The sequence below is a fragment of the Perognathus longimembris genome, chromosome 9 (genome assembly GCF_023159225.1).
Source record: "Perognathus longimembris pacificus isolate PPM17 chromosome 9, ASM2315922v1, whole genome shotgun sequence".
NCBI classification, from domain to species: domain Eukaryota; kingdom Metazoa; phylum Chordata; class Mammalia; order Rodentia; family Heteromyidae; genus Perognathus; species Perognathus longimembris.
Genome location: NC_063169.1, coordinates 31,625,272 through 31,742,319, shown reverse-complemented (window position 1 = coordinate 31,742,319; position 117,048 = coordinate 31,625,272). Strand labels below are relative to the sequence as shown.

The 117,048-nt window shown below is 38.5% G+C and overlaps 1 protein-coding gene and 1 pseudogene across 4 annotated transcripts; both read left to right on the top strand.

The window, feature by feature from the left end:
- The first annotated feature begins 15,513 nt into the window (after positions 1-15,513).
- On the top strand, positions 15,514-38,352 carry LOC125357173 (sterile alpha motif domain-containing protein 1-like). Of its 4 annotated transcripts, XR_007212081.1 has the most exons (5): positions 15,514-16,624; positions 20,207-20,356; positions 21,065-21,168; positions 33,016-33,120; positions 38,337-38,352. XR_007212081.1 is itself a non-coding variant. In XM_048353902.1 (2 exons), exons 1-2 carry the CDS (start codon positions 16,263-16,265, stop codon positions 20,262-20,264), a joined length of 420 nt encoding a protein of 139 aa, XP_048209859.1. In that variant the 5' UTR covers positions 15,516-16,262; the 3' UTR covers positions 20,265-21,057. The 4 variants fall into 4 exon arrangements, 1 of the variants encoding a protein (XP_048209859.1); XR_007212080.1 differs by lacking the exon at positions 38,337-38,352 and having other exon boundaries at positions 33,016-33,193; XR_007212079.1 differs by lacking the exons at positions 33,016-33,120; positions 38,337-38,352 and having other exon boundaries at positions 21,065-21,985.
- Positions 38,353-92,850: 54,498 nt separating this feature from the next.
- Positions 92,851-93,390, top strand: LOC125357674 (annotated as a pseudogene).
- Positions 93,391-117,048: the final 23,658 nt, after the last annotated feature.

The following is a 117,048-nucleotide window of genomic DNA, read 5'->3' as shown; positions in this document are numbered from 1 at the left end:
CAATTCCATCACATGCTAAAATGAAAGTCTCTAAGGATAAAATACCTTGATCTTCATCTAACTGGACCAAAGTGATTCTGTGGCTCTTTTAATACTAAGCATATATACATTTATTTGTAATGTGTAATATATATTTATATGTTTACGCACATCATGAAATATCATTTCATCCTACATGACATTTACTTTGCCCTTTGAGGAAAAGAGAAATAAAAAACAAAAGGTCATAGGTTAGCTAATAGTATGTTAGAGCCCTTTGGAAATTAAAAAACAAAAAGATAAAAAAACTTCATTGAAATTCCAGTAGTAACCAATGAGTATATTATTATTAAATAATATGGGAAATGTGCATAGTTGTCCAACTTCCTGCTATTTTCCTACTCCTAGGAATTTCCTATGAACCCAGGAGTTCACATCTCAGTAAAGAGGAAGATATCTGTCCTGGACTCAAGTGTCTCACCCCGCAGCTATCTTGCTAACAACTCAACATACTACAGGGCACAAGCAACATTGCAATAAGTGCATTTTGTGTTTTCATTTGTTTCTTGGAAAACTACTGGCTATCTTTTTTCGTGTGTGTGCACACGCACGTGCGTGCATACACTGGGGCTTGAACTCAGGGTCTGGGCACTGTCCCTTACCTTTTTACATTCAAGGCTGGAGCTCTACTTCTGGCTTTGAGAGAAGGAAAATCTTGATCCACCTACCTACAACCTCCTGTAGACATGGGGTTACAAGTATCTACCACCATGCTCAGTTTATTATTTTTACTGTAACAATTTTATTGGAAACCATTCAGAAAATAGAGAAATTTTTGTATATTGTCATTATTCCATTACACAATTATCACCATTAACATTTGGATGGTGACCTTTCTAGTTTTTATTATGTTCTTATAAATATATATTATACTACATCCTTGGTAAGTCACAATTTAGACCCCATTCTGTATGACATAAACATAATATGTGCTGAGTGATACACTAAGATAAAAATTTGCCATACTAGATATAGTTAGATTTTTCAAACTATTTTTTTTCTTTTTGCCAGAACTGGAACTTGAACTCAAGTCCTGGGTGCTGTCCCTGAGCTTTACTTGCTCAATGCTAGCACTCTACCACTTGTGCCACAGTGCTACTTCAAGGTTTTTTGGTAATTTATTGGAGGTAAGAGTCTCATAGACTTTCCTGCCTGGACTGGCTTCAAGCTGCAATCCTCAGATCTCAGCCTTGTGAGTAGTTAGACTTGCAGTTAAGAGCCACCAATGTCTGGCTGTCAAACTGTTATTTATAGCAGTAAAGCCCATGATATTATTGACATATCATACTACGTTTCCTAAATAATCTTCATATACTGAAAATTTCCTTTCTCTTTCCCTAACCTATAAGCTTTAGTATTATCAACATAAAGGAATTAAAAGACAACTATGTCTTGATTTTCTATTTATTTATTTGCTACAATTCAAATCCAAGGAGATATATATGTATATACATATATATATATATATATATATGTATATATACACATATACATGTATAGCAATCTAGCAATAAGCTAGATTCCTAGCCCTGTTCTTCTATTTCATTCTACTATCTATCATCTGGAGATAGATGCCCAAAATGTGACAATTTTTCAAGAATTTTAGTGGAAGAAAGAGATGTCACATTTTCAGTTTCCTCTTATTTCTTTTTTTTTTCTTTGACCTTTCTTTTTTTAATTTATTTTATTTTATTGTCAAATTGATGTACAGAGAGGTTACAGTTTCACACATAAGGACTTGTGTACATTTCTTGTACTGCTTGTTGCCACCTCCCTCATTCTCCACTTGCCCCTCCCCCTTTCCCTCTCCTCCCATGAGTTGTTCAGTTGGTTTACACCAAATGGTTTTGCAAGTATTGCTTTTGGAGTCGTTTGTCTTTTGATCCTTTGTCTCTGGATTTTGATATTCCCTTTCACTTCCCTAGTTCTAATACCAGTATATACAGTATCCAGTGTATTCAGATGAAATACAGTGATAGTGCGAGTACAACCACAGGAAGGGGATACAAGAGGATCATCAACAAAAGAAACCAGTGTTTCATAGGACATGTTGGAAGTAATTACAACAGTGATATAACATTCAATTCCATAACATGGAGTTCATTTCACTTAGCATCATCTTATGCGTTCATAGAGGCTATTAGGCTCTTGTGTGATCATCTGCTGTGAATAGCCTAAACCTGTGCTAATTATTTCCTATGAGGGAAACCATAGAGTCCATGTTTCTTTGAGTCTGGCTCACTTCACTTAGTATAATTTTTTCCAAGTTCTTCCACTTCCTTACGAATGGGGCAATGTCATTCTTTCTGATAGAGGCATAAAATTCCATTGTGTATATGTACCACATTTTCCTGATGCATTCATCTACTGAGGGGCATCTGGGTTGGTTCTATATTTTAGCTATGACAAATTGTGCTGCGATGAACGTAGTTGTGCTGGTGGCTTTAGTGCTTCTTTTTACTCAAGGATAGCTCTCTGCCACTTGAGCCACAGCACCACTTCTGGCCATTTTCTGTATATGTGGTGCTGGGGAATTGCACCCAGGGCTTCATATATACAAGGCAAGCACTCTTGCCACTAGGCCATATCCCCAGCCCTTTAGTGTGTTCTTGTTTGTAGTCTTTTGGGTAGATGCCCAAAAGTGGGGCTGCTGGGTCATAGGGGAGCTCTATGTTTAGCCTCCCTAGGAATCTCCATACTGTTTTCAAAAGTGGCTGAACCAGGTTACATACCCACCAACAATGTAGTAGGGTTCCCTTTTGGCCACATCCCCTCCAACATTTGTTATTATTAGTTTTTCTGTTAATATACATTCTTACTGGGGTGAGGTGGAATCTCAATTTTGTTTTGATTTGCATTTCTTTTATGGCCAGTGATGTAGAGCACTTTTTCATATATCTCTTGGCCATTCTCATTTCCACATCAGAGAAGTCTCTTTTTAAGTCTTTAGCCTACTTGTTGAGGGGGCTGTTGGTTCTTTGAGGTTTTGTTTTGGAGGAAATTAATGTTTTTAGTTCTGCATATATTTTAGATATGAGGCCTTTGTCCATTGTATGCCCAGTAAAGATCTTTTCCCAATCTGTGGGCTTTCTGTTTATCTTGTGAGTTATGTCCTTTTTCCTGCAGAAACACTGCAGTTTGATGCAGTCCCATTTGTCCAACCTTTCTTTGATTTGTAGCATATCTGGGCCTTTATTAAAGAAGTTTCATCCTGTACCAAGGAGCCCAAGTGTTTCTCCTACTCGTACTTGTAGGGTTTTCAGGGTATCTGTTTTTATTTCGAGGTCTTTGATCCATTTGGAATTGATTTTGGTGCAGAGTGATATATAAGGATCTAGATTTAGTTTGTTGTAGGTGTTGAACCAGTTTCGCCAGCACCATTTGTTAAAGAGGCTATCTTTCTTCCGAACTATTTTTTAGCTCCTTTATCAAGGATTAAGTAGGCGTAGTTCTATGGGTTCATTTCTAGGTCTTCAGTTCTGTTCCATTGGTCTTCAGGCCTGTTCCTGTGCCAATACCAAGCTGTTTTTATTACTATAACTTTATAATACAGCTTGAAGTTGGGTATTGTAATTTCTCCAGCACTGTTCTTTCTGCTTAGGATTGTTTTTGATATTCTGGATCTTTTATTGTTCCATATGAATTTCTGGATTGCTTCCTCTATTTCATTAAAAAATGGTGTTGGGATATTAATGGGTATTGCATTGAATTTGTAGATAGCCTTTGGCAATATTAACATTTTGACTATATTAATCTTCCCAATCCAGGAGCATGGGAGGCTTTTCAATTTCCTTAGTTCTGCCTTAATTTCTTTTTTCATGTTTTTAAAGTTATCATCATAGAGGTCTTTCACTTCTTGGTTAAGGTTATTCCTCGGTATTTTATGTTTTTGGAGGCTATTACAAAAGTGTTGCTTTCCTGATTTTGGCCTCAGTCTTCAGGTCATTGGCATATAGAAAGGCCATTGATTTTGAGGGTTTATTTTATATCCTGCAACTTTGCCAAAGTTTTTGATCACCTCCAGTAGCTTGGGAGTAGAGTCTTTAGGGTTCTTTAGGTATAACATCATGTCATTTGCGAAGAGAGAAAGTTTAGCTTCATCTTTTTTTATTTGGATCCCCTTTATGTTTTCTTCTTGCCTAATTGCTCTGGCTAGGAATTCTAGTACTATATTGAAGAGGAGAGGAGAAAGCAGACATCCTGTCTTGCTCTTTATTTTAAAGGGAATGGCTTTAGCTTTTCACCATTTAGAATTATGCTTGCTGTTGGTTTGTCATAGACTGCCTTTATTATACTCAAAAATGTTCCCGGGAATCCCAGTTTTTCCAGGGCTTTTATCATAAATGGGTGCTGGATTTTATCAAATGCCTTTTCCACATCTAGGGATATAACCATGTGATTCTTTACCTTGCTCTGGTTGATGTGGTGAATTACATTAATTGACTTGCGTATATTGAACTAACTTTGCATCCCTGGGATGAATCCAGTTTGGTCATGGTGTATGATTTTTTTGATGCCCTGTTGAAGTCGATTGGCCAGAATTTTATTGAGAATTTTTGCAACAATGTTTATCAGGGAAATCAGTCTATAGTTCTCTTTCCATGATCAGTCCTTGCCTGGTTTTGGAATGAGGGTTATACTGGCTTCATAGAATGTGTTTGGTAGTGAACTTTCTCTTTCAATTTCATTGAAGAGTTTGAGAAATATTGGTGTGAGTTCTGTTTTGAAGGCCTTGTAGAACTTTGCTGTGAATCCATCTGGACCTGGGCTTTTCTTGGATGGGAGATCTCTTATTACTTTTTCTATTTCAATGCTGGATATGGGTCTGTTTAGAAGGTTTAAATCTTCATGGTTGAGTTTGGGGATATCAATTTTTTTCTAGGAAATCGTCCATTTCTTCCAGGTTCTCGGGGTAAAGGTTTGCAAAGTAGTCCCTTATTATATTCTGAATTTTGGTTGTTTCTATGGTGATAGTACATGTTTCATCTCTGATCTTGTTTTTTTGGGTGTGCTGCCTTCTGTTTTTGGTCGGATTTGCTATGGGTCTGACTATTTTGTTAATTTTTTCAAAGAACCAACTCTTTGTTTTGTTAATTCTTTCGATGGCTTTTTTTTTTTTACTCTAAGTCATTTAATTCTGATTTGATCTTAATGATTTGCTTCTGTCTATTGGCTTGTGGTTTGTCTTGTTGTTCTCTTTCGAGGACCTTAAGGTGCTTCCTTAAGTTGTTGAGTTGCTGTTTCTCCAGTTTGTTGGTGTATGCACTCAGAGATATAAATTTTCCTCTGAGTACTGCCTTTGCTGAGTCCCAAGAGAGCTGGTACTTTGTGTGCTCATCTTGGTTTAATTCCATAAACATTTAGATTTCTGTTCTAATTTCTTCAATGACACACTGATGATTCAGCAGTGTGTTGTTTAGTCTCCATGAATTGTAGGATTTTCTGTGGTGGCTGTTTGAGTTGAGCTCTAATTTTATTCCATTGTGGTCTGAGAGAATGCAGGGAATGATTTCAATAGTTCTGAATTTGTACAGATTTTTTTCATGCCCTATGATGTGATTTATTTTGGAGAATGTTCCATGTGCTGCTGAAAAGAATGGTGTTGCTGGTGTTCTGGTGTTGCTGGATGTAATATTCTGTAGATGTCAGTTATGTCTAGTTGGTCTATGCAGTTGTTTAGTTCTGTGGCTTCTTTGTTCAGGTTTGGTGTGTTGATCTGTGCAGAGGTGACAGTGGAGTGTTAAAGTCTCCAACTATCAATGTGGTTGAGTCTATGAGTCTCTTTAGAGTCAGTGGTGTTTGTTTGATGAAGTTGGATGATCCTGTATTTGATGTGTAGATATATAGGATGATTATATCCTCCTGTAGGAGAGATCCCTTTCTTAGTATGTAGTGACCTTCTTTGTCTCTTCTTACCATTTTTAATTTGAAGTCAATTTTATCTGATACTAGAATTGCAACTCCAGCCTGCTTATGGGGGCCGTTTTCTTGGTAGATTTCATTCCAGCCTTTCACTTTTAGAAGATGTTTGCTTTTGCTGGATAGATGTGTCTCTTGGAGGCAGCAGAAAGATGGATCTTGATTTTTGATCCCACTTATGAGCCTTTTTTAATTGGAGAATTAAGTCCATTAATATTGAGAGTTAGGATTGAGAGCTAATCGTTTGTTACTTTCATTATAGCTATCTTGTTAAGAGCTGTTTCTTCCCAATTCTTGATCTACTATTCTGGTTTTCTATTTAGGGTCCATTTCTCTGTATTGTGATCTTGATTATTTTTCCTGCACAGTACATCTTTGAGGATTTTCTGTAAACTTGATTTGGTGGAGATATATTGTTTCCATTTTCCCTTACTTTGGAATACTTTTATTTGACCTTTGGCCATACTATGGAATCTTTGGTTCTTGAGATTCTATCCGCCACTTCATTTAGTATGGACTGTAGGCTAGCTACTTGATTTTGAATCTCTCTTCCTTCTGACTGGTGTTTCTTGTTGGTTTCCACGTCATTGCTATGATTTTCTCTTAGGTCCTGTGTGGACTTCTTTACTTCATTAATTTGATTCTGAGTGTTGTCTCTCAAATTTTTTAGCTGGGTAGCTATCTTTTCATTTGACTTGAAGTTCATTTATCTTTCTATTTGTGGAAGCCATGAAATCCCCTATTACTTTATGGATGGATTGATGTAGTGATTCAAACTTTTAATTTAACATTTTTATCAGTAGAGTTTGTAGAACATTTTGAGGGTTATCTTCTAGGTCTTTGATTGCTCTGCTTCCTGCTTGTTTTGCATGGGAGAGGAGATTCCCTGGCTTGCCATCTTTCTTGTGCTTCTTCTGCCCATTTAGATTAGAAATGCCAATCTACAAGTACCTGTGACCACCATTTAAGACCCAAAGCAGACCTTACCAAGCAGTGTTGTATAAATCTTACAAGTTTACAATTACATACAGATACCTTCCCTCTCTTTTTTGTATATAAAATCAGATTTGGTGTCCCCAAAGGATACAATTTTAATATAACAACCAACCCTGAGCCCTGTATTCAGTAGTTACTTATTTACCATTATAACCCCACGAGCAATTTTTGTTCTTATATTAAGTTATTTTTGCACTAGTGAGATTTCTCTATGAACCCCTTTGATTCACTAAGAATGAACAGGGTTACCCTCTATCCAATAATCAGGCGTCAGTGGAGTCTGGAGAACATGGAAGTAAATTTAGGAGGGTCAGTTAGGGGTAGTGAAGAGAATAGAGTAAAATTAATGGGGGGGGTGATGATTTTGGTTTATATTCAATGAAGTAGAAAGATGGAGAAGAGTAGAATCTGTAGAAAGGACGAGATTAAGATGATAGACAATGGAGAGTCTGCAGAAACGAGTAAAGTATTAGTCAAAGGAAAGTAATTTTAAAGAAAGAAAATGTGAAAAGAGAAACAAAGAAAAATACAGGAAACAAACACAAAAAAAAAACACAAAAAAATTACCAAAAAGAAAAACCCCAATAACACAAACAAATAAAAACGGAAAACAAAAAAACAAATGACAATTCAAAAATGAAAAATAAAAAAGTTTAAAATAAAAACTGTTTTTTAAAAAAATGGAGTCTTCCTTCTTTGGGTGGGCTTTCTCCAGTTTCTGGTTTCTTTGTGATGGTCTATAGTCTATTTTCCTGCTCCTTGGCTGGTTTGGTTTGCTTTCAGTTTGCAGTAGGTGGATCTGCTCTGACCCCTCTCCCCTTTTAGTTAAATCCTGAGGCTTTGTGGTTTGCACAGTTTGCAGGTAGGACTTGGGTGTCCTCTGTCAATGAGGGACACAGAACAGTCTCGGGAACCGTGGCTCCTCCTGTCTGCTGTGTGGCCACTGCCTTTAATGCCTGGCTCTGAATAGGCTGCAGATTCAGCAGCGCAGGTGCCTCCAGCCTGGTTTACCTAGCTGAGAGTCGCTTGCCCTAGGGGTGGTTCCTCCCTCCTGGGTGGGGTGACCTTCTCCTGGGGGGAGTTGGCTGTGGAATTCAGCTCCTTTGCAGGTGGGTACTGGGCTACCTCTTTATTGGGGCCGTTTATCTTTCTTGGGAACTGCTTACACTCCCCTCTAATTTTTCCATGCTGCCAGTAGCTGCTCACTGCTTTCAGTTTCATTTTAGAAATTCCAGCTGTTGGAGAGTTGGTGGGATGGAGCAGGGCAGGGCACCTCTGGCTGAGTTTACCTGAGTCTGTGAGCCTTGGCCCTGGAATGATCCTCCCATCTGGGCAGAGCTGGCTCTCAGAGTTCAGTCACTCTTGCCCTTTTCAAAGATGGCCCCTTCGTCCTCACTTTCCCCTGGCCCACTTTAGTTCCAGTCTGGTCTGACTGGGTCTATGTCCATGTCAAAGATGGTACTTTGCTCTGGAGTGGGGGAAGGGCTAGCTTCCAGAAGCTGCTCTGTGGGCACGAGTGAGAATGTCTTTCATGGGGTACTCATGCTTTCTCTGAGATTTCAGCCCATCGGTGCTCAGCCTGCTATCCGTGTCTGTCTGCCGCCATCTGGAGGATTTCTTCCTGGTTGCCGCTGTGTGCTTTAGGTGCGCGGAATGCTGGGCACTGTGCCAGAGCTGGCGCTGGCGTGGCAGTGGGACACCACCAGGAGTTCAAATCTGTGTTTTCAGGGCTGCAAAGTTGATTTTTTCTTCCTGGCCAGAATGCCTATACTGTTATAACTTACTTGGGCTGTGTTTATAGGAGTAAAAGTTTCTTTGGAGTGGTAAAACTGGGATTTCGGCGGGAGCTTAGCTAAGGCTCTGCTGCTACTTAGCCATCTTCCTGGAAGTCCCCTCCACTTATTTGTTTTGTGTACCACAGGAACCTTCTTAAACAAAACAAAGAACAAATAACTTCCCAAAATCTTCTGGCAAGGCCATTTATGGGTTCAGAAGGTTTCAGTGAAAATTGTTTTTTGACCCTTAGGAATTCTGTGTCCATCTCTCCCTTCATGCAGGAAATCTTTTTGAATTGTTTCATGTTTTGTAGATCGTGTCTTCAAACTCATCTTCAAAACCATATTGGTTGTCTGCCCTTTCCTTGCTCCTCTTTTCTCCCCAAAGCTGTTTACCCACCCAGCTTCCTGCTTCCCTTCCAAGGCAATGGAGACACTGAAGACAGAGTATAGCCAAGGATTTGTTATTATAAGTTTTACAGTCAGAAAATCCTGGTAATCATGAAGTCTATATATTCAGCGCAAAAGAGAAACTGAAGAAATCACTGGATAATTCTAATTTTATATTTATTAGCCAGCATTCAAAATACAGATCAAAGCTGTGGAATGAACACAGTAATCAGTAGACTTGGAGAACTGAGGCCATGGCCCTAATCTTATTAACTGGTTGATTATCTCTTGATCAGTAGCACCTTTCTATTTCTTACAAAATGGGCAAAGAAACTTAGCAACCTACGTACGGTTTAGAAAGTATATTCAAACAAATCATTTGCTTCCATCCTTAATTTATTGTGAGAAACAGATATAACATCCATAATTATTATTCTCCATGTCTGAAGTCCCAGAGCAATTAGTGGTCTGGTTGGAGTTCTGTTGAACTAACATGTTTTTGAATTAAAGAATTACATTACATTAAAGAATTACTTTTATACCTTCCAAATTTACATACTTATACATACATATACAACATAATGCATATATATATACATATATATATAATATATATATGTATATATATATATATGGGAATGCCTCATGCCTGTAATCCTAGCTATTTAGGAGAATGAAATCACAATTTGAAGCTGGCCTGAGCAGAAAAGTCTGTAACAATGTCATCCTCGATGAATAGCAACAAGGACCAGGAAGTGGAGCTGTGGCTCAGGTGGTAAGAGCACTAGTATTGAACAAAGGACAGCACCCAGGCCATGAACTCAAGCCTCCATACACAAAGATTATTCTCTAATTTTATTGTTATTAATATTATTATTCCCTAATAGTATTGGCCTCTCCTCCAGTCATATTCTTGTCTTTGGGTATCTACAATACAGCCTACAAGTCAAACAGATTAGATTCCCTTCTGTCTGTGATCCACTGATTACAATAGGACCCCCTAGAGCATTTCACAGTGGGCCCACTAGTCCTCTTCACTGGTACAGAAAATTAGCAATGAATTCCAGGTGAAACTTTGCAGACTCAAAAGCTCAGAAGATGATAATTCCTCAAATCTTTGATATTCCATATTTCTAATTTCTTTTGTTACTTTTACAGAATCTTCTCATCATTTCCATGCATTTCTCAAGCTATGAAACTCACAATGAAATATATTTTCTACTCAGTTTTTCCTGGGTGCTGAGTCAGTTATAAATGATACAATTACTTCATCAAAAAACAAACAGGCATTTAGCAAACACTGTCCCCATACCCAATCTGTCCTAGAATCTGGGGGCTTAAAGACACAGTTGTTCTCAAGCATACACACACACACACACACACACACACACACACACACACACACACTACTGCATTAAGATTTGTTTATGAAGTATATAAAATAACTTCATTGTATATGCTATGCATTATATTTAGTTTCTTCAAAACCACCTTCTATATCGCTAATGTTCCTGTTTAGTGCAGTAATCCTAAATCTCATTTGATCATACTCTACATATGTTGCAGCTATAATTTCCTAACATACATTTGCCCTACATTAGTTGCTTTGCTTCTTTGATTTATGCCAGTACTGGGGCTTGAAGCCAGTGCTTGTAAGCTGTCCCTTAGCTTTCCCCCTCAATAATAGCACTCTACCACTTGAACCATGTATCCACTTGCAGCTTTTCTGGTGGTTAGCTGGAGATATGTGTCTCACAGACTTTCTTGCTTGGACTGGCTCTGAACTGTGACTATCAGATTTCAGCTTCCTGAATATCTAGGATTGCAGACATGAGCCACTGGTGCCCAGCTTGCTCTACACTAATTTCTTAATAAGTTTGTGCTAAATTCATAAGTTCATGCTAAATGCATAATTTTTGTGCAATGTTGACAACTGAAAATCAAGTAAGTCTACATTCCTTCTTGTACTCAATTACAAAAGTCCTTCCAAAAGGAAGAATTTCAATCATTTCTGTTCCTACTTTGTGGCTGTAGATAACAAAATAATGCTCATTGTTTTCAAATAATGGCATTTAATTAATAAGATTACTAATACATTTCTATATTAATATCTATTTGTTAGATATCTAAGATTTACATTTATATTTGTTTGGTTTTCTTTTTTGTGGGGAGAGGCCTTGGCTCTGTTGGTTAGTTTTTTTGTTTGAGGCTGGGGTTATACCACTTGAGCCGTAGTTCCATTTCTGGTTTTTTGCTGGTTAATTGGAGATAAGAGTCTCATAGATTTTACTTCCAGGGCTGGCTTCAAATAGTGTTCCTCAGATCTCAGCCTCATGAGTAGTTAGGATTACAGGCGTGAGCCATCTGTATCTAGCTATTTCTATTTCTTGTCCAATAAATTTTCATCTTTCCTGACCCTCTTCCTAGGGCTACAAAGATGTCTCAATTCCACCCATCTCTACACTTTATTGTCTTCCTTCTTTTCCATCTCCTGCCTATTAGATGTATCTATATTTTTACTTCCTTGGGGAGTAGTGGAGTTTTAAGTTATAAATTGACACATACATTTATTTTAATATTTAAGTCATACTTAGTGTTTATTTTTTGGTGACACTTAAATTTGAACTCAGTGCTCCCTTGAACTAGTTCAAAAATCCAGTGCATACTGACTTGCTTCTTTACAGTGAGGATGCAGCCATCTTTGTATAAAGTAATCCAATTTAACTGTGTACTTGATACATACAATATGTAAGTTCTAGTTTACTTCAGTATGGATGACAAAAAACAAAAGATAATAATGTGAGTTTCTGTAACAGCTTTATGTTGCACTCCATATTGTCCTCATTACAAATGAACTATGTTTAGAGCAACAAAAGCAGGAGTTTCTGTAGCTCAAAATGATATTCATTCATATTTACAGTACCTTGCTTCATAAAGTATTTTGAATAGCTTAAATAAAAGTTATGTTTAACTATAAGTGGACTATATATATGAATTATAATAAGCCAAAACAAGTATGTTTACTAACTGGGTGCATAGTGATAGGCACCTATACTCTCAGGTATGCAGCAGGTTAAGTCAGGAGAATTATTTGTGCCTAGGGAATTGAAACCAGCCTGGATAACACAAAGAGACCGTATAGCTAAATTTTTTTAAAAAGAAAAAAATTACAGTGAATCAGGCCATGATATTGTGAATCATTGAGTTATTAATTTACTTCTGAGCTTCTAATAGTTGAAGAATAAGAAAGATATAAGCAGCAAAGACTTCTGAAATTTTCAAGGAAACACAATTTGTAATATTTAATTCTAAAAGAAATTCTTCTGAGGGATTATGATCCAAGTTAAAACAGGGAAGGGAATCAAGTATACACATCATCTATGTTTTCTGAAAATTTTCAGAAGTAGAGCTATGGCTCAAGTAGTTGAACACTAGCTTTGAGCAAAAGCAGCCCAAGAACAGTGCCTAGGCCTTGAGTTCAAGCCCCAGGATGAGAGAGAGAGAGAGAGAGAGAGAGAGAGAGAGAGAGAGAGAGAGAGAGAGAGAGAGAGAGAGATGATGTAGTTCATAGAGTAAGTTTCCCTCATCCATGTCAGAAATAGAAAGAAAAATAGAGCTAATTTTTTTCCTATTCTCTATAGAAGTATTATTTCATTATCCCTAATATTATTTGGAGGTGAATGAACTGGACATAGGGAATTGAAGGAAAGTCATGTGGAAGTCTGAGACTCAGAAATATAGAGGTATTTCAACAATCAAAATCTAGGAACAATAAACCTAGTTATTGGTTGTATTCAGTAATGAAGTTATCCTAGTAAGATAGAATCTTAAATATAAACATCTTAATAGAATGAATGTTTGGGGATAAAGTGAACAAATTACATTATGACACATGGAATATATAGCTGCAAATACAACATTTATTTTTCTTTAAAAAATTAAAATGCGAGTTTCGTAAATAGACTCCTAAAATGCCTGTAAAATTAGATCCAAGCCTTAGTAATTTTCATGTAAAACAATGTGCACTAGCATACAGGATATGTTGAAATTTTATGAAGAGAAGATTTTTAACTAAGACATTATGATTCAGCTTATTTTGAGAAATATGATAAAACAGTAAACAAAACTTCTCAAGTTTTTCTCATCTACAATCTTTCCTAAACCTTCTCTCCTAACACATATTCCATTAAAGAAAAAGGAAGAGGAGTAGTGGGAGGAGAAGAGAGAGGAAAAGGAGAAGAAGGAGAAGGAGGAGGAGAGAAAAGAGGAAGGAAGAAAGGAAGAAAAAGAAAGGAAGCAAAGGGAAGGAAGGAAGAAAAGAAAGAAAGAAGAAAAGCAGGCAGGCAGCAATAAAACTCTGGAAATACTGCTCTGTTTTGTTCCCTCCCTTTAGGGAGGAGTCTCCCTAGGTTTTCCAGATCATTCTCAAAATCAGCAGCTCAAAGGATCCTCTTTCCTCAATTTCTCATAACAAACTCCAGTAGCTCTAAGTACTTAGAAATACTTAGTACTTCTCCATCTCTGAATTATTTTGCTGTAGATTTGCAGGCAGGTTTCATTCACACCTATTTTAAGAGAAAACTGATAGGGTCAAAAATTCAGGCTGAAATAAAAAATGCTTTCAGTCTAATGAAATATTACTAGGCTGCAAGTGGAAATGTATTTTGACAGGAAAGCAGAGAATAACAACACATTGGAGGCTGCTTTCACTAGGCACATTCTCTAACCCAAAACAAAGTGCTTGACAAACACTATTTTGATTGGATCACACCCAATGAGGCAAGCAGAGCCCAGAATATTGTCCTTTAATTACAGTCAATCATTAAGAGCCTTTCCCAAAGTGAACCCAAAATTTGTACCTTTTGGCAAATATTGGTCTTGAGCATCATGCTATTCAAATTAATGTGAAGCACTCTATGTTTAAATCATGAAACTTGGTAACAGTGATATTTTTGGGGAGGGGGCAGAAACTGGGGATTGAATTTAGGGCTTCTGAGTGTTCTATACTTGACCCACACCCCCCATTTTGCTACTTCTATTAATTTTTAGGTATTGTCTTGGGCTTACTATGTCTCAGATGGCCTCAAATCCTGATTCTTAAACTTCTACCTCCTGAGTAGTATGGACTACCATGCCCAGATGCAGTAATTTATTTTTGTTCTCTCTCTCTCTCTCTTTGTCTCTCTCTCTGTCTCTCTCTCCTTTTGGGTTACTGTATAGATCATCCTTTTTTTTTTTTTTTTTTTTTTTTTTTTGCCAGTCCTGGACCTTGGACTCAGGGCCTGAGCACTGTCCCTGGCTTCTTTTTGCTCAAGGCTAGCACTCTGCCACTTGAGTCACAGCGCCACTTCTGGCCATTTTCTGTATATGTGGTACTGGGGAATCGAACCCAGGGCTTCAAGTATCCGAGGCAAGCACTCTTGCCACTAGGCCATATCCCCAGCCCTAGATCATCCTTTTAAAACATGAAATGAGCATCATCAAAGCAATGCAAAAGATCCCAGGCACAAAAAATTTAAAGGCAAAAGTGATTGCCAAAAGAAATAAACTGAACATGATCATGATCTGAAGTGTACAAATAGTGCCATTATATTTTTAAAATATGCACCAAATACCTTTCAGTTATGGTGAATCTGCTTACAGGAAAAAAAATCAGTTTATTAACTTCATATGAACAACAAAACCAAGTAGTCATGTTCTAATGTAATAAATTTACAATGAGGTGCCTATTTACTGCAAGGTACTGTGATCAAGAGCCAGACATTTTTATTTTTAGCCCCTGCTTTACTTGTCTTTAATAGATAGAGCTAGCTTACATATATATTTCTATGTCGATATTTTATTCAGCTATCCAATCAACTTCCACTGAAGATAGGCCATATGAATTATTGTTGCAACAAGGTTCACAATGTGATTTTCATGTGGAAACCCTTCCTTTTCTTTTTTTCTTTGTTCTTTTTCTTTTCTTTTGCCAGCACTGGGGCTTGAACTCTGAAGGTCTGGATGCTGTCCCTGACCTTAATGTTTTGTTGAAGGCTAGCATTCCATCACTTGTGCCTCAGACCCACTTCCTGCTTTTTGCTAGTTAATTAGATATAAGAGTCTCAGGGACTTTCCTGCCGAGGCTGGTTTAGAACCGCCATCTCAGATCTCAGCCTCCTGAGCAGTTAGGATACAGGCGTGAGCTGCCCGGCAGTTTACAGAAAGTAGGACACACCTCAGTGCCAATGACATATTTATTTCGGAGAAGAAATTATCTATTTCAGACACTTGGTGCTTTGGTAAATTTATTAAGAACAGAAATTCTAAAGATTGCCTGCTTGCAGAATGAACCTTAACATTGCTACAGTGTGTGAAGCTTTCTTTCAGACTTTCTCCAGCAAAGGCATTCGACCCTACAAGACTAGTGTTCAGCGTTCCTGTTTATGTCAACTCTCAATCGTCCTTTGGGCACCGGACCACCGCTAGGGACTCGCTGGGCCGGGCAGCCCCGAACTCGGCCAGTTCAGGGCGCCAGGATCTAGGCCCACCTCTGCGCTCTGAGCGGTTCCTTCCTAGTGGATGGGGCGGGTGTGTTGCCGGAGTCGCACGCCATTGGCCGCACGGTAGGGCTTCCCGACACTTGATTGGGTGTTTCTGTACCCTTCAGGCCTAGATCATTGGAGGGCGCTGGAGCCAGGGGGCGGAGCTAGCCTCCCCGGATTCTTGACCGGGCGCGCTTGTACGCGGTGCTAGGTACGGGTGCGGGGCCGGTGGCGCGAGGGCCGCGGGCGTACTAGGGAGGACGATGTGGGGAGCCGCTCCACTCTGACACGGTGTCGGCAAAGGAGTGCGAGGTCGAGACCAACCATCCAGCCTGGTCTTTGGGAGCATTTCCTTGCTTTTCCCCGGCTAGAACTCATCTGTCACCGTGCTCTCTCGTCCCGTTCAAGCTGGGCCGGGCCCGGTCGCCGGCGGCGGCGGCGGAGGCGACTCGGGACCCGGCGCGCCGAGCCCCAGCTGTCAGGAGAGCGGTGGAACGTCTGGAGACACAAAGGACGCGGTGGACGGCAGCGGCGAGGAGGGGGCGCCAAATAGTGGGGCGCCTGGCCGCGCCCGCTCCGACCACCGGCCGCGGGGTCTCGGTCCGAGGCTTCGGAGACAATGCGCCCGCCCGGCTGGGTGTCCCCGCGCGCGCCTAGGCCGAGCGTCCTCGGTTCCCAGGCGCCAACTTGCCGTAGTCTCCGCCGGCCCCCGCCCTGCGCTCCCTTCTCTTCCCGGGAAGCGGCGCCCCCTCGCCCGGCGGCGGCCAGCGGAGGAAGTGGGACCGCATCTGGCGAGCCCGGCAACTTGCAAGCCGGGAAAAGTTTGCTGCGCCTTCGCGGGGCGGCGCGGGGCGGTACGGCCCGCCCCTCGCCTCCGCGGTGGGTGCGGGTGACTTTCCCCCACCCGGCCCGGCGCCATCGGCGGACGATCGCTGGCGAGGCCGACGTGTACCCGAGGGATCCCGCGGCCAGGCTGCTGCGGTGAGTCGGCTCTGGGACGGCGGACGTCGCCGGGGTAGAGAGAAGGCTTTGGGGAACCGCTCCTACTTTTGAAGCGGGCGCGCGGGCTCGGGGGCGGGGGGGGGCGTGCGAGTGAAAAAGTGCGTGAACTGAGGAGCCGCGGACGTGCCGGGGACTCGCGGGCCGTCGCCGTGGGAACCCTGCCGGGGCGCGGCGGCCGCGGCCTGGGGGAGGGGGAAGGTCGGACAGTCGCAGAGTAGCCCCGCCTGCTGTGCTTCGCTTGACCTTGGAGCAATGATTTCACCCCTTGGGGCTGAGCCCAAGTCGGATCCGCGAGGCCACTGCTACCCTGCTGCCTTCCAGGTTTAAACATGTATCTCTCTCGGTAGGCGGCTGCTTCCCCCATTCTTTGGGCCTCAGCGTAGAGCCCGAGTTGGGAAGCGCTAGGCCAGGATATGTTTACATGCCTCCCAGTTCACCTTTCAGTCTGCTCAGAACTAACTTTTAAGTCGTGTTTTTTAATGTGAATAGAAAAGTGATCGTGGGGGGCTGGGGATTACGTTTTGTTTATTTTACGATTCTTAACACTGTTTTACTTTGCGGCACCGTTTGGAGTCCTGGGGCCAGGCTGGGGACAGATTGCCAAGCATGAGGGGCGGCGGAATGGCAGGTACCCCAAAACAGCTCTTCTGCACTGACTTTAGGGGAAGAATCTGGCATTTACTCTGCGAAAGACAGAAGAAACAGGACAGGTGTTTGTGTGTGCGCTTTGGGTTTCTGTATTGGTTTTTTTCTACTGAAAACTTTTCTGGTCGGGGTGGGGCGTGAGATCGGTGAAGAGGTCTCCTCTAACCAAGGAGGAAAAGAAAATGTCACTTGTGACCAAAGTAAATCTTAAAGCAATGTAGAACAGTAACAATGCAAGTACATCTTGATCTAATTTTAATGAATGGTTGAAAATAGCTACTGTGTTGAGTATCACTGGCGCCAAGACAGTTCACTTACATAATCGTCTTTGTTGGGATGTGTTATTGGTATGTATAATTTTGATAATGAATGTTAAAATGTTTGGTCTGGTGTGGCTAATGAAACGTTCTGCCATTGCAGACTGGTTTGCAAAATAATGAAGTGTTAACTTTGGGTCATGAGAAATGAAATTCATCATTTTAACCTTTTTCCTGACCACAGTTCTCTTAAATATTTGCATATACACATTCCCAATACTGTGTACAGAAGTAGTTATGTGTTCTCCATATGATGAAATCCCATGTAGTGTTTTCTCCATGTCCAGGGTTCCACTGGATGTTTTTGCTCCCCTCTGAGTTCATATCGACAAAAGTTGATTAAAAATAACGGAAGTGTGTGTAAACATGGATATTCAGCAAATGTTCACTGACAAAAATACCCAGTATTCAGATAAAAATAAAGATCTGTTTTTCATAGCTCTAACTCTTTATTATCGGGCTTTAGTGGAAAGTAAGAACAGAACTAGCAGAAGAAGTCATCTTAATTCCCGACCTAACCTGAAAGTTTATAGATTTAAATAGAACTCTACTTTTGAGAAGAGACCAAGTGAAGGATTTCCAGGAGAACAATTAACAATGTTGATTTAACATAGTGCATCCCATGACCTAGTTTTGTTTGAAGAACATGAGTCTTTGAAAAGGTATGTTTCTTAAATAATCAGTAGCTGTTTGCATTATGATTGAATGGATAATTAAGTGTCCTAATCATAGCCATGATATTTCACCTGAGTGGTGTCTGATTTTTAAACTCATTTTTAAATACGAAAGAAGCCTTTCAGTTGTATGAAGGGGAGAAAAATGTGCCTTTTGAAATCAACTCAGTATTCAGTGAAAAAAATCATAATCTTACACCAAATGTAAATTAAGTACCAAAATAGCATCTTGCGAGGTCTTTACTCCAGTAAGTGCTCTATATTGGGGAGAACCCTTATGGACTACAGTACAGTTAGCCTGGTAACATAAGGAAAGTAGAATGCTATTCATGAACCTGGAAACTTTGGGAAAGCCTAGTAGCCATATTTAAAAGTGACCACACAGCCTATAACTGAACTTCGTAGCATTTGTGTTCACTCGCTGATTTTTTTTTTGGGGGGGGGGGCAGTCCTGGGGCTTGGACTCAGGGCCTGAGCACTGGCCCTGGCTTCTTTTTGCTCAAGGCTAGCACTCTACCACTTGAGCCACAGCCCCACTTCTGGCTGTTTTCTATATATGTGCTGCTAAGGAATCAAATCCAGGCTTTCATGTATATGAGGCAAGCACTCTTGCCACTAGGCCATATTTGCAGCCCCTCACTCTCAGATTTCTGACCTGGATAGCCTTGTAAGAGGTTGGAGCAATGTATTTTTAGGGTGTGGTCCTTTAACCATCTGTGGTTACTTGCAAAACTTCAGACTCCTGGACTTCTCCCACACTTATAAAAATCAAAATGTATGTAAATGGATTTAGGAGAAAACTTAAATCCACACATATTCTTAGTTTTATTCTGAAGTAATCACACTAAATTTCGAGAATTAGTATTAGTATTGACCAGTGTTGCTTTCTAAGAACATGCCCTCCCCCCCGCCCCCATCCACAGTGGTCAGAAGATCCTTCCCCCCATGGCAGCAGACCTGTTGATCTCTCACTTAGTAGGAGCCTGTGGCCAACATTGTCTTAAGAACTGCCTCTGTAGGTAAACCAAATAGATGTACAAACTCAGACAAGGCTTTAGGGAACAAGGCCCGAGAGGCTGGAGTTCATAGGCCCCTCCTACTAATGAGATATTAATTGCTCTTCTCCCCAGCCTGTTGGTGATTTGTGGAACTGACAGTCCCAGTCTCTCTTCAGCCAAGGATATCAAGCAAAAGATAGATATCAAGCAAATGATTGAGACTGGACCTAAAAGAAAAAAAAAATGCTGGATGGAGATTTGTCAATTGAATATTCTTCAATATTTATGGGAAAATTTAGGACAAAAAGCTAGTCATTTGACAGCTATATAAGGCTATACACTGACCTTCTGCTTCTGTTGTGGAGATTTTCATCTACTGCTAGGCACTAGCTACTCAGGAAGCCAAGTTCTGAGCATCATAGTTTAAAACCAGCCAGGCAGAAATGTTCACAAGACTCCAGCTAACCACCATAAAGCTGGAAGTAGAGCTGTGGCTCAAATGATAGTGTGCCAGCCTTGAGAAAAAAACTGAAGGAGAGCACCCAGGCTCTGAGTTCAAGCTCCATAGCTGCCACAAAAACAGACAAAAACTTTATAATTTGCAGATTTATATAAGGGATCATAAATCTTTATATCCCTCAAAATCCCAACACGAGGATTTTTATATTAATTTTTTAATGGGAAAATAACAATGTGCTAAGTAGTATATGCTAGACTGATTCTAATCATAGTTTTGATATCTACTACCTACATGCCTTGAGATACATGTTTTCCCTGACCCACTAGGTTTCAGTTTCCTTACTAGGAAATGTTTTAGAATTTGTGTAAGTATAAATTAAAATACCACCAGCTAATAATTGACAGTACAGCTATGCACAGGATATACATAGCTTTATACTTACAGTAACTTTCACATTTCTTCTTTAGCTCTGAAGAAAGACAAGAAGAAAGAAAGGAGGAAGACCACACCAGAGGAGATAACTAGCTCTGGGAACAATGGAAGAAGGTCACCTTACTAAACAGTAATTGCTGAGCAGAAGGAAAGGGATAGAAGAAAGATAGAGACTAAAGTACCAGGTAATCACTTAGGTTTCATGATGTAGCTTCCTGGCTCAGATGCTACCTTCCTCCATTTTGTACTGCCTTATTTGAAACTTAATTATATGCTTTCTGGACTCCATTTGAGAAACACTGATTATGTGGTCTGCCTCAAAGTTTTAACCCTGGTTTTGGATTTTAGTATCACTGATTCTTGCCTTTCTAGGGAGTTAAAGATGGCAGCAGTTTCCTCTCTGGGGCTCTAGCTTTGGGAATTAGGTGGAGAGGAGATTTCTACTATAGGAATGAATCAAAAAATCAGTTCTCAATTTGTTGTTCTAGAGAAAGATTTACCACCAGAAACATAGATAGGGTTGTAGAGAGGCTTTCAACACTACCAGACTTTCAACCCTACCTTTGTTTTCCAGAGTTATTTCTACTTGCCAAAGTATTTTCTCTCCCATCAGTCGACTTGTTCTTTGCAATAGCTCAGTAAAGTATTACCAGTATTACTGGACAGATTCCTATCAAATGCTTCAAATCTTTGTGCAAGTCATTTATGGAAAGTTGTTTAATATATGCATATAACTACACAAATCCTCCTAGATACGCTCCTAGATTGTTCATAATATATGTTATAATGTAAGTGACAATAGTTGTCACTGGTTGTATTGTTCAAAGTAGTCTATAAATGTTTAATGCAAACACAATTTATTTGGTTGTTTTTCTTTTTTTGTGTTGAGATAGCATCTTGCAATATAACCCAGGCCCAGCCTGGTCTCAAACTTCCCACCCCCCTGCCTTGGCCTCCTGGGATTACATGCATGTGTCATCTGGTACAGCACAATTTTGTAAGTATATTTCCAGTCCACCGTTTTTTAAATCTTGGATGTGGAAGCCAATTGTATTTTGTATTTCAGTTTTATTAAATAGTGCTGTCTAATAATAAAGCTATGTTTTCCTTTTTACGTATAAGTAAAATACTTTATGATAGTAAGAACTCTAGGATAAATGCTGGGTGACTCTGGTTGGTACTGTAAGCCTTTGTGAACATATATCACATGCACAATATGCTTAAGTTAAGAAGGATGCCCTTAAATTATGAGATGCTATTATACATTGACCAGACTTTAAGAATGTATCTTTAAAGTGTGCTGACATTTAATTGACCTTTGAATGTTCATTCTGTTAATCATACTCAAAGTGCCAAAGCTATGGTTGACTGCTCTGGTGTTTTTTATTCAGTTGTACTTAGCATATAAATTCTCCAGCATAATTGCTACTTATTTGTAAAAGTTTTCTTCTCTAAAATTTTTTTGAGTAGTCTTTTTCTTTTTTCTAACTTTGCTTCAGGGTAGGTAGTGTTACAGGTTTGAATTGAAGTATTTTCCTGTTATTGGTTCTGTGGGGTGTGTCTTCTTAATGTAGAAGTAATGGAAATTTCTTGCCTAAATGAAGGGCACCTTTATTCGTGCAAAACCTAGAATTCTTTAAGGAACAGCTTAATACTTCAAAACTATATTTTTAAATAAACTTGTTACATTAGTATAGATAAAAACTGTCAATAGTAATACTTTTTTATTAAGGAACTATTTTAACAGAAAACTATTCTTGACTTGTAAGTAGAATCTTAATTTATTGTGAACAAAGCATTTGAAAATACACAAAAAGTCAATGAAGTAGAGTGGGGGTTTGCTACAATGAAACGGGGTTCCCCCACAAAGGAGGGGATTCCTGGTTCCCCCAAGAGTCCACCACACAGTCTCCAGCTACAAGATGACAAAAAGACAGATTTTTGGGGAAGTAAAAAGTGAACAAAAAGTGAACCGACCGGCCTTGGTCACAGCCCAGACTCAGGAGCTGGAGCCGCCCGCACATGTGCAGCCCAGACTCGGGAGCTGGAACCGCGTGCATGTGTGGCCTTCCAGCCTGGTTATAAGGCAAACATCACAGACAAACTTGCCACACGCAGGTGACCAATGAAGATACAACACTTACAGAGCATGCTAGGCCGCACGCAGGTGGCCAATAGAGTTACAATCTGTCTCATAGTATCTGAACCAACCTATCATTCTAGTTAGAATGGATTTGGCAGCCTCCAGTGGTCAATTTACATAACTTATCATAATAAAGGGGAGCTTCCCTGGATAGGGTGGGGGAGAGTTTAGTGGAGATGGAGTTGGCTTCTGCTCTAATCTGAGCTGGAGTCAACCTGAAGTTCCTCCACAGCTAATGATGGCAATGGCCAGATCTGACATTCCTATTACAGTCAAATATGTATTATTTTCAATCTTAACATTTTACTATGTTTTAAGATTTCTAGACTTAGGAAGTTGATCTTTTAAAGTTATTTTTTTATTATGGATAGCAGTATTACAAGTTTCTACATTGATTTTTCTTTTTCCAAATTAGGATTTCCTTGTATAATGTAGCCCCTAAATACTATTTCCTAAGTCTTCCAAGTGTTGGGATTTAGAGCATGCACCACTACACCTACTAAAATAATACTAAATTATATGTTAATATCCATGGAAAAAACATCTTACTAAATCTTGATTGAACAAACTATCTACTCACTTTCATATTTACCTTTGAGACTCAGACATATATATTTTACTTTGTGTATATTCAAGGCAGTTATTAAGTAGGCAGATTAATCCAGAATTTTCATTTTCCTGAGGTAACTTTACATTTTTAAAAATAAGTTGTGTCATTTTATCCATTTTTTCTTATTCACACAGTACAAGTATGATCTAATCCCATTATCATGAAACTAACTCTATTTTCTCATCATCAGTATTGATCAGTTTTTCTGATTTTATCTCATCTCATTAGAGCTGTCCTCCTTAGTTCATTATAGTCCCACCTCAAATGAAAAGTGGGGCTTCTTTTTACCCAAACATTTAGCTTCAGACACACACACACACACACACACACACACACACACACACACACACATATACATACGTATATATATATATAAACTATACATCATAAATAATGTAATCCAAGTAATACATAAAGAGTATAAATAATTGTAGTGCTAAATTGTCAGATACAGGTTGTCCCAGACTAAGGGCCAATCCTCAGACTTGTATTTCAAAAACTGAGGTTTCAACAAATAAGATGTATTTCCTCCTTAATAATTAATATCTCAGGACATAAATTGACTACATCTTTAAGATAAAGGCTGTCTTCAGAAGCCTTGATTTTTAGTATGTCTATAGATGGAGGATACATTAACAAAATCAATATATTTGCTATACTTTCATTGTTTGCAGTCTGTGAAGTCCCTTTTACCATCAGAAATGCTTTTGTAAGCAAATATTCTATCAAGAAAGCCACACTATGGACCTTCTCATTTAGTATTTTATTTTTCAAATAGGATCTCCCTAACTTTGACTGGGGTGGCCTGGAACTTCAGATCTATAGCTGTGATTATAGGTAATATGTCACCATTTCTAGTATTGGAGAGAGATTCTTGTCATTTGGACCCAGATATATGTGTTCACAGATGTTTTACTTTATTCCTATTTTATTTAACAAATTCTTGAATACCGAATACTGGACTAAATCCTTTATAAATATTAGTTTCTACTAATTTAGTTCTCTTAACTCTGAAGTTATAAATAAATTTCATAGTTGAGGAGAGCTAACGTGTACAGTTTTATGTTACAGGAGGCCTTCAATACGAGCTCCTTTTTAGTAGTTCTAAGAAGCAATGGAGAGATGGGCAACCTTTGTGTTTTGCCTCCCCCTGGCATTGCATTTCTTGGCTGACTTGGCTGACTCAAGTGTTTTGTCTCTCAGTGCTTCTCCCTCAGTTGGAAACTTGAGCTTTGCAAATAACTAGAGAATTTCTTTTCTCCCCGTCTTAACCTCAGCCCACTTCCTCCTCCTTGTCCTTTGTATATTCCTTTAAAAACATTATTACATAGTATATACATGTGTGTTTATAACATGTAGATATTGATGGTAAGCAACAGAATTAAAGGGCAAGTCAGTTGTCCAGAAGAATTGAAGATGGAAGATGGGAAAGTAGTTAGAAGTAGAAAATATTCAGACAGAGACAGCCTGGAAGAGAAAAGAGCAATGGGGGGGGGGGGGGTGGTGATGGAGAAAAATGAAGGGAGAGAATTGCTGGTTTTATTCACACCCACACCTCCCTCCCAAATTCCCAGTAACAGAGGCAGTGTCACTCCCTCTTGCCTGACAGGTTCTTCCCTAGGAGTCAATCATCATGAGAGTGGAAAATTTTTTCCCTTTTCATTTGCAGGCTTGGATGTGCTGTTTAATATGGCACTGTTATAATGGATATTTTTTCTCTGTAGCCTTTGTGGATAGGGGTTATAATACAAACAACACTGTTAGCATAGCTGCAGGTACTCCATTGCTCTGTTTATTTTAATAGTTAAAAAACTTCAGAGTCCTATACTTCTGAGCACATTTAGAAAATACTACAGCAATTTTAAGAATAGTTTTAGAAACAAGGAAGAAGTAAGAAAAGTTAAGACTTGCATGCTTTAGAATACTAACCAACATGATAGACTTTATTTTTTAAAGCAATGCAACGTATGTAGTCCTCTTTTCATAGTAAATTCTCTAGGTGAAATAGAAGTATGGTGCATCTGTTCACAGAAGCTAAAACTAAAGTTAGAATATAAATTGTTTGGGGATTTTAGGATTTGGGGGGAGATCCTGCCTAAATTATGTGAAGTGGGTTTTCTTGGTCAGATCACAGGTCTCACTGATTTATTACTATAGTGGTTCAGAACAACTGAAATTATAACTCACCCAGGAAATCCCAGATTTATGGCCAGTCTTACTCTCAATTTTTTCATTAAGTCATTTTGTGTCCCTCCTTAAGTTTCACTTTTTATTCTACTCTGTGCAGGAAAGGTAGATTATTGAATAGCATGTATGAAAAACACTATGTTTAATAACAATGTTGAGCTAACTAAATATTGATTTGGATAAATTTATTTTAAAATAGTTTGTAATTCTCCAGGTAGAACATAAAGATCATGTTCTTCCCATGTTTACTTAGATTTCCATCTGTGAAATAAGGCAAATAAAAAATATGTTTCTTAATCATTGTGTGGAAGTAACATGCTGTTCAAATATTGAGCAATAAATTGCCCTTAGGAAAAAGATAGGGGCAAAAGGAATTTTTTTATTTTTTAAATCTATTTTTGTGTTTGTCCATTGTTTCCTATTGTCATGGAATCTTTTATTTTCTTCTGCAATTCTCCACATTCTACATGCTAGACTGCCACCTGACCCAGTTTTTCTATACTTATGCAGAAATGAAATCTGGACCTAGACTTTCTCAGGACCTCTCCCGCCCTTGTCCCCAAGAGGAATAAAACAAATGGTGGTGGTGGTTGCTGTTGTTTCTGTAGCTACACAGAGGTGTTTGTTAATGCTGGTCCTGGGCCTTGAGCTCTGGGCTAGGACACTGTCTCAGAGCTTTTGTTCAAGCCTAGTGCTCTACCAGTTGAGCTACAGCCCTTCCTCTGGCTTTTTCTAAGTAGTTAGTTGGAGATAAGAATCTCACAGACTTTCCTGCCTGGGCTGGCTTGAAACCAAGATCCTCAGATCTCAGCCTTCTCAGTAGCTAGAATTATAGGCATGAGCCACTGGTGCCTTTTGTAAACCTTTACTTCTGAGGCTTAAAGTAAAGCATCAGAAGTAATTTGGGCATTTAAAGTGATTTGGGTGTCACCCTGTATTTTCATCATTAAACTTAGTGGCTTAATTTTAACACAAACCTTTCATAAGTACTCTTAGCTAAGTGAATGCAGCAGAATGCAATCAGAAGTTTCTAAGTAATTGTTTTCTAAGAATAGATACATGACTTTTGTCTTTTAGGTTTATGGTTATTTTTATCAAAAGTCTAGAAAATTCTTCCTTGTACAACTGAGCTTTTAATATCCCCAAGTACTTTTAAGTCAAATGTTATCCTATAGCACAACACTCCTGAAAGTGTCTTTGATTTTGAAGTGAGTGAGCTATTTTAAATCAAATTGCTCATTCTTTTATGGAATGACGTAAACATCATGAGACTTGATTTAAAAGTTGGATTCTGAAAATAAGATTTTTTGGGTCTCTATTTTCTCTATGCTTTGTCACTGCGTTCCCCCAGTATAAGGTGTATGAGCCTCTTTCACAGCTTTCAAAACCCGTTTCCCATAGGAAATAGTATTGGAGACCATTGAGTTGTGCACAAAGCTTTATAAGTCAACTGCTAACTACAGGATCTGTAAATACACTCTCAAATGATTTTATAGTCCTACTGTTTTGAAAAGTGTGTGGGTGTGGGAAGTGATGTTGAATGAATTCAGGGTAATTGGTGGTTCTTTGTGTTAAGGGAAAAAAATCACACTAAAACATGCCCTCCCATGATTTGTATATGTTTAACTAAAAAAAAGTTCTGAACCTCCCTCACTGCAGTTCTCTCTCCCTCTCATAAATTCAAGCAGAGAAGAGTCATAGGATTTTTATAGCTGGAAAGGTTTTATAGAGAATCTGATTACCCTTTACTGTAGTTGAGAAAATTGATGTCCAGTGAGGTCAAATGAGATCATGTGGTTTAAAAGCCCAAATAACATTTTAGTAATTTGTTTCCATTAGTAGATGGCTGTTCTATTTAATCTTCCTTTCATAATCCTAATCAGATGGTAATAATAAGGACATACAGCTAACATGTGCATAGTCCTTTCTCGTATATCCCTCAGTGATGTTTCAAGAAAGCTGTTCATAGAGAACATGTGCTCTGGTGCCTCAGATAAGAGGTTTCTACCCCAAGCATTTAACAAAGTGGCCTGTATTCCCTGTCTTCCTTCCTTGACAGACTGATCAGCTGGTCTCAGGACAGTTAGTTCACTGTAAGACACTGATTGGGGAAATCACATCTTCATGTGATGACTCTGGCTATCAGCTGGTACCAACTATTAACTTTTGTTTCAGTTTCATCACTTTTAAAGAATGGATAAAAGGCATTTGTTAATAGGGTTTGAGCTTTTAAAGTTTTCCAAAGAAAGATGATAGGAAATTGTTAATAAGGCTAGATACAGATAATTCATGCCTATAACCCTAGCTACTCAGGGAGCTGGGAGATCATGAGAATTGTGGTTCACAGAGAGCCCTGGCAGCAGAGTTTTTTAAAGACTTCTCTATGTAGTAAGCAAAATGCCAGACTGGAAGAATGGCAGAATGAGAGGGAATGGTGGACAGGAAAGCTCAGCAAGCTCAAGGCCCTGGATTCAAGGCTCTGTACCAGAAGGGGGAAAAATGTGTGTGTGTGTGTGTGTGTGTGTGTGTGTGTGTGTGTGTGTGTGTGTATTTGTGATTGTAAACAAAGGTACATTTTAAGAGTTTCTTGACCAATGTCTTGCAAATTCCACCACTTTATCTGTGCCTTAAGCCAAGCACACTGTGGAACACTCTAGTAGGTGCATTGGCCAGGAATTGGTGCAGACAGGATCATGACCCTCAGAGAAGTTGATGCAGTCACCTTTCAGAGATGTGCTTTTTTAGAGAACTACTCATAAGAAAAGACTTATATGTTGTCTATTTTATACTTGTGGTATGAGAGATATTTTTTTATGTCTGAAATGGGTCAGCATTTTCCAACGATTTGTATTACAGAAATTAAAGAAAATATGTAAGACAGAAAGGTAGGGAAAAATCATGAATTGTTAATATGGTAACCACTCTTTTACATAGTTTTCTTGGCTTTCCTCTTAACTTGATAGCATTGCTAACATCTTTTGCCATTTGTATAGCTTTGAAAACATTTTTAATGACTAATGATTGCATGATTTCAGAATGGGCCAATTTCAAAGCATGTCAATAGGGCTATTTTTATGACAATTGATTATTGATATCACTGCACAAAATTATTAAGACTAACCTTGTCTTTACACATGCTTTCTAAAATAAATTGTTAAGTAGCAGATTGCTTCCCATTCATTTTTAAGCAGCACCAAATCTTAACTTGCTAAAAGTATTACAAGAAACACTAGCTATGTTATAGTTTACCTAAACTTGCAAAACATGTTTTGCAAGTTGTGAAACTTAGAAACTAAATAAGTCATTGTTTTTGGAGAGAAGGTCTTGCTCTACTGTCCATTCTTGTGTTGAACTTTTCAGCACAAGAGATACTCCTGTCCTGGCCTCCAGAGTAGCTGAGATGAAAAGCACTCTGCACCAAGCCTACCTGGTGCCTGTACTGGGGCTTGAATTGAGGGCCTAGGTGCTGTCCCTGAGCTTGATTGTTTAAGCTGGTGCACTACCACCTGAGTCACATCTCCACTTCTGGGTTTGGGGTGGTTAACTGGAAATAAAAATCTCTGAGGCATTCTTACACTGACTGTCTTTGAACCACAGCTCTCAGATCTCAGCTTCCTGAGTAGTTAGGATTACAGGTGTGAGCCACTGCTGCCCTCCCTAAATAAATATATTTTTAAAAGACAGATTTTACTATAGAACTAAGCTCTTGTAAAATAATTTATTACCATGAAAGAAGTACAGTAATGTTACAGTTTAAACTTAAAAAAATTCTGTTTCAGTTCTAATTTCTGCCATGTTATTATCACAATGAAACACATCTTAAATTTACCTAATATTACTTTAGAAATATGATCTGTTTCAGCAGAAGCAGGAGAGTTTGTGAGAGTGGTTCTCTGAGGCTAGGGAGGAAGAGCTGAACCAGCAGTGGTCTGGGGGAGGCTGCCTGAGAACTGCTGACAGTGAAGTGCCTGAGGAAAGGGAGGGGAGGATAGGAGGAGTGGAGTGGAAATTCCCTTAGTAGCCTGGCTGCTGGGATACCCTGACCCTCTGGAATCCCCCATCCTAACAAGAATATCAGCCAAAGTAGAAGAGGAGGAGCTCCTGGCAGATGAGGGTGAGTAGAGGAAGTAGAAAGCTTGCTGAGAAGCTGTCAGAGTCTATTGAGGCATGGTCAGTCACCAGTACTTGGTCACCAAAGGGTCTTCTCTACTGGATATTTTTGTCAATGTTTTATGTTCAATTTAGGATGAAAATACAATTATTATTGAACTATGATTAACTACCTTATATTTATCCAAACCATGTCCTCTGTTACTTACTACAAATCAGAGCAGAAGAGTTGAGTGATGGATCTGATTTCTGTGCTGTAAGTCTATGTCCTCATCTGAGTAAGGCTGGTAGTATATTTATGACAGTTGTTGCTTTATCATGCTATGACAGGGATAAAGGTGAGGATGGGCGTAGAAGACATTGCTTAGCATGCAATAAATAGTAATATGAGGTTACATTAAAATTAAAACTTCAGTGCTGGGAATGTAACTTAATGGTAGAATGTTTGCCTAGCATGCATGAAACCCTGGGTTTGATTCTTCAGTACCACATAAGAAAAGAAAACAAAAAGCTGGAAGTGGCACTGTGGCTCAAGTGGTAGAGTGCTAGCCTTGAGTACAGAGAGACTCAGGGACAGTGACTAGGCCCTGAATTCAAGCCTGAGCTGGCAGAGAAAAAAAAAAAAAAGATAAAAAACAAATAGAACTTTGCCACACCCTCATTTTCACTGCCATCTTACTAAAGACAGCTAACCCATCAAAATAAATCTCATTTCTAGAGTTTTATGCTCTGTAGTATAAGCACTATGGTCTCCAAAATAATGTTTTTGTATCTAAAATCTGAGTCTTTTGGATTTTTTAAAATAAACTTTTCACATGTCATGATCCATGCGAAATTGTTCCAGTTAATTCCTCCAACCTCTGTTGGGTTTCATTCACAAAGCAAAGACTAGGTGAGTCTTTAACACAATTTTTTAAAAAAAATTTTAAGTGGTTGTACAAAGGAGTTTCAGTCTAACAAGTGAGATAATGAGTACAGTGTATCTTGAGCCATGTCACCCCTTTCACCATTCTCCCCATCCTTCTTAAACCAGATGGGTCTTCTATTTGCATTACATACAAAATAAATTTGAAAAGAAGGTTCATCTTATCATTGTTAGCAGAAAATATTATGAGAATTAGAAGCTCTTGAACAAGACTAAAAACAGTGACATATACTAAGAATGAATCAGAGAAAGTGAAGATTAAATTTTGTTTGTACATTTAAGTCAGTTTCATCTCATAAGTCGTACTTATGCTTTTACAAAAGAGCCTACTTGTGTTTTTCTTCAGGCACATTTCTAAAAATAATAATTTTAAAAAGAGACAGACAGAGGCTGAATGCCAATACCCATCAGTGCAGCTTCTTGGACCCCAGGGCCCTAAAGAGAGGAAGGGTAGAAGGATACAAAGCCTGGGCTCTGGGCCCCTAGCTGACAGGGAGACCTCCCACCGTTCCTGGAGCAACCTGGCAAACATGCAGACCCAGGGCGGGGAGCTTAGCTGAACATGGAAGGAGAAAATCAGCTGTAGGCAGGAAGCATATTCTCATTCTCTAGGTGTACAGGTCACCTTTTCTGTTTTCATGGGCATGGAGGTGGGTGGACAGCAACTGTGATAAGTGTCTAAAATCTCATTATTCAAGTATGGCCACTTAATCTAAAGATTCTGATCTCTTAAAGCCCATAAAATTGGCTATGTACAAAGAGGGAGGGTAGGGGAGTTTGAGTGGCTAATAAATATTTTAAACTATTAAGTTATGCATAGCCTAGGGAAAGTACATTGTAGAGTCATTTGAAAGAGCTAAAGATTAAATCACTTAGAATACCTAAGAATTTTAAACTTGATTTGGGGCTAAACTTCAGTTCAAGCTCATCAGAAGGAATTAATCTTTCATGGTTAAAACAAGAATGATATGGAGCTGGGAATGTGGCTTAGTGGTAGAGTGCTTGCCTCGCATGCATTGAAACCTTGGTTCCATTCCTCAGCACCACATAACAGAAAAAGCTGGAAGTGGCGCTGTGGCTCAAGTGGTAGAGTGCTAGCCTTGAGCAAAAAGAAACCAGGGACAGTGCTCAGGCCCTGAGTTCATGCCCCAGGACTGGGAAAGAAGAAAAAGAATGATGTGGGGAAGAAGTACATACATCTCCAGCTGCAGTATGGATGGGACCTTTACTGACAAAAGCAATGGAATGGTAGTGGTTTTGAACTGGGTAAGTTGTTTACTGTGGATACTTACAGGGTATAGAAGACAAGTCAGGGTCTAATGTATAAATTAGAACTTACTTTGCTATCTTTGTAATGTGTGATTTTAAAATGCTTATCACAGTTTCAAATAGTGTGCTTTTATTTTTAAGCAAATTGATTTAACTCCGGTCTTTTAAATGAGTGATTTGGATAGCTTTTGGAATATGTCCATAGCCAACAGCCTTCCCATCTACTGAATGAGAATTTGAGAGGGATAGAGCAAGAGGAAATTGAGGCAGATGGGGTTAAAAGGGCTGGCCAGGTAATCAATCTGTTTTTACCTTCTAACACTTACTGTTTCAAGTGGAGCCTATGCTGCTCAATAAACAAAATACTAATTATAGCTCAAACTACTAAATTAGCAAAATTATTTAGCATCTTTTGGAATAGATTTCACAGAGTTTTCACCGTGCTCATACCTTGCTAAAAAAGTACTTTATGAATGCTTATTAAATGCTTTTCATTGATGAACTAAGGTCTAATCTTTCATGCTTTACAGTTGAAGAATTTTTATGTTTATTCATAAAGTTCTAGGCAGGAACCTAGGTTTTCAAAATTGTATGAAGATTGGATACTGTTTTTACATTTTGTTTATGGACTTATTCAAGGTCATTTATTTAGTGCACTAAGGCATTCTCTAGTTATTATTTTTAAAGTTACTATCCTTTAAGTGTTAAGATTCCAAGGCAAGTGGGAGATGGGTCATTTTGAGAAAAATTGATGAGTAAATGTATTTTCTTCTTGTAAACAGTCACTGATATACAGTGTCTTCACAGGGTGTAAGCTTGGTATTTATCTGTTCTAATTAAAGAGTTCCCTGCCTGCCTCTTGGTGAGAAGTTCAGGCGATTGGTACCCATAGCTGAGTTTGGAGGGTTGGCCCAAGCTTTGGTCAGCAGTGGTATATGAATGCCAAGTCGTAAAGAATTTCTGGAATGTAGAATTGCACAGCTCTGATAAAAGTTTGCTTTGTTTGCCTATGTGACTTAGCCCATTGAGAAAATATGGTTCCCTGGGAAGTTTTAATAGTTCAAAGTCCTTAGTTAATAAAGGAAACGCCACAATATAATTCATCTTGTTTTCACCTGCCGCCTCAAAGATTAACTTTCTTCAACTGAATGTGATACTTACCCTTTGCTTTGAAAAATTAATTTATGAAGCTTTTCATATGTGTAGATTTGGATATATATGAAACTGTTTTGTGAGGATTTTGTATTTGTTTTGTGTTGATAGCCTCAACACAAAACCCCAAAGACGTCTGCAACTTAAGAACTTCAGGATAATTTTATCTAAAACCAAATCTCTGAGAAAGGCATACACCCATTCTTCTTTATCAGTTTAATCTGTCAATAGACTCAGAGGGTTTTGAATTACTCCAGGAAAGTAGTGACTGATAGAGCTTTACCTTCGGTTTTCCTCATTTGTTTTCATAAGAGAAGTGGAGTGGAATTCAAAACATTCAAATTTAGAGTTAATGTGCGTCACTCTGCTCTGAGTGATAGGTTCTGTGTTTTTCCAGTGGGAAACTTTGACCCATACACTGACCCATGTCTGTTCTATACCTCCTTAGCTCTTTATGCTTTTCTCCTGAATGTTGCTTACTCTTTCAAAAATCAGCTGACTGTACAAGTCCTCTCCGTGAGCAGATTTCAGAATAAAAGTCAACTATAAAGCCGTAAGTAAGTCTTCTTCATTTGTCAAGAGCTAATAACTTTTCCTATTTATACTGATGGTCTGAGTTCACTTAAGTGCAACATTTAGTGTCAAATATGCTCTTTATGCTTTTTGGGTAGTTTAGTTTCTGTGTTTGGTCACTTTCACTCAAAGAAGGATTTTCACTACATAATGCCACGTGCCTGCTTGTTTCTTATAACTTGTTTCTTGTAAATGAAGGTCATTTGTGTATATTGTAGTGTATCACAAAAATGTTATGGAAACTTGATAGAAAAATAGGCCTCTGTGAATGAAGCTTTTTTCTTGTTTTGAATTTAAGACATTTTCTAGAACATTTTCTGTTTGAGCCTTTACAGTTTAATAGAACTGCTTGCCTGTGCATTTTAGAAAATACCTGCTCGGGACCCTTCTTCAAGGTGAAACAAACAGAAAACTGAAGAGGTATCTCTTGACAGTGAGCAACTGTAAACATCCTCGACTGGAAGCTGGAGCCGCAAATGAGCTTTCAGTCAGATGTTTGCAGCTGCCTACTGCCATGGACATCAAGGAGCCACTTTAGGAGCAATTATCTTGTTTACCAAAACTGAAGGCGTGGGTTCTCTTTGATACTTTCTTACAAAGCTTGAGTAAAAAATGATATAAATTAAATAGCTCTTAAGTTACCTTTGAGTTATTTTTAAATGGCTACACACTTATAGAAGTGCTTTGTGTATGCTTAGGATAGGCAATATCTGTATGTTTTTTTTTAAAAGATACAGTGTTCCTGAGAGAAATGAAGACATGTATTAAGAGTATTTTTTTCAAGTATACTAGAACAGTATTTTTTAATCATTCTAAAAAGTGACTTGCTGCTTTCCTATTTATGTTTTATCTGAAATTTCACATAGATATTTTTGGAGTCAATAACAAAAACTAATGAAGTTAAATTATTTGAAAAGAAGGGGAAAAATAAGACACAAGTGAAGAGTTACATCACTTGGCCATTACTTCAATTAAACGTTACCTTTTAAGTAACACACTAGCAGTTTTCAGTAATAACATTAATACTGAGTCCATTAAATCTTAATTGAAAAATCTTTGTTCCTATTTTCACTGACCAATATAGTATTTTTGAACTGTTCATGCAGTCAGTCCTATCTTTAAAATGTTACCTGTAACAAATTCTACATTAAATGTATTATGTCAATTTAAGATTGAGAATTCTGTCATAGATCTCTGAAATCCTCTAATTTGTGTTTTTGTAAACCTTTATTTTTCCTGCAACATATTTGCATATTTATTCAATGAGGTAGAAATGAGGCACTTTAAAATGAAACAAAGGTGGTGTTCTTTATCTTCTTCAAATACTTAAGCTAACAGTGTCATGAAGGAAGAAATTCTACTGTCTGTTCCCCATCCGATTCTCACTGGTGACAAGCTGTGATTGAAGCAAAGTGACTATACCACTATTTATATGAAGGGCATTCTAATAGCTGGGTAGAGGGAGCAGTGGCAGCAGTGCCTTTGAGTTTCCCTCTTACATAAAGCCATCAAGTGAGAAAACTCAATTAGTCATGCCAGCCATGAGAGGTTAGCTGGTTGCCACTGAAACCAGGGGGCTGGGTTGGGGCTCCCTGGAGTGTGGGATTGAGAATGTGGCCTGATTTAATAGGTGAACTGAAATACTTAGAGCAAATAACTGAGCTGTGTCCTGGGGAACCTAACCCTATTTCCCAGGGAAATGACCATAGGTTTGAAGCAGTGGGTAAACCCCTAGTTCTTTGACTTGACTTTTCTTTATGTTCTCTTCCTGTGTTTTCCACACCCCTCCCCTCAGCTCAAAGCCCTCTAAATTTTCCATTTTTCACTTCTGTTTCATTATTTCCATCATATTACTTGTTGGAATTTTTTTTCTTTTTCTTTTCCTTTTTCTTTTGTCCTTTTCTTTCTTTTCTTTTTTTTTTTTTTTTTTTTTTTTTTTTTTGCCAGTCTGAACTCAAGGCCTGGGCACTGTCCCTGAGCTTCTTTTGCTCAAGGCTTTGCCACTTGAGCCATAGCACCGCTTCTGGCCTTTTCTGTTTATGTGGTACTGAGGAGTCAAACCCAGGGCTTCATGCATGCTAGGTAAGCACTCTGCTTCTAAGCCACATTCCCAGCCCTACTTGTTGGAAATTTTTAACTTGTAAAAACCGCAACATTCTGAGTTATTCTGTTGTTTGAATGGATGGGCCTTGTGTGTGCTTGGCTTGCTTGCTTCCTCTGCTGTGCTCTGTCACATGAAGCACACTCGAGTCCTGGCATTGGAGTCTAGAGAACACTTTGCTCGGCTGGCTTCCAATCTTGATCTTCCAGATTTCGGCCTCCTGATCAGCTGGAATCATAGGAGTGAGCCACCAGCTTCAGACTCAGGTTATTCTTAAGCCCACAAACTGATGTGTTTTGAAATCAATACCTATTATTTATTATGTCTGGTGTCCCACATTTCCACAGTAACAATCTAAAATGTTACTTTTAAGTGCCAACAATATACTATTTATGATTTGAAATAATACCTAGTTGCTTTTTTAGCTATGAAAATTTATATTATATTTCTAATTATTGTGCCCTTAAGATAATGCCTCATGTAAATTAGAACGATCATTAATTGCATTTTCACATGCTTTTTCTCAGAGTAATTTAAAAGTTTCAACTTCATATCAGTGAACAAAATAATCATATGAACGAACACACAGACATCTTTTCTTTCCAAGCACTGGGCTTGGTGCATACCAGGCACAGTGTTCTGCTACTGAGTTCTATCTCCAGCCCCCCAAAATTATTAAAATGGACTGCAGTAGGCTAGTGATGAATTTATGCTAGATAAATTGAGTATTTCTGTAAAGGTGGAAATGGTTGTAAAGTAGAATAATGCTAACTGTTGTAACTATTGGACATTTAGTTTTTACTTGTGTAAAAATAAAAACTGTGGCATCCTTGGACAATTTATTTTTTGGTGACATTGGGGTTTGAACTCAGGTTCTTGAGCTTGCTAGTCTAACCTTAATCCTCCTCTCCTAATTTCCACCTCACAAGTAGCTAGAATTTTAAGCATGAACCACCAGCTGTCAAGGGAGATGACCTTTAGGAAAAGCTTCTAAATGTGGCAGTGGTGATTCATTTAAATGATACTTTCCCTGACCTTAAAACTGATTTGAACGTGAACTTCATTCATAGTGGTGCTATACATATTGCACATTGTCCATGAGGGAATAGGGGCAAGACTGGTGTGTTCTAGTGAAGGATCTTCTGGAATGGAAGTTGATATTAGACCTGTGAAATCCTCTGCCTATCATGCTATCAGAATTGCCTTTTCCTCTTTCCCTAAATATTTTGCTAAATATTTGGTGAGGAAACCATCTTTCCTGTGTTACATGCCTTAATAACAACACTTATTTGAAATTGCTGATTATTTTTCTCTATCAGAAGAATAACAGGATATTAATTATTTTTGTTTTTTCGTGACTTACTGAAATCTTAAGAATGCTTCTCAGTAAACCATCTTAACAAATATGGTAGACAACTTTCTTTACATACTATGTTAGAATAAGTATTGAAGAATTTTTGTGTTTATTTCTGCTACTAGTTATTGACCTCAAAGCCTAAGCAGTCTCCCACACTCCATTCTCATTTTCTTTTGTTTTTGCTTTTTTTCAGATAGGATCTCATGCCCTAGCTGACCTTTAACCCGGAGATCCTTTTACCTCCATATTTCCTAGCTATGATTGTAGGCATGTGCCACCACACCTGACTGGTGTGATATTCTGGAAAGATACAGAAAAGCTATGTTGGGTACTGTTTACTATAGTTTATGTGTACTGTCAATAAAATAATAGAACTAAGTTGTTAAGAGTTGAGGTTTTTTTGTGATTATTATTTTTCTTCATTTTTCCTCTTCTTGGCAAAACTAGTAAGAGGAAACAAAATCCTATCCTTTGGATGTGTTTATTATTAGGAATAATGATCAAGGAATTAAATATTCTTTAGTAGGCTTGCTTAATGGTTATGTATGGACAAGTTATAACTCGCTAACGTATACTTACAATCTGCAGTGTAAATGTAAGGTTGCCAATGTATTCTAAAGAAGTCATTTGTTAAATTTGTTAATGATAATATTAGATTCTAATTATTTCTGGAATTATAATCTTTAAGCTATGGAATGTCCATCAAGATATTTCTTTTTTTATATGCTTTCTTGACCATATCAGATAAGTAATTGCCTTTCCTCAATGTTTTACCCAATGCACCTGTACTTTACTTAAAATAAGTTCTAAAATAGGTCAGAAATTGAAAAATGAATTAGGAAATCTGCACATTTGCTCTCAGGAATAATATTATTCAACCATTGTTTTGAAGTGGCCATCTAAATTTCTACAACTTAGCTCTAGGTTCTGGAACTGATTATGTCAATTTCACTTTTTTATTGTTATTAAGGTGTTGTACATAGAGGTTACCATTTCAAAGGTCAAGTAATAACATTCCTTTTTGGGTAAAGTCACCCATTTCTTCATTCCCAGTTTTTCTCTCCCATCCCCACCTACTAGTTATATAGTTTATTTTCAACATAGTGCCTAGTGAGTACCACTGCTGCATTTGTTCATCCTTTATTCCTCCATTTCTGTGTCCCCCATTACCCTCCCAAAGATATATAAATGAGCAAACAAGACATGAAACAAAAAAAAATACCAGAAAGCAAAAAAAAGAACCATCTTCACCAATGACATCAGCATAAGAAAAAGAAACAAACAGAAAAACTCTTGTTTCCATTTCCTGGACTTCATTTAGATAAATAATTATTTTTATATATTCAGAGGCACAAAGGCATTTTGCTGTTGGTTTCCTCCCCTAAGGTTATTCTTCTTTGGTCTCACTGTGTGTGAATGCCTAGAGCCTTGTATAATTTATCATGTCCCAGTGTATTTTAGACATATTGAATTGCTCACCTAAATTTCTACAAATTAGCTTCAGATTCTTGGCTAACTTGATGAATTTCTTAAAGATTGATTCTAAAACTCTAAGTAAAAATAAATCATAAATTACTAGAAATTCTAAAAATTTAAAGCTACCTTAAAAGCATACATTTAATGAAAGTGTAATTTAATGTGCTATAATCATTTTTATATAGAATAGAATCTATTCAGGTGTTTGCACAAATTCTCATTGGACATTTATAATTTCCTTTTTTTTCTTTTTACTGTAAAGGTACTATACAGAGGGCTTACATTTACATAAGCCAGGTAGGGAGTACATTTCTTCTTGAACTGTTTACTTTTCTAATAGCTAATTAAAACCACTCTAAACAAAATCATTCAGTCAGCCCATGAGACAATGAGATAACTAGTGCCAGAGAAGTCAAAGTTATCATTTAGGTTAGAAACAATATAAATAAGAATGTTTAATTGTAAAAGAATAGTGAATGTTAGAAGACAAATATACAATGTTGAGAATGTCTATCTCTGAGGTTGGTTGACAAAATGATACATTAGGTAGATCACAGATCCAGGATGCCCTAAGTCTCCCATTTGATACCAGACAATCCTCTTGTAGGAAGGTCTATAAGTTACATGACTAGAAGAGGAAAAGCAAACAGAGTAACATTATCACTTATCATAGTACCACTCCATGCCCAGTGTGGAATTCTAATGAACAGGCAGGAATAATTTATTTTATGCCCCTCCAGCTTAGAACCCCCAATTGGACGGACTGAGAGATAGTGAAGAAGAGAGTGTATCTGAAGATGAAAGAGAAATAAAAACCAGAACCTGTCCACACTACCACATGCTCTTGGGAGAAAACATCCATAGGAATTCTGTACAAATGGTCCAAGGACCATTTCTTTGCAATTTTTAACCTTCAGCTGAGCCCAGTGATCAAAAAAAAGTTCATAAACTCTCTATTATGGTAGCACTCCCACTTTTTTGGGGAGAGAGTGAAGGGAGAGGAGAATGTGGAGAGTAGGGAAGGGGTACAAGAGTCAGTAAGGAAGTAAAAAAAGGTGTTCATAGGTACCTGTTGTCTCCTGGAAGCCAGCCTTTGCCCTCAAGAAATAAAAATAGGTGATTTTCACATGAACTAAGTAATGTTGATACATGTTCTCCACAAGTAGTGGAATAATGAAATTGTAAGTGACATTTATTGAATGTTTACCACATGCCTGTTCTAGTGCTTTATTTGTGTTGGTCACAATTGAGGTCACAATACCCATTGTGAGGTAAAGTAGCATCTAATTTTAGAGGTAAAGATATCAAATCACTGAAATGACAGACGGCTTAGGATCACTCAGTAGATAGCAGAGGACCTTAAAATGCTAAGGGTCATATAAGAAAGGATGACTAGCTTAAGCTGCAAGGTTGTGGAAGACATGTGAGGCATTCTCTCCTCAGGTTGAGGACATGAAGTACAAGGAATGTTTGCAAAGAAATGCTTGAGTATGAGGAGGGTGTGTGCCTAGAGAGATTTCTGGGGCAGGCTGGACTGCTGCCTCATTAGCCTCTCTGCATGGAAGAGGGAGTCTGAAAACAGCAATTAGAAACAGTGCTGGAATATCTTGGAAGTTTTGAAAATGGTTCACAAAAATACCTCTCCTAAGCTTATGGCAAGCTACACTTTCAAATAGTGTTGAATTATAGGTTAAAGTTATTATGCAGATATGCTTTGCTTCCCTTGCAAGCTTCAAAACGAGACAGCTCTTGCTGCATCTCTAAGTAGGCTGCTGTTTGTCTTTTCTTTTTGGGTTGTAAAGAATCATTCATGACAGTGTAGTTAATGAGCTTTAGCAGCTGTTAAATGAAATTATATATTTTGTTCAACAAGGGCCTTCCAATGTTGCCATTCTCTTCTGACCATCTTGGAATCTCCGGTATACTTTTAAGTCACAATGGCCTGAGTTGTTCTTGGGCCAGAACTTTTTAAGATTTCGAGCACCTAGGAAGATGGCTATTTGGGGCAAATAAGAGGAATTTATTTTTTTCTACATTGCTTCACTGAGGATTGAAAAGAATTTTAGGGGGGACATATTCCCAATTTCCTAACAGTTTTCAAAAACAATTATAATTCATGGAATTATACACAGATAGGAACTTTCAGTCTTCCAAAAAGAGAACATAATAATCATCACAGTCACATGAAGCTGCAGTGATCAAGTGAGACTTGCTTCTTCAAGATGTTTCTTGGTTCCACCCCTGTCCCTTTTGGAGCTTCCTAGATAGGACTTGTAAACTGAAAAATGTTCAACCTTCTAATCTTTTGCTGCTTTAACTCGAAACTGTACCAATTAGTCTTCCTCATATATTTCTGTAAAAGGGACCCTTTTTCTCTAGAGAATCCTAAAAAGTACCATTTCTCCATGTACCATAGGAGGTCACTCCTCATTCTGATGTCACCAGGTTCTGCTCTGGGTCTGTATTAGGAGCTTAGTTAGATTTGTCCCTAATGCTGATGAGTCTGGTTATTGCTGACATTTTTTCATCGAAAGAAAGTATCTCCATATTGGTATAAACTGCCCAAATCTCTCTCATTGCCCAGGAGTTAGGAAGCTCTGTGTTTTATTATGCACAAATGCCTTTTTTCAAACACCTAATTCCTTCTCGCCCATTGGCATTTTCCCACAATATATTTACTATAGAAAATGTAGTTAGTATATTTGACTATCTGCTATGCAGGTTTATGAGTTCCAAGTTACTATCCAATAACTGCTAAAGGGTAAATTCTGGTGAAATTAACCAATTAAGTTATATTTAAGAATTGAACATGAGAGAATCAGAGAATAGGCACAGGAAGCCTATTTTATGAAGGGGTGGACAGATAACTACAACTTCCTCCTTTTGCTCCAGGTTCATTTACTTGCATCCCTGATTCTATATGGACCTTCTATAAATGGCCAGTTCTTTATTATGTACATATTGCACCTGTAAATGTTACATTAATTAAATCGTACTGTTCTGGTTATCAGCTACATCTGCCTGTAGTACTGTGGCAATGTATCTATCTATCTATCTATCTATATCTATATCTATATCTATCTATCTATATATATATACATATATATTCTTATCTCACTTGAGCATTTTGTCACCTTTTTTTTTTCTTTGCTGGTCCTGGGGCTTGAACTCTGGGACTAGACACTGTCCCTGAGCTCCTATTACTTAAGGCTAGCACTCTACCACTTCAAGCCAGAGCTCTACTTCTGTCTTTTTCTGTGATTAATTGGAAATAAGAATCTCACAGACTTTCCTGCCCGGGCTGGCTTTGAACTGAGATCCTTAGATCTCAGCCTCCTAAGTAGCTAGGATTAGAGATGTGAGTAATTGGCACCCAGACATTTCATCTCTTTTGAAGAGGAAATTATTTTGATGAACAGTGATTTTGGAAATACCTTTAAGAGTAAAAATAGAAAGCCATGAGATCTTTCCATGTCTTAGTTCCTGCTTATATTCAAGCTCTATGGCTTAGCTATCTGTTGACACATAGGCCATTTCAAAACATTGCTCAGTAGCACATTTTCAAGTATTCTGGTGGCATTTCAGCTGAATTAATCTCTGAACTAACAAGTCTTATGTTTTTCCTGAATCTTCAAAGAGATATGTAATAGATGTCATATATTCAAAGACTGATACAGGAATATCGTTTTTGCAGCTTGGCTGTAAACACTTGCACTCTTTACATAGCAGGCATTTGAGATGAAGACTGCCTCTAGCAATATATAGCATGTAGCAACATTGGCCAGCTGACTAAACAAATGTGATCAGTAGAGTGGATTACTAAATTCCAGCTTGCCTCTCATCTTGCTAGAAAGTTTTACTCCTTTTTCTCCCCCACAGCTTCCTACTTTTTTATTAGATGAGGAGTTTTAAACTTTAGCAAATAATTGCCACAATTTCCTAGTCACTTCAGCAGTTTCTCACTGCTAATATGTTAAAACTAGTATTGAATAAGTCTCATTGAAGCAGAACAAATTACTGTATTTGCATCTGTCCAAACATTCATCTAAACTTTCATTATTAAAACACTTATTAAAAGTCCCAGTGAACTTTGAGTCTGACTGCTATACCTTGTATTACCCCTGAGACAATCACCTCATCAACTACATTTACTTTACTAACCATGGGTGACTTCGTTTTACTGTTTCCTTTAGAGGACTATTCAGGAGACTCCCTTCTAATAGAGGAAGTGAGTTGGTGAGGACCAGTGTTCTTCACTTCTTTGCAAAGCACCAGATCCTTCGCATCTCTGGAAAGCTACATTCTTTGTTTAAAAAAAACAATCTGTATGTGTTCCAAAGTACAACTCCGACATTAATCAGGACAGGAGGACAAGGTCACATGTGCTCTGTGTGTTTGAACAGTGATACTCCCATTTGGCAGGAGTTTGAGAGGAAGTATTTAACAATGGGATTTTAGCAAATTCGATGTCGTAAAAAAGGTTTTCATATTTGAATGGGTCTAAGGAAGTTCACTTTTTCTCGCCCCTGATAAATGGAGGTGTTTAAGGGTAAGTGTATCTGTAAATTTATTAGAAGGATTGGACCTTGTGAAATCAGTTTTTTCATCTTGTCATTTCTATGAAAGGTAGTCATCAGAAGAAAAGGTTAGGAGTTCCTTAGCTGCATACTGATCTTAAATATTTTGCTTAAGGGAAATTCTTCACTAAGAACTAGCAGTTTCTCAGGAAGGTGATTTTATTCAACAACCAGACTATCTCTGATCATGCAAAAAAGAATGAATTTATTTTCTTTCACACACATGTTTTTAAGACCTGGTAGCCCCCTTTCCCCAGACCTGAAGCTTGAATTTGGGCCTATGTGCTGTTCATCCCTAAACTGTTTTGCTCAAGGCTAGTGCTCTTACCATTTGAGCCACAGCTCACTTCCAGTATTTTGGTGGTTAATTGGAAGTAAGAGTCTTAGAGACTCTCTTCTCTCTACCCCTATAACCGGGACTGGATTCAAACTGAGATCCTCAGAGCTTATCTTCCTGAGTAGCTAGGAAGGATTACAGGCAAGAGCCATGGATGGATGGCTAACCACCAGTGTACTTACGGATTTATTATGTACTGCATTTATATTTAGACCTCGGCAATTTTTTTTCCTAGTCTTTAAAAACATAGTAACCCTAATGAGCTTTACTTGGTACAGGACAGTCATACATCATAAACTCTTCTTCCAGTTAGGAGCAGTAATTATGTAGTCTGTATCCCTACCAAATAGCAGACCCCCGAGTTGCACAGCCAGACAATTTTTGGATATCTTTTGAGTCAGGAAGCTAAATTCTCCATTATATTATTGCACATATGAAATCCATCCACTCACTAGAGAGGCGTTATTGAGCCTCTGTTCACATAAAGATATGGCAGAGAATGATGCAGGTTCTTTGTCAAGGAGTTGGCATTTTGAAAGAAAATAAAACAATGGAAACAATGAGTTTCTGATAGACTTCTGGTAGAAAAGCTATTGAGAGTTTTAGGAGACAAGTGTACTGAGAGAGTATAATAAGCTAAGTGTGAGAACCAGGAATTAGGTCAAAAACATATGTGGCTAATGTGGTGGCCCACCTGCTTAGCAAGTATGAGGCCCAAAGTTCAAATCCAACTACTGCAAAAAACACCTCTAAAACACAATTGAATCTATTTTAAGAGAAGCAGGACCTCAAGTACTCAGCACCTGTACACTGGACATGGCTTGGAGTACTCAGTACCTGCACACTGGGCAAGGCTCAGAGTACGCTGAATGGAACACATTTCTCTGTCCTCTATGTTACTTCCTTTTTCAAGCATTAAATATTGACCTGTACACTTCAAAGTCTAACTGTGTAGTGTGGTAACAGATTTATTTGATCCCATTCAGGAATAAGCCAGTAATTTTCCCCCTAATAGATTTTTCTAGATAGCTGAATTATAGCCTATTTAAAACTGAAACAAGCCAGGCATTGGTGACTTACACTGTAATCCTAGCTATTCAAGAAGCTGAGATTTGAGGATTGCAGTTCAAAGCCAGCCTGGGTAGGAAAGTCCACGAGACTCTTATTTCCCATTAACCACCAGAAAACTGAAGGTAGCACTGTGGTTCAAGTGGTAGAGCACTAGCTTTAAGCTGAAAGAATGCTCAGAGAGAATGCTCAGGCCCAGAGTTGAAGCCCCACAACCACCACCCAAAAAAAAAAATCCTGAAACAAAACAAAAATATAATTTCTAGGATATATTTTTATTACTTGGTTTCTCTAAAGAAAGTATTAGGCCTTATTTTCAGCAGATCCTTAATGACTTTAGGATGTGGTTATAAACATCAGTTAATGGTATATGCCTGTTGAGTGGACCAAATACTCTAATATTTTTTATTTTGATTTTGAGCTCTTTACTAATTTTCTTGAAACTAAACTGTACCTTGTAAGCAAGGATTATGCCTGGTATTTCCCTATCCCACACAGCACCTACTACAGTGCCAACCAAAAGTTCCATGAATACTTGGTTGATTTCTGAAGACAGCACAGTTCTGTCAGTATTGACCAAAGTCCAGTAATGTTGGTTCTTGTTAGTCATTAGTGTTACTCGGGCTGTACTTAAGACTTTCCTGCTTATGAATTGCTCCATTGTCTTGCTTGATACCTGGTCAGCCCATTTCCTGAACTTAAACATTATTTATTCCTGCTGTTGCAACTATGTCCCCTTTACCTCTATAGAAAATTTTTAAGAACACCAATAAATTAGATATGGTACATTGCGCTCATCTGTCATAGTTCTGGTTCCTGTCAGGTCTTCCAACATAACTAACTAAATTCTTTGATTGTATTTCAAGTTGAGAAAGTCTTTATTCTGTAGGTTAGTTGGTATTACTAAGGATGAAAATTACAATATCACATAGGAAATGTCCCAAGTACAGAGCTATTGAAGGCTGACTGTCCACATTCTCTTCCCCATTGGTGCCCTTTGTCCTGTTATTTATCTAGCACTTTTGAATCTCACTGATTTTATTAGGATTCAGATGGAATTTCTCCTCAAGGACATCTTCAGAGGCCTAGTCAGTTATATCATGCCTTACATATTTTCTCTGTCCATCTAGTTGTCATATTAAAAAGAGAAAAAATAAAAATCAACACCCATATTATAGCTACCCACCTGCCTTTTCTCCCAGATCCTTCTCAAGAAGGTGCTTGCTGATCCAGGCAGAACATTGTTAAGCAGACTTATTCTGGACCAGACTGTGCTAGGTATCAGTAAAACAATCATGAACAAGTCAGACATGGGCTCTGCCCTCCCTAGAAAATGTCTGCTCTTACCAGCCTCTCAGACCCATGGATGGAAGAAGGACAACAGCTGCTGAATACGTGGTAGAAAGAGCTGGGAGTTGAGTGTGCAGGTGGAGGCTTTGCAGGTCCCCGGGGTTCTAGCTCAAATGCAGTGTGGAAGTCCACACAGAACCCAAAATTTGGAGTGGTTTGTTTTCTAAAATGTTTGATAGACTTTTCATGCCAGTAATTCAAGTGTAGGCTAGTGGTAGCTTTCACACACTTGATGAACAGACTGTAAAAGTGGCCTTGTCATCAGAAGTAAGTGAGTTTGAACTTAGAACTGCATATAAGAATTTGTATTCTTTTGCTGGGTTGGGAAAAGGGAGTGAGGAAGACCTAGCAGAACAATGAGTCAATTTTTTACTATATTCCCTAAGTCTAATGTTCTTTAGAGATTTTTCAAAGAATTGCTTATCCAACATCCACCTTACCCACTGTTTTTCCAGAGGGCTCATATTAATCATTTTCTGAAAGTCCTTTGTTTAAGTGTATGCTATACTTATTCTGACTGCTAAGTTATTCAAATCCTGTGCACACATCTCAGAAGAACTGTAGGTGAAGAGCTCTTAGGTAATCCAGCCCAAGATTCCTGTTTAACCTCATCTCCATTTATTTTTCTCTTGTCCATGTGCAGCTTCTTCCTGAGTCCAAAGCTGGGTAGCTCCACTAAAAGGCCTGGAAGAATGGAATTCTCTTTGTTCTTGGAGCCTGGGCTCACAAGCATCCTGCTTCTAAGTGCCCAGTTTTCCTGCCATCTTCAGGGATGCCGCGGCAGGCAGGATAGGGTGTTTGTGCTCCATCCAGCTCAAAAGTTACTCAATGAGAAATAAATACTTCCTTCTCACACCACCACTATAGTGTTCCTTTCTGTCATATGTCTTCCCCGATGGTCTGCTTCCTGGACTGCTTTCAATCTCGTTTCTCTCTGTAGTAACTTCCTGTACAAATGTATGTCACACTCAGATGTGGAAACTTGTCCAAATGAATTAGGCAGCTATGTGATGCCAGATATGGGTGCATGACTCACTCCCTGCTTCATTTAGTGGCCAGGTCAAATATCACTTCAGTAAGAATGGCCTTACCTGACCCCCATCTCCATCTAAAATAGCTCTCCCTCCCAATTGATGGCTTAATTCGCTATATATTCCCCTGGACCACCTGTCAAATTATATGTTAACTTCTTAATTGAGCATATTTATCACTTCCTGAATACTATAATGTGGTTAGGGCTAGAGCCTTGTAGCCTAGGACAGTGCCTAATACACTGTAGCCTAGGACAGTGCCTAATTTATACTAAACCCTATTATTTTTGTAAACAAAGATGCACCTAGCAATATTTTGGTAGCTAAGAAACTTGAGGTTCATTTTTATTGAGAGTTGTTCTTATCATTGTCTCTCTTTTAAGACAGGGCACATGTTGAAATTCAGTGATTTCCCAGTGTCATACAAGTTGGAAAGGAGTAAGAATTTAAATGAATTTGATCATTCATATAACCACATAAATGCCTCAAAACAAAGAAAAATACTTCAGTTATAAATACTTCAATAAATAGATATTTCAATAACTATTTGAAGAAGTTTTTAGTATACCTTTATGGAGAAAGTATAATGAATATAAAAGACAATTCTTTATTGAGTGTGTCAGCTCCTTATCAGAATGCGTAAGACCAGGATGTCACATATAAGTGGAGTTTCCGGGTAATCTCACAGTTGCCTATCAAGCATTCAACTTTCTCTCCATGAACCTCTATTATTGGATAATTAAGAAAGTAAATGTCCAATTTGGTTTTGTTTTATTTCGCTGGCCTAATTCTTAGGTGATTTCACATTTCTCCTTAGTTAGTACTGGTTTATTTTCTTCCCATTTAGGGAGAAAAGAGAGATGATAGAGAACATATCTTGCAAATTTACAAATTTGCAAATTTATCTTGCTGCTTTTAACCCTTTAGATGGTTCTTGCTGTCCCTGAATAGCTTTAGCACTGATGATGAAGCAACTAGGTCTGGAGCCCTTCAAGATTTTATTCAGTTTGAACTATTTTTTGTTTCTCTTGCAAACCCTTAGCCTTCAGATGGGTTAAAATGAAAATATACAGTTCTACGTAAGTTTTCAGATTATATGATCTCAGCTTTTCTCAAAAAGACACAACTTGAGGGGTAGACAGAACATAGAGTAAACCTGGCAAGAAGTTTTTATTTGACACAGGTCATAAGAAAATATATGTTCCTTTATCTTTACAGTTTATGTAAGATTATTTTTAAATGGAAATTTTGTTTTAATTAAAAAATGTTTAGTACATTTAATGTATATATAAACACAAAAAACTCAAACATTACATGCTAAGACAAAGCAGCCAAATATCTGAATACTACTTTGTTGTGTAAGGTTAGCACCTTTTTCTATGCTCCTTTCTATTGGGTTCTGTTTTTCATCAAAAGCAAACTCTCTGTCATGTTAATGTACAGTAGCCACCAAAAAAAAAAATTCACTAGCTTATACCTTCAGTGCTACAAAAAGAAATCAGTTTCTTAAAATGTGTGTCCTTTACTCATGTTTCATCTGGGAAGTTTTTATATTGTTGCTACCATTTTAAAAGCAGCCATTATTGTGTAGCAAGCAAAACCTTTTATTTGATCTACTTAAAATGAGCACTATATCTTACCATTGTGAGGCTAAATGCTCACCTGTCCTTTGTCTTAAAAATTACTAAAACATTGAGAAATCAGTAATATAAAGTCCTCAAAGGAAAATTCAGAATGCAAGTCAAATCTAAATATTTTGGTTTTTGTTCATGACCCTTCAGTGTTTGACAATTTTTGTAGAGATGCAGTCATGTAGTATTTCAGAAAAAAATCATAAATAGATAATATACTGGTGGCTTAGTGACTATACTGTGTCGGTAGAGTAAATTGTACCAAATTTCTCCTTAAATTGTTCACATTTCAGTGGTTAATAGTCTCATAGGTTTCAGTTTTGCTATCACCCTGCTTCTTTACAATAAATTATCTTAAACTGTATTATCAAGTTAAAGTCAATTTATTTCTTTTTTAGCTTTGCATGAGTATAAGATGTACTTCAGCTATGCCAGCATTGTATGTGTGTTTTGTTTTGTTTTGTAGTGCTGTGGAATGAAGCCCAGCACTTTGCACATAATAGTTAGGCATGCTACCAGTGACCTACATTTTCAACCCCTTGGTATGTATAGAATATACTAATTTTAATAGTTGCAAAATACTAACTCAAAGAGTTCACTGAATCCAGATACCAGTGGTTCATGCCTGTAGTCCTAGCTGTTAGGGAGTCTAAACTCAGGAGTATTGTGATTTTAGACCAATGTGGGAAGCACAGTTTGTAAGAACCCTTTTTACCCAACACCTAGGCACCTCAGAGGTATGGGTGGTAGACTGAGATTGCAGATTGAGCTTCCAGACCAGGCCAAACAGACAAGTCTACAAGACTCCATCTCAAAAGAAGAAATGAGGCCTGGTGGCACATACCTGTCATCCCAGCTATTGTGGGATGAAAAAAAAAATAGGATTGTGATTTGGGTGTATGCCCATGAAGGAACAGAGAACCTAGGTCAAAATAACCACAGCACAAAGGGTGTGGCTCATTGGTAGAGTGTCAGCAAGCATGAAGCCTTAAATTCAAAATTCCATTATTGCTCTCTCCCCACCCCCCGATTCATTGACCTTATTTTCCTTACAAGGAACAAAATACCCATAATGATTACCACTTTACTTGAACTTGTTCTGGGAAGTCACATTGACCTAAAAGGAGGCATTATTGTTTTCATTATTAAATAGACAAGATTGATAATGGTAGTATGTCATCTTCTGAGAAGTTCTGTGGTGTCTACCAGCATGGAGGATTGACCAGCTGGCAGTAGAATGTATAAACATGATTGTTAAAACTATGTAGTTAAAACCCAGTTAACACAATGACAAAGAGTAGCAGCTCTTTCTCACAAATGGACAATGGGTAAGTTGTAGGAAACTCCACTTAATAAGAACCAAACTATTCACCAAGCACCAGTGGCTCACACCTGTAATTTTAGCTACTCAGACTGAAATCTGAGGATGAAAGTTCAAAGTCACCCTGGGGAGAAAAACTCCTAAGACTATATCTCCAGTTAACCAGGAAAAAGTTGAAAGTGGAGGTGTAGCTTAAGTGGTAAATCACAGCCTTGAGGGAAAAAAAGCTAAGAGTGTGAGACCTTGAGTTCCAGCCCCAGTGCCAGCATAAGATACCAAAAAAAAAAAAAAATCATAACTGTAATAAGTTGATTAGATTGAAGTTTTAGCACAAAGAAATATAGGAGCTATTATAGACCAGTGGTTAAATAGTGTTATCTCTTAAAAGATAACATTGAGTTTGGTTTGGGTTTTATATAGACTGGCCCAATATTAATGACAGTATTTAGTCAACTTGCATTTACTAAAGTTGGTGATGTAGAGTGTAGATCTACCACTTAGTTATTTGTTTACTGTTTTCTTGTCCTTTTTATGTCATGGTAAACATTTATGGTATCCATTTTTACATGTTTAAAAAGACAATATGGGGCTGGGAATATGACCTAGTAGTAAAGTACTTGCCTCATATACATGAAGCCCTGGGTTCGATTCCTCAGCACCACATACATAGAAAAAGTGGCACTGTGGCTCAAAAGATAGAGTGCTAGCCTTGAGCAAAAAGAAGCTTAGGGACAGTGCCCAGGCCCTGAGTTCAAGCCCCAGGACTGGCAAGAAAAAAAAAAAGTAAAAAGGCAATATGTTGGCAGGGCACTGGTGGTTCCACCTGTAATCCTAGCTACTTAGGAAGCTGAGAGCTGAGGATCCAGGTTCAAAGCCAGCCTAAGCAAGAAGGTCCATGATCTCCAATAACCACCAAAAAAGCAGAAGTAGAGGTGTGGCTTAAGTAGTAGAGCACTAACCGTGAGCAAGAAAGCTCAGAGACAGCATCCAGGCCCTTACTTCATGCCTAGCACCAGCACAAAAAACAGCAAAACAATAGGTTGTCTTTTTCAGTATGAGTGTACCTTAGGTTTTTCTCTCAAGGCTAGCACCCTACCAGTTGAGCCACAACTCCACTTTTAGATTTTTGGTTGTTTATTAGAGGTAAGAGTCTCATGACTTTTCCTGCCTATGCTGGCCTTGAACTTTGATCCTCAGATCTGTCTCCTGAGTAGCTAGTATTACAGATGTGAAATACCAGCACTTATTTTGTAGCATCCTTACAGTGGAATTACAGTGGTTCTTGAATTTATCAATCAATTTAAAATTATTAAATTAACATTGATAAAAATAATTACAGGAGCAAGGAATGTAGCTTAGAGGTTGGGTGCTTACCTAGCATGCCTGAAGCCCTGGGTTCAATTCTTCAGTACCACATAAACAGACAAAGCCAAAAGTGGTGCTCTGGCTGAAATGATAGAGTGCTAGCCCAGTAGAAGCCCAGGGACAGCACCCAGGCTGTGAGTTCAAGCCCCAGGACTGGCAAATAATAATATCACACACACACACACACACACACACACTATAATTCCACTTACTTCCCCTCCATATATATATTATCTGTTTTAAAACCTCAAATGAAGTGGTTACAAATTTCACTTTAAGCATCATATGCCTTCAATAAATTAAAAGGAGGGGGCTGGGAATATGGCCTAGTGGCAAGAGTGCTTGCCCTCATATACATGAAGCCCTAGGTTCGATTCCTCAGCACCACAGTTGGCAGAGTACTAGTCATGAGCAAAAAGAAGCCAGGGACAGTACTCAGGCCCTGAGTTCAAGCCCCAGGACTGGCAAAAAAAAAAAAAAAAAGCAATTAAAAGGAGTAATGTATAAAACATACTAAAATACATGAAGTTATTAAAATCAATTGTCTCTCCTTTGTTGTTGTTGTTTTTTTGTTGTTGTTGTTGTTGTTTTTTGAGCACTGTCCCTGGCTTCTTTTTGCTCAAGGCTAGCACTCTGCCACTTGAGCCAGAGCGCCACTTCTGGCAGTTTTCTATATATGTGATGCTGGGGAATCAAACCCAGGGCTTCATGTATATGAGGCAAGCACTCTACCACTAGGCCATATTCCCAACCCCTCAATTGTCTCAAATACATTTTATAATACATTATGGATTTACATTATAAAAAGTTTTGTTATGTTTTCCTCTTTAAGAGGTAGACAATGTGAAACAAGCAAACATGAGCAAGCAAAGTGCCTCAGTTGACTCATTCTCTTGTTCCCTGATCAGATCTCTCTAAGTCTCACTGTCATCATAGCATACTTGTCCACCAAAAGGCAAGCAAAACTGAAAAATATGAAGTTCTTGACCTCTAAAGATTGACTTACTGCATTAGAAATCACGTAGCATTATCATATTTACTGTATATGTATATGGGTATTTACATGTGTGTATATATGCATACATATACTTGAGGCTTACACCTTTTCTCATCTATTTAGAATAGGCAATTTAGTTGCCGTGTGACAGTGTAAATGACTGACATGTTCAGCCTTGTATGACAATACTCATTTGCTTGTAATATGGAATTCTTATATTTCTATGCAGTTTAGGAAAGCAACTAACAGTGTTTTGGGTTAAAGTGACACCTGGTGGTACATTTTTTTTTAATCTTTATTTGATCCTATTTTTCTGTAGAACATTTTGTGAGGAATCATTTTATCCACTGAGATGTGTCTCAAAAACCTCTCCCTCCATGGCCACCCACGCACCCTCTTTGTAGCAGGAAGCTGCATGGAAAGAGTAGCCATCCTTTTTGATGGAAAAAAGCAGAGGAAATTTAATTAGGACAGAAAACATGAAAGCAAAATCACATGGTAAATTTGGTAATATCTGTAGTAATAGTATGGCAGGAAATAGTTCTGAAGATGTGTGCTTTTGCAAACACACCTTACATACACATCAGGCATCTATTATGTCATTTTAGCATTTTCTAAAAGCCGCAGTTCAGACAAGGTTTTAGAGTACCCATTCACAAGTTGATTGAATCTCTTTAAAAGGCAGAATTTTCAAGTGTACCCTATTTCTAATTTGGATGAAAGAATTAACATTAAGACTCTAATGCATTAAATTTGTATGCATGTTACATGAATACATTCTCTTTTTAAAAATTAATATTGCTAGCCAGGCACTGTCGGCTCACACCTCTAATCCTAGCTACTAAGGAAGCTAAGATCTGAGGACCGTGGCTTCAATACAGCCTGGGTAGGAAAGTCCAGGAGACTCTTATCTCCAATTAACCACCAGAAAACTGGAAGTGGCACTATGGCTCAAAGTGGTAGAGTGCTAGCCTTGAGCAGAAGAGCTTAGCACCAGGCCCCTCTGAGTTCAAACTGTATGACCAGGAAAAAAAAGTATTTCTAATAAGGTTGAAATTTTGCATATCCAGTTGCAATCTCCATCTCCTCTCTCTAGTGACAACTACTTCTGTTAGGTTGGGGCTATTAGGTTGGGGGTAGTTTTTCAGATACCCTTTCCTGTGAGACACACACACACACACACACACACACACACACACACACACTGTTAAACACAGAGACAGATGGTTAGTTACTTGTGTGTTGGAAACAATCTAGTATCTAGTCCATTCTGTAACCTTGATTATTGTAAATTTTTTCACTATTCCTTTAGAAAACATACAAGATGCAACTATAATTTTGGCAAGACTGTCATTTTCTAGTTAAATGAAATAGCAATATTACCTTATCCAATTTAATTCAGTCTTCTAAGGAACATACCAACTAGGCCACACTGGCCCGAAATCCTTGTTCCTATCAGTGCCATGCTCCCATAGCTATGCATGTAGTCAGACTTGGCCAAATTTTAAACCTAAGACCCGTAACTGTTTATCGTGGCTAAAAGAATCAGAGTGATCTGTAGGTTGTAACCCTGTCCACAGAATGTATGGAGAAGATTGGGAAAGCTACCTGTGAGAAAAGTTTGCTTGCATGCAGTTTTCATCACTGTCATTGAAAATCTGTGCACATACTTATTGAAATCCTGGTGCCCCAATAATAGTTATTTAACATTTTTTAAAAACTTGAGTTTTCAGCACTTTAAAAGGCAACATTAATAGAGTTTTTTTAAAAAATATGTGAGTTTTCCTTAAGTTTTTTTCTTTTCTGAGCATAGTAACAAATAGTAAAAGAAATTTTAAATAAGAGATAATTACATACGTTACAGCAGGTTGACGAGTCTCCTAATTTTTGTTTCAGTTCATTCACAGATGATACAAACTTGTAGTGATTCCGTACATTATAAAATTAATGAAATTTTAGAGTTGATAAAAGGTTGGCTTGAGCTACAGTGAGAACCTCAGACAAAATTACACTAGACAGATTCAAGGAATAGCTCTTCGGTTGAGGAAGGAGAACATGAGAAGGTTATAATGAAGGAAGAGAAGGAGTCTAAGAGCAAAGAATATTCTCATAAAAATGTGAGAGTTCTATATTGGGTAAATCTCCATGACTTTTAGGAGCACAGTACTCCATCTATTTAAAGCAATATTGCCCATTAAAGTCCATTGTAACACTGCAGTGGGATGTTCTATGCTTGGTTGTACTGCAGTCGTCACGGTAAGTAAAACCCAACCCAAGTAAGGATCTTCAAGATGCTGTAAATGTAGTTAGTGTAATGTGTGCTGCTGTGTTTTCATTGTAATTTCCTCATAGTTGTTCTTTGGAAATTGCCACTTAATTCATTGTTCCTGGAACATTGTTCCTGCCTGTTCCGTTATGGTAGGTTTGGATTTTGGTTTCAACTGGCAGACTTTCGCTTGGGCAAGATGAAATGGGATGAAGGTGAAATGAGAAGTGCTAGTCTAGGCAAGGGAAGAGGTCAGGGGCAGAGTAGTTCAGAGCTAAGGTGTAAGCTGGGAGAATCGGGGAATTTTCCATCTAGATCAAGGTGGCCTGACTTTAAGCATTAGTAACACCCATGACTGGGCAGGGAATGCACAGCTAAAATTCTTGGTACACAAGATACATTAAGCTTCTAGAACAGTGCCGATGTTTTTTCTCTAATAAATCATTCATGCTTGCTTTAAAGCTGTTACATTTTAACTTAAGACTGAGGGTTAAAGAAAGCTGCGTGTATCCAAAGCATATGTCCTGAAAGGTGGAAAGTACTACCAGGGCCTTTAAAGAAATCATATAATGGACTAAAAAAAAAATATCATCTAGAGGAGGGAGGTTGGAGGCCAGCCCAGGCAGAAAAGTGTACTAAACTCTATTTCCAAAATACGAAGCTGGGCTGGAAGCATGCCTGAAGTAGGGCCTAGCAAACAAGCAAGCACACGTTCCTAAAATCAAGCCACAATACCATCATAAAAGGAAAAATTAATCCCCAACAGAGTAAAAAAAAGAATGTGCCAAATGGGATCCTTTATACATTTGAAAGAACTGTTTGTGTGTGTGTATGTGTGTGTGCTCACTCACATGTAGATGCACTCAGACTCATACTTGAGTTCACTCGTGTGCACATCTCCATATTGGGGCTTGAACGCAGGGCCTCACATTTTCACTTGGTGTTTTCACTCATAGCTAATGTTCTACCACTTGAGCCATAGCTTGCTTCACTTCTAGCTTCTTACTGGTTAGAGACAAGAGTCTTATACTTTCTTGCTTTAAACTGCAATCCTCAGAGCTCAGCCCCCTGAATAGCTAGGATTTTAGGTATGAACCACTGACTCCTGGCTGAAAGGACCTTTCTGTAATCCGGAACTTCAAACTTAATTTATTGGCTTTATGTGGCTAAAATGTTTATTAAGTCAAACTTTACTGAAGCAAAATGATCATATTACAAGACCTTTTCAGGCTCTTCTTTGAGCAGTCAAAACCATCATTTTATTTTACTATTATTACTTTAATGAGTATAAGGCTGTGATTCTTTCCAGTTAGAATATTTAAACATTTAAATGTTTATTCCATATCCAAATATATAACATTTTAAAAGCAAAACAAATATTAAAAATAATTTTAAAAATTTCGAAAACCAGGCTGCCTTCAGGAAAGGTTACTTTCCCATGGAATATGGTTGCCATTTAAGGAAAAATTGCTTGTAATGTAAGCTATTTCTTGGCCATGATTTCCTTAGAAGAATTCAGCAATCAGGCTTTGAATTATTGGAGAATTTTTAAATAAGTTTTCAGAAGCTGGTGATGTTTTCAGATTTAAAAATTGAGTAACTATCTTAAGATTGTTAAGTTGCCAAGTGTTAGATACCATCATTCATTCATCCATCTATCCTAGTCTTTACCCAGAACTTCCTGTAATCCAAACAAACTCTGGCTACATGTTGTGAATTGTTTCCCAATGAAATGAAATTAAATGTGTTTTCATCTCTAGTAACTTGGTTTGAGTGCTGTAGTAGAGGAGTACGCTGAGAGCTGTGAAAGGCCAGAGTGAGCACTCCCAGGGAGGATGCACAGGGACGCAAGGAATGCAGCGTGCTCCAGTCAGCGAGGGCCAGGGTTTAGGATAGGAAACTATGGGCAGTGAACAGCTAGAAGCTGAACAGAAGTGCAGAAAGAGCCAGGCACTGGTGGATTTTCCTGTCTCAGCTGGCTTCAAACCACCATCCTAGGCTCTCAGCCTCCTGAGTAGCTAGTATTAAAAGTGTGGGTCACCTGGGTCTGGCTTCTCATTATTCTTTATTTCTTCCTTTATTTCTTTCCTAAACCAATGCAGTATTTTTCCTATTTCCCATACCTGCAGAAGTATAGCTCAATTGACACTTGCTTGATTGCAGACTTCAATGGCCTGTCGTATAAGAAGCCCACTTCTCCCCATGCTGGTCTCTCTCCTGCCATGCTGTCCCTGCCCTCACTCATTGCTCTACCTGCTGAGTTATCCTTGTCTTTCTGATACATTTGAGCTGCATGATCTTCTTCCAAATCCACACTAGCCCCATCTTCTTCCCACTGATCTTACTCAGTATGCCAGACAGCCTAGCATATCAGCCAGCTCAGAGAGGTCTTTGCTCCTGTCACAATACTTGTCACACTTAAACTTGTATGTGTCTGGCTTGTAAATAAGGGTGATAATGTTCACTTGTCATTTTTTAACATGTAGAATTAAAAACATTGACAGGTCCCCACAAATATTTTTGAATGGATGAGTGGTGTCCTGTAATAGTTGGAACTGTTTGCCACTTTGGTTTACATGTGGGTTCTCTCATTAAGGAAGGATTGGTTCGTGATGTATATTATTGGTAACTTTCTTCACCCAGTTATTTTGTGTACCATAGATCAATTTAGCAAATGAAGTCCAAGAACCATTGTTAGAAACAAAACAAAACAAACAAACAAAAAAAGAACCTCAGCAGCCACGTGTGCTGGTACATGCCTGTAATCCCAGTTACTCAGGAAGTCAGAAATGGGAAGGATGAAGGTTCAAGGTCAGCTCAAGAAAAAAACAGCAGGACCCTGACTTCAAACCTTAATATCACCAGAAACAAGGAGAAAGACAAAAATGAAAAGCAAAGAAAATTACCTCTTTTCATGTGTATGCCACCAATTATGGATTATGTTACTGATTATGCATTATGTTAGCAATTTGCAGAACACCATTTTATGTATCTTATTTGTATCCTAACTTATTTACTCTGTTTGCTCACTTGATTGAATTTACCCATAATTAAGGTAAATAATTTCCAGCAACTAAACTGTTAGACTGTTTTTGTTCAAAAGTACAATTTAGCCATTATTCTCAGTTCTCTGCAGGATTGTTGCGCAGCTAGGGGTGGGGGGTGGGAGGGTTCACATCTTCCCAGAGACAGAAAGGAAATAATATGCTCCTTAAGGAGGGAGGAGGGGAAACTTTTGAGACCACTTTTGGTCCTTTTTTTTTTGGCCTGGGCATTGGTCTCAGGACCTGAGCACTGTCCCTGGCTTCTTTTTGCTCAAGGCTAGCACTCTGTCACTTGAGCCACAGTGCCACTTCTGGCCGTTTTCTATATATGTGGTGCTGGGGAATCGAACCCAGGGCTTCATGTATACAAGGCAAGCACTCTTACCACTAGGCCATATTCCCAGCCTTGAGACCATTTTTGGAAAGCAGAGAATATTGATAATCCAGAATTGACCACCCTAGAGCACACGGGACAGACACTGTAAACATCCTACACTCTCAGCTGTGGAAAGTGAAAGCTGGGAGAAGGCTGTTTACTCTCTCTGCCTTGGAAATCACCTAAAGATAAGTGAAATTGGGGTGTTTCTATGTCTTACAATTTACGTTTATGAGATCAACTGAAGGAAAAGTGGTGAATTAACAAATTCATACTAAGCAATACTTTCTGAGATCACTTATTCTCAAACTGCCTGGCCTCTCTTAGAAGATAAAAGCTACGCATGGTAGCTTGTGCCTGTAATCTTGCCACTCAGAAAGCCCAGGGAGTAGAGTCACTAGTTTGAGTCCAGCTTGTGCTACACATGAGACCCTGTTTCAGAAGAACTGAGCAAAAGTTTACCAAATACCCTAGAGATGGGTGCTTTGGTAACTAGCATTAGATTACACTATGGGTTGCTGTGGTCTGGTCTGGAAATGCAATAAAACACCAAATGCCAGCATACCACATCATTCTCCACCATCCTGAATAGCATTTAAACACTGGGTTTGGCTTTATTTGAAATGAAAATGTTGATGTCCTGGGACTTGCTAGCTTATCAGAGATCAGAGGCAGTTTGGAGGTACAGGGTAATGAGATACAATGTAAATAAAACCTGCTATTTAAAGTGGGAATTCAGTTATGCATTTCAAGAAAAGATAGGACTGTGGGAGGTGGGGGGTGGCATTCAAGAAGAGAATTTTAAGAGAAATCTACAGAACTAAACCTTAGAAACTTATACCCTGCTTCTTTTTCCAGTTGATGATTTATTGAATTCAATGGAGGGCCTTGGGCATGCTGGTCAGGCCCCTGCCACATACCATAGCCTCCACCCAAGTCTTGGTTTTTTTCCTAGTTAATTTCATTTTAATGTAATTAATTTTCCTAATTAATTTTGTTTCAAGAGAATATATAAATAATAAAGCATTCTTATAAAGCTTCCCTTAAAAGGGCAAAATGATGTTCTGTGTCCCAATTTTAAATATTAAATCAGCACAACTTTGCCTTGCATTGATAGACTTGACATATCAGCATTGATCTAGTCTTTTAATCTCAATGGCCTTTTGTTGGCTCCAGGGTATTGCCAGAGCTTTTCATTCCAGAGTATAAGCAATAGGAGATTGTTTCCTGTGAGAATCACAAAGCTCATGTATAAGTGCAGTGGTTGAGCATGTGCTAAGGAAGAATGTAGACAGGCCAGGTCTTGGGTCAATCAGTAGGGACATTTGAAATGCTTGCTGAGCCACTCAGCTTGATGAGTCATTAACCTTTCTAGACTTTGCCAACAGGCTTAAGGAAACCCTCTGAGATACAGTGATCTCCAGTCTTCTCAAAGAAGTGACTATTGTGAATATCTGGAACTTTGCTCTATGCCAGGAGATGCAAACTCTCGGGATAAGGACACAAGCTACTCAAAGTAGAAGGAAGGGCTCTCTTAGTTGTTTAGTTACTCTGACTAAATGAAAACAGGGACATTGGAATATTCCAGATATAAATTGATGACAACTTGCTGTCATGAATATGTGAAATATGAATATTTCAAAATTTATTGAAATACACACTGAAATTTCCTCCACTATTCAAGAACTATGTATTGACCACCAACTGTGCATGCGTTCTGCACACAGGGGAGAACAGAAGCAAACTTTTTGCTCTCGTGGGACTCAGAAATAATGTATTATGATAGACTTATTTATTCTGACTATTGTACTTAACAGCATTTTGCCTTTCCCAGGCTTTCAAAACAAAGTGAATTTATAAATATTTGGAAACATTTAGATATAAACTTTTAGATATAAACCTCTGTTCTTCCAGAGGTGTTCTCATTGCGATAAGGCTATTTAGTGCCCTAGATATAGTATTAGGAAGCATGCTTGAGTGGTTAGTTTTAATATATTTGCTGAGAAGATGCTGTTAAGCAGAATAATTACCCAAAAGTCACATAGTTATATTGCATGTAACATATATATTCAAATTGTCATTGTATATAGAATAAGTAAACTTTATTCCATTGAACTTTTTTTAAAAGTTTATACTCTAATGCTAAGGATGATTTAATTTCTATTCATATTATGTTTGTGTATTTATTTGTAAAAAATACTGAAAATACTTAAAATTATTTTGAATATAAATATTTAATTTGCAAAAATATAAGCTCTGATGAGCAATTCCTTGTAAGCCTAATTGTGTCACTAAAAACTCAATAGAACTAAAAGTCATATACTGTACATTTTATTTATGAGTTCATGATCTCCTTGTCTCTTTAACTTAATAAATACTTTATACATATGTGTATGGTTTCTATCCAGTAGTAATCTATTCCTGTAAACTTGTCTTAGATTTCTCAAGATTTAAATATACTTCCATTCCCTTCAATTTAAAAATACCAAGAGCAGGTTATTGGTCCTAACTGGGTTTATAAATAAACCAACACCAAAAAAACCCAAAAGTCTTCAGATCTCAGCCTCCTGAATATCTATTATAGGCACGATCCACCAGCCCCCAGTACTATGGACTCTTGTTTGACTTTCTTTTTGAGATATGATCTCACTATATAGCCCAGGCTAGACTTAAACACAAAATCATAAGTGCTAGGATTACAGACACGCACGACCATATCCAGCATTATTTTTTAAATTTTTAGCATGGTTATTGTGATTAAGCTTTGTCCTTCTCTTTGCAAAAAAGTTTGTGAAATTCTTTTAAACTCACTTTTATTAAGGAAAAAACTTTCCATTTCAAATGCCAATTTTGACATACCAACCTTTATATTCAACCAAACTAAAAGACACCTTTCACAGGTCCAGTTACTTATACTAACAAGTTCTGCATGGTACTTTCCATTTGGACACTGCAGCTCCATATCCGAGCTCTACTCGGAATGCCTATGCATTTGGGATTGTCCATCACTGAGGTTCCATTTCTGGGAGATTTGGGATATTCTGACACAACGATAGCTGTGGCCAAAATCACAGTAATTCTCCACTAAGATACATATTCTTAAGGTAATTTGTTTTTAGGGGAATTTGAACTACTCACACAATTTTAACTTTAACACATTTCTGTGTACTACCTGGGACACTCTTAAGTGTGGAAGAGACAGATGTGATCTAGATGATCTTAAAAATGATCACAATAAGAACTTCTCAACTAGAAACATGCCAATGTCTATAAATTAACTGTATACATTCTATAATGTTTAGCTGATCAAGAGCTTTGTCATCCAAAATCCAAGTATGGCCTAAAAATGCTTCCTATTTTGTCTATTTTAAGATTTTTGGAATAAAGTGGTTCTTTCTGTAGTTTGCTAATGCCATCACTTAAAGAGAAAAATCTAACAATACCCAAGATTTTATAGTTACTAGGATTCTATGAACTTCCAGCTGTAGTTAAATTTTAAACAAATTAAATTCTGGATTTAGATGCTTATTAAAAAATCTCTTAACCTGGATGCTGGTGGCTCATACCTGTAATCCCAGGTACTTGGGAGGCTGAGGTCTGAAGATTGGTTCAAAACCAGTCTAGGCAAGAAAGTCTGTGAGACTCTTGTCTCCAGTTAACCACCGAAATGCCAGAAGTGGAGTGTGGCTCAAATGGTAGAGTGCCAGCCTTGAGCAAAGAAAGCTAAGGAATAGTGCCCAAGCTCTAAATTCAAGTCCAAGCACTGACATACACACAACAAATATCTTTTAAACTACATTTAAGTCCTAGCAGAGGACAATAGCTCAGTAGCTAGGTACATATGATCATATAAGATGATGCTAAGGAAAGTGAACACCAAAATATAGAAACGAGGTGTTTCATTGTGAATGTACTATGTGAAGTTATTCCTTCTTTCTTTTGTTTCTTTTGTCCTTTTATTGTTTATCCCCCATAGTCACTGATTTTGGTATACTGGGTATTACATATATCTTTATCTGAACTAGGGAAGGGAACAAAATGGTGAGACAAAGGACAAACCAGTGCAACAGTGATACTCACAAGACAACATGTTGGAAATGAACTGTACAACTTGGAGGTGGGGAGCTGAGGGAGGAGAGAAAGTAGGAGAAAATAAAAGAAGGGCTACCAAGTTTGACAAGGAATGTATGTACTAACTTATGTATGTAACTGTAACCCCTCTGTACATCACCTTGGCAATAAAATTAATTTACAAAAACAAATTAGGAAATAAAACAATAAATAAAATTCAGTGCCATTGCTTGCTTAGTTATGTGAGAATGGGAGAATTCCAGTTTCTTCATACTGTGCAGAAAGTGTTGTCACACTGCTGGTGACAACGAAATCCCTGCAATTTTTCAGGGAATTCAGTTCCATTCCACTGGACCCGGGAATGGCATTGGACAGCAAGGGGAAATGGTTGCCTCCACCTTATGGAAAATTCTAGTTTTATGGACATGACACTTGCTGTGCATATAGACAAATGTATTCTCTAAGTGACCCCTTGAAAATTCTTCAAGAATAATCTCCAGCTCCTTCTGTGGAATGTAATTAGTTTTTTTTTCAAAAGAAAATATATTTATTTTATGATATGATTCATAAAAAACTGTGAATGTCTACTTTCTAAGAGGCCATATATCCAACACATTGCAAATACAGTACTCCATCTATTCCATAGTTCTCTGAAAGTGCATGTGTAATTGTTCTTATAGCTAACAAATTATAAGTGCACATACATATACTTCATTAGATGTGTTGTCATTTCAAACGGTCTAAAGCCACCAGCACAACTATGTTCATCGCAGCACAATTTGCCATTGCTAAAATATGGAACCAACCCAGATGCCCCACAGTAGATGAATGGATCAGGAAAACGTGGCACATATACACAATGGAATTCTATGCCTCTAACAAAAAGAAACGACATTGCCACATCCATGAGAAAATGGAAAAAAAAACTTGGAAAAAATCATATTAAGTGAAGTGAGCAGACTCAGAGAAACAGATTCTGTAATTTCCCTCATTCCTAATAATTAGTACATGTCTAGGATAGTCATAGCAACAGATTATAATAGCTCAATAGCTAGTACGTATGAACACATGAGATGATGCTAAGCAAAATGAACTCCAAGTTATAGAAATAAATAGTTTACTATTGTTGTTGTTATGTTCAACTTACCATGTGAAATCATCCTATTTTCTTTTATCTTTCTTCCCCATGGTTTTACCCCTGATGTCACTGTAACTGATTTTGGTACCCTGGGTATTTTATGTACATTTATCAGAAGTAGGGAAGTAGGGAAGGTGAACATCAAAATGGAGAGACAAAGGGTAAAAGGTGAACCAATGCAACAGTAATACTTATAAAACTATATGCTGTAAACCAACTGCACAACTCTGGGAGTATTTGGGGAGAAGGTGGGAGAAAAATAAGGGAAGAGGTAACAAGTTTGATAAGAAATGTACTCTACCTTGTGTATGAAACTGTAACCCCTCTTTACATCACTTTGACAATAAATAAACCAATTTAATAAAAAAAGACCACTAGAGGTGATACAACAGAGAATACTTTTTAGCAATGTCATTTAATTTCTATATTCAAAAAGTTACTTTCAGAACTTTTTACCTATACTTTGTGACTCATGACAACTTTCTTGAAATACTGCCTTCCCTTTATGTTCATTATATTCTATGCTCCAGCTTCTATTATTAAACTCTGAATGTTCCTTCTCATCCATTAATCTCAGTCCTTGCCAAGGTACGACCTTGTTTGTGTCTCTTAAGTTACTTGTGCCCTTAGATGTCTTCTGTACTTTACCTGGTTGTTCTTAAACACATTACCCACTTCAATCACAACTAGAAAATCTGTGGCTATTGTCTATTGTCCACTGGAATGATAGTATTACCTACTAGATTCTTTTCCACAGAAGCCAAATTTTTCTGTCAGAACACTGTAAAAGTCATTATAAGCATTCTAAGCTCGCATATTTGTTTCTCATTCATGGGATTGGAGTGGGGTTGGCTCTGGTGGTTCTGTTCTAGGTTACACTGAAATGTGAACCATTATGAGATGACTGAAGAAGTAAATCCTGGCTTATATTGTTCTCTGTAATTAGTTTTTTTAAAACTGGGTTTCCTTTCACAGGTCTTCAGTAAGTCTTCAGTACTGGGCAACAGCGAGCTTGACTTCTGTTAACAATAATTATAACTATCATGGCTACAATTTTAACCATCATTATAGGATTCCTTGCTTTCCAGCAGCCATGGCTGAGGCCAGCAGCAAGTACTTGGTGCCCTTCCTATGTGAAAGAATACTTAAATATGTGTATATGAAATTATGTAAATAATAACTGAATATTATTCATCAGATAAAGGATTCAGGTTATGATGACAAGTCTCAGTACTGAGCTTTCAGCCTAGGCGGTGTAGCACCAGAGTTCTGCTCCTAATCATAAATTGATGTGTATGTACAAGCCTCCTTTCTCTAAGTTGGGTATTAGTACCCCAGCTTTCCAGGAGAGGAAGCTGAAGTTGAAATAAGGTAAAATAATGTGGTACTCCCTGGAGTGGTTTGCAAATCTGCCCATTCTCTTCTCCTTTAGGCGCAGCAGAAAGTCAGATTTCTCAATATCATTCTGAGCTTAGTGTGACAGTGTGACTTTTCTTCATCTACACATGAAAACAGAAGTGAAGTATTAGGAGCCTGCTGTCCTAGGTACACTTCCTTGCCCAGTCACACATTTGTTAAGACAAAGCCTGGCTCCCATGGATGTCTGAGTGATGGCAGAAACAAATTGATAAATTTGTTTAGGGGTAGAGCGGGGTGAAGCAGAGAGCTTGTAACCATACATGATCTATTCTAAATTTAATAATTTGTCAAAATTATTTGCCTAAGCTTCAGTAGCTTCTTGGTGTCAGATATGTCTTATGTCCAGATCTCGACTCAACAGGTAGATTTTTTTTTCATTTACTACCTCTTATGATTTATAGGAACCCAAACTATTTTTTTTTGTGTGTGTCTCTCTCTTTTGCTTGACTTCTATCTTTATAATAATAAAAGTGCAAAAAAAATAAAAAGTTGTGTTTATGATCAACCCAGAATTAAGGATATGGAGAAGGAAAATCTGGGTTTGATCTGGAATGTAATACCCTGTTAGGGTTAGGGTTAGGAGGTTTGGGAGAGATCTTTCTGGCTTTCTAAATTACAAGACTCAAGTTATAGGCATAGACTGTCAGCAATAAGGTTGGTTAATTGGTGCTAAACTGTGGAGATTAACAATGAAATCCTCGTTACTCAAATTTGTAACTACACTTAAAAATAATGTTCATGATAGCTGCTATGACTTCACTCTTCTTAGGTTATTTGTTGGAGTCAACACCAACTCTGTAAAGTGATCTCAGCAACACACACACATGCATACACACACCACTTTATATACAAATACCCAATTATCTGGGTGTTTCCAAATCCAATGGTGAATTACCTTACCATCTTAGCTGCATAACCCTAACTGTCCTAATGAATGGGAACAGCAAGGACATGAAAAACTGGGCATCTTTCCCCAACCTAAACTAAATGACTGGAATCAATTGCTGCCTCTTTTGTTATTTGAGTTACTGAATGACTTTGGGGACAATGGATGGTCAGATAATACTGGAGAGACAAAGGATACTTTATTTCTTCAACTAGCAAGACTAACCTTTTAAAGATTACAGATTTCTTTTTCTATCACTTACTGAAAATGGACAATGATTAGCTTTCCACTTTATTTAATCACAAAATTCCTAACTTCACTCACTTTACTCACCAACTCCTTTCAGTAATGTTGAGTTTGTTTATAATCCTACCTCATTACAGAAATGACTAAAGATAAATTCTGTGTGTATATTTAACCCTGGAAAATACCTGTTTAATGACCTTGAGCTAGTTTTTGTGGAATAATCCACACAATAAATAAATTATACAGGTTGAGGGTGAAATTGGTTAGGAATACATTACAAATGTGTGGAGCTGTAATAATGAAACCCTCCCCCACCCCCATATAACTAATACAAAAAAATTTAAAAGAAAATTATAATGATTGTGTCTTTTTAGTTTTACTTTGTAAGAATTACAGACTTATAGAATAGTGCAAAAATTGTTTGTCAAGTTCCTCTATGCTTTTCAGTCACTCCTCACAAATGGTTATAGCTTAGGACAAAGTTTAGTATTTAGATGAGATGTGTACAGTTCTCTGGCAGTTTCTCACATGCCCAGATTCATGAACCACTGCTACGATCAATGTAGATTGCTCCATCACCACAAAGAAATCCCTTCCTGTGGTCAGCCTCCATCTGCCAGCTTTCATGGCAAGTAATGTATCTACCCTGACAATTTTGTGATTTCAAAAACATTCTCTACGAATGTATTTTAACCCATGAATTTAAAAATAATTTTCTCTGTGTTCACTAAATCTTAGGCATTAGAAATCTTAGTTATCTCAAACCTATTAATGATGACTTCCTTGGTTTCTTCAGTAGCCATTTATAGCAATTTATTTTTATTTCTGCTGTACCAGAAATTGAACTCAAGGTCACACACTTGCTCTGCTTACTTGCTTGACTAGCATTCTACATTTGAGTCACACCTACATCCCTGCTATTAGTTGGTTATTTTTCAAGATGGAGTCTCGCAAACCTTTTGGCTAGCCCAGCTTAGATTCTATAGATCTTAATCACCTGAGTAGCAAGGGCTACAGGCATGAGCCACAGGAACCTGCGGAGCACTGGCATTTCCCACTAGTAATAATGACTATTCAATAAACCTTAGATGAAGCTTTACCTTCCATGAAAAGTGTAGTTCTTACAATAGGCTGTACATTCAAGACTTACTTCATTATTGTCAACCTTTGTGCTTTTGTTAGTGTTCTGGAAGTGGAGATTTGATTTTAAAAAAATCCAAATATAACAAGCATAGGCTCACATGTGTGTTGGGGGGGGGGGTGGAGGAGAGGAGTGCATGCATGCCAGAGTCATAGGGCTTGAACCAAGGGCCTGGACACACACTGTCCCTGAGTATTTCTGCTCAAGGCTAGTATACTATCACTTGAGCCCACAGCTCCACTTCCAGTTTTTTAGTGACTAATTGGAGGTAAGTGTTTCATGGACTTTCCTGCTTGAGTGAGCTTTGAACCATGATCCTCAGATCTCAACTTCCTGAGTAGCTAAGATTCTAGGTATGACCCACTGGCACCAGGCCAAACTTAAAAGTTTTTATTTTTAATCTTGGCCTTCCATTTAGAACACTACAATCACTGACTGTATTGAGCTTATATAGATATGTGTTATATAGGAGAATTTTACCATGATAAATTCCTATAAAATGCACTCATTAGTATGTTAATTAGAAAGAATCTTTTGATGCTCTGCCATAGGTGATAAGCCTCCACGTTCAGTGAATTAAGTTGTGATTCACTCATACACTGTGAGGGACACATAGGCAGCCATCTGGCAAATGGATTGTCATTTTGCTTAAATCAGAGGGAAAATAAACACTGAAGTAAAATTAAAATGTATGACATGCTGAGAAGAAGATAATAGAACATATGTGGGGTGTGTACAATGGTGATGCTCAAAATAAATGAAACAATGGCATCTAAGAAAAGTGCATGTGTAGATTTCATTGAGAAGGAACTGCTATAAGGAGTAGAAAGACAAAGAAAGGATTAAGTAACATTTAAAATATGATTTGACCTCTGTCTCTTTAAGCCCAAGAACCCTAAGTTTTAATATGTCCTCAATTATTTGACTACATTTTCAAGTAGTATGCATTAGTAAATAGTAAATAACTAAATAAGAGGGGTTATATTTTACCCATAGTTTGTCACATGTACTTGAAAATTACTCCATTAAGAATCATCCATATCAGGCTGGGAAAGGGGAAGCCGGCGATCGGCAGACAGGCTGCCGGGAGCACAGAATCCAGACAGCGGGACCCCACGGACACTAGGGAGGGTGTGGACTAAGACATACAACAGCGGCAAGGAGAAGTTCGGGTCCACACCAGGATCGGACGGACGGCGGCTGGGGAACCCAGCGCGGAAGAGGGGAGGAGCCGGGGACACCACCACGACACTTCGCCACCCCCTGAAGGACCAACGGCTGTGTGGGACACACACACACAATCTGGGATCAGTGAGTCCCCCATTACTCCCCCTCCCCCAATGGGAGACCAGCTATCAGAGACCCAAGCCCTACAAAGAAACTAGAGCTCCCTCCCTCCCCCTCCCCACCCCGAGGGAACAAAGAACCCCCAAATCAGGCGGGAAGCTCCCATCAGGCGCTGGGAAGTCAGTTTAGCAGGGGAAGGGCGGAGCAGCCCCAAGGCCGCACAGAATCCTGAACTGGCCGAATCGGCCCTGCCCCCTTCCCAACAGGGGCCGGGGGATGGCCGGCAGTGCAGGCCCCACCCGAGGTGCCTGGACCTCGCGGACTCTTACAACTAAAATCACAGGCGCTGGTGGGCAATACCAGCACAGCAGGGACACCTGGGCCTGATCACGCCCCTCCTCGCAGTGGAGGCAAGGTCTGAGGGCGCTAATCCCAACCTGGACAGTTGATCCCACTGGGCCCCACAGATACTGCCCCCCCACAATGGACTCGCGGGAGGGCGCAAACACAACCCAACAACCCGGGGCTCATTCTGGGAGGCGTACCCTGCTAAACTGGATGGTGCCACAGAGCCAGAGCCTGTTGTAGTGGGCGCACAGTGCACAGGTGGGCGGGGCCCCTGGCGACAGCACCGCTCTGGTAGGCGTACCCCACACAGGTGGGCGGGGCCAAAGTGGCAGTACCTGCTCTGGTAGATGCACCTACACAGGAGGGAGGGCAGAGCTATAAACCAAACCTGAGAAGCTATCCACAGATCTCCAGATGCGCAAATCACAAAGAAACATAACACAGTTCAAAGAGCAAGCCAACTCGCCAGCTCCAAAAAGCAGCACGACTGAAGAGGTGATGGAGAATAAAAAAGCAAATGAGCGCATGTTAACAGGAATGATGGAAAACCTCAGAAATGAAATCAGAAAACAATTCCAGGAGTTTAGAGGGGAAATCTTGAAGGACACCCAGGAAGCCAAGAAAGAAATGGAAGCAAAAATGGATACAATGCAAGCCGCCTTTAAAGAAGACCTGAACATCCTGAGAATTGAAATGCATGAAAAAATAGATTTAAAATACAACTCTTTAAAGGAAGAAATTTCCACGATCAGAGCTGATCTGACAACCATAAATAGCTCTCTGACATCCATAAACTCCGCAATTGAATCCTCAGCACAAAGAATTGACTATATGGAATCCAGAATCTCTCACCTGGATGATGAAGCAGCCAATAACAACCAGAAAATGACCACACTCCAAGAAAAGGTGAAGCTTCAGGGCAGACTAATCCAGGAACTAATGGACAAAGACAAGAGATATAATCTGCGCATAATTGGAATAGAAGAAGGAGCCGAATGCCAGAGCAGAGGGCTTCATCATATTTTCAATAAAGTTATTGCAGAAAACTTCCCCAATCTCACAAGGGACCCCATCCAGGTAACCGAAGCCTATAGGAAACCTGGCAGGCCAAACCCCAGAAAAGCCACCCCAAGGCACATAATATTCAAGACTTCAGATCTCAAGATTAAAGAGCAAATTCTGAATTCAGCCAAAGCGAAGAAAGAAATTTTCTACAATGGGAAGAGGATTTGAATAACAGCAGACCTCTCCACACAAACTTACCAAGCACGAAGTGAGTGGAAGAACAGCATCCAAGTACTTCAGGCTAACAATATGCAACCTCGGATCAACTATCCAGCGAAATTGGAGTTCACATTCAAAGAGAAAACCAGATCTTTCCACACCAAAGAGGAGCTAAAGGAGTATGTGAATAAAGAAACCAGCCCTACAGCGAATTCTAAGAGGGGAGCCCCACCCAACAGAGATCGTACAACACACACAGACAGAAACAGAAAGAAACTACAATAGCCAAAGCCCAACAGAAAGAACAGCCCACTAAAGACAAGAAAAAAAAAAGAGGAAAAAACAGCCCAACAAGAAAATGGAAGGAGAAAAAACACCCTTATCCTTGATCTCTTTAAATATAAATAGTTGAAACTCTCCGATAAAGAGGAGCAGACTGGCAGGATGGATCCACAAAGAATAAGTTGACATCTGCTGCCTACAAGAGACCCACCTTAGAGCAAGAGACAAAAACAGTCCTCAAATGAAAGGACGGAGCAAGATCTACCAAGGAAACGCACCTACCAAAACGGCAGGTGTAGCCATCCTGATCTCAGACAAGCTGGACTTTTCATTAAAATCAACTCAAAAAGACAAAGAAGGATACTACATATTAATACAAGGAAAAATCCAGAATCAAGACATCACGGTGATAAATGTATACTCACCAAACAAAAGAGGCCCTACATATGTGAAGCAAATTCTCACAGAATTACAGAACAAGATAGATGCAAACACAATCATAGTGGGTGACCTTAATGCCCCACTCTCTCCAAGAGACAGATCCAACACCCAGAGGATCAGCAAGGGAGCTGAGGACCTAAGTAATACCATATCTCAAATGGACCTGAAAGACCTATACAGAATCTTCCACCCTACAGAGACCCAATACACCTTCTTCTCAGCAGCCCATGGATCATATTCCAAAATAGACCACATCATAGCCCACACAAAGAACCTCAGCAAATACAAAAGTATTGACATCATCCCGTGTATTATATCTGATCACAGTGGATTAAAGGTAATCCTCAATAACAAAGGATACCACAGACACTATACACACTCTTGGAGGCTAAACCCCACACTGCCATCCAACACTTGGGCCACAGACCAAATTAAAGATGAAATCAACAAATTCATAAGCCACAATGAAAATGAAAACACATCACAAAGAAACCTATGGGACACAGCTAAGGCAGTACTGAGGGGCAAGATCATTGCCCTCAGCACTCAAATTAAAAGAATGGAAGCAGAGCAGGTGAATAAACTCACGATGAAACTAAAACAACTGGAGAAACAAGAAATGACAGAATCTAAAATGACTAGGAGGAGAGAGATCACAAAGATTAAAGAAGAGATAAATCTGATTGAAAATAGAAAGACCATTCAACAAATAAATAAGACTAAAAGCTGGTTCTTTGAGAAAATAAATAAAATTGACAGACTCCTCGCAAGACTTACAAAAAAAAAAAGAAGAGACTCATATACGTAAAATCAAGGACTCCACCGGAAAAATTACAACAAGTACAAACGATATTCAAACAATCATAAGGAGCTATTTCCAAAACCTCTACTCAGCAAAAAAGAATAATTTTACAGAAATGGATCAATTCTTAGAGAAGTATAAACTGCCCAAACTGAACCAAAAAGAAATAAATCAACTAAATAAACCAATAACTTACAGTGAGATACAGGAGGTAATCAAGAACCTCCCTACTAAGAAAAGCCCAGGCTCAGATGGATTCACCAACGAATTCTACAAAACCTTTAGTGATGAGCTAATACCAATACTCCTCAAATTCTTCCGCAAAATAGAAACAGAGGGAGAAATCCCAAACTCATTCTACAAAGCTAATATCATACTCATTCCCAAACCAGGCAAAGACCCAACAAAAAAAGAGAACTACAGACCAATATCACTAATGTACACAGACGCAAAGCTCCTTAATATTAGCTAACAGGATCCAGAAACTGATCAAGAAAATCATACATCATGACCAAGTAGGCTTCATCCCACAGTCACAAGGATGGTTCAACATCCGTATATCAATCGACGTAATTCACCACATAAACAGATCTAAAATTAAGAATTACATTGTTATCTCAGTCGATGCCCAAAAAGCCTTTGACAAAATACAACATCCATACCTATTAAAAGCTTTGGAGAGAACAGGAATAGATGGAACATTCCTCAAAACAATAAAAGCCATACACAACAGACCAACTGCTAATATCATATTAAATGGAGAGAAACTAAAATCATTCCCCCTAAACTCAGGAACAAGACAAGGATTCCCACTCTCCCCACTTCTTTTCAACATAGTGCTGGAATCCCTAGCCATAGCAATAAGGCAAGAGGAGGACATCAAAGGGATCCACATTGGCAAGGAAGAAATCAAGTTATCCCTATTCGCAGATGACATGATCTTATATCTGAAGGACCCAAAAAACTCAGTCCCCAGACTCCTACACTTAATAAACCATTTTGGCAAAGTAGCAGGATACAAAATCAATCCACAAAAGTCAGCAGTTTTTCTGTACACCAGCAAAATACAAACAGAAAAGGAAATTATGGAAACAATTCCATTTACAGTAGCCAAAAAAAGAATAAAGTACCTAGGGATGAACTTAACCAAGGACATGACAGACCTATTTAATGAAACCTATAAAAATCTAATAAGGGAAATCAAAGAAGACACAAGGAGATGGAAAGACTTCCCATGCTCATGCGTAGGCAGAATCAATATAGTGAAAATGGCCATATTGCCCAAATTGTTATACAAATTCAATGCAATACCTATCAAAATCCCAGCCACATTCTTCACTGAAATAGAGAAACCAATCCATCAATTCATATGGAACAGCAAAAAACCTAGAATAGCCAAAGCAATTCTAGGCAAAAAAAAGCAGGGCAGGAGGTATCACAATACCAGACTTCAAGCTCTACTACAGGGCCATCATAAAAAAAAATACAGCCTGGTATTGGTATAGAAACAGATTGGAAGACCAATGGATTAGAATTGAAGATCCAGAAATGAAATCACACTCTCACAGCCAGCTGATATTCGACAAAGGAGCTAAAGACATACAATGGAATAAACATAGCCTCTTCAACTACTGGTGCTGGGAGAACTGGGCAGCCATATGCAGAAAACTCAAAGTAGACCCAAGCCTATCACCATGCACCAAGATCAACTCAAAATGGACCAAGGACCTCAATATCAGACCTGAATCCTTGAAACTACTGAAGGACAGAGTAGGAAAGACGCTAGAACTTATAGGCACAGGAAGGAACTTCCTGAATAGAGTCCCAGGGGCACAACAAATAGGGGAAAGACTCAACAAATGGGACTACTACAAATTAAAAAGTTTCTGCACAGCTAAGGACATAGCCACCAAAATAGAAAGACAGCCAACGATATGGGAAAGGATATTTACCAGCACAGCAACAGACAAAGGCCTGATATCTGTCATCTACAGAGAACTCAACAAAACTAAGCCCCTCCAAGCCCAATAAACCTATTAGGAAATGGGCAAAGGAGCTAAAGAGAGACTTCACAAGAGAAGATATAAAAATGGCAAAGAAACACATGAGGAAATGCTCAACATCCCTGGTAGTAAAGGAAATGCAAATAAAAACAACCCTGAGATACCACCTCACTCTAGTTAGAATGGCCTATACTCTCAACTCAGGCAACAACAAATGCTGGAGGGGGTGCGGGGAAAGAGGAACCCTTCTCCATTGTTGGTGGGAGTGCAAATTAGTACAACCACTTTGGAGAACAGTATGGAGGTTTCTCAAAAAGCTGAATATAGACCTACCCTATGACCCAGCCATACCACTCCTAGGCATCTATCCTAAACAGCAAACCCCAAGATATAAAAAAGACATTTGTACTTCCATGTTTATCGTGGTACAATTCACAATAGCCAAAATATGGAAACAACCCAGATGCCCCTCCACAGACGAATGGATCAAAAAAATATGGTACTTATACACAATGGAATACTACATAGCGATTAGGAATGGTGAAATATCGTTATTCACAGGGAAATGGTCAGAACTCGAACAAATAATGTTGAGCAAGACAAGCCTAGAACACAGAAAACAAAGGGGCAAATCATCTCCCTGATATATGACTGTTAACAAAGGGAGATGGAGAGACAGTAGAGACCAAGTCTGTGAAACCAAAAACTGCTTGTCAAATAGTATTCCCCACAGGATTGGGGCAGCGACCCAACAGTATGTAACTAAAACCAAACAACTACTCAACATATAAAGGTCAAAAATTGACCTCTCAGGGGAATACAATAGCTCAAAAGCTATGTATGTACGTTCATATAAGACTACTGTCGACATATTGTCTAATATCGACATTACATTTAAAACCCTAGGCGAACTTTCTTGGGCGTGGCCACGTGGTTACTGTATATGTTCTTGATACATTGTATATTGTATATATGTCTACCTGAACTAGAGAAGGGATAGCAAAACAGGGCGTAAGATATCCCAAGAAATGTACACACTGCCCTACTATGTAACTGTACCCTTTTTGCACAACACCTTGTCAAAAAAATTGTGTTCAATTAATAAATAAATTAAATTAAAAAAAAGAGAATCATCCATATGGGGTGGGAATATGGCCTAGTGGTAGAGTGCTTGCCTCATATACATGAAGCCCTGGGTTCGATTCCTCAGCATCACATATACAGAAAAAGCCAGAAATGGTTCTCTGGCTGAAGTGGTAGATAGAGTGCTAGCCTTGAGCAGAAGGAAGCAAGGGACAGTGCTCAGGCCCTGAGTTCAAGGCTCAGGACTGGCAACAAAAATCCATTTAATCCAGGCACCAGTGGTTTATACCTGTCCTAGTTATGTGGGAGGCTGAGAACAGGAAGAAAATGGCTGGAAGCATGCTCAGGCAGTGCACATGAGGCTCCTCAGTTAATGACTAGACTCAGTGGTGATGACTTAACATCATCAGTAGAAAGATGAGATTAGGAGAATCCAGGTTCTAAGTCAGCCTGGGCAGAAAATTTTATGAGCTCCATCTCAACAGAAGGAAACTGGGTTTGGTGGTTACTACTGTGATCCCAGCTATAGTAGATAGCCCCAATTGGTAGATCCAGCTCCAAGTGCATGAGTGATCAGGAAATGAGACTATGTAACAAATTAACCAGTCCAAGCTAACCAGGCGACTTACCCACTGAGCACCTATCCAATAAACACAAGGCACTGAGTTCAAATCCCAGTACTGCCAAAACAAAACCCCCAAAGAATAGTCAGTTTATGGAAAGGGATTAAGTAGTAAATAACAAGGCTATGTTTTCAGTTCTTTCTACACCGTGATTTTATTTCCACTAATATAAAGCCATTACTAGAGTTATGATTAACTTTTCAGGGAGGGGGGCAAAAAAGTTGATTAAGATCCACATAAAACATTAGTAGGCTGAAAGAATGCACAGCATTCAGTAAAATGAAAGTGAGCTGATTTAAATTCAGATTTAAATCCAATCTTTGTGAAGTCAGCTAATTGCACAAATATATCACAAAAGACACATGGCTTGTCATTATCACATGTGGAAAGACACTTGGAACTTCTAGCTGCCACTTATATGGTTTACTGAAGAACTTAATGGTTCCCCCCAATTAAATATCAATATCCAGTAATAAAATATATGCTATATAATATCCAATCATATCTAGGATACAAACTGCCAGAGTAAAATTTGTTGTCCTGTGTTAGATTGTACAAGTAATTCTGTGTTTTACAAGAGGAGTATGATATGGAATCTAAGACATGCCAAAAATGATGTGGCCATTTGATGAAAGAAACAAAAAAATTGTTTACTAAAAATTAGAATGTATTATTCTCGTCCAGTAAGTGGATTTGAGAATTAGGGCTTAGATGTGAACTTTGTTTGCCCCAATTGCAAAATACCTTGGATCAGAGCTGAAGATACACAGAAACAATACAACATAATACAAAAAAGATCATTTAGCCATGAAGATCACCAAAACAACCCATACCAAAATAAACCATGCTCATCTGGAGGCAATGAGACCCCAGCCTCTGGAGATATTCAAGCCTGGATTTAGGAACCAATTGTGGTAAATGTTCTAAACAGCTGCATGGTTATAGTCCCTTCAATCCTGAGATTTTATTAAATGTGTATCAGCAAATCCCAGGTGTCCCACTTTCTAACTTCATGAATATCACTTATCTTTGTTGGGCTTCAGTTTCCTCTATTCAATGGAGGTGATAGTAGCTTATAAAACTGTTAGAAGATTAAATGCAGTTGAAGAAGAGTAGCAGCAGCCTGATTCCAAACTCCCTTCTCAAAAGAATAGTGAGATCCACAAAGAGAACAGATAAACCATCCATGATCTATGAGAGTGCATCACCTATGCCTTAAGCATTGTTAAGGGGCAGATTACACTCCAACCTCCAGTCCACATAGAAAAAGAAATCCCACTAAAGCTTCAGTTTCCAACATCTGCAAAGCATAATGATAACCCTCTTACATGTGGAAAGAGGGGACTGGCAGGGAGTGGAACTGGTTCCTTGAGGAAGAGCAGAGAGAGTAGAGTTCAGATCTGCAATGCTACAAGGAAGGAAGTGAAACAGTACCCACAAAAGTATTCAGACCCTATTGGAGTTTGCTAAATTTTAGTCCTGGCAACCAAGAAGGCGCCTGTAAGCATGTAGAGCCAGAGCAATCTCTGAGAAGCAGTGCTTGGGATTAGGGGTGAAGTAGGGGGGCATCAGAAAGAAAGATTGTATCATTCATATATCAGGTGGTGGCCAGAAGAAAGGGCGGAAAGAAGGAAGGGAAAGGAGAGGGAGAGAGAGACAGAAAAAAAGGAGATGAAGGAAAGTAGGAAGGTGGAAGGAAGGAAGGAAACAAGGAAAGAAGGATTTATTGGGGATAAGAGTCTTATGTACTTTCCTACTGGCTTTGAACCAAGATCCTCAGATCTCAGCCTGCTGAATAAAGATTACAGACAAGTCACCGGTACCCAGTATAAAGTGTTACTTAAAACATAAAGCAGGATTATTTCGTTTTCATAAAGGCAAAAACAGACAAAACAAAACTACATTATTTTGGACCTTATGTTAAGGGAGTGTAAAGCTAAAAAAAAAAATTAGCATGAAATTCAGTGTGGCTATTTTCTCCACATGAGAGAGGTTGTCACTGAGAAATTAGAAAGTGGGGAGTCCTTGATCTTCAAAGCATCAAAGCTGTTACACTTGAGTTCACTTAATTCATTAAGCTATTCATTCATGATGTTTTTAATTTTGCAGAATAAGGTACTGATCTGTAGGCAATAGTTTGTTGACCCTTGGTCTGTAGTACTCAAAACTTTATGGCTGTTTCCATAACATAGAAGTATTTTACCATGGTGTGATCCCTAGGACTGGAAAAATTAAAAGTGTAACAACATTAATATCTGATGACTCCAGCGGCTTAGGAAGGTCCACAAACTTCCAAAGTTTTGAATTTAATATAATTTGCATTAGTCAACATGAGAGATACATTTTCTTTTGTCTCTGCCATAAACTCATATTTGATCATTTATCTTTTCCATAAGGTTTCATCCAAAACAGAACTATTTCCTCCATCAGTTCTGAAAAAGCATTTCATTATCTCAAGGATAAGCATGAAGAACCAACAGAATTTTTTATTATCCAACTGAATTACAGAGAGGTTACAGTTTCATACATTAGGCATTGGATACATTTCTTGTACTGTTCGGTTACCTAGTCCCTCATTCCCCCCTCCCCCTCTCTTTTTCCCTCCCCCCCCATGAGTTGTTCAGTTCGTTTTCACCAAACAGTTTGTAAGTATTGCTTTTGTAGTTGTTTTTCTTTTTTTACCCTGTGTCTCTCGATTTTGGTATCCCTTCCAATTTCCTGGTTCTAATACCAGTATACCCGGTTTCCAATATACTCAGATAAGATACAGAGAAAGTGTAGGTACAACCACAGGAGGTGATACAGGAATATCATCAATAATAGAGGCTATAGTTACATATGGCACATTGAAAGTAGTTACAACTGTGATATAACAATTGTTTCCATAACATGGAGTTCATTTCACTTAGCATTATCTTATGTGTTCATAAGGGTATAGCTATTGGGCTCCTGTGATCCTCTGCTGTGACTTGCCTAAACCTGTGCTAATTATTCCCTATAAGGGAGACCATATAGTCCATGTTTCTTTGGGTCTGGCTCACTTCACTTAGTATAACTTTTTCCAAGTCCTTCCATTTCCTTACAAATGGGGCAATGTCATTCTTTCTGATAGAGTCATAAAATTTCATTGTGTATATGTACCACATTTTCCTGATCACTCATCTACTGAGGGGCATCTGGGTTGGAACCAACCGAATTTTATATTCCATTGCCATAGTGCACAGCTTTTTAAAAAATGCAGCTGAAAAATGCATCACACTAAATTGGATCCTCAAACTTGTGGCTCTGACAAGCCATTGAACCATTTCATGAGTGCCTAACTCTTCAGTGGGAGTAGGTGACTATCAGTATTACAGAACGTTCATTTTGAAACTTTTTGGAATCTTCTTGGTGTTGAAACTGAAGAATTTAATAGACAAGTGAATGCTTTATGTGTGAATTGTTTGATGACTTTTTTCCATTTTCCTATTAAAAGCTTAATCTTGATGTAAAAATGTCTCACACATTATTACTGTTAACTCTCCCTGTGTTGTAAATTACAAGACTTTTGCCAGATGATTTGTATTCAAATTTTATTGAGCATATCTTTTTTTTTTTTTGCCAGTCCTGGGGCTTGGACTCAGGGCCTGAGCACTGTCCTTGGCTTCTTTTTTGCCCAAAGCTAGCACTCTACCTCATGAGCCACAGCACCATTCCTGGCTTTTTCTGTTTATGTGGTGCTGAGGAATCAAACCCAGGGCTTAATGCATGCTAAACAAGCACTCTATCATTAAGCCAAATTCCCAGCCCTATTGAGCATATTTTAATATAGAAGTCTTTAGTCATCTTTCTTTATATGGTCCTTTATCTTGTGGATGTTTGAAACTTGCTCTAATGCTTTGAAGGTTTTTCTCCATCTTCAAATTATGTAAATATTACATATTTGCCATTTTAAGAATATTTAACTCTTTCTGTGAGGCTGGGTTTGGGAAGATTGCAGTTTGAGGCCAGCCCAGGAAGTTTTGTGAGACTCCATAAATTATGTAAATATTACATATTTGCCATTTTAAGAATATTTAACTCTTTCTGTGAGGCTGGGTTTGGGAAGATTGCAGTTTGAGGCCAGCCCAGGAAGTTTTGTGAGACTCCATCTCAACCAATAAAAAATTGGGCATGATGGCACCTGCCTGCCATCCTAGCTAAGCAGGAGATGTAAATGGGAGGATCATGATTTGAGTTAATCATAAAATGGGGACCCTGTTTGAAATATACTGAGAGCAAAAAGTGCTAGAGGCATGGTTCAAACTGAAGAGCATTTACCTAGAAAGTGTGGAGTCTTAAATTCAAGTCCCAGAGCTGCAAACATTTTAAAACATTTTTAAATGCAAGTTAAAACTAAATCGAAGATCATTTTCTTCAGCAATCAAATTAATAAAATTCAAAAACTCTACTAATATAGTATCAGAGATATAGGAAATACTACACATTGCTGAAGGGTATAGAAAATGACACACCTGCATAAAGCAGACTTTGTTCATCTCTAGTCAGACACATATAACCAGATGTGAATACAAATTTATCTCGAACATGTTTCTTCTGCAACATGAAACAATGAAAATACACATCCACAATCTCTCATGGAATATTACTGAGATTGGTTAGACAAGCTATGGAATGTACAAAAAATGCAATAGTAAGCAGCTAAAAGCAGAATCCAAAGTACTATATACTTACATAGAATGATTTCCAGGAAGTGTGTATTTAAGTAAGAAAAAGAGGATCATTTTAAAACACAATGACTGATTAACAAAAAGAATGCAGGATGGACATACAGAAAACAAATGAGATAGTTCTTTACAGTGGCTCAGGAAAATTGGATAGAAGCAAGATGAGAAGAAGTGGCATGCATCTGATCAGACTTTTTAGAATCTTTGGCTCTTAAAAAATATATCTATTTAAGTAGTTGTACAAAGGAGCTGCCATTTAACAAAGCAGTTTATGACTACAATGCGACTTGATCAGTGTCACCCCTACCATTATCATCCCCCTTCAACCCACCCTTTCCCTTTTCTTAATGCTGTGGTATATACAATGACTTCTTGACAGCATTCTCCCCACACTTCCTTTTGAGGACACACTAACAGTCTGTATCTTCTGAAGTGAAATCTGGACAAATGAGGAGGAAGTACCAGAATTGAAAAAAAATGGAAATGCCCACACCTAATTGCATTGCAAATGATACCTGGGCCACAAAAGAGAAAGGAGAGAGCGGGAAAGGAAAGAAGGACTAAAGCAGTTTGTATGTAATTTTCCACCTGCATTCTTAAAAAATAAAACAATCTAAACTTTTTGATAAATTTTATGAAAATGGCCTGGGCAAAGCAATTCTGAAACTCTTTTGGGTGTACTGAACAGTTGAATAAATGTATTGATGATGGAAGAAGGAATGTCCACATATGGAATGCTAGAATGCAAGAAGGACACTTTGGGGGCTGGGGATATGGCCTAGTGGCAAGAGTGCTTGCCTCATGTACATGAGGCCCTGGGTTCAATTCCCCAGCACCAGATATACAGAAAATGGCCAGAAGTGGCGCTGTGGCTCAAGTGGCAGAGTGCTAGCATTGAGCAAAGAGAAGCCAGGGACAGTGCTCAGGCCCTGACTCCAAGCCCCAGGACTGGCCAAAAAAAAAAAAAAAAAAAAAAGAAGGACACTTTGAAGATGGGTTGACGCTACAGTACTAGTGTCAACTCATGATTTATAAAATATGAATGTTCATGAATATTTATAAGCACATAAGTGTCTACGCACCTGAGTCTATCTATTGGTATGCATGTGTGTGCACATGTATGTGTGTTTTCTTTAATGAAAGAATCAAGAAGCAAAGACCATAGTAGCAATGAGTAAAACTAGCATCTGATGCTGTCTTTAGGAACAGAATTAAAAGACAGGTAAGTGTTTAAGGTAAATTGAGTAAGTTTGTTAGAAAAGGAAGGAAAGCCATGACAAAAAGTAGTAAAACCCTCCATTAGAAGGGCCTAAAGAGTGTCCTGGAGCCTATTGGAGGGTGGTTATCATGCAGGGCTCTTTCCCTATCTCCTCTCCTGGGCTTTGCAATGGTGGCTTGATGTTTTCTGCATACACTGCCTGGCTCTTTCCAGTAACGGAGCAAATACCCAGGGCATTATGAGAAGAAGCAGCAGTATTTGAGCAGGAGCCCAAGGTACTGTGGGAACAAGAATTGCCATGATGGGCCATATAATATATCTGCCACTTCTTATCTCTCTCTACCTAACAATTTCCTTTTTTATCCTCATACTCAAATGTTGGTCCTCACTGAAAGGAACCAAAATGTCTAGGCAAAATCAGATTCCAATACCCAAACAAGGTAGCTGGCTTCCTGAAGGCACAGTGTGCCTGAGCAATCAATGCTTGGATTCTTCCCTTCAAATCCTTGGAAACCAGCCACAGGCATTTTCTTTTCTTTTTGCTGTTTTTATACCTTTTTAACTGATCCATGAAAATGTGTACATATTAATGGAGTATCACATTGTTTTGATAATGTATGTTTTGCACAATGGCCAAATCCTCAGCTACTCAAGAAAATGATTGTCAGTTTGTTTGCTGTTCCATGAAGTTCAAAATGATATACAGAATATTCAAGAATGTCCATCAATGTCAAAATATATTATGTTTTTATTTTTTGTTTTATGTGCTGCCTTCGGGGCTTGAACTCATGTTCTCCCTTAGACTTTTTGGCTCAAAGCTGACAACCACTTGTGCCACAGCTCCAATTCCAGGCTTTTTTAAATGGTTAATTGGAAATAAGAGTCTCACAGGTTTTCCTGCCTAGGCTGGCTTTAAACCTCAATTTTCAGATTTCAGCCTCCAGAGTAGCTGGGTTTACATGCATGAGCCACAAGCAGCTGGAATATTTCTTATCTCATCTACTTTACAAGCATTTCTTCAAAGGCTACAAAAATGTTGGCTTTCAAAATCCGTCATAGTAAGCTTTCCCCATTTTCAAGTGCCCCAACATTTCTACTCTCACATGTTTTTGTCTGAAAAGCCTGCTAAAACAAAAGTAAGGGACCACATGAATGTGCAGCTCTGTAATTTGTTGAGTGTGAGCTCCCTGCTCTCTGGCAAGCACTTCTTGCGGTTGCCCTGACACTACTCAACTATTTTCCCTTTTCTGGCACACCAAAAGAGCTTCAAATGGCTGCCTTTATAAGATCAAGGCATAGCGGACAACAGGCCAGTTACATGAACTGTATCACTACCACTTTTAATGTTTGTTTACTTAAGTTGCTTTTCTCTGGATGAAAGGAAAATACAAGCACTATGGAAGAAGCATGAGATTTTCATCCTTTTCTCTCTGTGTGTCTCTGAACTGTCTAATACTGTACTTTTAAGTGGCTTATGGGAAGGATTAAAATCCAAGGGTGAAAATGACAAATAGACACTGTTTCTATTGTGAGCCTCTGAAGTTCCATGAGCAGATTAAAGTTCAATCAAGGTCTATGAAAATACTCCCAGATGCCAAGCAGCCGGGAGCCAAGATTCATGCCTTTGTACAGAGAACTGAATAGCTCCCAACAGCTACAGAAATGTTGAAGCCTTGGCCATGATGGAAATAGTCTAATGAAAAGGAGGACAAGAAAGGAAGGAATGCCTCTGAAGTCATCAGATTTAGGAACTTGTTTAAGAATGTTTTCTACGGATCCTAGCCCTTAAGCATGAAGGGAAATAACTGAAAATGTAAAGCTACCAGATGCCATTTATTTGTCTTTCCCATGATGGGTTTCAGTACTAGAGGTTGAGATGAAGCTGAAATAATCTTAGGTCCTTTAATGAAGAGATGTAACTGTAAGGTCCACACCCGGAAAGGCTCCTCCATGCAGATGCCCCCCACCTGTTTAAGTCTGCACCCAGTACCCGAGTTACCTAGGTAACTGGCACACCTGGAGGCAGTTACCTCCTTCTCTGAGATGAGATCCAATCCACCTGGCCATATCTCCCACCCTTTCCTATATAATCCAGCTCAACATAGTCTCTCTGTGTCTCTGTCTGTGTCTGTGTCTGTGTCTCTCTCCTCTGTCTCTCTCTTCTCTCTCTTGCTATTTTTCTCTTTTTCCCTTCTTTGTTCCCCTCTGTCTCCCCACACCTCCATCTTGTGTGGGCTGGCAGTTTGCTTTCCCCCCAATAAACTCCTCTGCCTGAACGATGTGGCAGGTTTCCTTCCTCATTCTGGAGAACTTTACATCTGGTTCAGTGACTCCGAAGGGGACAGAGTCAGGAGTCACTGGATCCCCTCCTCCTTCTTCACTTTTGAGGATTAATCTGCCTCCTTGACCACCCCTCCTCACACCAAACTGCCAAAAGCTGGAGGGACCTCACCTCGGACTTCTTGCCTTTTCCATTTCTGGCTATGCATCCACCACACCATCTCCTCTCAAGTTTGCAACAAGCAAATAGGCTAGTTTGTAAGGCTGTTTTAAGGTGTACTGAATGTCAATCACAAGTCATTTGAAAACATTATTTTTCCCAGCAAATTTAACTAATCATATTTTTAAAAATCATAAAATCTTTTAAAATTACTAGCATATGTTTCTGAATATTTAAATCATGCTTCCTTTATTCATCTGTTTTGAAGCTATTCATTGGCATAGTAAAGATAATAAGCTGCATTGAAACCAAGGCTAAAAGTCAGAAGTGCTTTTGATGCAATGTAGGTTGAATGTTTAGAATATGAAATGCATGGCCAGGTGCCAGTGGCTTAACCCTGTAATCTGAGCAACTCAGAAGAATTAGATCTGAAGATCACAGTTTGAAGCCAGTCAAGGAAGAAAAGTTCATACCATTATTTCCAGTTAAACTACAAGTGGAGGTGTGCTTCAAGTGTCTGAGTGCCAGTCTTGAGCAAAAGAATGAGACCTTGCATGAGACCCTGAGTTCATGCACCCCCTCAAGATAAAATACATGACAAAAATACAGTTAAAGCAAGTACTTGGGATATTCTTATTGATCATTTATAAAGCATATAAATACTTCAAAATGCTTATACAATCATTTTTCTCATAATCAAAATCTATAACTTAAATATCAAAAATGAATTTATTGCTTTCGTTTTTGTTAGGTATTGGCCTGTAGTGATAGAAAAGAAACAGTAGAGGGCACTTTAGTTCTCTAACAAAGTAAATCCTTTCAAAATTTTTCATAAATCAGTGAAACAAACCCTAAGATTTGAACTACTGGATAAGGTTAAAGGAAAGTGTAAAGTAAATTAAGTCTCTCCTCTTATGTAACTCATCAAAAGAAACAGGTAATCTCAGCTTCTGTCCTGAATCCATCCACAAAGCAATTCTGTCCTGTAAAGAAAAAAAAATGACCTAAAAACTGAATCACTTTAGACAATATTCACCAAATAAAAGAAAAAGAAAAAATTAAAATCTAAAAAGCTCATATTTACGCAAGGCACCCATGGTACATGCCTTGTGATTCTAGCTACTCTGGAACCTCAGATTCACCATTAGGATTGTGGTTTGAAGCCAGACCAGGCAGAACAGTCCAGAAGACTCCATTTCCAATTAACTAGTAAGATGCTAGATTGAAGGTGTAGCTCAAATAGTAGAGCACAAGCCAAACAAGCAAGCAAGTTTAAGCAGGCACACAAGGCCCTGAGTTTCAAACTCCAGTACCAGAAAAACAAACAACAACAACAAAAATCCCTCACATTTATTTCTATTTATTTATTTATTACCAGACAATGAAATGTGCAGATTGAGTAGTCCTAAGAAATAGGAATAAGCAGTGTGTATATTTTGTCTGTTTTGATTTGAAACTCACTAATAATTGACTTGTGATCATGGACAAGTTGCTTAGTTTCTTCCCAAGTCATCTTTGTCCTTCATCATTGTCCTTGTCATTATTGTCAAAATGACCATCTCATGTAAACTTGTGCCTTTTAAATATCCACTATTTTAATTTGGGGTTTTTTTTTGGTAGTATTGAAATTTGAACTCAGGGTTTTGTGCTTGCAAAGCAGACACTCTGCTTCTTGAGCAGCACCTCTAGCTCCTTTGCTGTGATTATTTTTGAGACACAGTCTTGCTTTTTGCACAGAGGGACACTTACTATAGTCTTCCTTTATATTTTCTGCTATTGCTGAGATGACAAGCGTGCACCACAATACCCAGCCTTTATTGTGGAAATGGAGGCCTCAAAAATGTTTATGCTCAGGTTGACCTGGAACTGAGATCCTCCTCTTCTCAGCTTCCTTCATAGCTGAGAGGACAGATATATGCCAGTGTACCCAGTTATGGGTCAGCATGGGAGCCCACAAACGTACTTATAGTAGCCTTGAACTGCTGCCCTATGCCTGTCATCCTCCTGAGTAGCTAGATTACAGGTATCAGTCTGTGTCAGAGCTATTGTAATTTAAAAAAGAAATATATGAAACACAAAATGTTAGAAAAGACAATGCATGATTACATCTAGATTCAATGTGTAAATGGCCTTGGGAAACTCACTACAATTGCCCGGGCCTCAATTTTAGCATTTTACAAATGACATTCTACAGTTCATTATCAGACTCTACTATAGTGTCAACCACTCTTGTTTTATGTCTTGTTCCAGCAAATTAAGTTATCTATGGATACATTGTGAGCCTTAACTCTTTGAGAGTTCCAAGATTCACTTGAAATTTTTATAGACGATATGGTGTTTTTCTCCTTTAAAATGCTGTAAGGGGTGACTTAAAATGGACAGTCATTACAGGAGGGTAAAGGGCCTGCAGAAATCAATTCACAGGCTTCACAATTCTGCATCAACAATCTCTGACATGGGATGGGTGCTAGTGGTTCATGCCTGTAATCCTACATACTCAGGAAGCTGAGATGTGAGGATCAAGGTTCAAAGCTAACTCTGGTTAAAAAAAATCTATGAGACTCATAGCTGCAATTAACCAGAAAAGAATCCTGGAAGTGGAGGTATGGTTCAAGTGGCACAGTGTCAGCCTTAAGCAAAAACGCTAAGTATTCATAAACTGTTTTGTTAAATGGTAATTCCATTGAACAACTACTTAACGATAACAATAATGATAATAATTAGTAATAAAGAAAGTGCAAGGCTCTGAGAGGTAGGCAGGCAGGTGGGTGGGCAGGCAGGCAGATGGGCAGGCACCTGCCCTGAGTTCAAATCCTAGTATAATATTAAAAAGAAACTATGACAGAGGTTCAAATTATGTGGTTGTAGAGGCTGGGAATATGGCCTAGTGGTAGCCTGCCCTGAGTTCAAATCCTAGTATAATATTAAAGAGAAACTATGACAGAGGTTCAAATTATGTGGTTGTAGGGGATGGGAATATGGCCTAGTAGTAGAGTGCTTGCCTTGTATACATGAAACCCTGGGTTCGATTCCTCAGCACCACACATATATAAAAAGCCAGAAGTGGCGCTGTGGCTCAAGTTGGCAGAGTGCTAGCCTTGAGCAAAAAGAGCCCGTGAACAGTGCTCAGGCCCTGAGTGCAAGCCCCAGGACTGGCAAAAAATAAAAAATAAATTATGAGTTTGTTACATATCTGTGGGTTTGTTGGTATTTAGTCAAGATAAGAACTAGGCCACGTCATAACCTGCAAGCATGGCCTTAATCTCATCAACAGTAGGAAGTTCATCAATATTTTTTAAACACAGAAATAGTAGATGTGCATTTTAGATAGCAAAATCTGCAAGTAGAATTTGAAATAAACCATAGAAGAAAAGCAGGAAGGTGGAGGCTCACAATCTATGGGCATAATAATCCTGGTGAGACATAGTGACAGCCTGTTGGAAAATTTGTCTAAAATTAGCAATGTTCTCCTTTCAAAGAGGAGCCTAGTTTGAACCCATGTCATAAATAACAGGACACTTTTTCAAAGACTGAAGAACATTTTGAAATCCAACAAATGATTGTTCTGCAATTGCAAAGCTAGTTATTTTTTTTTTCCATTGGAGGCCATTGGTAGGAAATTAGTGCCTTGCTTTTTTTTTTTTTTTTTTTTTAATGCCAGTGCTGCGATTTGAACTCATGGCCTGGTTGCTGTCCTTGAGCTTTTGTGCTCAAGGTTAGCTTTCTATCACTTGAGTCATACCTTCACCTCTAGCATTTTGGAAGTTAATTGGAAACAAGAGTCTCACAGACTTGCCTGCCTGGGCAGACTTCAAATCATGACTCTCAGATCTCTGCCTCCCAAGTAGCTTAGATCACAGCTGTGAGTTACTAGGGCATTGCTGCACCATGCTTACATACCATTTTGTCTACAAGGAGGCTTATGTAGCCAAAAATACACTGAGAAGGTGGGAAGCAGGCAGATTGGAGGCCATTGCTCCCAGTCCACTCTCAAGTTCAGTGACAAAAGTTCTGACCAATTTCTGTACATCCAGGGCAGAAAGGGTGACCACTCATCATGTTATGAAGCTAAGCCAATCTGGAAACACCATTTTCTAGCAGCCAAACTAACACACCTAGCAAGCATTATCTCTATATAGGGAAGTTCACTGCAGAAATTTAGTGAAAATTAAATTAGCACAAGTACCTCATCATCTAGGAAACTCGCACACACAGCCTTCTGCTACCATATGTCACCAGTCCTATCTGTTTTCTGAAAGAAAAGGAAAAAAATCATTAATTAAATTGTGCAGATGGGTCACAGATATTTTTACCTTCATAAACAGAGCTCTGGCCAGGTGCCAGTAGTTTATGTCTGTAATCCTTTCTGCTCAGGAGGCTGAGGTCTGAGAATCACAATTGAGAGACAGGTAGACAAATCTGAGAGACTCTTACCTTCAATTGGTAAAACACTGGAAGTGAAGGTGTGGCTCAAGCTGTAGACTGCCAGCTATGGAAAGAAAAAGCCAAGCAAGATTGTAAGGTCCTGAGTTCAAGCCCCAATACTGGCACAAATGAGAAAGAGACAGTGACATACACAGACAGACAGACACAGAGACAGAGAGAGGAGAGAGTGGCAGAGAAAGACACACACAGAGACAGACAGACAGAAAGACAGACAGACAGAGACAGAGAAACTTTAGCTAAGGGTCCTCAGGAACATGACTAAATAAGGCAATGACAAATTAAATTTGAGAAAATAAGTTTGATTCAAGTATTAGCTTATCAATTCTACTCAAAACTTGATAGTTAGCTGTAGGAAGTAAAATGAATACTTCTAGCTAGCTACAGAAAAAAAGTCTACATCTCATTTGTGGTCCATCACAATCTGGACCAGTCCACCTTTCATCTTCATGGCCACCCTATGTGGACATCATCAGGTCTATGCCCAATGCACACAGGCTGCTAGAAACATTTTAATGCCTCTGTGGCCTACTGTCCCCTTGAACCAAACTTCCTTCTCCTCACTCTTTCCTGCAGCTTTTGACTTTCTATTTAATGAAATCCTACCCATCCCCAACTTCCATCCCAGAGCTACCTTCTCCACTTCAGTTCATGTTAACCTCTCTGTCCAAATCACAGTCACTCCTGTCTCTGGGACTACTGTGGTGTGTGTGTGTGGGGGGGGTGTGTGTGTGTGTGTGGGTGTGCTCAATTCCTTTGGTATCCCTAACCCCTCAGACAACATTCTCATGTAATGTGAAAAACATCAACATTTATGGGACAAAAATGTTGCAGAGGAAGAAGGCATTCCAATCAAAGGGCACTTGTAATGCCAGGCACTGGTGGCTGGCACATGTAATCATAGCTACTCAGGAGCTGAGATGTAACAGTTAGATATCTAGTTCAAATCCACCTCAGCTAGGAAAGTCAATGAGACTCTGATCTCCAATTAACTACAGAAAGCTAGAACTGAAGGTGTTGTTCAAATGTAGAGTACCATCTTTGAGTGTAAAAGCTAGGGGACAGTGCCCAGGCTCTGAATTCAAACACACACACATACACACACACACACACACACACACACACACACACACACGGCAATTATAATAATCTAGAATAAAGGTTTATATAAGCCTAAATATGGAAAATAGAACTAGGACTAAAAATTCAAATTCATCAAAGTAGAATAGATTAAACTAGATGGGAAATAAAACATGAACATGAGCGGTAAAAAGAACTTGAATATGGCTCTGACAACGTTTTCTGGCTCAAAAAACTGAGAGAAGCAAAATATTGCACACATGGGAAGGGGAGAAACACAGGGAATTTAATTTCTGTTCCAGGCTTTTGAACCTGACAGGCAGGGGATCTCCATTTGCAGGTGGTTGGCAGATCGTTATTGGTGCAGAAGTGGAGCTTTAAGAAAAGTTAAGGACTTTGTCCTGGCTGGTGATTCATACCCATAATTCTAGCTGCTTGGGAAGCTGACATCTCAGGATCTGGGTTTGAAGCCAGCCCAGGCAGAAAACCTGAGGAACTCTTTATCTTTGATTGACCGCAGAAGTAGAGCTGTGGCTCCATTTAGGGAGTTGGGGGCGGTGCAGATGTTGTTGCTTCTATTGAAGAAACGTGGAGAAGGAATGGAAAGAATGGAAGAATTTGCTAAGAAGCTAGAAAAAGTGTTCAGAGAAAACATGCTATCCCAGGAGTCCAGAAAGGGAAGCAAAGGTGTAGAGTGAGAAGGAGCCAGAGAACCAATGGAGCAGAAACATGGCTAGAAACATGGTTTCCAGCTGCAGAGAGACTCTGCAGACCATAAGAGTGGCCTGCTTGCAAAGTCCCAGTAGAAATAGAATGAAGGGCGGGGCTAGACATTAACTAGCTGATTATTTATTGCAACTTATCAGCACAATGTCAGTATAATCGAGCATCATAAAAGGTTCAACTCAGCCAGGTGCCAGTGGCTCAGGCCTATAAGTCTAACTACTAAGGAAGTTGTAGATCTGAAGATCATACTGTGAAGTCACTGTAAAGTTTATGAGACTTTTTACCTCTGATTAAGCACTAAACAGCTGAAAGTAGAGGTATGGCTCAAGTGGTAGATCAACAGCCTTGATTGAAAAAGCCAAGCAAGGATGTAAGGCCATGACCTCAAGCCCCCATACTGGAACTACCAAAACATACAAAGATACATTTTACTTTTTAATTTCAGAAGTTAACAATAGAAACTGCAGGCCTGATGTATACAGCTCAATGGGATATAATAGGCTTGGAATTGGGTTTGGGTGGGAAAGTAGTTGGAGTAAAGATTTATTTTTACTTTTTTTCTGGTACCAAAGCTTGAACTCTGAGCCTGAGTACTGAGCTTTTGTGCTAATAGCTAGCACTCTATCACTTGAGCTACAGCTCCATTTCCCACTTTTTGTGGTTATTTGGAGGTAGACGTCTCAAGGACTTTCCTGCCTGGGCTGGTTTTGAACTGCGATCCCCAGATCTCAGCCTCCACTTAAGTAGCTAGGATTATAGGGGTTAGCCACCAATGCCTGGCTATTTTTACTCTTTTGGAAAAAATGAATTGCTTCTGAGTGTTGGTGGCTTATGCCTGTAATTTTAGCTAATCATGAGACTAAAATGACAGGGTCAAGTCTAAGATATGAAGCAAGTCAAGGAAGAGAAGTCCAAAAGACTCTGAATCATCTAGAAGAAACTCACAAGTAGACATGTGCTGAAATGGTGAAAGTCCAGCCTTGAGTGAAAAGCCAAACGGGAGTGCAGGGCCTTGAGTTCAAGCTCCAGTACCTGCCCTCCCATGTATGTGCATGTGGACGCACACACACAGATTATTGAATTCTCCACATGAGTAAACATTTGTGGGTGTTTTCCCTAAAATGTGTGATCCAGAAGATCTTAAAGAGTACCACCCAGGAAAGTGAGAGAGAGACAGAGACAGAGAGACAAAGACAGAAAGACACACAGAGAGAAAGAGACTACAATCAATATCAATCTCAGGGATAAGGGAGCCTATATATTTGAAGTCATTATTTGTGACTTGACTTTCTCCTACTGTTACGCGAGATCACAGGCTGTGTTGTTTAATGTAGCAAGGGCTGCTTGAAATATCTGCCTTCCTTGCAGTTGAGTACTTTCTTATTCTCATCCCTATTTATTACTAAAAAGATATGTGAATTTTCCATCATGACCATTGAAACTCATGACTCTTTTTACCCAGTGCCATTTCCCACTCAGTTCATTTATTTCACTGAATTTAGAATCCAAGACTTCTGTATGTAAGTTTGCTTTTAGCCCATTCTATTTTAAGCATATTTCTTGAACCACTTTGGGAAAGTTCATAAAATCCAGCTAACCAATAGGTTTATTCAGAGATAGAATATAGATGAGAGACAGAGATAGAGATGATACAGATAGAGATAGTATTAGGACTTGAACTTGGAGCCTGAGCCTGGGTGCTGATCCTGAACTTTTTAATCAGAACTAGTGCTCTACCACTTGAGCTACACTTTCACTTCTGGCTTTTTTGTGATTACTTAAAAATAAGAGCCTCATGTCTCCTTAGTATCTAGAATTAGAGGCATGTATCCAGTGCCCAGCTTGACTATCTATTAATTAAATAAAACATTCAGAGTCACCTCATGTTGTCAAGGACTCTTAGAAATTACACTTGATGCATTTCTCCAATGAAAGTGGCTCCTACTCAGGGAAGTCAAGGCCAAGTAAGGCCTCAGGGGCAGAGAGGCTAGGGGTGGGAGTGGGGCCAGAGAACTCTGGAAAGAGATTCTACTCCTAGTCAAAGTAGATGACATAATTCTCAACTGAAAGCTAATTTTATGAACAACTGTATTTTATGCAAAAATCTGTTTATTTCAGTAGAATGTCTTTGTGTGTTTTGCATACTACTTATGTGCATGTTACGTTCTCCCTGCAAGAATGTTTCCCTGAAAAGCGCAGCAATCAAATAAATCTTGTTTTGTTCATTGCAATATCCCAAGTCCCTCTACACCACCTGGCACATACTAACTGCCTCATACCTATTTGTTGCATAAGTGAATGATTTATCTAAAAACTCTCAAGACCTGGGAGATGTTCCCTTTTCTACTTGGAAAAGCAATCTGTGGGGCCCTGTCCTTTCTCCTCAGAACACCTCCCTCCATTCCTGCCAATGAACTTCTAATGCATCTCAGCACCTGGAGGACAGGGTTCTTCCAATTATTTAGTGAAGTGAAGCCTTCAGAAGTGGAAGAAGAAGAAAGTCTCAAAGCTCTCTTGGTCTAGGTTGGAAGGGAGAGAGGAATAAAAGACAGATACCTTCTTAGAACTTATTGTCTAAGAAAACAGCAGGGAAAGTCAAGATATTAGCATGGCTTCTAAAGGTTTTTGGTCTGTGCTATAAGCGTCACATTTTTACTACAACTACTTCTCATGATATATTTTGGATTGAGCCAGGACAAAGTGGAAAGGTTGCCTGATGGTTGAAAGATACAGTTTCCCAGAGGATGGGAAGAACAATTGACAAAAAAAGAGACTTTCTACAGAGACAATCCACAGAATGGGAGAAAATCTTCGCTACCTAATCAACAGATAAACAATATCCAGACTATACTGAGAACTTAGAAATTTAAACAGTTAGAGAATGATTAATCTGATCAACAAATAGGCAAGTGAATTGAACAGAAAATTCTCATAAGGAGAAATACAAATAGCTAGTGGGTATATTAAGAAATGTTGAACATCCTTAGCCAGAAAGGAAATTCAAACCAAAATTGCATTAAGATTCCATCTCACTCAAGAGTGGCATTTATCAAGAAAACAAACAAAAAATGCTGGTCAATATGTGGGACACAGGATCCCTCATACACTGTTGGTGAGAATGTAAGCTAATGCAACCTCTCTGGAAAGCAGTATGGAGATTCCTCAAAAGCCTAAAATTAGATCTTTCTTATAACCCTGCCATACCACTCTAGACATATATCTGAAGAAAAGTAAATCAATATACCAAATAAAGAAAATGTGGTAAACATGTTTTATGAATTATTTATATATCCATAAAAAATTAAATCATGCCATTTGTAGGAAAACAAATCCAGAACATTCTACTGAGCAAGACAGGACAAGCTTACAAAACAAATTTTCATATGTTTTCACTCATATGTGCAAGCTAGACCTAAAAGACAAACATACTCATAGATATATGCATAAGCACAAATACCCATAATTACTTAGATGGTTAAACATAGAGCATTAATCAAGCTAAGAGACTGTTCAGGGGAAAGGAGAAGGAAAAAATGAGAGGGTGACTATATAGCATATGACAAGTATATAGAAGAGCAGCATAGAGAAATTCAGCAAAGAGAAATGGATTCAGGGTAGATGGGAACTGGTGGGAGGGATACAGTGCTGTTGGAGAGGACAAAGGGGGTTAAATACTGTCAAAATTATTTACAAATGGGATGTGACTGGAGCTGGAAGCCCGCGGGCCAGAGACGCTGCTGCTGCAGGATCGTGACTGGAGCATCTGAGTAATAGCTCTTCAAGTCTACAATTAACGACTGCCTCTAACAAGACTACATTGCAAAAAATGGGAAAGAAACAGAATGGAAAGAGTAAAAAAGTTGAAGAAGCAGAGCCTGAAGAATTTGTTGTAGAAAAAGTACTGGACCGACGTATAGTGAATAGGAAGGTAGAATATTTCCTGAAGTGGAAGGGATTTACAGATGCTGATAATACTTGGGAACCTGAAGAAAATTTAGATTGTCCAGAATTAATTGAAGCATTTCTTAATTCTCAAAAAGCTGGTAAAGGATGGTACAAAAAGAAAATCTTTATTGGACAGTGAATCTGATGATAGCAAATCAAAGAAGAAAAGAGATGCTGCTGACAAACCAAGGGGGTTTGCTAGGGGTCTGGATCCTGAACGAATAATTGGTGCCACAGACAGCAGTGGAGAATTGATGTTTCTTATGAAATGGAAAGATTCAGATGAAGCTGACTTGGTGCTGGCAAAAGAGGCGAATATGAAGTTTCCTCAGATTGTGATTGTTTTCTATGAAGAAAGACTAACTTGGCATCTTCTTGTCCAGATGATGAAGCTCAATAATTGTTTGCATTCTTTTATATATATATATGTATACATATATATGTATATATGTATACATATATATGTATACATATATATATATATATCCGAGTCTTGGTGTTTGAATTAATGGTGTGAAACAATAAATTCATTCTAATGAAAATCAAGTAGTATTTTGAAAGAAGTATTGGGGAAGTTGAGGTTTTTCTTTTTTCTTCAATAGTACTGGTTACTTTGAACAAATATAATAAAGGCTTTCTGTAGTTGCTTACTTTATCAGAAAAGAATGTTTAATACCATGGTATATTTCCTCTGCATTCAGGAACAGATTGTGGCTTTTTTTAATATTAGGCAATTTTGGGGGTCATTACTTAATCAGAACAACTTGTCTTTAACTGCTATGTTGAAAGACCATCCTGAATTTTTTGCATGTGTTTGTGTGTGTGTGTAAACAAAATACTTACATAGATATTTTTTGTTTTGGAGACTTTGCTTGTTTAGAGGTGTTGGGCATCAGACCCAGAGCCTTACATATGTAGGTAAATGATGTATTACTTAGTTACATCCCTGGCCCTTGTTTTAGTTTCTTGTTGATTTTTGAGACAGGGTCTCTAGGCAGCTCAGGTTTGCCTTGAACTTCCTAGGTAGTCAGGCTAGCCTCAAACTTTAGGTCCTCCTGCTTCTGCCATAGATATGCAAATGCAATAGCTTTGCAAATTTTGTTGGAAGGAAAAAATTTAAGCTAATAACAACTTCCCTCACCCAGATGAGAAAAGACAAATCTTGATTTCCTTTCACTAAAATTTTCTGTAGTGAGCATTCCTTTACAGAATATTGGGTCATAGGCTATCTAACACTCAGCTCATGGAAATGTAAAATCAGCTGGTTAGAGATGTGATATTTAGGACCTGCTGGCCTAAATGAATGAACAGAATTTTATAATTATTGACCTGCATGCTTTTTCTTTACCCCAACTCATTCCTTACATGTAGGCTCTATTGTTTTCAGTACTGGGTTACTGGTTCCACAAAAGCCAGAGAAACAACTTTGTAGTAATCAGAATGTTACCCAACTGTATATTGTTTACTTTATTGTAAATTATGGTGAACAGTGGTCAATAAATAGTTTTATATTCCTTTACAAAATTATTTACAACTATTAAAACAGAATAAGAAAAATGTATTGGGAATGCTGTTGGGGGGGACAAGGGGCAGAGAATGTGATAGAGGGGATGAAATTGTTAAATTGATTGGATAGAGTATGGAGATGTAAGAATGAATAATTATATCTTCTGTATAATTAATATAAGTCAATAAAATAAGTCTGATGCATTCCAATGGCTTAATATTCAGAGTACAGGAGATACAAAGAGCACAAGAAACTAAACCATCAAAGAATCAGTACACCAATTAATAAATGAGCAAACAAGCTAGAGACTTTTCAGAACAAGAAGTAAAACTAGTCAATAGATATATAAAGACATGCTCAACATTTCTGGCCATAATGAAAATGCAAATATCACCCCACTTAGGATAGCCATCACAAATACAAACAAAATTGTTGTTGTTATTTTCAGTGAAATTATGCCTTTTTAATTTTTCTTCCCTATGGTTTTAGCCCGGATGTCACTGTATCTGATTTTGGTTCCCTGAGTATTGTATTGTTCAACAGAACTAGGAAAGTAAAGGGGAACATTAAAATGGTGAGACAAATAGTAAAAGGCAAACCTATGCAACAGAAATACTTACAAGACAATATGCTGTAAACCAACTGTACAACTCGGGGTGGGGGAGGGAACTGGGGAGGAGAGAACATGGGAGAAAAGTGAGGGAGGAGATAACAAGTTTGCTAAGAAATATACCCACTGTGTTGCATATGAAACTGTAACCCCTCTGTACATCACTTTGGCACTTAATAAAAGAATAAAAACAACAGATTCTGGTGAGGATGTGGAGGAAAAGGAATCCTAGTGCACTATGGATGGCAACATAAACTTGTTCAACCACTTTGGAAGATAATTTGGAGATTCCTTAAAAACTAAACATAGAACTACCCTATGATCCAGAAATATCACTCTTGGTTGTAGATGGGGATGCTAGAGCCTGTTCAGCCACCCAAGATAGGAATCCTAGTGCTTCCTTCTTCCTTTGTCTTTCCCATCAGTTTCTCAAAAAATCTCTTGTATATCTAACTCCAACATGGCATTTGCTTCTTGGAAGGTTTGAACAAATAAACCACAAGAGCTTGCTATAAATTATATTAAGCCACATAAGCCAGACCCAGAGAAACAGGTTGCATGAGTTCATACATTTGTGGTAGCTAGAATGTGCCTACAATTTGCAAGTAAACACTCTAGATAGTAAAAAGGAAAAGAAAATACAATGGGACAGATACATTATAAAGGTCTTTTGGTATTCACACACAGTGGGACCAAAGGAGGATATTCTTAGCAGAGGAACACAAAGGTGCAATATGTATGTGTAACTGATCATATAAAATAATATTTTGGGCTGGGAATATGGCCTAGTGGCAAGAGTGCTTGCCTCGTATACATGAGGCCCTGGGTTCTATTCCTCAGCACCACATATACAGAAAATGGCCAGAAGTGGCGCTGTGGCTCAAGTGGCAAAGTGCTAGCCTTGAGCAAAAAGAAGCCAGGGTCAGTGCTCAGGCCCTGAGTCCAAGCCCCAGGACTGGCAAAAAATAAAATAAAATAATAATAATAATAATATTTATATAAATGAACTTCAAGAGGATTTTCTTTGTTGCTGTTTTGTTTTCTTTTTGTTGTTGTTGTTGTTGTTGTTGTGTGTGTGTGTGTGTGTGTGTGTGCGCACGCACACGCACCCATGCATACATGTGTGCCAGAACCAGGGCTTAAACTTAAGGCCTGGACACTCTCCCTTACTTTACCAACCGAGCCACACATCTACTGGGTTTTTGATAACTAGCTGGAGATAACTGTCTCTCAGGCTTTCCTGCCATGGCTGGCTTTGAACCACAATCCTCAGATTTCAGCCTCCTAAATAGATGTGAGCCCCAGCACCCAGTTTATGAGTGATCACTTGTAAAAGGAGCCAGGCCAAATTCATTCTGAAAATACTACAAAAAATTTGATTGTGTGGGAGTAAAACCACAGTTGTGTAGATTTCTGGCTTTTCAGTCTCCAAGGAGAGAATTAAAGCTACTAATTTTTAGAAAATAATGAATCATGTGACACTCTTTCTGTGAGGAGCAAGGAACTAGGAATAAACATCAGAATGGAGTTAAAATAATACTTTTAAAAATAGAAATCAGATTCCCCTATGAAGATAATTAGACATTAATTTTTAACAAAATCTAGTTGTCTCCTGAGCGCAAAGTGATTCCTTATTTTTCAGTCTCTTTGGGAGCCTTCACTTATTTCCTAAAAATACTGCTTACATTCTGAATTAAAATCTTTCTTTAGAGGGTTGGGGGTTTAGCTCCTTCGAAGAGCACTTGCCTGCCGAGTGCAAGGCCCTGAGTTCTGGCCTCGGCTTTGAAAAAAAAAAAAAAGAGCCACCCCCCTCCAAAAAAAAAACCCCAATGAACTCTTCCATGTACAGAACAGAGAGAGGAAGAGTTGATGAATATAGTCATTATACTCAATGTCCATATGAAAATGGAGCTAGGTAGCTTGAAGGGTTGGGTGGGTTTGGGAAAGATGGGGAGAATGATGTAAAGGCTGACATTGATCAAGATGCATTGTACTCATAAATTGATATGCTGAATTGAAATCCTCCTGAACAACTACTTATAGATGAAAAAAATTGAAGGAACATGTTGGCCCAATGCCAGTGGCTCACGCCTGTAATCCTAACAACTCAGGAGGCTGTGATCTGAGGACCACAATTCAAAGGATTTCCAGGGAGGAAAGTTCATGAGACTCTAATTTCCAACTACAAGCTCCAAAAGCTGTAAGTGGAGCTGTAGCTCAATTGGTAAAGTGTTAGACTTGAGCAAGAAAGCTCTACAATGTCCAGGACTGGCATACACACACACACACACACACACACACACACACACACACACACACACGCACACACACTCAGACACTCCAAAGCTTAATCTGTAGGAAGTGGAGCTATGGCTCAAGAAGCAGAACTTCAGCCTGGAGCAAGAAAGCTGAGACAATACCCAGGCCCTGAGTTCAAGTCTCAGTACTAACACAGAATAAAAAGAACAAAAACGATATTTTCCTTAGTGTTACCAGTATCTATTTCACATTTTTTTAAGGTAAACTTTCAGAAACATCATTCTGGAAAACCAGTGCTGTGAGTGAGAAGATCAGGGTAAAATACATTCAGTGTCATAGGCGACACAAATTGCTTTACTGCTGGTACTGCACAGCCAATCACTTTGAAGAATTATAAAGGATACAAAACAATAATCTTTGAAGATGAAAGAAGGGAAATGCCTTTCCTACCACATGGAAAAAGGAGTGTCACAAGAAATTATAGACTATTGATACATGAGCTCCAATATGAATCATCAAACCTGTCTTTATACCTCCTAAGTAGCCATGAACAACATCCCGCTAGCTAGGATTCTGTGGGCCTGTGCTTTGAAGCAGTTTGAATGCCAGTAGGTTTCTGTGTTCATGGCTTTGGTTAAGGATCATTGTACCAAGGACTAGGCATGAGAAGATTTGGATCTATTCGTTTCTTCTTCCCGTGTGACTAATAAATAATTGTTCTTCTTTTTAAAATTTTTATTGTAAAATTGATGTGCAGAGGGGTTATAGTTACATAAATCAGGTATTGAGTACTTTTCTTTTTGAATGTCACCTCCTCCCTTATTTTCTCCCAGTTTTTTGCCTCCCAATCCCTTCTCCCCACATTGTATATAGTTCATTTCCAACATAGTGTGTAGTATCACTGCCGAGTTAGTTCACCTTTTGTCCCACCATTTCTGTGCTTCCCCTTCCCCTCCCCAAGCCAGATAAACTTACATGCAAGACAAAAGGTAGAGAAACAAAAACTGCAATAAAAAGGGGGGAAAAACAACAGAAAAAAAGAACTGAAAAAAAGTAAAATAAATAAACCTCTTGTTTCCACTTCTTGGAGTTCATTTTAATAAGATTCATTTTATATAATCATATGCATATAGCTCTTGAACTCTTGTGATCCTCTCCTAAGAATATCCTCCTTTGGTCTCACTGTGTGAATGTTTAGAGTCCTGTTTAATTTATCATGCATTGTTTGTCATAGCCAAGATATGGAATCAACCCAGGTGCTCCTCAGTGGATGAATGGATCAAGAAAATGTGGTATATATAAACAATAAAATTCTATGCTTCCATCAGAAAGAATGACATTGACCCATTAGTAAGGAAATGGAAAGACTTAGAAAAAATTATATTAAGCAAAGTAAAGCAGACTCAAATTTAGGTTGAATGGTTTTCTTCATTTGTAATAAATTAGGAATGTGACTATAAATTGATGAGTAAATCCAAAGGATCCAAAAGATAAAAAATTAATTTGTCTTTTTATTTGTTGGATTCTCCACAAATAAAATCAGGTAATACTCCTTATCCATCAGCCTTTTAAGTTACAACCCTTGAGAAGCTTAAAGCTCAGATTGGAAATCCCAAGGATATTTGCACCTGTAGTAAATGTCATCTAGAGCCTACTTGGTTCCAGCCTGACAGAATTTGTCCCTTAGATGAAAAAGATTTGGGATGGAAATAGATGTGGCTGGAAGATAAAATACTATTTCTCTTTCTTCCCTTGGCCCACAACTGGTTAACACAGTCACATACACTTCATTCAGACATTGCTGATCAAATTGGTTTTCCTGGGACACAAAATGGAAAGATATACAGGCATCCAAACATTGAGAATTGTCCATTTAGAGGTCCCACAAAATGTGGGTGTGTGAGCCTTGAACTCAGGACTAGGCATTATCTTGTAGATCTTTTTGCTCAAGGTTGTTGCTCTACCACTTGAGCCACACCTCCACTTCCAGTTCTTTGACGGTTAATTGTAGATAAAAGTCTCATGGATTTACCTGCCCAGGGTGGCTTTGAACTGTGAGCCTCAGATCACCTTCTAAATTAGGATTACAGGCATAAGCCACTGGCATACAGCCTATAAAACTTGTTTAAGATTGTGAAGGAATGGAATGGAACAGATCAAAGGGTAGGCCCTCAGCACCTCTCCTAATCAAGCAGAGGAAATTCCTTACTGTGGAATTCCTTACTGTGGACTAGCTGGGGCCTGCAGTGACACACGGGATCCATTTCCTAGTTCTTCCCATTGAGGTGGTCCACTCTAAAACCACAGTCTCCACATAGAATAAACTAGATTCACCACAGAATCCTCAGCCCCATGCCTATGGGGTCATCTTGGCACCCAATGTCTGGACCTTGATTCCAGGAGATATTCAGATGGGGGAATTACTTTGACTTCCTGACACAGTATTTCTTTCATGGCTTGTATGAGATTGAGTTGTCAGAATGGCACCATCAACTACTGATTCCAGAGCTCTACAGTCCTCAGTGAGTCCCTGTTGATTCAATCTTTCATAATGATAGAATACTTCATTTTGTGGGATAGAATACTTCACGTTGTGGACTTTTGATTTAGATATGATTATACACTTTATATGAATGTATAGATACTTATATAAGTAAATCATGTTTGTCAATTTATCCGCATATGCATTAAGTTCACATTTAATAACATACTTTGTTTAGTCAATGATATGTTCACCTAAATATATTTATATATCTATGTATCTATATGTGTATTTATATGTACATATATGCATGTACACATATGTAGATATGTAGGACACACACACACACACACACTCCAGTGTTGGTAAATGGCAGTAACAACCTCTAATACAATGAAAGCTTAAGTATTTAAATCAAAATAAAAAAGGAAAGGCATTTATAATACAATTGTTACTTGCAATTCCAATCAATATCATTTTGGATCTGTTTGTTAGTTAACTGAAACTTCCTGTTAGACCTGGGCAAAGTTAGAAACTCTTGGCTGGGAGTGAGTGGGTCAATTGTGAGGGACACAGGTATACTTCAGTATCCAACTGAGCCAATCATGTTGCCCTGCCCCCCAGGTGTATGAGTCTGAATATAAATGCCATGACCTCAAAGTTTGACTTTTACCTTTCTTTCTTTCTACTCCTCTACTATCTTGCATTGGCTTCCAAAAACTCAGATTACTAATCCAAAACTGAAAATTAAAATTCTGTAATCATATCATTTAAATTGCATCTTTTAATTCCATATGGAAAATAAAATTAGGCCATATTAACAGGTTAAGCTAAAAATTTCAAACAAAATATACATTTATGTGGCTCCTAGACAAGTCAGATATATTTTAAAATCTGTAATCCATTTAGTAAATAGTACTGAGAGTCAACACTACTTAGTCCTGTCAGTACCTGGTCAAGCTGAAAAATATTAAATTCTGTGATTCAGGACTAAAAGTAAAGTTATAATGCTGGTAAAAAACTGTCAACTACATCACACACACACACACACACACACACACACACACACACACACACACTTTCCCCCACTCTTTTCATAGGAGTTCATTAACAGTATTCATTTCTCTTAAAAATTTATTTATAACTTCCTGTCAGACATATCTTCTTAACTTACAAGTTATTCCTCCTAATAATATATCCAAACATATACCCTTTTTATTTCTTTAAAAAGTGTTCAGTACTCTGGGTGCCAGTGGCTCATGCCTCCAATCCTAGCTAATTAGGATGCTGAGATCTGTGCATCAAAGTTCAAAGCCACTCCAAGTAGATACATCTGAGAAATTCTTATCTTCAATTAACTGGCAAAAAGCCAGAAGTGGGGGTGTGGCTCAAGTAGTAGAGCACTAACCTGAGTGAAAAAGCCAAGAGAAATCATGGCACAGACAAAAAAGTGTGTCATACATTATAAGGAAAAAATAAGCTTGATCGTCACATTTTATGACAACCCACATTAATCTTCCTACTATTTTTTTCTTTGTAACAGTGCAAACAGTGCAGTCTTTTCATGCCCACAGTGTCTGTTCAGGCTATGACATCCATCACTGCAAGCCACACCTGCTAGGATAAGGACAGGCACCAAAGGAGTGAGGACATCACCCAAACCTCTTGCACACAATGTCAGAGTGACTGATGATGCCAGAGACTCAGAAAATCAGCAAATCTGTGGGATTCCAGGATGCTTTATCTAGATCAGAATTTGTGCAAACCTCCTGAGTTGAATATTTTCTTGATCATTTTTCATATTCAATATGAATCAAAATTCTATTTCCAAAGCTAGAGCATTCAATATCCCAAGTTACTCAACTAAGGATATTGTTCAGTGCTTTGTTATCTGACTTGATGAGTACACAATGATTTTGTATGTAATTCTAAGTCCACTCAATACTTAGAAGAGAAGTACAGTCTTGTATGAAAGTAATAAAATATAAACGTGAATTTTGGCTTGTCACTTGCCAATACCATTTTTTTTCTGGGCTTGAACTCAGGGCCTATGCACTGTCCCTTAGCTCTTTTGCTAAAGGCTGGCACTCTTCCACTTGAGCCACAGCTTCACTTCTAGTTATTTTGCTTGTTAATTGGAGATGAGTCTCTCAGATTTGTCTGCTTGTGTTAACTTTGAACCACAATCTTCAAATCTCAGCCTCCTTGGTAACTAGGATTACAGGCATGAGCTACTGACACCCAGCCCCATTGGGTTCCCCACCCACCCAGAGGTGAATAACCAGGCTCTCTGTCACTTTTATCTTAAATTTCTGAGCACAGTGAGCTCCTTCATGGTTGTCTCATCCTCCGTTGTTGCTTCATTCTTGCAGTTCTCTAAAATCTACCATGTACATCAACCATCTCCATTTGCTTTTGGTTTGCAGTCATGTTCTATATTAGATCCAGCTGCACAGGAGAAGGCAGGCCTTCATGGGGAGCCATTTGACTAAAATTTAGCATTTCGAACCCCTTCACCATTGGGCTTTTGGCATTCTCTCCAAATGATATTATACACTGACAGGATGCCCATCATATGTATAGTTTTCATTGCACTCCATTGCCAGCCCATATTTCTTCGATGGCTTTTAAGCATAATTCCTGTGATTTCTTGTAAATAGCACTTTTGCATGTATGATGGTGCTACATATAACAATTTTAAATATGTCACACATTTCATAAACTTTGTGTAACATTTCCTCTGATTTCAATCATTCTGGACTCTAGATAACTAGAAATAGCCCAAGCTCAGAAACATTCTTTTGAACATTTCTTAAAATTCTTAAACAAGCATTTCCAACATGTCCCCAGACCACTGGGAAGAATCTTGTGATTTGCAGTTGTGGAACATATTTCTGATACAACTCATCATATCAAGCATCACATGTTTTCATAAGTACTTATATCTGTGCAGATGCAAAAGTAGAATGTGATATTTGTTAAACTTGTTTCCAGAGCACTCCTTTCCAGAAATACCAAGTGGCTGAAGCCCATGACAAGGGAGGCCTATAATTATGAGACATCCCTCAGATGATCTGTGTTCTTCTGTCACCGTGTGTTCAAGAACTCATGGCACCTATCCCCACATCATTATGCCAGTCTTCCTAGTTATTGCAAGCATGTAATTCATTAAATATGACATAAACGAGTGCCACAGAAATTAAAAATAATTTTTACAGGATGGATTCTTTGGTGAAACTGGATAAAGGTAAACATCACAACACAATCCTGACTAATTATAGGAAATGCCATTATACACAACTGAGGGTAAAGCTTAAGCACCTAGAAGGATCTGTAAACAGATTAGGTGCAGCATCTTCAAGTCTTTGCTCTATCTTCAAGAAAACAGAGAAGAAAAGAATGGTACATGAAGGGTTTCTTGTTGCACAAGAAGAATGAGATAGTGTTCAACCAACACTTCCAGAACCCTCAAAAAAGTATTGGTCTTAAATGGATAGACTGGTAGGTTGATTTAAGGTACAATAAAATGTTTAAGAATATCATTTTCAAGGATGATATTGACCAAGTTGCATTGTATTCATAAACTGCTTTGTTAAATGAATACTTCTTTGGGCAACTTCTGAAAACTAATAAAAGAAAAGAATATCATTTTGAAGCCAGGTACTAGTGGTTCATGCATACTTGTAATCCTAGCTACCCAGACAGCTGAGATATGAGGATTGTGGTTCAAAGCTATGCCAGATAGGAAAGTCTGTGAAACTCTTATCAACAATATAACCACCCCCCAAAAAAACCTGAAAGTAGAGGTGTTGCTAAGGTGATAGAGTGCTAGCCCTGAGCAAAAGACCTCAGGGATAGCCCCCAGGCCCTGAGTCCAGGCCCAAGCACTGGCACAAAATCACCATCATCGTCGTTGTCGTCATCATCGTCGTCATTGTCATAATCATAATGTCATTTGGAAACCTTCAATAACTCACTTTTAAATACAATCTTCCAGTCCTTGATAAAAGGTCATCTACTAACTGTTCAGGACTCCTAAATACTGTCACTAGCAGCAGGCTAAAAACAAACAAACAACAAAAATAAAGCAAACCAATATGAAAGTGAATTAGATAATGCTATTCTGATAGAAAAACTACCATGTAAACCATATGCCACAAAGCTGGATGTCAGTGGTTCATGCATGTACTCCTAGCTACACAAGAGGTTGAGGTCTAAGGATTGCACTTTGAATCCAGCCTGGGGAGAACAAATTTGAGCCTCTTATACCCAATTAACTACTGGAACACTGGGAGTGGAGTGTGGTTCATGTGATAGAGCATCAGTTTTGAGTGAAAGAGTCATGTCAGAGTGCAAGGCCTTGAGTTCAAGCCTCAGCACCCGCACCAAAAATCCCACATGCCACAACCTTATTTTACCTTATAGAAGACACTGGAACAAATAAAGGGTGACAGATTCAAAACCTGTGGATTTTGACCCTTCTGTTTTCCCTAAGGGCAGGCACACACTTTTCATTCCAAGATGGACTATACTAATGGCTTACTTTATTTTTTACTTATATGTATTCAAGTTGAATGTCTATCACATTTACCAAAAACATTCTGAGAACAAAAAGTAGACAAATAAAACCTTTACTTCATATATTATCATTACTGGGTAGTAATGTGCTAGGATCTGAGGACAGAAGAGTGAACAAACCAGACCATAGTCCAGGCCCTTCTAGAATTTATGAATTAATGTGCCAATACTGGAATGGATTGCTAGTATGAATTTTACATCTGTCTTTATAGTTGCATTCCCAATACATTAAGGGCTGATAGATCCAACATGGATATTTTTAAAAGAACATTTTCCAGGGAATTGCCATAACACATTATGAAATGCCCAGGAGAATAACTATGTACTAACTACTAATTAAGTTAAATAACTATGTACTCCAAATCACATCCCAGTGGTACTGTCAAATTCAGGATTTGATGGTATAAGAACTATAAGAATTAGCTAGGTGTCTGTGGCTCGTGCCTATAATCCTAGCTACTAATGAGGCTGAGATCTGAAGATAGCAGTTCAAACCAGCCCAGGCAGAAAAGTCTGGGACAGTCTTATCTCCAATTAATCACCAAAATGGCAGAAGTGGAGCTGTGGCTCAAATGATAGAGCACTAACTTTGAGCACAAAATCTCAGGGACAGTGCCTAAGCTCTCTGAGTTTAAGCCAAAGGAATGGCACACACAGACACAGACACAGGCACACACACACACACACACACACACACATACACACACACACACAAACTATGACTTAATAATGAAAGTAATTTCCTATGTGAGTAAGATATAAGTGAACAGAGAATAGCTCCAATTGATTTAATAACTGGCATACCACAGTGCTTACAGAATTTTAGAACTCTAGTCTCCAACTAAGTAAGGTAAAGCACAGAAACATTGACTAACTGTGGTCAGCCAGATAGCTAGCACAGCCAACCTGAGCCAGATGCTACAATCCCTAGTAGATCATGATCCCTTGGAAATCTGTCCTAAGTAATTTGTTACTAACAACAGAATAGTGGTATTTACAAATAATTACTTTCGTTGCAAATTATATCACATCTATGATTATTCCTATAACCCTGATGCTCATTTGCATTCCAGGATTTATTTTTCTGGGAGGATTCATTCCTGCTAATAAGTCAGAAAAGAAACACTCTCCCCAAAACCCTCAGGAGAGGGTTATGCAAGCAAACCAATTTAACTAGTCAAGCATCACTTGTCACAGGACATCAAGGCTTAAAATTATATGAAATAGTAGGAAAATTCAGGACAAGACTGGGGTATATTGAGATTTGTAAACAATTATGTTCTTGAAGGACATTGTTTTTAAATCAACTTATAATAGAGGGTAGGATGGATTTTTTTTTTAGCCTTCAAACGGCAAAAGGAGAATTTTTAACATGCCATTATTAAATGGCCCAAGAGAAATAAGCTCATTAAATGATTCGAGTCTTATATTTCTGTAGAGCCCTTTCTTCTTCTGCCCCTTAAAGAGCAATCACATTGATCTGGAGGGAATTTTATTTTTATCCTTTCTAACTTAACTTCTGTTTTGTAAAGGAGATTAATATCTTTCCTAAACCTGGTTTTCATAATGTGGTATTCAAGCATGCCAGCTAATGTCTTAATCCAATACTTAGGATAAAACAAAACGTCTTTGACTTGGGCTTACCTTTGTAAACCTCAATTTTCAAAAGCTTTCAGTATCAATTGCCTCCCTAAACAAAGCAGTCAATGAGCCCCTTGATAATGCTTAGAGCTTCATACCATCAGTTGTTGGCCTGCTTATACTTCATGGGAAAATCTAACTTCTTGTAGTTACCTCTGAGAGTTAGGCTGCCTTCATCAATTGAATTCCAAAAGAAAACGAGGACCTCAGAAGTAAGCCCAAATGTATTAAAACAAGCTTGCAGCCAAAATTTTGAGCAGCAATAGGACATTCTAACTCCGTTCATTTGATACTTGCTACTCAGCAGTTTTAAGGATGTATTTTCTAGACTATACTAAGGTCCCTTCCCATTAGAAGAAATAAATTGAAAAGAATGCAATTCATACAATATTAATAACTTGCTCTACTTTATGGCTTAGTAATAAAGTTATTTATGTTACCAGAGGCATTTCATGACAATAGCAGTAGGAAGATGGAGGCAGACAGGGAAGCCAGGCCTATGCCATTGCAGATGGCAGAATGGCAGTACCTCCTCAGCAAGACAGGACACTACCCAAAGGAAATGACCCTGTAACAGAATCTTTATATCACACAGAAGTAGAATTAGTGACCAAGTCTTTCCCTGTCCTATCTTTGGGAACAAATGAACAGCAAACACTGTAATTTAGAAGAACAAAATCTGGATGTAGATCAACTAGCTTTCTACCTTCCAAATTTATCTCTTTCTCACATCAAATACATCCTGTCAGGATGTAAATGACACATTTTTCAACAAGATCTTTGTATATTGGCATAAAAATATTCCTAACCATACACATAGATATATTTTTTATCTTTCATTATATAATTCTATATTATGAAATTCTTTATCCATGGTATCTTATATTATTTCTTATATTCAGTTCTAACTAGAAAGCAATATTCACTTCTTATCCCAGTGTTTCTCTGTTTCCTATTGTGCCTGTCATTGTAATAAATAAAAATCGCTGCTCAAGAATTATTTGTAAATAAATAAATGCCATACTAAAGCTTTGTCTGATCCAAGGCTGTAGTGCATTCACTTTCCATAATCAAGTGTGGGTCAGGCAAACAGAAGGAGGTGGTTGTGGCATGAATAATTCAAAATGACAGATAATTGGAAAGCCATTTATATTTTGCTTTGAAGTACATTAAGCCTGGCCATGACTTTGTAGAACATTCTATCTGCAGAAGAGCCAGAAACATGAGTTGTATGCTGTTGTAAGCAAAAAAAATGAAAAGCGGCTGGTAGCTAGTAGCTCTTGCCTGTAATCCTAGCTACTCATCAGGCTGAGATTTAAAGATCAAGATTCAAAGCCATCCTGTGCAGGAAAGTCCATGAGAATCTTATCTCCAACTAACTACCAAAAAAAAAAAGAAATCTGGAAGTGGAGCTGTAGCTCAAGTAGTAGAGAGCTAGTCTTGAGCATAAAAGCTCAGAGACAGTGACAGGCCCTGAGTTCAACTAGGACTGGCACACACACACACACACACACACACACACACACACACACACACACACACGATGAAAGGGTAGGGAGAATAGTTGTTTTATCTTGTCTACTCAGTACACATTTTCTGCTTCATTACAGCCTTTTAGTAGTCTCCTTTATTATTTTTTTCACTTCTTTATTGTCAAAGTGCTGTACAGAGGGGTTACAGTTTGTAAGGCAGTGCATACATTTAGTATCCAATTTGTTACCTCCTTCCTCCCTTCCGATTTCCCTCCCCCCATGAGTAGTGAAGTTGGTTTATGCCATATAATTTTGTAAGTATTGCTGTTGCATTTGTTTGTCTTTTTACACTTTGGCTCTGGATTTTGATATTCTTTTTCCCTTCCCCAGTTCTAATACACATATATACAATATCCAGGGTACCAAAATCAGTTACAGTGACATCAGGGGTAAAACCACGGGAAAGAAAGACAAAAGAAAAAGGGCATAATTTCATATGGTACATTGAAAATAACAGCAACAATTGACAAACCACTAGTTTCCATAACTTGGAGTTCATTTCACTTAGTACAATTTTTATGTCCATATGGACATAGCTATTGAGCTATTGTGATCTTCTGCTAGGATATCCTAAACATGTACTAATTATTCCCTATGAGGAGAACCAGAGAGTCCATGATTCTTTGGGTCTGGCTCACTTCACTTAGTATGATTTTTTTCCAAGTCCTTCCATTTCCTTATGAATGGGGCAATGTCATTCTTTCTGATAGAGACATAGAATTCCATTGTGTATATGTACCACATTTTCCTGATCCACTCATTTACTGAGGGGCATTTGGGTTGGTTCCATATTTTAGCAATGACAAATAGTGCTGTGATGAACATAGCTGGTGGCTTTAGTGTGGTCTTGTTTGTAATCTTTTGGGTAGATGCCCAAAAGTGGGACTGCTGGGTTGTAGGGGAGCTCTATGCTTAGCCTTTTGAGGAACCTCCATATTGCTTTCCAGAGTTATTGAACAAGTATGCACTCCCACCAACAGTGTAGTAGGGTTCCCTTTTGGCCACATCCCCTCCAGCATCTGTTATTATTAGTTTTCTTGATAATGGACATTCTTACTGAGGTGAGCTATAATCTCAGTGTTGTTTTGATTTGCATTTCTTTTATGGCCAGTGTTGTCTACATCACTTTTTCATGTGTCTCTTAGCCATTCTCATTTCTTCAGAGAAGACTCTTCATAGGTCATTAGGCCATTTGTTGATGGGGCAGTTGGTTCTTTGAGGATTTGTTTTGGAGGAATTTAACTTTTTGAGTTCTATGTATATTTTAAGTATGAGGCCTTTGTCTGGCCAGTAAAGATCTTCTCCCAGTCTGTTGGCTTTCTATTTACCTTGCAAGCTATGTCCTTTGCCGTGCAGAAGCTCTGCAGTTTGATGAAAACCCATTTGTCCAACCTTTCTTTGATTTGTTGTGTTTCTGGGCCTTTATTAAGAAAGTTTTGTCCTGTGCCAAGGAGCCCAACTGTTTTTCCTATCCCTTCCTGTAGTGTTTTCAGGGTATCTGATTTTACCTCAAGGACTTTGATCCATTTGGAATTGATCCTCGTGCAGGGTGACATATAATATAGGGATTTAGTATTAATTTGTTACAGGTGTTGAACCAGTTTTGCCAGCACCATTTGTTGAAAAAGCTGTCTTTCTCCCATCCTATTTTTTAGCTCCTTTATCAAAGATTAAGTAGCCGTAGGTCTGCGGGTTCACTACTGGGTCTTCAGTTCTATTCCATTGGTCCTCAGGCCTGTTCTTGTGCCAATACCAAGCTGTTTCTTTACTATAGCTTTGTAATACAGCTTGAAGTTTTGTATTGAAATTTCTCCAGCACTGTTCTTACTGCTTAGAATTGTTTTTTTCTATTTGCAGTCTTTTATTGCTCCATATGAAATTTTGGATTGCTTCCTCTATTTCATTAAAGAGTGGTGTTGAGATATTGATGAGTATTGCATTGAATTTAGAGATAGCCTTTGGCAATATTGCCATTTTCACGATGTTAATCCTCCCAGTCCAGGAGCATGAGAGGTTTTTACATTTCCTTAGTTCTTCTTTAATTTCCTTTTTCAGGTTTTAAAAGTTCTCATCTTACAGGTCTTTCACTTCTTTGGTTAAGGTTATTCCTAAGTTTTTTATGTTTTTTGAGGCTATTGCAAAGGGAGTTGCTTTCCTGATTTCAGCCTCGCTCTCCCCATTGTTGGCATACAAAAAAGCCATTGATTTTTGAGGACTTATTTTATATTCTGCTACTTTGTTCAAGTAACTTGGGAGTAGAGTCTATGGAGTTCTTTAAACACAAGATCATGTCATATGCAAAAATAGTCTCCTATATTATTATCTGTCCTATCATGTGTAGTCCTGTTTGGAATGTAAGTCCAGGAATGACTCAAAGTTCCTTTTACTAATTTCCCTCTTACTGCTTTCTTGGCACGCCTAAAGGCTGATACCTCATTTACATTGGCCAATTAAACTCTCATTTCCAGGGCTCTAAATTTCAGGTTATGGGGAGCAAAAGCAGAAAAAGACAGAGAATTTTCTGGAACTTTTCTTGTATACATTTCTAGTGATGCCCATAACTCATAGCATCAAATAGAACTCTTTTCATCTGCCTAGAGTTCCCAACAAATTCACTTTCAATAGAGTTTAATACAGATATTTTCTATAGCTTGCACAGAAATGGCTACAAATTAAGAATGCTTCTGGGGCTGGGAATATGGCCTAGTGGCAAGAGTGCTTGCCTCGTATACATGAAGCCCTGGGTTCAATTCCTCAGCACCACATATATAGAAAAAGTCAGAAGTGGCACTGTGGCTCAAGTGGCATAGTGCTAGCCTTGAGCAAGAAGAAGACAAGGACAGTGCTCAGGCCCTGAGTTCAAGGCCCAGGACTGGAAAAAATAATAATAATAAAAGAAAAGAAAAGAATGCTTCCATTAGAAGCATGGAATGGCAATCCAGAAACCAGTTGCCATGTGCCACAAAGCAAGAATCAGACAGGACATGTGGGTAGTCACATAGGGGGCTGAGACCTGAAAATCATGGTTCAAAGCTAGTCCTCCAGAAAAGTGAGGGAAGAATTGGGTGAGAGGGGTGGGTGAGAAAGTTGAAAGGAACATTGATCAAGACTGTATTTATAAACTGCTTTGGTGAATAGCCACTCCTTTGTACAACTACTTAAAGATAATAAAAACATTGAAAAAAGAAAAGCCCATGATACTCATCTCCAATTAACCATCAAAAAGCTGAAAATGGACATATTGCTCAAATAGTACAGAATCATCATTGAGTGAAAAGTTAAAGGACAGGCCCTGAGTTCAAGTTCCAGTACTGGAACAAAGACAAACCAACCAACAAACAAAAAGTATGGAGGAGTAGTGGTAGCTGACATGGAGTAAGAGAAAGGCTAGAGATTGCAGAAAGGAACGGAACACACCCTGAAAGAACAAGCCCCTATACCTACTGAGCTGGCCTGGGATCCCAGACCAACTCCTAACCCAGCTTTCCAGAAAAGCCTCCTATGTATTTTGCTAGAATTTCATTCATCCCTTTCAACGTGCCTTCTGTATGCATCCAGAGCATTCAAAACCAAAATCACTGCTTCAAGTGTAGGCTCTAGGATTCAAGCCTGCACAAAAATCTCAGACCTATATTTTCTATTTTTAAATTGACAGCAATAATAATTAGCAGATAATATTTTATTTATTTATTTTGTGGGTCCTGGGCTTGAACTCAGAGCCTGGGTGCTATGCCCAAGCTTTCAATGCTGAAGACCAGCACCCTACTACTTGAGCCACAGCTCCACTTCCCATTTTCTAGTAGTTAGCTGGACATAAGCTCACAGATTTTCCTGTCTGGGCTAGCTTTGAACTGCAGTCCTCAGAACTCAGCCTCTTAAGTAACTAGGAGTACAGGACTAAGCCACCAGTGCCTGGCAGCACATTGGATTTTGATGAGGTTTCAATAATGTAATCCAAGCATAGTAATCAATATAATGTCTTCTGATATATCAGACACAGGCCTTCTCTACCTCCATACCTGCCAGACAGCCTACACTGCTGCTTGGTATACAGGGCCTCCCTCTGCCACTCTAGGCATTTCCAGTGCCTCCTAACACAACAGGAATGTGAGCTGAGTTAAATTCCCCATAGAGCCAACTTGAATCCTTAGAAAAGAAAAAGGGATAGGAAAAAAGCCAGGCAGATTCAACCCCCTTCTTCCTATATCTCTGTAGTTTTGCCATGTGCCCCTTCATGAGAAGCCCCTGGTAGATCTGAAAGGAATTAAAGCACTCCCAATAATCACCCTGGGTTAGTGATTAAAGTGTGATCATTGGATTCAGGCAGAAGAGACCAACATCCTGTTCTCTATATTCTGTGTGTTTCTTACAATCCTAACTTAATGTTCCTCTCTGTTTTGTAATAGATATAGAAGTAATATAGAGTAGATATAGATCTCTTTCTCTCTCTCACTCTCTCTCTCTCTCTGTCTGTCTCTATCTCTCTTGTTTCACAGATGCAGGACAGGATAGACATAGAGATAATATGGAATAAGGTAAGTGGTAGAACTCACCTCAAAGCGATGTTTTTGAAGAATAAAGGAAGTTTTTCCTAGCTCACTAAATAAAACCACTACTCATACAGCTTTTCCTCCTTGATTCTCTCTTTTCAGAAGTCTCCCTCACCTCTCCCATTGAATCCATTCCAATTCCTATCAGTTTTCTCTCTGAAATGTCTATAGTTATCCATTCATTTTTTTTCTCTTCACTGCTAACATTGAAGTTGCCCACATCCCTCAATTGAATTACAAAGACACCCTCTATTTTCTTGTTCATGTTTGTGAGCATGTGTGTATGCATGCATGCATGTGTGTGTGCGTACACGTGCCAGTACTGGGGCTTGGACTCAAGGCCTTTTGTTCTTTCTCTTCTTCTTCGCTCAAGACTAGAACTCTAGCACTTGAGTAACACCTTTACTTCTGGCCTTTTGTTAGTTAATTGGGCATAAGAGTTTCATTGACTTTTCTCCTTGAATTGGTTTTGAACCAAGATCCTCAGATCTCAGCCTCCTAGGTAGATGGGATTATAGGCATGTGCCACTGGCACCCAGCTCCAAAATTCTATTCTAATATTAAAATTGATCTATTCTACTCCCAATAAACTTTATTATTCACACCCCAACTAAGTATTCTTTCACAGCATGATAGTCATCATATCACTGCTTACTTAAATTATTCAAAGACTATTGCATTGAGGGTTCAGAGTAGAGATAATTACCATTGCTTACAGTGTCTCATGACCTTGCTCTTGCTTGCCTTTCCTGTGCCCCTTCCTCTAGTCCTTGTCCTGTTCATGTCACTGTTTTCTAGCATACACACTGCCTTTTTTTCTGTTCTTTAAGTAGTGTAACCTCATTTATGCCTCAGATACTCCATGATTTTTTTTAACATTCTGCCTGAGACAAGAAAGTGGGTTGGAAGTTGAAATGAGGCCCAACTTCAATGTACATGGTCCTGGAGCCACATGCTCCTGACTGAGGCTCAGAAAGGGAATGAAGCTCTTGGAGATTCTCTAGAGACACTTCAGTTCTCTAAATTACTAAAGCTTTCCACACTGAGTCTGAGTGATCTAGAAAAGTTCATGAAAGCTGTAGAAGGAAAGAAAGCACTTGTCATCTGCCAGGAAACACTAGGCCTTCCTGCCAGACACCTGACAGTGTCACCTGCAGCTGGCTGAGGAAGTGCTGGTACCCACAGCTGCAAACCTCAGGAAAATTCAAGTCCTGCAAAGGCAGCTAACTTCAGCAAAATAGAGACAAAAGTAAAACAAAGAGCGTTTTAAAGGTTTATCTCTATGTTAAAACATGTACAACTGGTCTAGGGAATATAGCTCAGTGGTGAAACAATTAATTGCCAAGCATGGCTAAAAGCTCTGGGTTTGATCCCCAGCACCAAAGCAATAAAACTAGGGAAGAAAAAAGGGAAGGGAAGGAAAAGGGAGGAGGGGGAAAGAGGGAAGGGGGAAGGCAGAGAAAGGGGAGAGAAAGGATGGAAGGGAAGAGGAAAAGAGATGAAGGACAAGGAAAGGAGAGGAAGTGAGGGGAAGAGAAGGGAGGGAAAGGAGAGGAGAGGGGACGGAAGAGGATTGGGGAGGAGAGAGAATAAAGCTACTGACATTCAGTGGATAAACTGCTTTGATATTGGCGTTGAATTGGCTTGGGTTTATAATGGGACTTGATTATTTTTGCATGGTACTTAACAGAAACATAAAAATTCACCAATGTATTTTAAAAGTATTTTAATGTTGTCTTATGGAGGAAAATACTTTCATATTGCTAAAAAAAAGTAGAGAGGGGTTTTATAGCAAACTTAAGTATACTGTTAACATACTGATGAAAAACTATTTGAATAAGCTAGAATAGCTTACAATGATTTTTTTTGTCAGTCAAGGGACTTCAACTCAGGGTCTGGGTGCTGTCTCTGAGGTTTTTCACTGGAGGATAGAACTCTTCTACTTTGAACTTCAGCTCCACTTCCAGGTTTCTAGTGGTTAATTGGAGATAAGAGTCTCATAGGCTTTCCTGCCTGGGCTGGCTTCAAACCACACTCCTCAGATCTCAGCCTCCCTAGTAGCTAGGATTACAGGCATGAGCCATCAGCACCAGGCTCACAATGATTTTTTTCACCATTCATATGTATATTAAGTTTGAGGAGAATGAGCCTTTTTTAGATTTTCAAGAAACTATTTAAGACTTTCAAGTAAACTTGAAAAAAGCTTGAAATGTGTGGCAACACTATTTCCAGGAATCTCTACAGATCCTCAATCCATTTGCTATCTGAATTGACCTTTAACTTCCAGACCCTTATACTCTAACCTATTTGGACTTAATGGTGTGTAAGCAAGTAGTCTTAGCATCTGCAGTCAGTTTCTAGCTTCAGATTCTACCAGGTCTTTTACTAGTGGGGTGGCATTGAACAAAAAGTAGCATAAAGGCTGGGAATGTGGCCTAATGGTGGAGTGCTTGCCTAGCATCCATCCATGAAGCCCTGGGTTCGATTCCTCAGTACTATCACATAAATAGAAAAGGCTGGAAGTATCTCTGTGGCTCAAGTGGCAGAGTGCTAGCCTTGAGCAAAAGAAGTCAGGGACAGTGCTCAGGCCCTGAGTTCAAGCCCCAGAACTGGCCAAAAAAAAAAAAAAGTAATATAAAGACCACCGGATCAGGCTGGGAATAAGGCTTAGTGGCAAGAGTGCTTGCGTCATATACATGAAGCCCTGGGTTCAATTCCCCAGCACCACATATATAGAAAACGGCCAGAAGTGGCACTGTGGCTCAAGTGGCAGAGTGCTAGCCTTAGGGCTGTTTTCCTGGTGCCCCTGAAGTGTTGTCAAGCTCATTTTTTGGCAACAAGCCCATATTTTAAGTTGCTCTGGAGTAGAAGGCCATTAGAGTCTAAGGAACTACTCCATTTTAAGTTTAAATAGGATATAGTCAGTTGGGACTATGATGACCAACATTTTCCCTGTGATCTCATACCATGTGATTTCCTGAATGGGAGAATCAACAACCTCAAGGCTGATGGAATTGAGTATTCTGGCAGCCTGATGAGCTAGGAGTTAGACTCTGTATTATATGATTTAAAGGTAATATGATCCAAGATGTTTTCTTACACTTGAGTTTATTTGCTACATTTGTCAGATCTGAATTATGGTTCTTCTTTAAAAAATTAAACTGATTTTTTGCTTACTGAAACTATAAAACTCAACTTGTAAACTGACAAAGTAATTATACCTGCTAAGATCCAAATAAATATATTTTAACTTAGCCCATGAGAGCCCTAGAATACAACATTAATTTTGAACATGATCCTGTTCAAATTTATCAATATGATACCTAGTAATGTTTGTCATATCAAACATTGAGAATCAAGATTACAATGGTAAAAGTCTGACATTTCCCATATGGGCATGTAAGCTGATTACTTGTGAATAGCTTATCTTTATTCCATTGCTTTTTGTCTTTAATACAGCAGAAGCAAAAATATAAAATGCAGTTGCAGTCATATTAAAAGATAATCTAAATTACCTGCAAGTGTCTGCAACTGAAGTGATTATTCTGTGAATGTATAGTAGTGTTTGTTTTAGACACAATAGGAAATAGTACTTGAATATTATATAGTTTGGTTTTGAGATAGCCAAATTACTAAAACTGAAAATCAACTTTTTAATTTAGAGAAATTAACATTATAGTAAAAAATATCCAAAAACACAAAAATTAAATTAATGTAATTCTTATTAAATTGTCATTCCTATTTAGAATAACTGTAAATTTCCAAGTGTTTCTTTGCAAATGGAAGTCCAGATAATAAAACAAATGTCGTTTAAAACATGTTATAGCTTTTCTCCTGTCAACTTTTCAGGGAAAGGATTAGAAGAAGTCTTATTATAATAAATAAAATCTTTTTTTTTCTGTGTGTGTCAGTATCAGGACTTGAACTCATAGTCTCATGCTCTTGCTTAGCTTTTTTTGTTCAATGTTGCTAACATTCTATCCTTTAGGCTACACCCCTACATCTGTCTTTCTGCTAGTTAATTAGAGATAAGAGTCTCCCATATTTGTCTCCCTGGGATAGCTTTGAACCTCAATTTTCAGCTTCCTGAGTATATAGGATTACAATATGAGCCACCAATGCCAAGCATAATAAATGCTAGGAATGAAAGACAAATCTGATACTCAATTACAAGATTTTTAGTGTCTTTCCTCTGAAAAGTTTGAAGTAGTTGAAAATGGATGTTCTTAACACAATTCACTTTCTAGGATAGTAAAAGAGAAATGAAACTGTCTTTAGTGTATTAATAAGGAAACAGAAACACAAAATCTCAATGGATTTCTTAAGAGCACAGTGAATCATTAAGTCATTCAATCTGTATGTACACTTTAATAGCCATGCATTTTTCATCATAGGATGATTTTTGCTTATTCTTTATCCCTCAAAGTACTCTTTATACTTAAAACCATGCTAATATATTATTTCTTCAATCAAACTCTCCATCATCTTTAGGTGATAATGAATGATTGGGCTGGAAAACATGTAAATCTAATCCAAGAAGCATTCTGAAGAATTTCCTTAACCCATACATGTACTCATATATGGCTACATGAGTAGCAGTAGCTATAATTGTAGTGGAGAACTGTATGTGACATACATAGCTTTTCATATGGTCTATATCTTCCAATTTTTAAATCATATGTTTAATGATTAAAAAATGAAATAAAGCAAAAAGTAGGACAGGAGGACATATTATGTTGCATGAGCTAGCACTTTAATTTACAGCTAAGAAAAGGCAATATTCTAAAATTAGTACATAGAACAGACATCTGATCAAAGAAATGTTAAAAATTCTTCCAGCCACCCAGATTGTGTGTGTGTGTGTGTGTGTGTGTGTGTGCACGTGTGTGTGTAGGCATA

Excerpts from the sequence above, each read along its gene's own strand:
- LOC125357173 (XM_048353902.1), top strand. The coding sequence starts at position 16,263 with ATGCGCCCGCCCGGCTGGGTGTCCCCGCGCGCGCCTAGGCCGAGCGTC. Across the intron at positions 16,625-20,206 it reads CCCGCGGCCAGGCTGCTGCG|CTCTGAAGAAAGACAAGAAG; the intron begins GTGAGTCGGCTC and ends TTTCTTCTTTAG.